This window comes from Mustela nivalis (assembly GCF_964662115.1).
Source record: "Mustela nivalis genome assembly, chromosome: 1".
NCBI lineage: Eukaryota > Metazoa > Chordata > Mammalia > Carnivora > Mustelidae > Mustela > Mustela nivalis.
Window position 1 is genome coordinate 71642881 of NC_139020.1, and position 144179 is coordinate 71787059.

The following is a 144179-nucleotide window of genomic DNA, read 5'->3' on the forward strand; positions in this document are numbered from 1 at the left end:
AGCGGCTTAACCCACTGAGCCACCCAGGTGCCCCTCTATCAATTCTTCTTAATACAACTTTGGTTTTTCAATAGTTGCTCAAGCTTATATTTAAATAAAACCCTTATTATTCTATTATGTGAAATTACAGTACAATCTCCACTTTGAATTCTCGAAGATAATTTTTACTCAAGTCTGATACATTACATGTATCTGTTCAAAATTTTCATTTATCCCACAATAAGAAAATATTTTTCAAAATTAATACATATAAGGCACAGTGTTTTTTGTGTCACTGAGGATAGATACAAAAAATGGTTCAAAGGCAGAGCTTCCCATGAAGGAACTTATAGTCTAGTAAATAATATGAATCACAAACAGAAGGCAAATAAATGTCATTCTAAAATGTACAGTACAATGTGCTAATTTGCATAATATTGTTGACATTATATATTGACAGGAATAGAATGGAGAAAGCAAATCAGACTGAACAAAAATTAGAGAGCAATTTTGAGACAGAAATGATTTTGGCATTCAAAAATGAAGAGAAATTGGACAGACAGAGAAATATGAAAATGTGCCATGGTGAGGGAAGAGTATAAGTAAATGTAGAGAAATAGAAGTACCCCAAGCATAGCTAAATCTGGATAAAAGACATCAGCCTAAGATTATGAAAAATCTAGATGTTTTCATTCTTTTTGCTTTAAAATTAAAATCGAAACACTTCATAATGGTGTTTTAACTTCTTAACAGTGACATTTCACTGTCTCTTCCCTTGTGAAGCTAACAGATGTGTAGTTTGTTTTGTTTTTGTTTTTATAATTGTCCACAATGATATAAAGTGCAAGAATCAAAGTCTGCCACCAGTGTGATGATTTTTAATGCCTTCCCTGATTTCACTACTGTCCCATTTACTCTCTGAGAGTAAATCTTTTCTGCAAAAAGATTAATATTTTGGCATCCCCTGGAAACTACAACCAGTCATAAGCCAGTGAGTGATTCATGCATGCAGATGCTTTCTGCATTCATAAATGCACATAGTAAACCTATTCTATTAGAATGAGAGGATAGAACTATAACAAATATATCAAAAATAGAAATATGTTTTATTTCCCACAATGGAGTCATAAGACTTTGTAGTATAGAATTTACTTTGGAGCCAATCACTATATCCCTATTTTAATAATTATTTAATGCACAGTTTTTATCCATTAAACCTTTTGCCTGGTATTTATTATTGTAAAAATGTATGTTAATTATAATAGAAGACAATCTAGTAATGTTTTTACACATTTGACTCATGTAATAATTACATAGTTAATTCATTCATAATGTTTATTAAAAGTAGGTAAAGAGAGAAATTATTATTTTTCTGTAGGCTACAAAATTTATAATATATTTGTTTGTTAGAATTTTTCATTTCTTCAGAAAGAGAAATATTAAAATATAAGAAAAGAACTCGTGGTTTGTTAATTATTTATATGGATAATTCATATATATTTATAATTTTTCTTCTTTTCTAATACTATGATATAATACAGAAAAAGAATTAAGCTTCTTTTTTTCTTTTGCAAAAACACAAATGTGGCTCCTAAGTCTTGTGCCAAATTACACCCTGAATGGTACATTTATGAAGCATATGGAAACCCAAAAAAATTTTTTTTAATATTTTATTTATTTATTTGACAGACAGAGATCACAAGTAGGCAGAGAGGCAGGCAGAGAGGCAGGCAGAGAGAGAGAGAGAGGAGGAAGCAGGCTCCCCGCCGATCAGAGAGCCCGATGTGGGGCTTGATCCCAGAACCCTGGGACCATGACCCGAGCCGAAGGCAGAGGCTTTAACCCACTGAGCCATCCAGGCGCCCCTGGAAACCAAAAATTTAACAAAGTATTATATAGCTTTGCTTACCCTTTCTCATTGTGGCTAATGATATATTTATTGCTGTTATTTACCTTCATATGAGAGTTGAAAGAGTTAATATTTAATATTTTCTAATTAAAACTGGCAGTAAATATTTTCTGGAAAAGGAACTACAACTCTTAGTTCAAATACAAAAATTCAGATTTTCTTTAGATTATAATACTAAACCACAGGGGTCCTAGGAATATTGTAATGTTACTTTCCAAGAATTTGAAAATTCATTTGTTTTCACAGCCTGCTATTCTTTAGTGGATGTATTAATTTTTCCAATTCCTCAATATACACTGTTGTTTTGTTTTAGAACTCTCTTTTGTGTTCTAGCATGTATTTGTTTCCTCTTTGTTCAGCAATTTTTATATATCTTTGTTTTCCATTTTGTTATGTAGCTGGTAGTCTTAAGTTTATTCATATTTAAGAAAGGAAGGTGGCTAACTGTTTTCATTTTTGTTTGCTCTTGTATGCTTGTTTCTCTGTTAGCTCTCTCTCTCACCTTTAGGACTAGGATTAGAAGCTCAGAACTGAAATAATGCCTGTCACCCATAGGGCAAGCAGATGGGGAAACTACCCTGAATGCTAAAATGAGGAAAGGTTCACTTTGTGGCACTGGAAGCCATCTGCAGTATTAGAAATCACGTGCTTATGCAGTTAATTAAAACTATTCAAGTGCTGTTTTGGATATCTGGAAATATAATACTGGGCTGAAATGCTCAATGTACATGGCGGAAAGGGATGGGTTAGAAGTGAAGTGCGTGTGGGGCACCTGACTAGGATACTACTTCAATAGATAGACTTTCAATTAACTCTGTTTTTAAAGAGCTTCTACTCCCACCTTCCATGACCTTGCTCTTTGAGCTAGGTACTTCCATGGGATATGGCCTTTTCTCCATTGTAGACTGTTCGTGTGTACTGTTCGTGGGCTGCCTTTTGCTTATTTTGTTTTTCCACCACTATCTTCATTTGCTGTAATTTTATTAGACACTTAAGAGAAAGAGGAGATAAGTTCTTATTTTTAGTTGTTTTGAACTGAAAGAGACATTTTGAGACACTTGTTTTTAAAAAACAATGAATTAATTATATGGAGAATGGATTGAAGGAAGGAAAGGCTGATGCGCCAAGGACATAAGTAAGTGGGTTTAGGAAAAAAATTAGTGATGGTAGAAATGGAGATGAAGAGAAGTTAAGAGGTAAAAAGAAGACAGAATTTGTAGCATTGTATTTCAGTTTCTCCTTTTGTAGGACCAATTAGGCATAATTTTTTATTTAATCATTTATCTGACAGAGAGACAGCAAGAGAGGGAACACAAGCAGGGGAAGTGGGAGAGGGAGAAGCAGGCTTCCCGCCAAGCTGGGAGCCCGATGTGGGGCTTGATCCCGGAACCCTGGGATCAGTACCAGACCTGAAGGCAGACGCTTAATGACTGAGCCACCCAAGCACCACTAGACATAATTTTTATATAAAAACAATATGTAGAACTCCAGGCTACATGCCTCTCCAGAATTATTTTCTAACTGTATACAAAATTAGATTCTAAGTAATTAAAATTAGATCTACTGACTTTAAATGATACATTTATATTTTCTGTAACCTAATATGGAGCCAAAATGTTTGGATTTATATGTAAAGGGTATGAAGCAATTCACTGAAAAACAGGAAGCCATTTTCTAATTTTTCCACTATTCCTCATTTCCTTTCTATAATTTCATAAAATAATATCTGGTGCTCAACATTTTAATTCATATTAATCAAACATTTATGGTTTTTATTCTGGAAGAACTACCTCACTCTTAATAGAACAAGTTTATCACCCTGTTTTTGGTGTATTATTTTTGGTGGATGATTCTGTGGGCTTTGCTTACATTGTTACTTTCCATAATGCTTCTGCAGGATAATAAGTCCTACCTAACAGACATGACATTGCCACCCTCTTCCAACCATCCTCAAGGTTGCTGATATTTGCTATTACTTCCAAGTTACTTCTGTTACATTAAAGAAAACTCTTCATTCATTTTCTCTGCTTCCTATATTTTCATCATGCCCAAATGCACTAATTTAGGACTCTTAACAGAAATCATTTAATACTACCTTCTTTAAGACCTGATAATATTTGAAAAGCTAGATCCAAAGAAAATAACTAAACATGTCTTTTTTTTTTTTCCATAACTCTGTAACATTGAGCATGATCAATTACTGCTCACCTCAGAGCAGTCATTTTTTCTCTTAATTCTTATAGAATTGGGCTCTTTTTCCTGCTGGCCTCTAGGCAGTTCCACTCTATCCATTGTGGATTCTTCTTTCTTTTTGTAGTTTTGAAGTATGGTGTCTCAAGGCTTTCTTCCACTTTTAACACTCTTCTTCTCTTTATGCAATACAATTTCCATGGGTTAAGGTCGTGCACTCATGGCTAGAATCCCCAAATTTATTTATTTACTTTTTTAAGAGTTAAACAATGGAAGTTTAATCTTAGACTGTGCATATCATATAATGTTTCTATTTTATTTTATTCTACTTTATTTTTATTTCAGTATAGTTAACATACAGTGTTATATTAGTTTCAGGTGTACAATATAGTGATTCAACACTTCCATAAATCATCCAGTGCTCATCACAAGTGCATTCCTTAATCCCCATCACCTATTTCACCCATCCTCCCTCCCACCTCCACTCTGATAACCATCAGTTTGTTCTCTTTCATTAAGAGTCGGCCTGTTGGTTTGTTGCTCTCTTTCTTTCTTTCCTCTTTGTTTGTTTCTTAAATTCCACATATGAATGAAATCATATGGTATTTGTCTTTCATTTGCTAACTGATTTCACTTAGCATTATACTCTTGCTTCATCTATATCTTTGCAAATGGCAAGATTTCATTCCTTTTTAGGGCTGAATAATATTCCATTGGATATACATGCCACAAACTTTTTATACATTCATCTATCACTGGACATGTGAACTGCTTCCATAATTTTGCTATTGCATTTTCCCCAAGTGTTTCTTTAAATTCCAGTTAGTTAACATACAATATAATGTTAGTTTCAGGTGTAGAAATTAATGATTCATCACTTACATACAATATCCAGTGCCCATTACAAGTGTCCTTAATACCCATCACCTATTTAACCCATCCCTCCACTCCCCCTCCCCTCCAACAACCATCAGTTTGTTCTCAATAATTATGACTCTGTTTCTTTGCCTCTTCCCCCTATTCATTTGTTTTGTTTATTAAATTTCATACATGAGTAAAATTGTATGGTATTTGTCTTTCTCTGACTGACTGATTTTGCTTAGTATAATACTCTTTATGTTGTTGTTGTTGCAAATGGCAATATTTCATTCTCTTTGATGCCTGAGTAATATATATATATATATATATACATATATATATATATATGCCACATCTTCTTTATCCATTCATCAGTCAGTAGATCCTTGGGCTGTTTCCATAATTTGTCTATTGTAGTTAATGCTGCCATAAACATTGGGGTGCATGTATCCCTTTGAATCAATATTTTTGTATCCTTTGGGTAAACACATAGTTGTACAATTGCTGGATTATGGGTAGTTCTATTTTTAACTGAGGAACCTCCATACTATTTTCCAGAGTGGCTGCACCAGTTTGCGATGGGCAGAAGACATGAATAGACATTTTTCTATAGACGACATATGGATGGCTATTGTAAATAATGCTGCTATAAACGCAGGTATGCTTGTATTCCTTTATTTATTTTATGTTTTTTTTTTAGTGTTACAAGATTTGTTTTTTATGCACCATACCCAGTGCTCCATGCAATACATGCTCTCCTTAATACCCACCACCAGGCTAACCCACCTCCTCACCCCGCTCCCTTCCAAAACCCCCTGTTTGTTTCTCAGAGTCCATAGTCTCTCATGCTTTGTCTCCACCTCGGATTTCCCCCAATTCACTTTTCCTTTCCTTCTTCTAATGTCCTCCATATTATTCCTTATGCTCCACAAGTAAGTGAAACCATATGATAATTGCTTGATTTATTTCACTTAGCATAATCTCTTCCAGTCCTGTCCATGTTGATTTCTGGTGGAGGCGTAATATTCCATTGTATATGTGTGCCATATCTTTTTTATCCATTCATCTGTTGAAGGGCACCTTGTCTCTTTCCACACTTTGGCAATTGTGGCCATTGCTGCTATGAACATTGGGATACATATGGCCCTTCTTTTTACTACAACTTTATCTTTGGGGTAAATACTCAGTAGTGCAATTACAGGGTCATAGGGTAGCCTTGTTTTTGCATGTATTCCTTTAAATTGATGTTTTTGTATTTTTGGGGTGGATACCCAATAGTGCAATTGCTGGATCATAGGGTAGTTCTATTTTTAAATTTTTGAGGAAAACTTTATACTGTTTTCTAGAGTAGTTGCACCAGTTTGTATTCCCACCAACTGTGCAAGAGAGTTCCTTTTTTCTTCACATCCTCACCAATACTTGTTGTTCCTGTGTTTATGATTTTAGCCATTCTGATGGGTATGAGGTAATATCTCATTGTAGTTTTCATTTGCATTTCCCTGATGGGGAGATATGTTGAACATCTTCTCATGTGTCTGTTGGTCACCTGGTTGTCTCCTCTTCCTCCTCCTCCTTCTCCTCCTTATCCTCTCTCCTCCCCCTACCCCTCCTCTTTCCTCCCTCTCCTCCTTATCTTTCTTCTTCTTCTGTTATATTAGTTATTTTAGAGCTCAACACTCCACTCTTAGCAATGGACAGATCATCGAAACAGAAGATCAACAAAGAAACAAGAGCTTTGAATGACACACTGGACCAGATGGACTTCATAAATATATACAGAACATTCCACCCTAAAACAACAGATTACTCATTGTTCTTGAATGCACATGGAACTTTCTTCAGAAAAGACCACACACTGGATCATAAATCAGGTCTCCACTGATACAAAAAAATTGAGATTATTCCTTGCATATTTTCAGAACACAATGCTTTGAAACTGGAACTCAATCACAAGAAAAAATTTGGAAGGAATCTCTGTGTCTTTGAAGAAATGTCTTTTCATTTCTTCTTCCCATTTTTTAATTGAATTATTTATTTTTTGGGGTGTTGGGTTGCATAAGTTCTTTACATATTTTGGGTATTAGCCCTTTATTAGATATGTCATTTGCAAATATCTCCTCTCATTCTGTAGGTTCTCTTTTAGTTTTGTTGATTATTTCCATCACTACACAGAAGCTTTTTGTTTTGATGTAATCCCAATAGTTTATTTTTGTTTTTATTTCCCTTGTCTCAAGAGACGTATCTAGAATGTTGCTACAGCTGATGTCAGAGAGATTACTACCTGTTCTCTCTTCTAGGAGTTTTATGGTTTCAGGTCTCACATTTAGGTCCTTAATTCATTTCGAGTTTATTTTTTTGCATGGTGTAAGAAAGTGGTCCAGTTTCATTCTTTTGCATGTAGCTGAACAGTTTTCTCATCACCCATTTGTTGAAGAGATTATATTTTTGCATTTAATATTCTCTCCTCTTTTGTCAAAAATGACCATATACTTGGGATTATTTCTGGGTTTTCTATTTTGTTCCATTGATCTGTGTGTCTATTTTTGTGCCAGTATCATACTGTCTTCATGACTACAGCTTTGTAATATAAATTGAAGTCTGGAATTGTGATACCTGAGCTTTGCTTTTCTTTTTCAGTATTGCTTGGGCAATATTGTAGTTCCATGTAAATTTTAGGATTTTTTTTATTTTAGCTCTGTGAAAAATGCCTTTGGCATTTTGATAGGGATTTCATTAAACACGTAGATTGCTTTGGTTAGTATAGACATTTTAACAATATTTGTTCTTCTAATCTGTGAGCATAGAATGTTCTTCTAATCCATTTGCATTGTCTTCAGTTTCTTTCATCAGTGTTTTATAGTTTTCAGAGTACAGTTCTTTCATTTCTTTGGTTAAGTTTATTCCTAGGTATCTTATGGTTTTTGGTACAATTGTAAATGGAATTGATTCCTTAATTTCTCTTTCTACTACTTCACTATTGGTATAGAAATGTAACAGATTTCTGTATGTTGCTTTTGTATTCTGTGACTTTATTGAATTCATTCATTAGTTCTAGCAGTTTTTTTTTTTTCATTTCAAACATTTTTTTAAAAATTTTTTATAAACATATATTTTTATCCCCAGGGGTACAGGTCTGTGAATCACCAGGTTTACACACTTCACAGCACTCACCAAAGCACATACCCTCCCCAATGTCCATAATCCCACCCCCTTCTCCCAAACCCCCTCCCCGCAGCAACCCTCAGTTTATTTTGTGAGATTAAGAGTCACTTATGGTTTGTCTCCCACCCGAATGTTTATAGCAGCAATGTCCACAATAGCCAAACTATGGAAAAAACCTAGATGTCCATCAACAGATGAATGGATCAAGAAGATGTGGTATATATACACAATGGAATACTGTCGCTCTCGCCAGCAAGAACGACACGGAGACACGCGTGGAGGCAAACTTCTTTAATGGCTTCTTTTTATCTTCTTCCCCCTCTGGCGCAGCACAGCATGCAGCTCCCGCCGCCCCGCTCGGGTGCCGCCGCCGCCTCCAGGGCCGCGCGCCGCCACCACCGCCATGGTCAGGGCTGCGGCCCCCTCCGGCCATGCCGGCACGGCCTGGCTCCCGGCGGGCCCGCCCCTCTACAAGTACATTCAAGCATATATACACCGGCAGCTTAGCCCGCCTAGCCAATCACCGCAGTGCTCATGCACTTCCTGCATGAGTGGACCTAAATGAACAGCCAATCAAATTCAGTCCCTTACAGCTCTTATAGTAGGCCTCCTGTACTGGCTCCCGACATCTCCCCCTTTTTTATTTATTTATAATGGCTGAGATCGTGCCTGTCTTAGGTTGCCAATCCTCAGCACACATGCTTACCCGTCATCAGGTACTCTCCCTGGTCGAAGAGCCCCTGTCTTAGGTTGCTATGGTGTGGGATCAGTCTTACCCGTCTTTGACTACCGATCTAGCATGCTTAGCCATATCTGGGGGGAGGTACCAGCTTCAAGAGCCATCATGGCTTGAACCATGAGGTGTTATTGTCGTTGATTGCGACGGACATGGCCACACACCCAACGTAACATTAGTATGTTAGCTGTGATTAAGAGAACAGCCATGGCACCAAGTCCGGCCCACTGTTTGAGGAACGAAACAGATTGCTGTAACATTTTTTTTCACTCACTAACAGGTGCAATAGTTACTTTGGTAGAATATATGAATATAATTTGAGCTCGTAATTGCCTAGTTAAATTTTGAAATTGATGGTTCCAGGTACCATTAAGCATTCTTCCCAATTGTCGAGACAGATTGGCCGCTACTGACAAGTTATTGTAAGCTACGGGAGTAACACAAAGTCCCGCCATATTATGTATACATCCTGTTGAGATTATAGATTCTAAGACATCTATTTGTTCCTGTACTAGATCAACTCTTTGATTTCCCAGCATGCAAATGTCCGTTAATTTGTTCTTGCGTAGCCAATGCTTCAGCGACCATTCCTGTGACGTTGTTGAGCGCAGCTGCTGTCTGTACTGACGTTGTCAACGCTACCGCGGCAGCAGTAGCAGTGGCGGCGGATGCTGCGATAGCTGCAATAATGGCTGCTGTTATTCCAAAGTCTCGTTTATGTCGAAGCAGCACCGGCAGGTTGTCGGGGTTCACCTGTACTGGCATCGGGATATACGTTGGTATCTTGGCTATTACTGCCGAGTCTCCCACCGTGGCGTTCCAACATTCTGATAGCAGACAATTCTGGGACTCACAAGAGAGACTAGATGACTTGTTAATAGTAGAAGCATTAAAAGCTATGAAGAGAAAGGGAGCTCTAACACAGACGGGCGTTGGTGAGTAACTTATGTGCTTAGCTGAGGTGCAATATCCCAAAGATGATGTTATTCAAGCCATTACCATGGAAGAACTAAAGTCAGCCCTTTGAATTTACAACTGAAGTTTGCAAAACTGATACTCTCCAAGAAAAAACAAAACAATTTTCTTGCTACTGTCTAAAGTTTCTGGCAGACTTTAGTGTTTCAACCTAATACCTACGGCATATATACTACATGCTAAATGCTGTATACTTTAAGCAAATTTTTACATGGAGTATGCAATATGTTGTTACACATGACACAACGGAGACTGAAAATGCAGGATTTAACGAGAATCATTTTCCCCTTACATACTTCCTTTTATCATTTTTTGTTTCCAACTTAGTTACAAAAAGTAAATAAATACTCCCATATTTTCATTTCAGTGACTTGATGCCATGAAGAATCAAGAATGACGGTATCAGTCATCAGTTTATAATATAATTATACTACAGAACGCAGACAGGTTAAGAAGTTCTGATGTGTATGGCTAAATGCCTCAAATAATTTACATTTACTGATAAATAACAGCATTCCAAATTATGGACATTTAATAATTATAACTTGTAAACTATATCACATATTAGAATACATTAATTAGCACAAGTTTTCATCACTTTACATTAAATTATACTTAGTAGAAGTTGAAAAAATTTGGTAAAAGAAAAACTTTTCCAGTACCTTGGAGTACACAGAATCAAAAAAGTCATCACACCATTGAAAATGTAAAAACCATGTAAACTTGAATTACCCTTGCAATAATAACAGTTGTTTTAATTCGAACTTTTATATTTACAAGGTTTTAAAAACAAATGGAATCCGTATTAAAGGTACGTTATCACTAAAGTTTAAACTAAACAAAAAGATGTGAAGTCGTAATGAAGTCTCTCGTGAACCTGAAGAAGGGCCCAGCCTTACCTAAAGTGGAATCCAATTTTTTCAAATCGAGAGCCTATGTGATAGTTGTACGTACAGTTATGCCATGTAGTCCCATTAATAAAGTGAAAGCTTTCCAAGCCTGTACATGCCTGTGCCGCGTTGCAGAGCAGCCACCTATCTAGAAGGTGAGCTGACTCGCCTTGCCCCAGGTCTTGGTAGGTATAATTATAGCCAAAAAATGTGGAGTTAGAGTAAGTGGGGATTTTAGGACTGAATGAGAATCCTGTTCCCACCCAAACTCCTGAGAGGCTACTATGGCAGCCACTCGTGCGGTGCAGCTCGCACAATAGCAGGCCTTGGTGCAGCAAGGTTTATACGGAGGAGGCCCCTCATAAGGTGGCGCTGTTGGGGCTGGCCGCGTGGGCATAAGATCTAAGTTATCTATCACTTCCGTCTCTGTTTGTAACTGCGCCATAGCTCCTTCTTTCACTTTTAATTTCAGCTGCGCCATAACTTTCCCCTGCATTTTGAGCTGCGCCATAGCCTTCTTTAGCTTTTCCTCCTTTTTTGCAAGCTCCTTTCCAAAAACCAGGGAGCCGTTTGTCCCACTTCTCTCAAAAACAAACGAGCTGTTTTATTTTTTAAAGGAGTACCAATTGCTTTAAGGATATCACAAAGCGGCCCCAGCATTTTATATGTGGCCATCTCGTTTCCCATACCGGAAAGCTTTACTCTCGTCCTTATCCTAGGAACTTTGCAGCCATCTCGTTTCCCATCCCGGAAAGCTTTCTACGCTCGTCCTCGACTTGAGGAACTTTCCCTGTCACTAGACAGAAATAGGTGCACTCTTTACCTGATCGTTGCCTAACTCCGCGCGTCTCTTCTGCACGAGCTCCCGGGTTTCGGCACCACTTGTCGCTCTCGCCAGCAAGAACGACACGGAGACACGCGTGGAGGCAAACTTCTTTAATGGCTTCTTTTTATCTTCTTCCCCCTCTGGCGCAGCACAGCACGCAGCTCCCGCCGCCCCGCTTGGGTGCCGCCGCCGCCTCCAGGGCCGCGCGCTGCCACCACCGCCATGGTCAGGGCTGCGGCCCCCTCCGGCCCAGCCGGCGCGGCCTGGCTCCCGGCGGGCCCGCCCCTCTACAAGTACATTCAAGCATATATACACCGGCAGCTTAGCCCGCCTAGCCAATCACCGCAGTGCTCATGCACTTCCCGCGTGAGTGGACCTAAATGAACAGCCAATCAAATTCAGTCCCTTACAGCTCTTATAGTAGGCCTCCTGTACTGGCTCCCGACAGAATACTATGCAGCCATCAAAAGAAATGAAATCTTGCCATTTGCGACAACATGGATGGAACTAGAGCGTATCATGCTTAGCGAAATAAGTCAAGCAGAGAAAGACAACTATCATATGATCTCCCTGATATGAGGAAGTGGTGATGCAACATGGGGGCTTAAGTGGGTAGGAGAAGAATAAGTTCTAGCAGTTTTTTTGGTGGAGTCTTTTGAGTTTTCTGTATATAGTATCATATCATTTGCAAGTAGTGTCAGTATTACTTCTTCCTTATCAATTTGGATACCTTTTATTTCTTTTTCTTTTCTGTGGCTACAACTTCCAGTATGATGTTACATAAAAGTGATGAGAGTGAATATCCTTTTCTTAGGGGGAAGGCCCTCCAGTTTTTTCCCACTGAGAATGATGTTCACTGTGGTTTTTCATATATGGCCTTTATTATGTTGAGGTACAATCCCTCTAAATCTATTTTTATGAGGGCTTTTATCATGAATGCTGTAAATGCTTTTCTACAAATGTTTTTCTACAAATATTGAAATGATTTTATATTTTTTATCCTTTCTCATATTGATGTGACATATCATGTTGATTTTGATTTGCATATAGCAAACCACTTTTGCATCCCACCCAATCATGATGAATTATTTTTTAATGTATTGTTGAGTTCTGTTTGCTAATGTTTTGTTGAAAATTTTTGCAACTCTGTTCCTCAGAGATATTGGCCTGTAGTTCTCTTTTTTTGTGGTGTCTTTATTTGGTTTGGTATCAGGGTGATATTGACCTCATAGAATTAATTTGGAAGTTTTCCTTCTTTTATTTTTGGAATAGTTTGAGAAGAATAGGTATTAACTCTTCTTTAAATGTTTGTTAGAATTTGCTTCTGAAGCCATCTGGTCCTAGACTTGTACTTGTTGGGAGTTCTTTGATTACTGATAGAATTTCTTTGCTGGTCATCAGTCTGTTCAGATTTTCATTCTTCCTTCTTCAGTTTTGGAAGGTTTCTATGTCATTTATTTCTGCTCTAATCTTGATTATGTCCTTTCTTCTGCTGGTTTGGGTTTTGTTTGTTGTTCTTTCTCTACCTCCTTTAGGTGTATGATTAGGTTGTTTATTTGAGATTTTTCTTGTTCCTTGAGGCTGGTATTGCTATTAACTTCCCTCTTTGAACAACTTTTTCTGCATCCCAAAGGTTTTAAACTGTTGTGTTTTCATTTTTGTTTGTTTCCATGTACTTTTTGATGTTTTTCTTTGATTTCTTGGTTGACCCATTCATTGTTGAGTAGCGTGTTGCTTAACTTCCATTTTTTGTGGTCTTTTCAGATTTTTTTCTTGTGGGTTATTTCTAGTTTCATAGTGTTGAGGTCAGAAAAGATACATGGCATGACTTTTTTTTTTTTTTAATTTGTTGAGGCTTGTTCAATGGCCTAATATGTGATATATTCTGGAAAATATTCTATGTGCATTTGAAATTAATGTTCTAAATATATCCGTTAAATACATCTGGCCCAGTGTGTCATTCAAAGCCACTGTTTCCTTAATGATTATCTGTTTGGATGATCTGTCTATCAATGTAAGGTCCCCCACTATTATTGTATTATGATCAATTAGTTTCTTTATGTTTGTTATTAAATGTTTTATGTATTTTGTGCTCCTATGTTGAGAGCATATATATTTACATTAGTATATCTTCTTGTTTGATTGTTCCCTTTATTATTATATGGTGTCTTCTTTGTCTCTTTTTACAGACTTTGTTTTAAAGTCTATTTTGTCCAATAAGTATTGCTACTCTGACATTTTTTGCCATTAATTTGCATGATAAATGTTTCTTCATCCATTCACTTTCATGCTGCATGTATCATTAGGTCTGAAATGAGTCTCTTATAGGTAGCACATAGATGAGTCTTCTCTTTTTTAAAAGATTTTCTTTATTTATTTGACACACACACAGAGAAAAAGAGATAGCAAGAAAGCATGAACAGGGGAAGGGGCAGAAAGAAGAGGGAGATACAGATTTCCCACTAAGAGCAGAGTCTGATGTGGGACTCAACCCCAGGACCCTGAAGTCATGTCTGAGCCAAAGTCAGACACTTAACCAACTGAGCTACCCAACTGAGGACACCCAGGTGTCCCGAGGTTTATTATTATTATTTTTTTAATCCGCTCTGTCACCCTATGACTTTTGATTGGAGCATTTAATTCATTTACTTTCAAAATAATTATTGATAGATATGTATTTATTATCATTTTTATTACTGGTTTTGTGGCTGTTTTTGAAGTTTTTCTCTGATTTTTTCTTTCTCTCTTTCATGGTTTGGTGGTTTCTTTAGTGATATGCTTGGATCTTCACTCTCTTTATTGTTCACATATTTATTACCATTTTTTGATCTGTGGTTACTATTCGGTTTATATATAACATCTTATGCACCTATCAGTCTATATTAAACTGATAGTGACTTAATTTTGAACTCATTCTTTACTCCTCTCCCCTCCATGTTCCAGATATTTGGTTATCATATTTTACATCCTTTTATTTTGTGCTTCTTTTTATCGATTTTTATAGATATATTTAATTTTATTTTGCTTTTGTGCTTCCTATTTTTCTTACTCTTACTTATGGCTTCTGTTTTCCACTCACAGAGTTCCCCTTAACATTTCCTATAGATCTGGTTTAGTGGTCATGAATTTTTTTTAACATCTGTTTGCCTGGACACTTACTCCCCTTCTATTCTGAATAATAGCCTTGCTGGATAGAGTATTCTTGGCTATAGATTTTTCCGTGTTACCACTTTGAATATATTGAGGCACTTCTTTCTGGCCTACAAAGTTTCTGCTGAAAAATTATCTGATAATATTTTGGGGTTTCCTTTTTATATCTATCTTCTTTTCTCTTGCAACCTTTAACTTTTTAAAATCACTATTTGTTGCCATCTATCTATTTATTTATTCATTTTTGCCATTTTTGGTATGTGTCTTGGTGTGGACCTACTTGGGTTGAATTTTTGGAGGGATCTCTGTGCCTCGTAAATCTGGATCTCTATTTCCCTCCCCAGACTCAAGAAGTTTTCAGCTATTATTTCCTGAAATATATTTTCTGCCCCTCTTTCTCTTTATTTTTTTTTTTCTTCTAGGATCCCTATAATGTGAATGTTATTATGCTTGATGGGAGTCACTGAGTTCTCCATGTCTGTTCTCCTTATGCAGTATTTGTTTCTCACCTGTTCATCCTGATTGCTTTCCATTACTCTATCCTTCAGGTCTCTGATAGTTTCCTCACCTTCCTGAAGCTTACTATTTATTCCATCCATTTTGTTTTTAATTTCATTTATCAAGTTCTTCATCTCTGATATGTTATTTTTTTTTTTTATCTCTTTGCCAAGGCTATCACTGATGCCCTCAGTGAAGGCAGTCTTTTCTGAAGTCTAGTGAGTATCTTTATGATCATTACTTTAAATTTCTATCAAGTATATTACTTATTTCTGTTTCATTTAGGTCTCCTGCTGTGAGTTTGTCTTGTTCTTTCATTTGGGACATATTTCTTTGTTTCATCATTTTTTTCTACCTCTCTTTGTCTATTTGTGTGTTAAGGAAGTCAGTTACATCTTCTGCTCTTGAACATAATGGCATTATGAAGAAGAGGTCTTATAGTGCCCTTAAGTGCACTGTCCCCTGTCCATCAGAAGTTGGTGCTTTAGGGGAGTCTCCTATGTGTATTGTTTTCATTTGCTATTATGTCTGAGTCACTTTTCCTTTCAGTCTAGGCACTTACATGGACTCTCTGCCTGTTGTGGGCTGTGCTTGCTCTCTGTGATGTTAGTGAGACCCAGGCCAGATGGCTCTGAGGGGACATGGCTGCAGGAGAGCTCATGAGTGGGTTGGTGGTATTAGCCAAATTTGCACTGAGCCACTAGTCCTTGGTTGGATCCCCTGAAGAATGATGGTGCAGGGTGTGTGTGCAGAGTTAACAAAATTTGCACTGAGAATAAACACAAGGCCAGTAGAAGAATTCCTCTGTGGGGTGCATGGGTAGCAGGACAGTTAACAAGTACCTTTGCAGTGATACCTCTCAGAAGGTGGCCCTGTGTTTATGCTTGGAATGGAGGGATTAAAATGGCACCTGCCAGCTCCTTTGTTCCCAGAGAATTCCCCAGTGTGCTCTGAAGTCAGACGTCCCTTCTGTTGTGCAAGCTGTTGTTTCTATGTTGTCTCACTTTGGGCAGTTGTCTCTTTAAGGGTGGGGCCCAGCTATCATTTGTCCGGGTTCACCAGGGCAGAGTCAGCTGATTTTACAACTCCAGGTTCCAAGTCCAACTGGTTATATAAACTCACAGAATTTAGCCCCTGTGGTTTTCAAGGCCAGAAGTTATGAGTATTCATTTTTACCCTGTGGGCTCCCTGATGCTTTCCTCTCTTTATGACTGCAGTTCTCACCCTCCTTTAGGTCGCTTCTTTTCTACATTTAGTTTCAGAGTTTGTTCTGCCAGTCTTCGGATCACTTTCCTATTTGTTTACTCAAATATGTGTGATACCTAGTTATAAACATGGGACAAGGTGAGCTTAGAACCCTTCTACTCTGCCATCTTCACAAATATCTTCAGGTCCCAAACTTAAACCTTTGAAATAGAGCTTTCTCCTGACAGATACCTGTCTGTATTTTTCACTACGATGTCCCATAATCACCTCAAAACTCACCTCAAATCACCTCAAAACTAAACCAGTAAGAGATGAACTTCCTTCCTTAACTTCTCTTCTGTCTGCATTCTTATATGGATGGAAAATAAACTAATAACAAAATATAATGTATACTAATAATAAATTAGATACAAAGTTATTTCAGAGTGTTAAGTTTTGTCCTATTTAGTAATTTGACCCAAGGATATTTATTTTTTTCCTATATGCAGGGCTCGCATCATCGATGTCATCTCAAATCAGACTATTATTGCATTAGGTGGAAGGGAATATTGACAGCCTAGAATTAAAATATGTTGGACAGGGTCATAGATCCCAGGAAATCTGATTTATGTTTATAGGTTAGACATTATGACAAATAAATCAATAAAAAACTGAAATAGATATGCATAAAAGATGGACTCAATTTGAACACAATTGAAAAGATTAGGAGTAAAAAAAGAAAAAAAGCGAGTTATTCTTTTTCTTAATTTTAATTCTAAAATTTTCTGTTGTATAAATTCAAAAACTGTCACTAATTTTCTTTTATGAGGCAAATCTGAATAATTTCCTTTAAAGAGAGTTGCACTTTAACTATTGTATGTGTGTGGGTAAGAGGTAATTACATGTATGTATGCATGTAATGGGTTTTGTTCAAACATTTCTGAAATATATAAGGTAATAATTAATTACCTCGTTATGCTGGTCCCAACTCTGAAATAATCACTATTAAAAATTAGTTTTCATACAGATGTAGGTCTATAAGATAGACCTCCATTCTGGCTGTCATGCTTTTTAAACATATAACTAAAAATATTTTGTATGACTTTTAATGATTGCATACCTGTGCTTCTGCTATAGCAAATAACCTTTAAACTTTTGCACTTCTCTCTCTTTTGTCTTTTCACACCGACCTACATGTAATTATTTTTGATTTTATAAAAAAGTGACCATAATTCTGCATACTTTTGCAAAGTAGCTTGCTTTTCCTTCACCTATTATAATATAGATATTTTCTATTCTATCTGTCCATATATCTATGTATTCTATCATCCAACAGACTTACAACTTAATTTTAAGATGAGAGAATTCCATTCTATGTACACATCATAACCTATTAATTCACCACTGTTGAGCATTTTACATATTTATTAATAGTCTTTAAAGGTAAAATCTAATATGATAAAAACATCTGTGGACATGAAGTAAAGAAAGTCATTTACTTTTTTTACTTCTCATTTTCTATAATTTTAATATAGGCAAGTTTTACCTGGTCATCTCCAAAGTTATTCACAGCTAAAGTCCTCTGTTTTCTTGTGAGGCCCAGCTCGGGTCATTCATATGTGTGGGATTGCTTTGAAATACTCTAAAGAATTCTACCAATATATAGCTGATATTACTACCATTATTATGATTTTGCAATCACTCAGTGAATTGGAAACTTGGGTTAAGGACAATAGGCTAGGCATCTGCTCAGGCATCCCAGAGAAACATGGCTATACTCTAAAGGACTCAGACTAGTGGTAGGTTTATATAATAAGTAAAGCACAGACAGATTACTGAAGATTTTGAATGCCACATTTGGGATTTGGACATAAAAATAAAGTATATACTATTTTGTTAGCTTTGAGAAGGAAGTTGTTTGCAACACTGGTTGTGTATTTGTACTACTGGGAAGATTTTTAATAAAGAACGCATTACCCAGAACACACGCCTAGGGATTTTGGTCTAATTAGTCTGGAATGAGGCTGGGCATTGGTACTTAAACATTTCTCCATACTGGTATTTTAAAAAATGTGATTTTTACATTCAGACTGGATTGAAAAATCACCCTTATAAGTTGGTTTCTTTATATTTTACATTGCATTTCCCCAAGTTCTGTTCCTCTCCTCGCACCACGCTGGACAAAATATTCATTATGACTTCTGTGTCCTATTGCTTTATTATCTGAAAAGTCTATTTAAAAATGGTGGAGCATCCTTGATCAGACCTAGTCACCCTTGTGTGATATGGAATCACCAAAGCTTGAAGAAATTTGGTCCGTGTATGTGCCTCAACTTTGCCCATATATTTCCTGTGAAGATGATCAAGATGCAACATGCGAGTTCTCAAAGTGAGGAGATTTCCTGCATGATTCTAAATAATTTTAGATTTTATGTAGTGATCATTTAGCTTTTATTTATTTTTTAAAAATTTTTTATTTCTTTTCAGCATAACAGTATTCATTGTTTTTGCACCACACCCAGTGCTCCATGCAATCCGTGCCCTCTCTAATACCCACCACCTGATTCCCCCAACCTCCCACCCCCCTAGACCATTTAGCTTTTATTTTTTATTTATTTTTTATTTTTGATTTTTTTAGACCATTTAGCTTTTAAATGAGGAATAGCAAATCAAACTTGAGAATCTACTTTCAATTATATGCTTAATCTTCATGGTTGCCTTTATTTAACTATTTGATAAGAGAATGTTACTCAGTTTCCTTGGAAATATAGGAATATATGCATTAACTGTATTAATTGAAAATGTATTCAGTCTGTTCATCAAAAGCAGTAACTACTAAACCTTTGTGTTGCACGTAATGCATATATAAAACTAACTAGGGTGCTAGGGTGTGCCTCAGTCAGATATGTGTCTGCCTCTCAGTGTGCTATCAGTCTGGCTCCTTGCTCAGCCGGGAGTCAGCTTCTCCCTCTGCCCCTCCCCCTACTTCTACTCTCTCTCTCACTCTTTCAAACAAATAAATAAAATCTTTAAAAATAAATACATAAGAACCTGTCTATTTCTTGTTTAATAAGAAAAATGACATCAAATTTCACCCTTCTATATAAAAAAATTAGTGCTTTTTTTTTTTTCAGATTATAGAAAGAAGAAAGTGAATACTCAATAGAAATTTGTCTTTCCATGTGTCTGCTGGTATAGCTAAGCAGAACTAATAATGTGAAGCGTTGCTGCCATCTGCAGCATGAAAGACGTATTAAAGGCATGTTCCCCAGAAGTATATAACTGGGTTTTGAACTGCTTATTTAAAAAGTAAGAACTGTTCAGTTTCTCTATTAGTCTTTCTATGTATTTTCTACTGCTAGCTTTAAACCTACTTAAAAATGTAATAATGTATTTTAAAACATTCCAAGCATGTGTGAACTTGATATAGGTACCAAAATGAATACTGACATTATATTTGATTATGCTGAAATTAATTTTGAACAAGCAGTTAAATGATAGACTAAAATAGCCTTTATCATTCATTGATACCAGGAAATATTTTCTGAATCTTTTCTGTTTCACAAAGTTTTATAGAAATTACTCCAATAAAATTTAAACTTTTTTTCAGGTAGGTTTTTGTTTTTTTTTTTTTTCCAGGTTTACCCATTTCTTTCTTAATTGTTATATAGATTAGTTAAATACAGGTATCCACAAAGAAGACGCCAGAGTTATACTGTCAGGGAATGAAAGATTTTAAGTTGTTGTGTAGATGTTGCTTTCCCAAACAGAGATAGCACATAGTGTTGAAAATATTACTGAGGCCTTAGGGTGATGACAACATTTCTCTCCTAGGTTTCTAAATTCTCTTTCTCTGTATTAAAAAAATTGTTCTTTGCCATTTTTTGTCCACTCGTATTCTCACCATAGAAGGTAGCAAAAAATTAACGGCACTGTGAAACTTGTAAGTTACTTAAAATTCCTGAGCATTGATTTCCAGACCTGTGCTTTTGTGCCTATAATAAACATTTTGTTGTGTTGTTGCACTGCAGTTAACTGAGAACTGAGTGTTAGAAGTTGAGCATATTATCTACAACATGCTCATTAATGTTAGCTTTTATGTTTTCTTTAAAAAAAAAAAAGAATTTATTTATTTATTTGACAGACAGAGATCACAAGTAGGCAGAGAGGCAGGCCGAGAGAGAGAGGGAAGCAGGCTCCCCGCTGAGCAGAGAGCCTGACATGGGGGTCAATCTCAGGACCCCAAGATCATGACCTGAACTGAAGGCAGAGGCTTAACCCACTGAGCCACCCGGGCCCCCACAGCTTTTATATTTTCATGAAACAAATCATTTAGTCATGTTTAGTTGTGTCCAAGAAAATAACAAATTTTCATATTTTAAATATCTTATATTTCTATTGTAATTGATCATTAAAAACTTGATATTTATAATTAAGTAGAAAATGCCAAGGAAATGCATTTTCAATTATTTTGATAATGGTATTTGGCAGATAGTCATAAAATACTGACTCAATCAACAAAACCTAGTATGATTATCTCCTTTTCTTTGACAAGATTTTTACTTTGTTTTTTCTCCTTAAAATAAGTCATGGGTTCCTTAAATTACATAAATTAAATTACTTGAATCTGTGATGCCTCAACTGAACCCCTGGATAGATGGATAAGCTATAATACATGTCACTAAGTACAATGATAATTTGTTTTTTGACCAAAAAAGTCATAGCATAAGAAATGAACAAAATCCATTTGTATTCAGCAAATTTTTATTAAAAAGGCCTCTTCTTTTAAGATAATACACAGATTCCAGATGTTAGAAGAAAAAATAAATAAATGTTTATAAAATAAATAAATGAAACAAAAAAGAAAAAAGAAATAAATATTTATAAAATACATAAAATAAATAAAAGAAAAAAACAGAAGAAAAAATAAAAGTTTATATAAAGAAAAATTTCTAAACTTGAGAACTCAAAATATTATAAATAGGTTCTTCCCCCCCCTCATTTTAATAACCAAACTATAGCAGAATCTTACACTAAGAGTCAATTGTGAAGTATTAGTATTTTATATCATTCACTATGCTTGATTCTCATTTTGATACCAAACAACAAATCTAAATGTATATAAATAAACCTCAATGAATGAGAATTGTAGTGAACTGCTTTGTACACTGCTGGGCTATACTCTGATGCTTCTGATCACCTATCAAAACCTCTCTTTTGTAGGGAAATGCGGGTCACTTATCTAATGAGTTTTAATTTCCTACCTCCAGGATGTATGGATAGGGAAGGATATTCAAGGTTTTTGTTTCTGTTTTGTTCTGTTTTTCTCCAGTACCTGTTGGTTCACTTGGACTCAGTTTCTGAGTTCCGTCTAGCTTGTAAATAATTTTTAATGCCACCAAAAGATTCTTTGGTCAAGTATAGACAAAACAGATGAAGGAAAAGCTATTCTTAGAATCATGATGTAGCACTATTATGGGAGGACAGTTGCAGCACAGCTGAGTGGGAAGGGGTGACCTCATTGCCCAGGGCCAGTCTCATTACATGCATCCTCAACTCATGGGGCCTCTTCATTTGTTTTTTTTTTTTTTTTAAGATTTTATTTATTTATTTTAGACCTAGAGAGAGATTGAGGTGTGGGCAGAGGGATAGGGACAAGCACACTCTCTGCTGAGAGTGGAGCCTGATGCAAGACTCAGTCCTATGACTCTGGGATCATGACCTGAGCCAAAATCAAGAGTCAGAGGCTTAACCAACTGAAACACACAGGCGTCCCAGGGTCTCTTCATTCTTGATGATAATTACCCTATTTCTAACTCCTTTGTGTTTGTGCTGTGGTCTTGGTGTAGCATTTTTTCTTTCTTTCTTAAGCAACTCTACACTGGACATGGGGCTCTAACTCACAACCCCAAGATCAAGAGTCGCATGCTCCCCTGACTGAGCCAGCCAGGCCCCCTGCTCTTGGCTTGGGATGTTCCCTTGGGTGTTCACTTCCTGACTTTGACCCCACCTGGCCAGGGGGCACACACTCATCTCATACATGGTTATCCACTCTTTAAGAGCTCTAATCTCTCACCCTAAATGCATTAAGTGCTTTCTCTTTTTGTGCCTGGATGTACATTCTTTTATCATTGCACCTGTAACACTGTATTGTACCACTTATGTGAATGGTGTGGCCATTCCTTCAGCTTCCTGCAACAGAGACGGGGGTTGGGCAGAAATGGGGACTTATCCTTGATTTGTTAATACTCCTTACATCTCATGTCCAATCAAGTGCCAGGTTTTTTTAATTCCTCTTCTACACTTTGCCTTGCAAGGCTTTGTATGATCTAGCCCCTGGCCACTCATACCTTAGTTGCACAGACTACCTGGATTTCTCAAAGTTGCTCTATAGGCTCTTTCTCTGAGCCCTTGAACTCACTTTTCCTTCTGCCTGGAACTGTTTTTCCACATATTCTAATGAATTGCTGCTCTTTATTCCCCTTTCTCTGCTCAAATGCAACAGTAGCTCCATTTTTCTCTATTTCTCTTTATTCTGAATTACTTTTCTTCATGAAAAAACTGATTGTTCATCATAGCAATGAGTAACAATCAAAACCAGTATTAAACCTGTTTAATCAGTGATTGATTACAAAAGTGCACACATGTATGAAAAAAATTCAGTAACATTCCCTGCAATCTACTTTTGAAAAATCAGGTAATCAGCCACAGCTTTAGTCCAGCGAACATTTTTGAGAGTCAGCCAGTCAGAAACAGTCTTACTCTGGGAAACACATTTCTGTAGCTAAAGGTAACACTCCAGCTTCTATATCTCACACTTTTCCAAAACCCTGTATAAGCTTTCTCCTTTGCTTTGTAAGCTATGTCTTATAAATTCAGCACTCCATGCTCAAGCAAACAATAAATTCACCTTACTGTTTTAGATATTGAGTGATGGCCTCTATCAGTATTTATGTTCACCTACAATTATGTGGTATTTTTTGCTATCTGTTGGTTTATTGTCCATTTGTATTAGTATATAGGCTCCAAGAGGGCAGGCACCTTGTTGGCTGGAACTTCATGCTGGTGTCATGCCTAGTACATAATAACAACATCATAAATATTTGTTGAATGTATTTTTAGAGTAGGAATAATTGCCACTTAGCATAGTATCTCCACTCTCTAATATAGCACCTAGTATATAGAAGGAACTCTGTAAAATATTAGTTAATAAGTGAATGAATACACACATTGACCATGCATGTTTTAAAATATTTTTTAGGGGTGTCCTTGAAATAAACCAATAATTATTCAGATCTCTGTGGGTCTCTGTATATGTCTTATATACTCAACTCTCTCTTCTGAAATACACTAGCTGAAAAAATGCCCACTGGCCTATTTGCTATATCCTTTTGGAAGACTTCAAGGAATGACCAAATCAGTATGTTTAAGTCTGCTCTTTTCCCCAAACCAGATCCTCTTCTTGTTTTCTCTCCGTCAGTAAGTGGTGTAAGGCTAGAAATCCCCTTTCTTCCTCAAATCTTCAATTTCCACCCAGTATCAAATAATGGTGATTTTGTCCCCTAAATATATCTTTTTTTTTCTTTTCAAAAATCTTTAATAAACAATACATTGCCTGCTTATATCAGAATTTTATTTAACATATATTCAATCCATGTATTTAAGGAGCCACACTTAAGAATAAGAATAAAAATATTATTACACAAATTGCCTCAGCAATAGGCCATAGAAAATATGAAACAAGAATAGGAATTGGGAGGGACACAAACCATAAGTGAGTCTTAATCTCACAAAACAAACTGAGGGTTGCTGGGGGGAGGGGGGTTGGGAGAAGGGGGTGGAATTATGGACATTGGGGAGGGTATGTGCTTTGGTGAGTGCTGTGAAGTGTGTAAACATGGTGATTCACAGACCTGTACCCCTGGGGATAAAAATATATGTTTATTAAAAAAAAAAAAAGTCTTTGAAAAAAAAAAAAAAGATAATTTGCTGCTATCTGCCATAAATTTGTTACAGAAAATAAACAAGTCTTCTTCTATACCTAAAAAAAAAAAAAAAGAACCCCTAAATATATCTTGAATCTGCTCACTTCTTTCCCTTCATGTGAGTGCCACATGTTCTGGCTACCAATAGCCATCACCTAAACTACTTCAGTAACGTACTAATTGGTTCATGAACATCCTTTCGTATACTCTCTCTAATCTAATGTTTAATCATTTAACTCTTTTCTTATGAACTTTCATCAGACACTTTGCTGATGAGACAGAGGCTAGAATCTTTCACATGGCTTCCAGGCCCTGTTCATCCTCGTCTTGTACCATATTCCACCCCATTACCTAAAGTTCAGTCACTGGCCTTCTTCAAGTCACATGAGATTGTCATGTCCTCCTCCTCCCCCATCACAGAACTTTTGCAAATGTTAGGACATAAGCCAAACACATTCTTCCTTCTACTCCACTTATTCTTTGTATATTAAATCTCCATTACTCCCTCACAACCTGACCAAATCAAATACCTCTGCCATACTTAGCACCTTGTCCATCTCCTATAAATACTTATGTTTTAAGTCTAACCTTTGTGTGTGCCATTTTTGGATTAATAATGATCTCTTTGAACTATAAACTCCACCAAAGAAGGTGGTACTATATTTTTGGCATATGGGAGAGGGCCAGTAGATATTTATTAACTTAGAAAGAAAGAAAGAAAGAAAGAAAGAAAGAAAGAAAGAAAGAAAGAAAGAAAGAAAGGCATTTGAAGCTGGCCATGTCTTTCCTAGTACATCTCAGAGTAAACAGGGTTGGAGCCTGTGTTCTGAGAGGGTAGTGGGGCCAAGGGAAGTTAGTAAACCAGAAAACTGTAATGTACAGAGGACCTTCCTCATTCTAGAACTACATTTTTTTTTTTCCTGAAAATGTTACTGAAGAGTGAAAGTCTTGCTAGTCTCTCATGGACTCATGTTTGGTGGGAAAGGAAAAAGAAAAAGCACAGAAAACATGTAGAGATCAATTTCAGTTTTAATGAGGAAAGGAGATGGGCTGGATCTTAATTTGTTGCAGTGGCCAATTCAGGAGCAAAGTACCTCAGCAGGTTTTTGTTATATAATATATAATATAGCCAACTTTGAAATAAGTGCTACATTCTAAGAAAGATTTTTATCTTTAGGGAGTCTTGTTAGAAGTAGACACTTTAAACTTTTTACTGATTTAGGATTCATTTCAATATATTTTTTTTAATCCAAATGTTTGCCATGTTAAAATGCAGTATTTATAAGTAGTGTTTTTCTCCTATTTTGCCCCCATGAGAATGTCGAATGCTGCTGTTTTGACATAAATTACAAAAACCTTTCAGTTTAGAAATAAAAAGTATAAGGGGCGCCTGGGTGTCTCAGTGGGTTAAAACCTCTGCCTTTGGCTCAGGTCATGATCCCAGAGTCCTGAGATCGAGCCCTGTATCGGGCTCTCTGCTGGGCGGGGATCCTGCTTCCTCCTCTCTCTCTCTCTCTGCCTTCCTCTCTGCCTACTTGTGATCTCTATCTGTCAAATAAATAAATAAAATCTTTAAAAAAAATAAGAAAGAAAGAAAAAGTATAAGAAGCTATGAACACAGGTTCATCTTTAAGGAGAAAACTTGGGGAGGGGGAAAGATAGAGTGCCAGGCAGGCTTCCACATACTGCCCGATTTACCATTGTTTTTACTGCATTTTGTTCCCCTACCAGGAATTCATATGAAGCGTTGTAATAAGCCTTTAGAAAATGCTGGCTATTTGTCTCCATCTTATTAATTAAGAAGCATAAGCTTTAAAAATGACACTTCCTTAGGTGGCTATGAATAAGTCACACACACATTAGTTAAGATAGATCAAGGGGAAGGAGAGGAATCACTACAGTCACTGCTGCTCTCCAAAGTAACACATGGGAAAGCTGAGAAGGTTGAGAAAGACTATAAGACCAATTTACAGATGCATGGTTAGCATAGAGAAAAGTTAGACGCAAGACAATGGCTATCATACACAGGACCGCTATTTGCTTCTGTGACTGTACTGTTCCAACACTCAGGTCCTCCCCGTGACACTGAAAGAATGGATGGAACCACCAAGAGAAAGACTAGGTTTGAAGCATAGTTATTTTTTTGGTGTCAGTGCTTATTAAACTATTTTGCTCTACTAGTGAAACTTTTACAGTTTGTTTCAGCGTGTCAATGAAGGGCACTCTCAGAAAAGGTGATTGTTTTCCTTTCCATCTTCTACAACCTAGACCCCTGATCCCAGGACTAAATTGCTATTTGTTGGCAGTCTTGGAACTTAACTGACACATCCAGTGTTTTTTCTAGATGAGAGATTTCTAATTCCAAACAATTAATTTAGTAACAGATACTTGGAACACATTTCTGTAACCAAGCGGGGGATTGTGTGGAGTTTCTTTAAACATCTTTCTAAGTGGATAGAAATTTGGGTAGTATTTATATGACTCTAAATTGGAGTCCAAATGGCTACATGTTGCTTTGCTTAAAAAAGTCTGTTTTCTCATTTTGGAAAGGGAAAAACTATAATAATTCTTAAAAAGAAATTCTAAAAATTTCTTCTTGTGTGGGCTTTGGAATGAATAGATAACTAGATGTAGTTCTCTAGAGGACTCCAAAAACGTTAAAGCAGAAGGCCTTAATTAATTGAGTTGACTATATGCCCTGACTTCTGCATTTGCCTCATGTGTTAAGGTTTTATTTCTTTGTTTTTGTTTGCTTGTTTTTAAGTCACAGAATTGTGCATTTTTCAGAGCCTTACATCCCTTTCTTGACTGAACTCACTGTAAACAGATAAAGTTCCTGCCCTGTATCACTGCTTTTGCTAACTGAGAAGTCTCTTTATATGCTTATTTAAATCTCCGGTGTGCATATGTGTTTACAGCACACTTTGGTTTATAAATATTGACTTCCTTTTGGAAATATTAGTTCCTTACCACTAGAACAAATTGATTTCATCTATCTCCCTCCTCATCTTTAAGCATATTACTTATCCAACTTTCAGCTTTTCTGATATAAAGTAAAAATGTCTCACTACAATAAGATTAATAAACAAAGTCAAAATTCTGCTTATGAAAAAATATTTTAGAAATCCAGTCTCTTTGATTAGTAACCAGCCTTCGTACCAGAAAACTTCAAAGTGTTCTCTAAACATTGAATTTTCATCAGTGATGCTGCAAGCCTTAGTTCTCATCTTTCATGTTTACCCATGCAATAAAAAGAAGAATGACAACCTCTCAAAGCAACACTGTGCTTGGCCCAGTAATCTTGTCATTAGCTATCATGCATATACAACGAGATAATTGCTTCATTACATTATACTTTAATAAATACAATAATTAACATTTGTTACCAAAAAAAAGCAAATATGCAAACCATTTAGAAATGAAATCCAGAGCCCAAGGGATTTCTAGAAGAAAATGAAAAAGAGTTAGACAGCGTCAAATATAGAAATCTTCAAAGGGAAAGAGATCATTTAAAGTTTACCTACTGAAATAGGTTCTTGCATATTTTATTGTTTTTGTCATCTTGCTTGTTATAATCCAGCCAGTGAATGTTCAAAGAACATAAAATCCTACAAATAAATAAAGTGTATATGAGTACATTTACAGAAAGGCAACAATTAAGACCTGGAGTCTCACATGTAAGCTTTGATTATATAATGCAATTATGTTTCCCAGAGGTGTTGCAGCAACATGCGATTTAGCAGTAGGAGGAAAATAAAAGAGTTTTAAGCTCAATGATACTTTCTAGTTTTCAGAATACAAGCTACTTGGAAGTCTTATCTGAATCAGCAGGGTATTATCAGCCAAAATCTTGGGGGATCAAGACAGTGCAGGCTTTGCAGGGCATTGTGTCAGTGCAGGACGTTGCAACAGACACTGACTCTTGAGCAAGTATTACATACATCATCAAGGACTATGTGGTTAGTAACTAGGTAGTCATCTCAGAAGTACTGAAAACTGTAACAAGAGGATTTTGAGAAGGGGTAGTTAGAGCTATGGGTTGTGGAATGGTAGCATCAAATGAGAGGAGACCAAACATTAGGTTAGTACTTGTGAATCTTGCTGTTTGGATCAGTGAATATTCTCCCATCAGCACTTTTCCAAAGGTCTCTCTGTCAGCACAAGGTAGCAAAATGGGGACAGCATTTAAAAATTAAAAATATAATTCTTCCTATCAAATTATATGTAGAAGTAAGTAATTTATCTTGGAAATACATGAAAGAAATTGTTTTAAAAGCTATATTGCACCCCACCTTGCAAAAAAAAAAAGAGGAAAAAAGAAATGTCTGGGAACATTCAGTATTCTCAATAAGTCTACTTCTCTCTGAGACAATGGAGTTAAAAATTTATTTTTTTGATGACTGGGCTGTTATCTGAATAAGAGCTTCTCCAATTTATAGTGCATAGCAAATTGTTAATAATACATTTTTACTGTCAGCCTGTTAGATAATATAAGTGGGTAGGGCAGATTAAAGATGATCTGTTTTTTAAATATAAACATTAAGTGCATAGCTTAATCAGAAAGGCCAAATTAAGGTGTTGGAAAAAGAGCTATGTGTGTGTGTGTTGTGTCTGTGTGTGTGTCTGTGTTTGTCGGTGTGCATGCATGTTTGGAGGGATTGGTGTTGCAGTGCTGAATGATCAAAAATGGGAAAGGTGAGCAGGAAATGGAAAATTAAAAGCCCTGTCACCCAGATATAGAGGAGAATAGGAAAGGAAGAAATATTAGGTCACAGGCAAGACTGACTGGAACTGGTTAGATTTATAGATGCAAATGGGAATTGAGGGTAAGTGACTACTTAGTAAGTATAAAAACCTAGCACTACACATATATGAATTCTACCTTCTACCAATGATAGGGAACCAATAAGTTTAATTCCTGGAAAAATATATATTCTGTATTAAACTCTAAGTATCTATCAGCAATGTCACTAGGGAATTACTTTTAGTTAATCTATTTCCCAAGTGTCTTTAGAAAAAGCTGAGTAGATAGAGCCATTTTTTCCTCCACATTAACAGCACACATTAACATAACCTTAAGATTTAGGATCCTAAAATGCTGAAGAACAACAAAATATGAGAGAAAGAATATAGGTTTATTTTAAAATTCTATGACATTTTGCAGAGCATTGACAATGATATACAATGAGGGAGATATTAGAGGAATAATGATGAACAGGAGATGGCCAAGCATTTGGCACAGATATCACTTGAATTCTGTTCTCCTGTCACTAATCTCCACACCAAGAAGAAAATATTTTTAATGGAGTTTTAAGTTAGAAAAAAAGGGACAAAGACATGATATCTTTGTAATAATGGAAGCTGATACATATTAACTCACCCCACTGAATCCATGTGTCCATGTTTATATTGGAAGGGCAAGACAGCTGTTCTTTTCACATTCTGAATGTCACTTAATTCATTGTTAAACAATGAAATGGTCCTGAACTTTACCCAGGATAAATAATGTGCTATTTACATATTTTTCAGTGAAAGTGAAAAATATCAATTGGAATTGAAAGAGAAGGGTAACTAAGGTTTTGAAGAAACGGTGAATAGGATGTAGCAGGGCACTAGTTCTTGAGGGAGAGGGTGTATGAGGGCCAGTGGAGAAGGGCTGCCTATTAGAAATGCCTGAATTCTGACTTCTGAAGACTTGGTCCCAAATTAGCCTTCTATGCATAATCCTCCTTGGGGGTAAAAGTAAAATGAGATTGGCTCCATACTGATTAACAAGAAAAGGGAAATAAATCACTCATACTCTTTAAGACCATACTTACAAAGAGAAAACAAGCACCTATCATTGCTGCTTTGACTGTTACATCTAGATCTGCAGGAACATGAATTCCGAAGTTGTCAGCATTGGTGAAGACATCATTTACAAAACCTGACCAGTATTTCGAAATCTTCCCAATTGTAAGCTTTTCATTAATGGTCTTCACCTTTGAAAAGAAAATAAGAGATGTTAAATCTAAGAGTGAAACAAATGGTTTTAAGTATGTTTGTTTCAAGAGAGAGATGAATTATTTTATTTATCATCAGTGACAACTCCATGTCATTCATTCCTTTATAGAAGCTTAAGTTTGTAGACTTAACTTTATAGTTCACTCTTCAGGAATATTGCTTTTCTGACAGTTGACTAATTCATCCTAATTCCTTTTTTTTTCTTTTTGTATGCAGATTGAGAATATAATAGCTATAAATAATCAAGGCCAGGCTACCACAAGATGGCAGCAGGTACATAGACTCAATTACATGGTCTAACCTTGAAGGTAATTCTATTACCCGAGGTCCAGATTTCAAACCTGAATTTTTCAATTATAAAAAAAAAAGAAAATATTTTTGATAAAGATTTTAGATAAGATTTTTAGAAGAAACTTCTAGGTATAATTTGTAAACTTTTTAAAAAAAATATTTTGTTTATTTAGTTGACAGAGAGAGAGAGATCACAAGTAGGCAGCGAGGCAGGGAGGAAGCAGGCTCCCTGCTGAGCAGAGAGCCAGACACGGAGCTCCATTCCAGGACCCTGAGATCATGACCTGAGCTGAAGGCAGAGGCCTTAACCCACTGAGCCACCCAGGCACCCCTAATTTGTAAACTTTTAAATTTTTCTTGCTAAGATCTTATAACTATTAACATACTTAAATATTATCAGCCATTGCTTAATCTCATTTTTATATTATACTAAATATTTACCAGGTCATTTCTTTATTACTAACTCCAAGTCCTATTTTTCACTAAAAAAGAAAAATCCTCTGGGCAAATATATCACACAGGAAATGCAGTTTGATATAAAAAATCTATAGTCCTTCTCAGCTAGAAGGCATCTACAATTAAACTTTATCAACTATTTTGCTTGCTCTGATTCTCGTGCAAAGGCTGAAAGTGATTCAGTATAAACTTTCACTTTCAGTATGGTGAGAGAAGATAGAAAATAGAGAAAGTTACTTAGGACATTCATTACTACATTTACTAAAACTTTTTAAAAATTTTTAAAAAACATTTTATTTATTTATGAGCGAGAGAGGATGAGAGTGAGGGATAACACAAGCATTGGGAGGGGCAGAGGGAGAAAGAGAAGCAGATTCTCCACTGAGCAGGCAGCCTGACCTGGGCTCAGGCTCAATGTGGGGCTTGATCCCAGGACACTGGGATCAGGACCTGAGCAGAAAGCAGATGCTTAACTGACTGAGCCACCCATGCGTCCCAATACTAAAATTTTCAAGTCATAATCATAGGGCATATTTTTACCCTTTAGTTTTTTGTTTTTTGTTTTTTGTTTTTTTTTGTTTGTTTTTTAATTTGAGAGAGAGAGAGAGAGCACGGGGAGGGAAAGAGAAAGGGAGAAGGAGACTGCCCACTGAATGAGGAGGTTATCCTTAGTCTTAGGAAAGTCATGCTAAGTCCTTTTAGAGTGGAGTGGAGTTAGAACAGCTCACTTTGCAGAATTTACATCATATTCTGGGTGAGCAGTGTTCCCTGAAGTCCCTCAAACTGAACGAACATCCTAGGTGGGATAAACATGAATATGTAAAGAGAGAAGGAATGAATAGCAAATATACCCTTTAAATTCAATCTGTTTTGCCTAAAATGTATTTCTAGGAAAAGCAGTTAAGATAGCTCATATTCTTACAACCAAATTTGAAACTTCCTATTTTTTTTTAACATTGCGTTTACACAAATACGTTTATGTAAGTGTAGATTATTTTACAAAATGAAGCTAGCAGGTCTTCTGGCCATAGCTTCTAAATTAGTGATATTTTAATGGAATGTGATTTTTAGATGAGATCTGAACTGGGATATGTAACTACCAGAGCTACAGGAAAGAAGATATAATTTACGGTGATTCTAAACTATATGTATTTGCTTTGTACCATGGGTGCTGTAATACCACACATATCAAAAAGTTTTAGCATGTTTTTTTAAAAAAAATTCTTAATATCTCTCAAATTATGAGTTATTATTGGCATGTAGAATATGGACTTATTACATTATTTCACAAGTATATTGTCTTCTAAATTTATTTCAGAGATATTTCAGGATTTGAATATCTTAAAATTGAATTATGTGGCAAAAAATCAGGACCTAATTGAAAACATCCTTCATTCTGTCATCCATACCTCAAAATCCACATCGCCAAAACAGCCACATGGTGCACAAGGACCAACAATCTTCAAAATATCTTCTTTGTTTGCATTTTGGATTGTGAATTTAGGCAGAAAGGGGTCCCACTTCTGTGCAACATAACCAACTATAGTACCAGGAGGAGCTTGGATTTCTAACTGTAAGAAGAGATAATAATAAAATAAGATTTTTCTAGGGTTATTGTATTTTAATTTTAAAATGTCAATTTACTTCTAAAACAGTAACTTTTATACAATTATTTTTGTATTCTACAAACTATTCTGAATATCTGCTATAAGGAAACCACAGCAGTGGATTTTTTTTCCATTATTTTATAGAAACAAAGAAATTCACTCTCTAGATATGCTTGGCATTATTCACTGAAGGTCCATGTCTTTAATCTTTCTTCCTTGAAGAGAACCTATCCCAGAATTGTCTTCTGACCCTGGACACTGGCTTCTTTGCCATTTTTGTTCTGAGTGTGGCAGTTGGTCAGGCACTGAAGCTGTTTCCCATGAGGTATTTCCAATCTACTCCCTCTCCTGTGTTGCCACAACACACATCTATTTTTATCCCTCACTTACCAATTATTAGCTATTCATGATTGTTTTCCCTTCAGGCTGTCAACTTCAAGCTTCTCTGTGTTCAATTAAAAACAAATGCTTCTTGTGAAGGTACCGTTTTACATACCAGTTTGATTTCTGTTTCACTTCTTCCAAAGCGTTACAGACTAACAATTGCATTTTCAGGCTTTACTTTAGTATTTTACCCCATTACCTTCATTTCCTTAATTTCTTTATTTTTCATCATATTGTACTTCAACATATTTATGTAGTCAAATCAAATCCATTGTGAAATAAACTAGAGGTAGGTAAAAATAATGAAAATTGTTTGCTTTTAAATCAAACCAACTCTTATAATCTGTTTACCTTTTGTCTTTTTTTAATTTATTAAGTTCATAGTCTTATGTGTATGCATTTGGTGTTCTTGGATCACCAGAGGTGGTTTCAATGAGCGTGCTTAGAATTATGTAGATCTGACTGGTTAAATCACTAAGTTGTACAGCTGATGGTAATGTAACATTGTGTGTCAATTATACTTAAATTAAAAAAAAAAACATTGAAAAGAAAGAATTATATAGATTTGTTCTGGGGTCATTTTTAAAACAACTGGTTTCATTTTGACCACATTTTTAAAAATTATTAATGGGTATCAAGGTACACCTTTTCATTTATGTGACATTGGACTACTATAAAATAAAACATCAATTATCAGAAACTTTCAAACAGATATATTATACTGACCATACCATCTTAGAGCATATTAAATCTTAAATATCCTCAGTAGGAGGATGAAGATTTGGACTCCATGTATGACTACCTTCTCCATTTTATCACTTAACCAGGCAACTGCCTATAAATAGTTGGAGAATTAGTTTCAATATGTATTGCAAGAAACTTCCTCAGTTCACCCCCATTCATATTAATATTTATTTCTCATCATGCCAAGTAGAGTACTTAAACATAGGTCTTCAATAGAAAAACTGTTTTTTTTCCTTTTTTTTTTTTTTTTTTTTTTTTTAGAAACTGGGCTTTGAATAAGGACAGTAGATCAAGCCCCATTCATAATATTTCATGGATGTATAAGTTACTTCCAATGTCTAAGCCCCAGTTTTCTCAGTTGCTAAATGTGGAGAGTAAAACGTATTCTTTCTAGCTGATACAGATGTTATGGTATCAAAGAGAATAAGGTAAGTGAATGTTCCATATTGACTTAACTGCATTATGTCAATGAAAGTTATTATTGTAGATCTATTAGATAATGATGAAAATCTATTATATATTAAAATAATTAAATGATTCCCTTCAGAACAATAACATAGTCTTTGTTCCCGTTCGAAGTTTGTCATAAATGGCTGAATGGGATAGGAGATTCTGTATGAAAAGTAATACCTAACCAAGAGAACACCTTGGAAGGGTTTGGTATTACTCAGCCCTTTCTGAACTTTGCTACAGTCAGAGAATGCAAAGGGTAGATTTGCTTAATGGTGGATCTCATAGATGTTAATATTATGTGCCTAATAGACAGATTCAAGAGGATGTGTTCTATTTATGTGACACATTAGCTGTCTTTTCCCATTCACCAGAAGCCACTAGAGTTTTTGGTTGGAAACAAAACAAAACAAAACAAGACAAAAACAAGCTAGTGAATCACCAAATCCTTCGGCTATTCTGCTCTTAAAGGAGCAACCTACTAAATCAAACAGTCCCAAGGTGAATTGCCTCATGGCCCCAGATGGATGTCATTTATTAAGTATTTGTTAATCTTTTCAAACGTAGAAAAATAAAAGTACACGTCCAGCCCATGACTAACCTCTTGCAGGTAGCAAGGGCACCAGCAGCTGTTACACCTCAGAGGCCTGTGTACTGTAATCACCTCCCGACCTGAGTTATCCGTGATCTTTAGACTGCAAGATCGCAGCGTGGAACAGAAGGTACGATTAAAGCAGATGCTTTCCTCCACTGCAAAGTAAATTCTTTGTCCCAGGCTGTTTTTAATCTCATATTTGTTGGAAGTCTCAGTGCCAAGTATCACTAAGGGAGGAAAAAATAATTCATCAAAACAATGCTATTGCCTAGTATCATATCTTTAAATAAGTAAAGAAAAGAAAACGGAGTCACTGACTAATTATTAACTGTATTGTATCTTCTCCACGCAAATCTATTTCCATGCTCTAAAATTTGAGGGCTTAGCTATGGAAATCAAAGTACTGAGAACAAAGCTTTGCAATGATTAAATTTTGATTCCAGATATATGACCTACTTGGAACACATAGTGCCGCTTTTCAACTGAAGAAGCAAGTCTGAAAAGAATTGAATCCTAAAATGATCCTTCTATCATTGCTGTGGAATTTACTGGGACAACTCACAGCATAGTAATGGTTTTGTTTTAGGATCTATTTGGCTGTATATCTACAGCTGTGTGCCATCCTGCCATCTGCTTATTACAATTTTGACATATTTTAGATATGTATAGAATATTAAGAATAAAAAATACTCAAGCAATCTGTATTCAGTTAGTCATCATTGTAAATCTGTGTATTGTTAAATAACAAGCCATTTGATGAATCACTGATTCAGTGATAAAACATTGGATTTTGTTCGATGGGTTTCTGTTATTTATTTTTGGTTTTGTTTCAAGTTTTTATTTAAATTCTAGTTAGTTAACAAGCAGTGTAATATTAGTTCCAGGAGTAGAATGGGTTTTTGTTATTTAGTTTCAAGCTTGATTTCCATTTCTGAAATTACTAAAAAAATAAATTATTAACAAGCATGGAAATGACCAAACATCTTTTATTATTTTAAAATAAAAATAATGTTAGATCCCTGATAACAATATTACTAAAGACTTGGAGAGTTTTATGCTTTTATGTTTATCTGTATCGGACTAACAATTTGCTTTCCAGTATTTATTTTAAAAAGTAGACCTACTGATCTTTTAAATTTAATTTTATCAACATTTAACTTAATTGTTTATGGTGTATTTAAATGTAACAAAATTTCTGAAGCCTAAAATATTTTTAACAGTTTTAACAAGTATAGAATATAACATACTTACTTCCAAGAAGCTCCACCTGCTGGTGTATAATTATCAGGTCTAACTGTAAAGAATGACATAAAGGAAATAAAAAGCATTACATCACACTTTGAAAACCTTTGGAGATATTACTATCAACCTATTTACCACATGAAATTCTGTAATTTTCATATTCTCTACTAGGAAGTGGTTGAAAACAGCTCACATTTTATAATGAAAATGGTATCTTTTGTATTCAAGTAAAAATTAAAAAATCACAAGAGTTTTGAAAATTCCAAGGCAGAATTGCCCAGAATAAGAATAAGAACTGTGGTTAACTCTGTGTTCTTTCTGTGATAAAGGGATAAAAGAGTAACTGTTAGAAATAATACTTGAAGATTTTTAAGCAGTCTCTAAATAATTATGCCTAAAAGTTTTTTAAACTCATTTTTTTAAACTCATTTTTTAAAGGAATGGTCTGAATGTCTGTCTCCCCTCTCCATCCTGCCTAAATCCTCTTTCACTCTCAACTCATTCCTCACAGAAATAAAATGTCTTTGTTAAAGCTGCGAGAGATCCTTCTACAAATTGTTCTCACTCATACCTTCCTCTGGATGAGAAAAAAAACAACCACAAGAAATCCTATTGATGCCTACAAAATATCCATTTAAGCAGAATAAGTTTTGCCACTAACAGCTGACATAATAAAATCTGCTTTATGTAATTAAAAATGAAGTTAGCTTACAGAGATAAAGTAACCATAGATAGTTAAGAAATAACTATATTTAAAAGTATACAATGCAAATGTTTAAAGGAAATACTAAAATATGTTCTTGGAATGAATTTTATTTTTCGCTAAGGTAAATTCATGAACCATGAAGACCATTGTCTTCTCCAACACTTCATGTTCTATTTTGCCTCTGAATTTTACTTTATTCTCCCTTAACATTAATAAATTCCCTGGTAACCATTTAACTGAAATGTCATTAGTAATATTTGGTATTGATTGGGCATCATAAACCCAGAAAATCTGAAGTTACATTACTTCCTATATTCTCCTTGAATATCCTGAGGTGTAGGTAATACTAATGCCTCATCCTCTATTTAAATCTTATTATTCCTAAGTGAGCTCATGTAGCCTTTTTTTTTTAAGGTTCACAAAAAATATTTTCCATAAATAATTTATGATTTAAGAGGTTCTAAAACCTATTTTAACAATAATGACAATTTTTGAATATTAGAATCAATATTTTGTAGTGTATTATTATTAGTTCTGTTCTCTTTTGAGGCAAATGGAGAGTTGAGAGAAGAGAAAAGTTCAAAAAGGATATCCACGATTATTTAGCAGTGGGTCCGTTAGAGGTAACTTAGGTATGGAGAAGAACTATGGGGGCAAGACTGAAGTTTGAATCCAAGAACTTTAATGTTAGTGGCATCGATCAAGTTTTAGTCTTGAAATTTAGAGACTATCAATTGAGATCCACTGCACATTGGGAAGGAAAGTCGTACCCCTCTGCTTTTTAATAATAGTAGCTGTTTATTTAGTGGCTACCAGGAGGTAGTCACTGTGGTAGATATTTTGACATAGTGTTTGATTTAATCCTCATAAAAACTCAGAGAGGTAGACATCATTACATTTTATCCATGAAGAAACAATCCCAGAGGGAGTAAGGAGTTGGCCCAGGATCGTAGAGCTTGTAAAATTGTTGGGCAGGGATTTAGTCACAGATATTACTACCTGCCACCCATTTTGATGTGCTTTCTACTCTGTTGTTGTATTGGCATCACTAAACTCATCTTAGGAACTGGGATAAGCAATTCTTAAGTGATACTGTGGAACTTCTGAGTACCTTTTCTTCCTAGTTTGTCTACCCTTATACATGCCGCAATCTCTGTGATAATATTTGGTTTGATCTATCTCTGTGAGCAAAGCCCCTGGATTTGAGGGTCTTGTTTTGTTCTTGTAGTTTCCTTCAAGTAGTCCTGGGCTCTTCTAAACTATGGTCCAAATGAGTCCTTTCCCTCCTTGGCTATTAAATAATGGGCTAGGAATTGTTGGCAACTTTAGACAGATTGGATCATATATTCAAGTATCAGGGCAAGTAAAGCACTGAAGTATGAAAACCATAGAGTGAAAATCTAATGAAAGCTTTGGATATATAGCTTAAGAATAAATTCTCATATATGATTTATCAGGTTTACAGTTAGCAGTGATTCCATTAAATATATGTACTTCAAAATAAATTGGATCTACACATGTGTCTTTGTAGAATTTAACTCACTACTTCTACCTCCAGGTAGGTGACTAAATTCTAATAATTATCATTTGACACTAATAGGATAAAATGATATTGACTTATGAATATGTTAATCCAGAGAGAAATCTCTAGTTTATTCTTAAGTTTAGCTCTATATGAATGGTGTAAATATACACACACATACATAGATATACATTCATATATATACATGTACATATATCATGTGTATATATGTATTTATGTTTATATACATACCTGAAGTTTTATTGTCAAATTGTTAATGGAAACAAGATTTTCATTAGTCATAGGATGGACTTGATTAAAGGAAAATAAATGAGTTTTTACATTTTAACTTTGATTTTTTTAATTTAGAAGGATTTTTTCATATATTTTGTATATTTTCCTGTATAGTGAAGGATGTACTATTTTCAAATATTCATTATCTATATATATATGTCTTACAGACTTGTGGTATAAAACATTTAAAATGCTCATTTATCCTGTTATAAGTACACTGCTTTAAAGTAAGCAAGTGTTCTTTTAGGATAAGGTGAATAAATTACCCTTCCCTTTGAAATAAACTATTCACCAATTTGTGGCCTATTTTTATTTCCTGAAAAAGATTACCAAAGGTATATGTCTGGAAAATTGACTTCATTTTAGAACTGAAGCCAGTGGGTTCATATCTCTATTTATGGAACGTAAAAAAAGAAATGTATTCATGTCAAGCATCTGGCTCCGGGTGTGTCATCATTCATGGATGGAAGAAGAATATGTGATGACCATATGTGATCATCAAACCTCAGCCCTCTGGCACTGGTATATCACTTTTATACTTGGCAAAACCTTGTCTGACAACATTCCCAAACAGCTTGCAGCAGTTAATCAACTCTAGTCAGCTATTACAGCTGATCCTTTCTGCAGATGGAAGATGGTAGGTTAGCTTTTCCAGCTCTTTTACATATCTCCCTGAGCTCTCCAGTCTCTGAAGTACATTTGTCTGCCAGTGGGTTTCTGGAGAAGGCATCTGCAATTATAAACATTTTCCCAGGAACATATGCTGCTTGCAGCTTAAACCCTATCAGGCATAACAGAAATCTCTTGTACCTTAAGGGAATTAACACAGAGATTTGATTTTGATAAAGGAGATAGACTTTATAGTTTGAAAGAATGCCAAAGAAACTGAAAATAGCAGCAGATGTGCTGACATCTCAATATTAGCGTATTTCTAATCTTTTGCAGGATAAAATACAAAAGCAACATATATATATACATATATATATGTATATATATATGGCTCTTTATGTGCCACATAATTCAGATGATGGTATTTCTTGATTGATTTATTATAAGGATTGAATCATTGCTCACCCTCCAATGACTATATATAATACTAATACAATCTTTTAAGCAAATCAGCCTGGAGATGAAACAGTATCAAAGACAACGATGTTAACTTGGTAATTTGCTTTCCCTTGCCTTTATAGCTACCTTTTGAGATTCAGTTGAAGACGCTGAGTTCTCAGATCATTACTGATGTCTCGCCTGTGTACTTAGATCCTTAACAACCTTTCTCTCCTCTACGCACCTGCACACATTATGGTGGTGTGTTTATCTGGCTTTAGTACATAGCCTTGCCCTTTTTGTCAACATTTTTTGCAAGCCGATTAGGTTGCAGAATGTTTAGGTGAGAGAGCCTAGGTTTTATGCTTTTTATATGTCTTGATGATAGCAAGTACTCAATAAATATTCTTTAATTAAATAGCTGTAGGTGACTAGATGTGTCAGACAATTCCTTGAGGATACATTTGCTTATACCTTGAGCAATGAGCAAAAGGAGGATAAATGTGCTAAACAGCTCCATCAAAAATGTTTAGTGTCATCACTCTGCCAAATAAATAAGGATAATAGAAGTAGGAATAAAAAAGAATACATTTGTTTCTAAATAATAGAGATAATTTTTTTCATAATTTCATAATGTATATACTGCTTTTCTCATTTTGGTGATTTGTTGAAGTTCTTCAACTGTGGTTGAAAAGCAAGAAACCAAGTCTGTATTCATTTTAAGGGGTAAACGTGTGTAGAAATAAAGAGATAAAAACACCTGGCTTAAATATTCTAGACCAGGAGGGAGACTGCCTGGTGGAGGGAGAGCTGGCTGCCACACTTGGTTCCCTGGGTTGGGAAGTGAGACCTGAAAATTGTGGTCAGGGTCTGGAGCTCCAGGAAGAAAGCCAGGCAAACCTCTACTTCTTTGGTTCTGCGCATCTGCAAAAGAATGAAAATCTCAGCCCATATTTAAATTTAGGCCATTTCATTGAGGTTTTTCTCATAGTATTTGTTACTTCTGAATTCAGAGGGTCAATAATCTCCTGAGTTTTCCCTACTCACGGTTGCCTTCACTTAACCCCTAAGCCAGAGAAAAAAGGAATGCGGAAGACAGCTGATAGAAGTTGTATGAAAATATTGGATAATTCAGGCAAAATAAATGATTCCACAAAAATATATTTTTAAAAGCAAGTTAAACTGTTCAAAGAGCTGAAAAATTATAAACTTCAAAAGGAAAATAAATGGTAAAAAGAACTAGATATTCTCTACTCATAAAAAGATAAACATAGATAACAGTTTTGAACCATAATGACCAGTTTCAAGGCATATTCTCCCTTCTTCAGATATTATGAGGGTACCTTGTAATTGCTGAGAATATTTTGTCTCTTTTTATCAATCCTACTGTTGTGTCTAGGTTTAATTCAGTGGTCCTTACTCTTTAGGCTCTACCACAACCACCTGGAAGGCTTGTTAAAAGACAGATTCCTGGGCCCCACTCCAGAGTTTCTGATTCAGGAGTTGGCAGGAGTGAGGCTTCAGAATTTGCATGTCTCTTAAGTTCCTAGATGAGCTAATGCTGCTTCTCTGACCGTATTCTTTGAGAACTAATGGGTTAATTCTACATACTAGGAGAACATTCAAACTAATTTATGAGCTTAAGGACAGTATAATATCTAAGGAAACTTTGATTTCCCAGTATTTTGTATAAAAACATCCAAACACTTTTGACAGTGTGAATCCCTTTGTAGCTTACTTAATATTACAAACAAGAAAATATTTACAGAATTCTAAAATGTTTGGTTTTGATTTTTAAATCACCTGTTTTCTATATTATTGCCAGGTAAAAATGTTCTAATTCCACTTATCTGCTAGATTAAAATATAGATATTTGCTATTTATCCTGCATTAGTCCAGAAACTGTAGAATTATGCATAAGATGTAATAATGTGTAGAAAAATCTTCTTTTTTTAAAAAAATCATAAATTACTGCCTTTCTACTATCACTTTTCTTTTTTCTTTTTGCATGATTGCCTTTTAGATTTCTCCCTCATTAGATACTATTTTTTTCAAAGACTATCAGAGTTTTTATTCCTCATCTTTATTAATCCATAAATTATTGGAGCTCTCACAGTTGCATTCATTTAGTTTGATAATACTATGCTGTCTTAGATTGAGTGTAGGTATGGGTCAAGATCTGTGATAGGTATTTTCAAATATTAGAGGGACCATTATGAAAACAATTCACACTATTCAGACATATGAATGGGAAGGACAAGAAAAAGGGTCTGCTATAAGGAGAAGTTTATAACAGCTGCACAGAGATTTGAGTAAGTACTCTCATTGTACTTATATTAAAGATGGAGTGACATCTATATAATTCACAGTAGATTAGAATGGTTTATCTCTCCCGAATTCATGTTAGTTGTGTGTCTGTGGGGGTGTATTTTCCAGAATTTTTAAATCTGTAAAAAATAAATTTGAAGAAAGGACTGAGTTTCCTTTGGTGATAGTAAATTCCCCACTATTAAGAGAATTCAAGCATGGCTTCAATGAGTTCTTGGAGAGGAATAAAATAACAAAAAAGCCAGAACAAACTGGTGGAAGGAACATGGGCATCCAAGTAATGGTCCTTTGGACATTGACATAAAACATTTGCAGTAATAATCAACTCATTAAGTTTGTGTATACATGTAGTGTTAATGAGAAACAATTGCCAGATGATTCATTTATTTATTTAACCTTCAGGTTGTAGGAGTGGATGAAGACAGGTGTTTAAGTTTTTATTGATCTGTGACATTTAGAATTTGGACACGCTTTAGTGTTAGGACCCTAGGGAAAAAAACTTATCATTTGGCCTCATTAAAATAGAGCTCCATATAGGGGCGCTTGGGTGGCTCAGTTGGTTAAGCTGCTGTCTCTTTACTTCTGTATGTGCTATGATCTCAGGGTTTGGGATCAAACCCCACGTTGGGGCTCTGTGCTCAGGAGGGAGTTTGCTTCAGAACTCTCCCTCCCTCTGCCTCCCCACCCTTGTTCTCTCTCTCTAAAATAAATAAGTAAATCTGTAGCTAGATAACTAGTTATAAATAACTAGATAAATAAAATAGAGTTCCACACCAATATTAGCAGTTTGCTTCTCCACAGGACCCATCCTGAACTTCTCAGATCTGGGCAAAAAGCATAGGGGCTCAAGTACTCCTCCTCTTGGAGAAGTGGAGAAGTGCCCTGAACGGAACCTCCATCAACAAACTGGGGAGGAAGACTGTGCAACACCATGTCTAATTTGGGAGAGGACCCAAACGGCAAGGTTAACTGGAAATAGTAACATGGAACAAACAATTCTTTCTTTAGCTTAGTGCCAAAAGCACTATGACTTTCATAGAAAAATAGAGGTCAATTTATGATCTAGAGAGAACCAGTTCATAATGATAAAATTTAAGATAGAAGTTCATCCTGGCTGTGAAGGTGTATGACTGTTGACCAAAAAGGGGACTTTATGGGATGCCAGAAATGTTCTATATTGTAATTTTATTGGTGGTTACACAAGCGCATCCTTGTTTTAAAAAATCATGAACTTAAGTTTGATGCTCTTTATGCAGTGGACTGTATGCATGTTATCCTTCAAATAAAAAAAGCACATATAGGGATTGATGTCGAATAATAGCTGGCAGAAGATCATTAGATTCTCTCTCATCAATTGTGTTGTTAGAAAGATTAGCAAATTACTTCCGTTCTATCTTGTAAGCTATATCTGCTGTGACAAAATGCAGATTATTGAGTGTCTTGCAAGTGACTCTACATTCTGAATGCAGGTCTTTGGGTCCTTAGACCTCAAAGCAGGTCAAGAAGCAATGATGCCCTGGGTGCCCAGGGCAGATCATGTCAAAAGTCTGACTGGAGTCTCGGCCGGAAACTCTTGTCACCATGGTGACATCACTTGCTTCCTTTTCTGAGATTTCAGCTCATATTGGAACAGCTTTTAAAGATGGCTTCTGTTCAGTTTAGATCATCCTGGAAACTCCTGTCTCTCTCAAACTTAAAATTTGGGACCAACGTGTTCTTCAATTGTGTTTATTTATACTAAAGCAAGGGACTTCAGACCACACAAGTGTTTCTTCACTTCTAATGGCCTCCAGTATTCAGACTGCTCTGGTTTAGTGGTGCTGATTCAACTGCCCACAAAATGTGTGAAATATCCAATGACTCTGAATTCTCTGGGAAATAATAATTGCCACTATCATTCATGAGCCAGAAGACTTTCATGATGTTATGAATAAGGTCCTGCAACATATTTGAAGAAAACTGTCTACCAAAATGTTTTAGGTAAATAATTGATGATAGTCTGATTAGCCCTCTCAAACCAGATTTCTGATTCAAAAGGGAGCTTTGTTTTCATTTCCTTTAAATAGAATAGAGTCTCTAACAGATGTTTTGCCCACTTCATGTGTTAAATAATTTGAGTATGTTGCAGGAGTATTAGTTTTCCACCTGAAGTTTTGCCTCTAAGTTTAGTGGTGAGTTTTTATCATTACTGAACATCACTGTTTTTTTTTTTGGTAGATTAATCATATTTTGATCTTACTATGCTTTCCAGTCACAAGTTTCTTCAAAGACTCAGACCACCAGTTAAAGAAGGAACGCCTTTGAATTTCTATCTGGCTTTGAATTTCTATCTACTCTTTTAAAAATGTATAACTAGCTTATAAATATTTCACATACTCTGCAACTCTTTACCTTACAGGCTACGGTTGTTGCTATAACTCTTATAAAGTGAAGAAGTGTTTTGGATTAAGTGTTGGTGTCAGTCTTAAATGAAAGAATAAGGCTTGTCAAGATTTTTGTTGTTGTTCACTTTCAAATATAAAAACGAGGCACGTGTATTAAAATTCATGATTTTTTTGTTTCATGTCTATAGTTTACAATTTGTTTCAGCTTTCTCCGTGATACTCAGGGACTGGTGTACATTAAATGTTGAAGGAAAATGAAAAGATTACCTCCTTTGTTCCATATTAAATAGCATCCCAAAGTGTGTTTTGATAAAGGAAACAAATAAGCATATGTACTTCTTTGAAAGCTTCATTAATTTAGTGGTGGATTTTTTTTTGGTGGACTCTATTATCCTATTTGCAATTAGGTTAAAAGGTTTCTGCCAATTATACTAATCATAATTCCTCATGCTAAAACTTTTTATTACAGGCTAGAGTTTAATGGTTTGTTTTGATAATGGAGTGAAACACATTATAATCTCATTTTTATAAATTTCACAAGTGTTTTTAGTGAGATTGAAACTTATTGCCATCAAAAACAACCCTATCTCTTGTCTTTTGAGAAGTTATTTAAAGTAAGACAGAACTAATGATATTTATGCAGTTTTAGAAATTTGAGGCAAAAATTCCCAGCTTCCTGTCCAACAAAGTCCCCAATTAATCTACTTACTTAGATTAGTTATTTTCTGTTTGCTTTTTTATATATTATTTACTGTCAAAGAATTTTGGGAGATTTTTTTCATAATTCAGTAATATTTACTTCTAGTCCATTAAATTATTAGAATTTACCAACAACACATATTGAATTCTTTGTAAGTGGCTATATCACAACAAGTGGTGAATTTAAAAATACCGAACTGTACTTTAACACTTTTTAACTTATGTGTGAAAAGTTTTCTTCAAATCCTTTTAAACTTGGAATACCAACCTGTCTTTGTGTTTGGTATTAAATACTGCCCTTCTAAATTCTGCTATGCAGCTTTTCTTATTAATTCACTAGATTTATATTCATGATAACTAAAACATTGTTTTTATCTTAACTTTTACCTTCAATCAGATAGTGTTTCTTTTTTAATTTAATGGAACATTTTCCTTGAAGTTAAAAATTCCAGTCTTCAAAATTGATAAATGACAGATTTCAAAGTGTCGACCTCACTGATTGTAAAATCCCTACAACTGAGTACTTTCAGTCATAAATAAGGAAAAATTTATTAGCTAACTATATTTACTCTTACCTTTAGAGGCCATGAAGATGTTTGAGTCACTTCTTCAAAGGCAGCTGGGTTAAAAGAAAAGGCTTTTCTTGTTGCAGCAAGGAGAAAAAACACAGCATGCATAAAAACTTCAGAAGGTGTCTGTCTACTTCATGTCAGCTTACAAATAACAGAGGAAGTGAGTGCCTTACTGTATCCAGAGTGATGTATTTTACCACTTCGGACAACAGAGGGAGACCAAGCGATCAGCAAAGGTAAACGCTACTCAATCATCATACTCTCAGGGTCTGAAGGAACAATATGAATATAATAAAAAGAGGAAAGGAAAATATGCAAAACTCATTTTAAGAGTCTTGTATTCATGTAGATATTGTTTTTTTAATATTTCTTTGAATGAATATATATATGCCTTTGCTTTCACTATTATATAAAAAATACTCTATTTTTCTAGTTTCTAGAAATCTCCTGGGCTAGAGTCTATGATACATTATTCCATCCTCTGTAAGTTTCTGACAGTTATAAACACAATATTTTATATTTTGAAAATTAACTTTAATATTATTTCTCTCTCAGGATTTCTTCATGTTCCCTCCCCCAAAAGCAAAGAAGCAAGAAGAGAATTATTCCTTATGATTTGTATAATAAGTAAATCTATGATTTCATTTCTAATTGAATTTGTTAAGTCAGAGGAATCTGAAAATACAAACCTTGAATAACCTCACAAAGTTAATGGAAACATACAGGTGATATTTAACTACATTGTATACTGGGGGAGAAAAGAAAGCATTATCACCTTGACTCGACAGCTCATCTTCCTCAATGCAGGTGACCAGGTAGCCATGGAGATTTTGCTTCCAAGACAATTGCCCTGGATGGCATGATTTGCAAAGGTTGAACTTTCAAGATATGCTACATTATAAGTAACACTGTCTACTTCTAAAAATAGCTAAGTGACCTGATAAGCCATGGAGCATGATGAAAAATTGTAGTCACCCTCACAGCTTGTTGATAGCCAAAAGTTTATGTTCTTATTGGCAAAGAGATATTTCTTTTTATTGTTGTGACTGTTTTGAAGTATTTGGGGTTGAAGAATTGCCATTACCTGACTTGTCATTTTGCAGAAAAGGTGAATAAATATAATTATTTGTTAAAGATTTATTTATTTATTTGAGAGAGAGAGAGAGAGTGCACACTGTCAAGCAGACTTACCTTGAAGAAAAGGTGAATAAATATAATTATTTGTTAAAGATTTATTTATTTATTTGAGAGAGAGAGAGAAAGAGAGAGAGAAAGAGAGAGTGCACACTGTCAAGCAGACTCCCAGCTGAGAGGGGCTAGGTCTCAAGACCCAGGGATCATGACCTGAGACAAAATCAAGAGTTGGAGGCTTAATTAACTGAGCCACCCAAGTGCCCCAATATGATTAGTATTTTCATTAAATTATATGTTTCCTAGATTTCTTACTATTTTTTATGGGCATTTGAAGAAATATTATTCCAAAGAAACTAAGTTGTTTTAACACTATCAAACTTGATGTTTTAATTTATGGCCATAATGGACAAATTAAATTTGATTTTCCACAGAGCACCAATTTTGGAATGAGAATCTGAGTGAATTAAATATGTATTTTGGCCTGTACAGTCCAACCATCCATGTACGTGGATATGGCCATATGACTGACTCCTGGAATCTTTCAGTATTTAACCTGCAAGGGAGAACATCCAGGTCACTTAACCTGGTGTAGTGTAGGGACTGCCCATTTCTTTCTTCACTCGTTCTCTCTCTGTCCTCCCCAAAACAGCACAGACACTGTTTTTTCTTTCCAAAGACCCAGCAGATACCAACCTGAGGTTTCCCCCACCTTCCATTCCTTTATGTTTCCCAGCCTTTCTCAAATAGAGGCTCACAAATCGTCCTGATGGACCTCTGGAACATTCGAGTGTCCTACTGTCCAGTGCTTCTGTAGCCAGGTGGTGTTGCTCCAACTGGCTTCGGCTGGCTTCGGCTTCTCTCCTGCAGTCTTTGCTGCTGTCATTTCAATTCCAGCTGCATGGCGCCCTCAATCCTCCTCCCCATCTCCTGGCACCTGTTGCCTCCGCAGAAGCACGCAGAACCCTCACATCCACCTCTCTGCTCTGTGTGCTCTGAAGCCCTGGACTGTTTCAAGCAGCATTAAAACCAGTTTCCCTTTGCTATCAGGCTGCAGCTTTCTGGTTTGCTGGTTTGATGCCACGAAATACAGCCAATACAAGGTGGGCGTGTCCAAAAGACATAACCCGGGGCTTGAAGACCACACAGTGGGATTCATACAAAAAAGGAGACTTAAAAATGAGTATCAGAAAACGTAAGTCAATGGGCCTGCCCCTTCTTAGGACACAATCCTCTCCTGAGCCTTTGTTCTGCAGCTCTGCTGCTTGAACATTCTCCTTTTCTCAGGATGTTCTGCCCCACCTGTCCTTGTCCCTTCTAAAAGAAGGGCCTCTATACCCACCCCCAACTTCAGCTCCAGCCAAAAGGAAATGGAAAAATATACAATTATCCCCTACCCATGGCCTTTCTGCAGGACATATCAGAGATCTTCCCAAAGATCTGTTTATTCAATATTACATCCTTTTAAGTTTCCCCATTATTTATTTAATAGTTAGATACTTGACTCAAATTCTCATGTCTGAAGAGACTCACCAAAATACTGTCTCAGTAGAAAGGGAGAGACTACACATTATTTAAATCTATCTAGTGGAAGTAAGCTCCCCGTTATGACAAAAACAGGATTATGCTTCAGACAGCATCTCCTGGGGAAAGGATGAGGAATGGAGTAGCATATAAGCCTATAGGTCTGGGGCAGGACCAAGGACCAAGTACTGAGAATAATTAGCTTTAGGAATATTTCATGGTTATTTTTGTTTTACTATGAAATTATGTATTCCTAAAAATTAAATACATACACATATAAACATATATATGTATGTACCTACATAATCAAATATATATATATACATACATATGGAATGAGAGGGAATCATTTTTTTATTAATTTATATAAATATTACTGAAATTAATTCCAAAACATATTTTATTCATTTGAAATTATGTTTTCTAAAATTCATTATAATACATGAAGTTACATTTTCTTTTAACCACTCCCTTTTAACATTTGGTTAAAAGCAATTAATTCCAAAACGTATTTTATTCATTTGAAATTATGTTTTCTAAAATTCATTATAATACATGAAGTTACATTTGCTTTTAACCACTCCCTTTTAGCATTTGGTTAAAAGCAAATGTAACTTCATTATTATAATGAATTTTAGAAAACATAATTTCAAGTGAATAAAATATGTTTTGGAATTAATTTCAGTAATATTTATATAAATTCATGTATTATATCATATATCATGTATTATAATTAATGTTATTTCTTTTTATGGATACTATGGATATACATTTTATTACATTTTATATTATTACATTTTTGGCCACTGTCCTTTTAATGGAAATTTTGATTATTTCCATGATATAAGACAATGGTTTTTATGCACATGTATGGCAGTCTTTTTTTAAATTTTTTAAATTTTTTAATTTTTTTATTTTTTTATTTATTTTTTATTTATTTATTTTTTTTAAAGATTTTATTTATTTTATTTGACAGAGAGAGAGATCACAAGTAGGCAGAGAGGCAGGCAGAGAGAGAGAGGAGGAAGCAGGCTCCCTGCTGAGCAGAGAGCCCGATGCGGGGCTCGATCCCAGGACACTGGGATCGTGACCTGAGCCGAAGGCAGCGGCTTAATCCACTGAGCCACCCAGGCGCCCCAAATTTTTTATTTTTTATAAACATACATTTTTATCCCCAGGGGTACAGGTCTGTGAATCACCAGGTTTACACACTTCACAGCACTCACCAAAGCACATACCCTCCCCAATGTCCATAATCCCACCTCCTTCTCCCAACCCCCCTTCCCCCAGCAACCCTCAGTTTGTTTTGTGAGATTAAGAGTCACTTATGGTTTGTCTCCCTCCCAATTCCATCTTGTTTCATTGATTCTTCTTCTACCCACTTAAGCATGGGGGCTTATATGGCAGTCTTTTGAAGGTATATATCAAGAAATGAAAATGCTGGCTTATGGAGTATGAAGATTCTAATTTTTACTAAGAATCATTACAGAATTTACCAAGTACTAAGCAAATACTAAGAAATTACTAAGTATCACTAAAGATCATTGGAGAATTGACCTCCAGTGAGCTTGTACCAATTTACATTCCCAACAGTAATTGGTAAGTGCTCCCATTTCCACATAGTCCTTCTAACACTGGTGTGGGTAGTAGAGGGGGGAATTAACTAGGGACTCGAAAATACTGATATATAAGAAGTCAACATCTAGAAGTCTGAACTACATTTTAACTAAGTAATGTGAACACTTTTGTTGCATGTATTTGTATTTTCAGCTATTCCCATCATACCATACCATGTAAGAATAATTAATAACAAATGTTATGAATAACTGGCTAGAACAATAACATTATTAATGTAAACTTGGGGAATGTTCTTTTCTAGGTATGTGTACCTCCTACTTCTGTAGCCATTTATCCCTACTTTGTGAATTTTCTATCAAAGTGCATTTCTTTACAAACTTATTCAAATCTGTCCTTTTGAGGCAATGCTTTATTCATTCATCCAATAAACATGTATTAACTTCTTACTATGTGCATAGCATTATAGAGTATACTCAGCTGTAATGATATGGCCTCCACTGGGGGATTGTGTATGCCAGTGGAGTATCACAATATAGGATTGCAATATTCTTTTTATTTTTTAAAACAAAGAGTAAGTTACAACCTCTTGAAAATAAAATGGTGTAACTTATCCTCTCTGAAAAGTGAAACTAACTGGAATCAATAATGCATCATTCAAAAGAGCAATTCCTTGTTTCATACACATCTAAGTTTCCTTTCCTCTGTTCCTTTAAAAAGGGAAAATAATACCAGTAAGATATTTTTTCTTAAATAATGAAAGGATAGTAAACTGGATCATGCCTCTTAGCTGTTAATAAAAGGTGGATTTCTGGGTGCCTGAGTGGCTCAGTGGGTTAAGCTGCTGCCTTCGGCTCAGGTCATGATCTCGGGGTCCTTGGATCGAGCCCCGCATCGGGCTCTCAGCTCAGCAGGGAGCCTGCTTCCCTCTCTCTCTCTCTCCCTCTGCCTGCCTCTCTGCCTACTTGTGATCTATCTCTGTCAAATAAACAAATAAATCTTTAAAAATAAATAAATAAAAGGTGCATTTCTTACCCCTGCTCATTCTGCATATTTAAAAAGATATTGATCCAGAGGATTAGAAGAAAAGGAAAAGGATCCTGGATACAGAGAAGAATCTGTGAAACTAAGATAAAGCTGGTTCTGGAGCAGATCTAGAGGGGTCCGCGTTCACCAAGATGACATGGAAAAGACTCCTCATTTAGAGTCCTGTGCACAGACTCCATGGGACAGATGGCCCCCTATAATCAGTAGATGGTAAAGCCCAAGGCAGAAGCAAAAGTTTAATTTGTGTATAAAAGTTCTTCCTAAATTTTCAGCCTTATTTATTTTCTTCAGTTGGAACTAAGTTAAGCGGAATGGAGTTCTGTGAAGTATCCTGCGTATTTTGTGCTTTGTCTTCAGGCATTTGCCTGATCTCTTATACATAATGCAAACTTTTAATAGTCCATAATGGTTTTTTCCTTTAAAGAGTCTTAAAGTAGGGGGAATTCTGACAGCTTCTTTCATTCCAGGGTATATTACTAGGAAAAGAGATTGAAATTACAAGCAGAAAACTTGTACAAATATATGGCATATCAACAACTACTTATTTAGATGTCCTTCAAGAGGTATGTTTATGCGTGTATCTGAGAGAGAGAGAGGAACTTGAAGAGACAGAGCCAGAGAGAGACAGAAAGAGGGAGAGAGGGAGAGAGAGCGAGGGAAATTGAAGCTACAAAGTAGATGGAGGAGAATTAAAATGTTAAAAATCTTCAGAGACCTCAGTGTTCCCCACCAACAGCTACTTCGTCGTTTTGAAAATCTCTTGACTTCTACCATTATTTTACATATACTTACCTTGTACCTTGCTCCTTGTGGTCACTTTGTCCTCCCAACATCTGCCTGCATGTCAGCCATCACCAAAATCCTGCACCAAAGCCTTCGGTCGCTGCAGCTGACAGCCCAGCAGTGCTCTGCATACAGCTGCCTCCCCTGACAGCAGCCATAACATGCACCGCAAGTGCGGCTGCAGTTCAGCGTCAGCTAGAGCACAGACGCTGGGTTCTGCAGCACATCTTCTCCTTCACATTCCCAGCTGTGAAAATAAGCTCCAGCAAGCCTGGATCCCCCCCCCCCCCCAAGAGCACTGTTCCCAAGAAACTGTGATAATGATTACAACAAATATCCATGAACCATATAGGCAAAGTCCATTAATTTATGCTCCATAGTGCGTGCTTAGTGTTTCCTCTGCTGCTCTGCATAGACTAAATCATCCAGAGAATGTTCCTGCATTTAAATGCATGCTTTGCGAAGTGGTGGCTCAAAGTGGGGTGCGTTCCATTGGACATGGAGAATTTTGCTTGGCTGAATGGGGGTGGAGAAGGAAGGCCTGTTTTTGTTAACTCGCATCCTTTCTTTTTGTTGGTGGTGCCTCATGCAGGGCCTGACCTGTTGTGGGCATTCGTGGAATGTTAACTGCAGGAATGATGGAATCCAAGTCACCAAGAGCCTTGTCTCTTGTTTGGACCATCTTCTTTCCGTTATTTTGCCTACAGGCAAATGTAGGAACTGTGAAGAGTGGATGAGAATTATGACCATGCTCCTGACTTCAAGTTGTGATTTGAATAAGATTTATACAAGTAAGCTATGGTGTTTGGGGCATGTCTAGAAATAACTCTGTGATGCCTAAGTGAAGTATATTTATGCTTTGTGTGATTTTGTTTTTTTCTTTTGAACTCTCCTTAGTCATGTTTTTCTCAGGTCACTAAGTAGATTCTACTGCAACAGAAATATATTTTGTCAATAGAAATGTATTTTGAGCCACATATGTAATTTAAACTTTTCTAGAAGCTACATCAAAATTCACAAGCAGGGGAAGTTAATTTAAATAATATATTTTATTTAACCAGCTATTTCAAACATAAAATTTCAACATGTGGCATTCTCCAATTTCCAAGGGCTCAGTATCCACATGTGGCTAGTAATTACTGTATTGGACATGAGACTCCTAGTGTATTTTTCCAGCAAAAGATTTGGCTGGTGGCAGCTGAAAGGTGGTTTATCAATCTTATTTGTTTATTTAAATACATATAAGCTTTAAGATAATTTTGAACTTCAGTTTTTTAATTTATATATTTTAAAATAAAAGTAGCACATTGATATGGAAAACAAATTCAGGTTACACTGGAAATTATAAAGTAAAGGTTATCTTCTTTCCCACACCAGTTTGTTCCCCCCAGATAATTAGTGTGAACTCTTGTGTGCGTATTTTCAGGTCAAAAAAATATGCTTATAATATGAGAATACCTTTATCTATCCCTATGAAATCTTATACAAACAGACCTGTACTGTGCTCAGCTTCAATAGTAAACAGAGAAAAATAGAATGTGATATCATTATATACTGCTTAGAATGGCAAAAATTAGAAGAACTGACACTACCAAGTGATGCCAGACACGGAGCAATGTTAACTCTTTTATGAGTATGTGTTTTGCTACCATACGTTGGAAACAGTTTGACATTATTTAATATGTTTGAAGAGACACATATTCAATGCCCTAGCGATTCCATTTCTAGGTATATAGGTATATAGGGGTATATAACCCCGAAGAAACGCTTGCTCATCTACAGCATGAGATATATGTAAGAATGCTCATAGAAGCATCCATCATTATAACCCCAAATTGGAAAAAAACGTTGGTTGGTAAACTGGTGTCCTACCACAGAGAGCAAGGAGAGACCAAAGAAAGAGGCAGACCACTCCTGATTGGTAGGTGGTAGTTTGAATAAGCAATGGAATTTACTTGCAAGGCTTGTCTTGGGCTACTGCAGGACAAGTAGATCCCTGCACCTTCCTGCCAGATTCTTAGGTGTATATAGAGGTCTTAACTGGGTCTAGTCACCTATACCATCCAGATGGTCTCAATACCTTCCTCTCTCAAGACTGTGTTGCTGGGGCAGGGTCTTGTGGGGAGGGTAAGCAGGAGGCACATTCCAAGGACTGGGGAGGGAACTTCTGTCAGGGACTAGCTTGAGGGTCACCCAGAGATTATAGCCTGTTGGTGACCCCCTTTAACACAATGGCAATGTTCACTCAAAAAAATTGATAAATAATTGCACACTTATATAATGAAATATTACACATAAAGTGAATAAAGTGCAGCTATTTGGATGTAATATGTGTATTTCTTTCGATCATGACATTGAATGCAAGAAGAAAGTCACACACACAAAAAAACTTATGTAGGGTGATTCCATTTCTATAAAATTTGAAAGAGGTTAAACCAAAGGCACACAGAGGTACTAAAACTTTACTTTAAAAAAAATACAGCAAATATCAGATTTGTAGTTACCTTTAGGGAGGAAAGAAAAATATGTCAATAGGCAGAGACCTACAAGAGGATCTTTAGGTCCTGGAAACATGCTAATTTTTAACTGGTGTGGTGTTTAAACTGGTGCTGGCACTCTAGAGAGGAAGCTGGTAGTATTTGATTATATACTAAAGTACATACTTCAGTGAAATTCTTCCACAGGTCCATAAAGGGACACTCATGACAGTGAACAGTTGAAGGCAACTCAGGTGTCCATAACTGGGACAATGTATAAGCAAAACATGATAGATACCTGCTGTGGAATAGCATATAGCTGTTAGAAGTAATTTTTTAGGTATACACACATTAACTGGCATAAGTAGTGGCAAAGTGTTTAATTAAAAAAAAAGAAAAGAAAGAAAGAACAGAACAAAGTTTATTCAGTTGTTGGGGATTTACTGATACTGCTTTTCTTTTCTCAATGATTTTGGACCTTGGCTCTCTGTCACATTTTCCAACGCTATTTCTATCTTATATCTTGAAAAATAGAATACACACATAAATGATCCCCCAAATTTAATGCCTTTTTACCTTCCTCCAGTGATCTTGTTTCCTATTCTACCTCAGTCTACCTTAAAAGAAGATGTATCTTTTACAGGTATATCTTAGCTATTTTTTTTTAAAGATTTTATTTATTTATTCATTTGAGAGAGAATGAGTGAGAGAGAGCTTGAGAAAGGAGGAGGTCAGAGGGAGAAGCCGACTCCCCAAGGAGCAGGGAGCCGGATGTGGGACTCGATCCTGGAAGTCCGGGATCATGACCTGAGCCGAAGGCAGCCGCTCAACCAACTGAGCCACCCAGGTGCCCTATCTTAGTTATTTTTATAACTAGTAAGTGCAGTCCTTCCATAATGTCAAATTCATGTATCCTGTCCTCTATTTCTGGCTCATTCTCTCCGGTACTTTCACGGAAACAAACTTTTGATACACCAGCGCCTTCAATCCTACCCATCATTGCTTCCCTTTGATGTCTTCATTCTCTTGTTCATCCAGCCTGAATTCCATGGAGAACTGTTATAATTACATCCCTGAATATACACATTTCTTATTTCATAATACCCACTTGGCCAAAAAAAAAAAAAAAAAAAATCCTGGCTCAGTCCAACTCTTCTACTCTAGGCCTGAACCTAAACACATACAAAGGACACCAAAAAATGATTCTTAGTTTCACTTTTTTTTATATTTATGATCTCAAAATCAAGTGGCTCTCAATGTTGCCAGATTGTTATTTCCTTGACCCTCTTGGATGACTATTTCATACCTTCTCTCAAAGAAGCATCAGTGCCTTTTTTCCTATCTTGTTCTCAGCTTCTAATTGTGCAGCCAAGTTAACTGAGAAAATGGGAGCAATCAGAAGATGACTTCACGGGCACGTTGTTGGCTCAGTGGGTTAAGACTCTGCCTTCAGCTCAGGTCATGATCTTAGGGCTCTGGGATTGAGCTCCACATCGGGCTCTCTGCTCTGCGAGGAACTTTCTTCCCCTTCTCACTCTGCCTGCCTCTCTGTGATCTACTTCCTGATCTACTGCCTGCCTCTACTTGTGATTTCTCTGTGTGTGTCAAATAAATAAATAAATTTTTTAAAAAGATAATTAAAAGAAATTCCCACTACCATAGGTAGTCACCTGCCAACAACACCTGTGCACAGAGTCTGTCTTCCTCCATGTGGCCATACATAATTTATCCACGTTGCTCCCTGCAAGTGTGTACTGCATCTCAGCCTCTCTTGCAAACTCAAGGACCCTTAACTAGTATTTTCCTCCTTTCTCTCTCATATCAAGTTTTTGTTCTTCACATTACTGTACAAACTGCCATAATGACTTCCATATTAAATTTTTCTTTACTTGACCCACTCCTCTACCAGCCATAGCTCATTTCTCTGCTTCTTTTCATAGCAAAACTCCTCAAAAAGAATTTCTGTATTTGCAGCCTGTGATGTCTGACCTTCTGTGTCCTCCCAAACCACTCCACTCAGGCTTTGGCTTTAACCATTCCACAATTAACTACTTTTGTTAAGGTTGAAGGTAATTCCTATATTCTTAAACCCAGTCATTAATTTCTGGTTTTCCTTTTCTCCTTTTGCTTGACCTACTGGCAGTGCTTGACAGAGTTGATCATACCCTCCTCCTTTATACACTTTCCTTAAGAGGTTTTTTAGCCTTTTTTTTTTTTTTTTTTTTTTTTTTTTTAGTGATCACTACTCAGGTCTGTTTTGCTGGTGATACCTCCTGTTTCAAATGTCTTTTTTGGAGTACTCCAAACCTAAATCCTTAATCATTTTCCCCCATATCTTTTATACATGTGATTACTCCAAAATATATTTCTAGCTCAGGCTATGCTTCTGAACTGCGTACTTGTAAAACAACATCTCAGACTCAGATTCAAACTGAACTCCTGATCTGCTTTACCCATCTAGTCTATGATAATCTTTACCTCTCTAGTTAGGCCAAATCTTGTGGGTCATTCTTGATTCCTCTCTTTACTTATACATTCTGTTTCATACAGGGAGTTCTTTGACCCTTTCTTCAAAATCTATCAAGAATCCAACCAGTTCTTACCAACATACTTCCGTCTTAGTCCAGCCATGATAATCATAGGACTGGATTATTATGGTAGTCTCATAAATGGACCCTGTTTCTACCCTGGTCCCCAGTAGTTAATTCTCAATGCAACAGCAAGAATGACCCTTTGAAAACATAGGATCAGATCACTCCTTTCCTCAAACCTTGGAATGGTCTAGAAAGACCCTGTACCATCTGTCATATCTGATCCTCTTCCCTTTATTCACTCTAGTTTAGTCTATTTTAATCTATTCATTTTAATCTATTTAGTCTATTCACTCTATTTATTTTGTTATTTCTAGACCATATCTGGGATTCTTTTCCTTTAATTTTGCTCAAAACATTCCTTCTAATTGGGATATTCTTTTGCAAGATATTTGCAGGTTAACGCCCTCTTCTCATTTACGTTTTTGCCTAAATATCACTTTTAGACAAAGTCTTTACTAATCACCATATATAATATTCTTACACAACCGCCATCCCCCAGAAGTCCAGCAGTTTCTTTTCCTTTCTTGGCTTGAAAATTATAGACTCTATTTCTATTCTTTAAAGCCTAACTTTACATATTGGTCATGTGTATATAATAAAGTATAAAGTTATTTTTCATAACTATGTAGCTTAATAACATTTGGTCTTAGTTCTATATATAAAACGTTCAGTGCTTAGCCCTTTACTATAGCTTCACTGTATCATGATTGGTGGCTATATGTGTCTTCATGTTGTGTTTTTATAAAGGGCTCCTGGGATTGTGTTTTATGAATTCATGCATATTTGAAAATTTCTTTCTGTTGTCTTTACACTTGCTTGACAGATTGGCTGGGTATAACACTCATGAGTTATGTTTCATCTCCCCTTAGAACTTTGTAGATTCTGCTTCTATTTTTTTTTTTTTAATATTTATGTGGTTGTCCTAAGACAATAGGCATTTCCTGCTTTGTAAATCCCTTGCTTTCCTTGCCTACATGACTGAAGAATTCTTTCTTTAGCCTCACACTTCACAAAGTTGACTATTACGTGTTAGATGGCTGTTTGTTTTGTCGCAGTGCTGTAGGAAAGCATGTAATCCTTTGATCCTTGCATTCCTATACTCTTTTATGTAAGGAAAATTTCTTTTAAGAACATTTTTTTCTGTTCCATTAGTTGTTGGTCTCCACTTCAGACACAAGTATTCTCCTAGGTTTCTTCATTATCACTTGCTCTGTTTTATTACCTCCTTTTAATTGTTTTAAGCACTTTGTTTTCTCTGTGTTCACATTATTGTCTCAAGAATCTATTATCATTCCTATTATTAATTTTTCTATATAACTTCTTTTAATCTAGTTACCTGAGTTACCTGTTAGTTTCAGATGATTTCTGTGTTCTGTAATGCTGTTTCTGCTCCCTCAATTTGGTCTTTTAGCTCTCCATTTTCCTATTATTAAGCTGTTTTACCACGGTAAACTTAGTATATTGATATCTTGGATCTGTGTTTTCTTTAAATTCTTCTTTGGCAAAAGCAGTTAGATATTTTTCTTTCTTAGGTGACTTTTTCTTTAAAAGTTGTTTTTTTAAAAATTTCATTTTACTTACACAACTGTTTCTTCCTCTCTCTGCTTCCACCAGTGTCTTTCCTTTCTCCCTTTCTTTCATCTCTCTCTCTCTTCCCCACTTTATTCCTTTTTTTTTTTTCCACCCTTTCAATAGCCTTTTGCAGTGCTAACATGCTTCTTTCTTTCATCCATCTCTGTCATGACCTTCTGATTCCTTTGATGCAGTGTGGATAAATCCTCGATGATTTTCCTTTCCAACCTGATATGGAATTCACAGAGCTTCAGTTCAACTCTCACTATTTTGCAATCTGTTACTTTTATGTAGCATCTGATCATGAAAGTCAAGAGGAGAATTCAGCCTGGACTCTGTGATATCTTATTCAGAGGCTTTGGTCTCTGGGCCCCTTTTTCCATTTTTGTGAAATATTTTGTATCAAGTTTCAGTGTTCTAAGTTGCTATGTATCCCGTTTCTGTTCTGTGGTGGAAAACCTTCCATACCAAGTAAAGTGGGATCCTACAGCCCTCCTTTGCTTCTGAGATGATTAGGCAGGTTAGTTCTCTTGTCACTTCCTCCAGCAGCCATTGCCATATACTTCCCAACCACTGAGACAGAAATACAGCTGGAAACTTGCTTTTGCCCACACAATTTCCAGAATGATTAGTGTACTGCCTGTGGCCATTAGAGTTTAAGGGATTGGGACACTGCATGGTAAAGGTGAACAAGAGACTGCAGTTAAGGTGTGTAGACCCATGGCCTTTGGTGTAGCCATTTCACTAAGCTTCATTCCCTTTTCCCAGACAATCTGCCTTGCTTTTTAATTCCTTGTCTTTGACTGCTTTGCCTCCTGGCTGGACACAATTCTGGGAAATAGAATTCATTTTATTTTTCTTACAAACATCCTTCTCGCTGGGGAAATCTAAATGAATAGTCTTAGATATTTTTCTTATTTCTTATGAGACTCTGATGTGGTAGGGAGGGGCTATATAAACCTTTTGTTTACATTTTTTCTAACCCTGCCTAAGCAACACTTCAATATGCCCTTCAAATTGGAAGAAAATATTTTAAAATCATGGGATTCAAGGCACAGAAAGAGATCTTAAAACCATAGTTTCCTAACCAGTAACCTTGGTAGCTTTCAATTTCTGTGTAATTTTTGATAGTAAGTACTAATATTTACTTGTCAAGAAGAAAAGCAAGTTGAAAAAAAATGTTATGACTGAGTTACAACTAGTTACAGAGATATTCTCTGACTCTGAAATTCTTACTGCCCTTATAACTATATTTCTATTATACTTTTTTTTCCTGCTAAATCCCACAACATAATGCAGAGGTGTCAAAAATACTTATTTCAGTCTTTTGGGTCATTTATGATTTAAGTCAACTAGTATTTTTTAATGCTATTTTTTTAAAGTTCTTTATAAACAATTTAACATATTTTGGCCAGTTAATTAGGAGCAGTGATTTTGATTCACAGTTTAGTGCTGTTATAAATTGAGAGATTCTGTCCAGGTTTTTTTTATGAAGGAGCAAAGGGATGTTTCATTAAATTTCAAAGGCCTGTCTTGTGTCTGACCATCAATGTGCTATTATTACACTTAATGTCTTGTTCTTCATGAGGGAAATCTTTTTCTTTTTTAATCCCCTGTCACTTTCCAAATCATCATTTTTGAGAATCTACCAATCAAAGGAAATTGTGATTCTTTGAGCCTCTCAGCTGTACTCTTTGTTACCATGGAAACCAAGCCAAACTGTTACCATGGTAACCTTCCTGAAACCATGATTTCTCTCATTATCAGTTTTTCCTAAGATTAATAAATTCATTGGAAGTTTAACATAAATAATGCTGTATTTGTGTATCATTTAGGGTTCATTTTTAACTCTCACTTATTTTAAATTATATATAGCTGAATGTATGGTTCATGATGGAGGAACAAGCACGGTCAGGTGGCAATATTTTAAGCAATTGATTGAATGTCTGAGGAGAATTAATTTGACCTTGCTGCTGAGAATATTTTCTCTTTAGTGGCATGTATTTAGTAGCTTAAGGTACTTTTTCCCCACATACAGCTTGGCTCTGCAGTATTATAAGCCTTGTTATTATAAACAGTATTTTTGGTCTTCAGTTTGTATAATCCTACAGATAAAACACAGAGGACATGGTTATGGATAAATAACAAAAGGTAAATTATAGATATCTTGGGAACATAAAAGCAATTGTATCTTTATGTATTTAATGTGTGGTGAAAGAAAGTGTGATTTGATTAATATAATCTTTTTTTTTTTAATTTGGCAGAGATCACAAGTAGGCAGAGAGGCAGGTGGGGTGGGGTGGGGTGGGGCGTTGGGGGGGGGGAAGCAGGCTCCCTGCTGAGCAGAGAGCCTGATGCAGGCCTCGGATCTCAGGACCCTGAGATCATGACCTTGAGCTGAAGGCAGAGGCTTTAACCCACTGAGCCACCCAGGCGCCTAGAAAGTGTGATTTGATTAAAGAGCTAATTTGATATTGTTAGGAGTCAATTGCTACTGTTTAAATGGGTAATTCAGGAAACTGAATAAACATACTTCAGAATAATTTTATAAATATTTTCAGATATTTATAATATTTAAATATTTGAATATTTTAAATAGTTTAAAAATATCTTCTGATATGCATCCAAAGGGAGAAAAATTAAATAGTTAAAAAGAAAAGGGGACCAGGATTGGAGGTTAGATTATAAAATCCATTATTTTAAATGTTTTTATGGTTTGATGTTTATGTTTTATATGCTAACCATTATAAATAAGGATCAAATCAAGATTTTTGTTCTGTAGTTTTGAGTGGTATTTTTCACATAAAAAGGAATGTCTAAGAATTTTTATTTCTTTCTAAATTGAATACAAACATAAGCATGTGTGCTAGGTTTTCTAGGAGAGTCCTATTCCTCATAAAACTTCATCCCAGATTGTCCCTTTGTTTCCATTTCTTCTATGAGGGAGAAAGTATGGACTCATGTAATCAGTGGAACTAAGGCCCTGGATTTGGAGCATGAACACGTGGAAGGGCTAGCACGTGCACTGCCTCTATGTGATTGAAGGTGGGACCCCTGGGAGTCTGAGTACCAATAACAAACAGATGCCACCTTCAAAATAGAATCAGATCAGGAATTTTATTTACAAAAACATTATTTTTAAATTTGTGGCTTCAGGGACCCAAGATGACCACACTTCAGTTTACCAGTCGGCCCCCAAGGACCAGTGTGTGTCATATAGTAGGGATAGAAGGAGACAGTCCCTTGGGTTGGTTGCGGGGAGAGGGATGAGATAAGCAGATAGCTGTTCTGACCGTACCTTCCCTGGACCTTCTCATCTCCCGCCTCTTCACTGGCCAGTGACAAGAAGCCAGAAGACATGAAAGCTCTGTTTTGTAGAATAAGTAAATTCTTTTCTCTGGGCAGAAAACAGAATACGTATAAGTGGAGATGGTCAGAGAATGGATTTTTAGGGGAAAAAGGAAGATATCTGTCATGTAACTCCCATCTTTAGAGATTTTGTGATTTTGTTAGAATTGGGATTTTAGGGGCACCTGGGTGGCTCAGTGGGTTAAAGCCTCTGCCTTCGGCTCAGGTCATGATCCCAGGATCCTGGGATCGAGCCCCACATCGGGTTCTCTGCTCAGCAGGGAGCCTGCTTCCTCCTCTCTCTGACTGTCTCTCTGCTTACCTGTGATCTCTGTCTGTCAAATAAATAAATAAAATCTTAAAAAAAAAAAAAACTGGGATTTTATTCTCATCTGCCACACAAATTGTTATAATGAATATACAAATCTGCCATGTCTACAATGTGAGTAGTCTTTTCTTACTCATGGCAACATTGTGTACTGAGCCACCAGCAAGGTGATGGGTTCCTGCCTTATGTTTGAGTAAAAATTCAGAATGAGGAACCTGACTAGACTCCATGCATGGTGTCTTTCATTTACAGTGTCACAATGATCAAGAAAAAGGAGCTACTCTGAATTCACATTTCATGGCATCACGAGGGTCACAGATGGAATCCAGAAAGTGGAGCTGTCTCATCAATATGCTGTAGGTCCCCAACCCCACCATCTGAAAATTCTTTCAAAGACCATTTCCTTCCTTCCTTCCTTCCTTCCTTCCTTCCTTCCTTCCTTCCTTCCTTCCTTCCTTCCTTCCTTCCTCTTTCTTTCTTTCTTTCTTTCTTTCTTTCTTTCTTTCTTTCTTTCTTTCTTTTTCTTCTTCTTCTTCTTCTTCTTCTTCTTCTTCTTTTTTTTTTTTTAAAGATTTAAAGATTTTATTTATTTATATGGCAGAGAGATAGAGAGCACAAGTAGGCAGAGTGGCAGGCAGTAGGAGAGGGAGAGGCAGACTCCCCAGTGAACAGGGAGCCACCCAGGGTGTCCTGCCCCCAGTTCTGTTTTTTTAAAGAAGAAATCTTTATGGTATTGTTTCTACAGTAAGAATCATTTTGTTGCATTTCCTCAACCAGGGGTATAAATTTTCTGTAGAAAATGGTCTTTGAGGGGTGCCTGAGTGGCTCAGTTGGTTAGGTGTCTGCCTTCAGTTCAGGTCATGACCCCAGGGTCCTGGGATCGAGCCCCACATGGGCTGGCTTCCATTCAGCAGGGACTTGGCTTCTCTCTCTCCCTCTGCAGCTCCTTCTGCTATTCCCCTGCTTTCTCTCTGTCAAATAAATAAATAAAATCTTAAAAAAAATTGGGGGCATCGCTTGATGAAAGAGGGAATACTTGAGGGAAGAAAAAGGGAAGGAAGGAAATTCATATGCTTTTAACATCTTTTGCATTAGATGCTGTGGGACAGAATTAAATATATAATTTAATTTAATTTAGTTAATCACAACAAACTGATTTTTCAGTTTGTAATTTTTCCTTTATTTTAAAACTGCTGTGTGTGTTTTGTATAGAATTTGGTTCCAGTCTTCTATGATTGCTGTTCAGCTGCAGGCAATTTCGAGGCATAACATACTGGAATCTAGGAGAAGAGAGGAATGTGAGAAGGTAATGGACTACCTAGATCAGTGTATTTCAATATGGGAAATCCTCATGTCCCAAGAACAGGCCTCTGGGATTTCTGAGGTGTGAAGGGCAGGGTAGGATTTGGGGGCTCGAGTGAGGCCCGGTGGGGAGACTTCAGATGCCTTCTTTTCTTTCAAACAGAAAAATTTGATGTGATCTGCTTTCAAAAATTTTCTTTAAAAAAAAAAAAAACAACTGGCCTAAAAATTCTGAAAAAATGTATGATAAGCATTTTAATATTCAGTCAAAATCACCTCTAAGGGGCGCCTGGGTGGCTCAGGGGGTTAAAGCCTCTGCCTTCGGCTCAGGTCATGATCCCAGAGTCCTGGGATCGAGCCCACATCGGGCTCTCTGCTCAATGGGGAGCCTGCTTCCCTTCCTTTCTCTGCCTGCCTCTCTGCCTACCTGTGATCTCTGTTTGTCAAATAAATAAATAAAATCTTTAAAAAAAATCACCTCTAATATGTTAGTGACATAAACCTTTCAGACTATATTACAGTTAAGTAGAGATGAAGGAATAATCAGCTTGCTATTCACATAAAAAGCAGTATTGCTTATTTTGCTCCACAAAAGTTCATTAACTCATTTTAAGCCAGACACTTCATTAAACAAACATGTGACTAGACACAAGCAGTTCTTTCAGTAAGTGAAAGTGAGACACCACGGAGTAGAATGTGAGCTCCCAGGGTAAAGATTCTTTTCACATTCTTTCTTAAGAATTTGTCTATTCTTTTGGGGCTTTCTCTTTGATTGCTGTCAAATATTTATCAAGAGAACAGCTTTGAGGAATTTGTGGAATTAGTAAGCAACAATATTCTGTCCATTTGCTGTATGAGTTCTTCATTTCGATGACAAGGCTGAATCTAGAAGGGATCTGAAATTTTGCCCAGGCACGTGGAGATGTGCATTCTACCTACTCGGTTACACGGACAGCCTTAAGTGACCCTGCCACCAAGACATCTCGAAAGAATGAGGGAAAAAGAATTGAAATAGATTTTTTCTCATATGATCATCTTTATTCCATGCATTTCTTAATGGAAATGTCATTAACGTATAACACTGTATAAGCTTGAAATGTACAAAGTGTTGATCTAGTACATTTATGGATTGCATATAATTACTACCAAAGCTTTAAGGTAACATTCCCCATTACATCCCATAATTATTTCTCCTTTGTGATGGGGACCATTAAGATCTAATCTCTCAGTAACTTTGAAGATGATGCTACAGTATTGTTGACTCTAATGCACCACTGTGCATGAGCTCTCCAGGCTTACTTAACTACCAGTTCCATGTTTGTACCTTTAAACAGCATCTGCTCAATTCTCTCACCCCCTAGACTTTGCTAACCACCATTCTACTTTGTTTTTTGAGTTCATCTTTTTTAGATTCCGCCTCTAAGTGAAATCATACAATATTCGCCCTCCTCTGACTTATTTCAGTTAGCATAATGGCCTCAAGGTCCACCCAGTTTGTCCCAAATGGCAGGATTTTCACTTTTTATTTTTGTTTATAAGTAAAATGGGTTTACCAAAGTAGGAGACCCTAGGAGCTCTCTTAGAAGGAGCATTCCCTTTTGTTAGGGTGTCAGGAAAGGAGAGTAGATAATCTACTAGTTTAAACAAAGAAAAAAAGCTACATTTGAGAGTTTCCAGTTTTAAAAATTGTTATGTTTAGTTAAAAAAAGGGGGGCCGGATAACAAAAGTTTTCACCTAATTTATTCTCTGGCTGATTTAATCCATTTATATTTGCATACATTAGCATACAAGAGAACTCACTCAATGAAACCAATTATTTAAGTTGAGCCAAACAATAATGGCAAAGAAAGAATGGGGAAAATTATAGTAGATTTTAACTGTTTAAGTATTTATAGGTAAGGAAATTAAAGTGAGGGCTTGTATGTTCTCTCTGTTTAATATTTCCCCTCATATTTTCTATTCTTTATAACTAGGAAGAATCTGAGAACTGTTACATTGGCCTTTCTAAGTTGCTTTTCAGAAGGCTAATTAAAGTAAAAAAAAAAAAAAAAAAAAAAAAAAGCTGAAGGCTCAGCGTTGTAAGGGGTCTCCAGGGTTTAGGTGCTTCATCTCCTTACCCTCAGGCACATTTCACAAGTAATTTGGGCAGATAAACCTAGAGAAAAGGTGATTCCACAACCCATTTCTAGTAATTCATTGTAATGTTTAATTGACCTGCCCTTACTGGCAGGAATTTCTTACATCTGTGTGAAATGCTTTGTGCAGTCCCTTAAATATCACATGAAAGAAAATCTGAAGCAGTATTTGTTCCATTTATGGCGGGGTCAGTTACAACCAGAGCCTTTGTCGCCTTCATTGGAATAGAAGCTTCCTGAAATATGTCAGTATTTGCCTTCTCCACTTCCTCCCCTACCTACTATCACCATTCTTTACTTACACAAGCCCAATCTGACTTCTGTTTCCTAATTCAAAGACCTATCACTTCTCTGAAGTAACTGTTTCCAAGGTAACACATGACCCTCTGGTTTCCAAACCTAAAAATGCTTTGAAATTTACTCGTTTGACCTCTCTTGGCATTTGACTGGGTCGACAACTCCTTTATTTCAAAACACTTTCCTTCTTTGACTGGTTTTGCTTTTACATTTCTGGGGATTTTCTGTATTTATCTATCTTTTAATTTTAGTGTTACCTATGCTCCAGCCCATCCTTGATCTTTCTCTCTCTCTCTCTCTCTCACTCGCTCTTTTTCCCTCACTCTATACTCTCTCCCTGAACAATTTTATCCACATGCTGGTTTTAGTCTCGATCAACTCCAAATCCATATTAGTTCATACCTCTCTTCTGGTCTTTAGATTTATATAACAAATTTTATAAAAGTATTGATGAGTCAAAAAGCTCTGATGTTCCATAAATTATACATATACACTATCACCACCTCCTCAATGAAAAAAATCAGTTTTCAACACAAAATCTCCATTATGTGCCATTCTGTTGGCCAGTCTTCATGCTGCACATAAGACTTAGAATCAAGTCAAATACACACATGGTCTCCAGAAGCCTAGGTCCAGAGACCCTGAGCTTTCTCTTGGGTTTTCCTGCTATCGTGTCCTTCCCCATCATGGTTCATACCACATTGTGCCATATCTGTCGTTTCCTCATGTATACCTCTCACTTACAGTGGCAAAAGGACAGGAACTCCTTCTGTCCTGTTATGTCTCTTTCTAACTTAATATTGACTTAAATGAATGGATTTTCCCAAATGCCATTTATCCACCAAAGTATATAAATTTGATGTAAAAAGAAAATTCTTATTTGCCTTCCAGAGTTTCATTTTCGTACTTCTGTAATTATTTTTCCAGCAGGTCAAGAACATTCTATTTATTTATTTATTTTTTATCAACCTTAAAAATATAACAGTCAGTTATTTTACTAGCAAAAGGAGTTTACTTAGGAACAGCAGAAGAATTGCAATTGGGAACAAGCAAGCTATGACAAACCATAGTCAAGTCTGAAGAAACAAAGGGAAGGACCGGTTTTATTATATTTTAGGAGGAAATGGGGAGGGTTATTTTGAACAAAAATTCACTGGAGAAGAACAAGGGTTTGAGGTTGTGGAGTTTTCTTGTTCACTGTAAATGGTGGTTAATGTATTGTTGCCAGGGCTGGGAGAGATCTTTCTTTTTCTTAAAAGCAGGAGATAAAATTACTGTGTGGAAATCATGCTTCCTTGTCAAGATAAGGATTATCTTCCCTCTTGGTTGTTATGCAGGCTGCAACTAACGGTCTGTGTGTGAGAACGCCCCCTTCAGGGCTTCTCCGCTCAATTTTAAATGAGGTTTCCTTTACTCATTTTCCCATTTTCAAAGTATGCACTGACATCTATGAACATAATAGACTCATGTAAAATACAGATGACTTCTAGTGAATGTATGGCCTCTGAGACCAAAGAAATATATTTATAGAAATATAACCTCAGATGTTAAAGGACTACCAACTTAAGAAAGCATCTAGAATTCATTTTTTGGTACCATTCCAGCTAGGTTATGAAAGAAACCACAATTTAATTGAATCTGCAAAAAATTCTTACCATGTGTTTTTATCGAGCTTATTTTTGTAATAAAAAAAAAACTTCTCTACTGATATTAGCCTATACATTACTGTGAAAAATCTTGATCATAATTTCTAAGATTTTTTACTTCTATTGAGGCAACTGTATTCCATAAAGTCTTTGACATTGTGTACAAATGTTGGTATATATACCTAACTAATTATATAGAGTAGGCTCTGTAGCTTTTGTCAGAATCTCAGAGAGGTCTGTTTTCCCCCAAATGTTAAGGACCGCAATGACGTACTCTTTGTTCTACATTATATCTGGAAATTATCAGTTAAGAAAGAAGAATTTTTTAGGGAAGATACCAAATGAATACCTTAGGCCAAAAAACCCCATCTTTTTGTTTTTGAAATTTACACTACACAGAAACACAAGCTCTCTTGATGCTGACCCTACAAGGGCATTTCTATTTGTATCTGAATAGATTCATTCCCAAAATTGGAGAGTAGCCCATGTTCCATTACCATGTAGCCCACAACATGCTTGAGATTGCTAATTAGGGTGCAAATTGTGGTAGTATTTCTGGTGACCTGGACATGTGTTCAATAGAAACAGAAATGAGCCCCTCAACTCTTTTCACATAGGCCAGAAAACATCTGCCAGATGGTTATAGCTTTCAGTAACTATTAAACTGGATCACATTTGAACAAATTACTTAGATATATAATGTTGGAAAGCTTATTCTGAATTTCCTAACATATCCATGGAGATTAGTCTTAATGAAAAACTACATTAATCTACCTCATGTATTCGATTAGCCTAAAATGGATAATTCCCTCTCACTTTTGCCAAAGTCAGCCCAAAAATGCCTTTATCCACTTTCATATAATGTTAACAAAACATCTGGGAGATTTATTGAGATAAGGATATCTATTAGGACATCAAAATTAATTTCAATTCCCGGAGGTATCTTATTTTAATTAACAAAACCATGATCCTGTTCTATTAATTAGCATGAAGGAATAAGTTTGAGATGAATTTAATTCTAGCAAAGCATTTATCTTCTAAAATAATAAAAAGAGCATTAACCATCTCAATCCAATTTGTTTTATACTTTTAATAACAGTATTGAAATTCCATCTAGAAGAGTAATATAACTAATATTCATTATTTTTAATTTAAATCTTCATTTTGGGTGTGTGTATTTCTTATAAGCCTCATTATTAGTGGTACCGTAGTTCTAACATTGTATCATTTAAAGATTATTAATGTGAGCACAAGTTCATTTAATATGTTATATTATTAAACTTTCTGTTGGGTGTAAAGCTCACATTTATTTCACTCCTAGTGTTTTTTCCTCACTAACTTATGAAAGTATCTAAGGATGCCAGAGTACAACTAAGAACAAGGCACATAGAATTTGTAAATAACTCCTGTTCTGCCCATACATATAATTTCTGTGTAATCATATATTTTACTCTAGATTCCCATTATTGACACATTCTTGTATTTTAAATACAGCTAAAACATTTTAGATAAAATTAAATTAACAGATTAGATTAATAGTGCATCTGGTACCATATTAAGATTACTACTATAATGGAGCATGCTGAACAATTTCACACTTTGTCTCATGTCAAGTCACAAATGATAGCTTCAGGTTATATAAGATTAGGGGAACTGGATTGTAAAACCCTAAATGGCCTCTTTTTGAAACTCCTCATAGAACTTTTTCACTTACATATCCATTTTGTTGCAAACGGGCTTGTATTTGAAGGCATCATAAAATGGTTTTCAAATAGAACATTGGAAAACAGAGTGTGTGTATTAATATCAGAATACAAGAAAAAAGACCCAATATTTTACATTTGATTGCTGTTTTTCAATCTTTCGTACTTCTAGCCTGAACCATAAAGAATCAGATAATAAATATTTTAGCCTTTATGGGCCAAGAGGCAAAATTGAGAATATTATGGAAGCCAGTATAAAGCAAGTGAGAAAACAGAATTACACAAAGCTTACTGATGACATTCAAAACATAATAATTAAGATAATTTTTGACAATACAAGTCTACTAATGAGAAGAATGGAATTGTTTTTTAGAAATAATACTTCACTTAATTGGGATTCAAATTAGTGTTTCCTGTTATCAAAGTTAATTGCAAGTGTTTATCTGTCAATGCTGATCTATAATGAGATTTTATGTATTTCAACTTTGGAAAATGGTTTTTCACAGTGATAGGTCTGGCAAATATTGATATTAACCCATGAACATATGGAAGACACATACAGAATCTTCTTAGATTCTTCTCTAGATATTGGCCTCTTAGCATGACATTGCATTTGATTATTCATGTCCAGTTGAAGTTTGAGGGGAAGCGTCTCGCTTACAGAGGTAAGTCAACTTTGAGATATAGAAATTTCCTTTGAACTTGGACTATTAGAACTTTGTTTGAACTTGCAATGTGTCTCTCCTGCAAAACTATGGTAATAAAGGTATTTCTTTTCATTTTACCTTCTGGCAATGAAGTATATAAAAGAGCTTGACATTACTTGTGATTCAAACAATATTGCCATCAGAATGACTTCATGCAGTATAAGTTCTGTATGTAAGTACTATTATTAGTACTTATAATTTTGCCTTGTAATTTTAGGTCACATTAGTGAAATATTATTAAGCCTATAGCAAAGAGTTGTTTCCAGTTCTGTTCAGCATTCAAAAGTAGTGGCGCTTTTCTTTTTTAGAGATATTTTAAAGATTTTATTTTTTTAAAAGATTTTATTGTTTTAAAGATTTTTTAAAAAGATTTATTTTTTAAAAGATTTTTTTAAAGACATTATTTACTTTTTTATTTGAGAGAGAGCATGTAAGCTCACACGAGCAGAGAGGAGGGCAGAGAGGGAGGGAGAGAGACAAGCCAACTCCACATTGAGTGTAAATTGGTCACAGGGTTTGGTCTCTGGACCCTGAGATCATGACCTGAGCCATATCAAGAGTCGGATGCTGAACCGACTGAGCCATCCAGGCCCCCTGAGGGTGGTTCTTCTTGATAATAAAAGTTTTAAACTTGACTCTAAGCTCAAGAAAATCACAAGGAAATGTCACTTTTAAGCTATATAATTGCCCTGTGGTAGAGCAAGTCAGTGTAGTCAGTTTCTATTTCTGGCACACATTCATAGAATTGATGATAATCACATCCATGAAAGCCAATGAAGATCAGTGTTGACACGACTCTTAGTGGCTTACCTAATATAAAGTCATTTATTCTTTATGTACTTATTCACAGTGTTATTGTGCTAGTTTGGGTGTACACCAGTGTGGGATTAGATGTGCAAGAAATGTACTGGAGAAAACCTGAGAGGCACAAACAAGAAGGGGCTGGATTAGGTAGGGAGAGACTTCAGACTTTCATGCAGTTTTCACTCCTGTCAGGGAGGAATGGAATGAAGGGAAGGTTTACACTGCAGTTTGAAGAAAGTTTCAACTACCCAGTCAGGAGTACTTGAGCCAAACTCACCCATCAGAGGAGACTCTTCTGTGTTCCGTCTTTGACTGGAATCATCCTGCCACAGTCCACCACTGGTTCCACGCAGATTTACTTCTTCATACTTATTTGGGGAGACTCTCCTCCATGGTTCTTCTGAATCTGTCTTCCTGAGGGGAAACTTGATGAACTACAGATGAACTACCCAGACACTGCAGTTGATCTTGGGCTACAACTGGAACTCACTCACCCCTTTCCTCCTACACAATTCATTCTAAATCTCCCTGCCCTCCCCTATCACCTTAGCATATTTTGATTATTTATGTAGTGGTGTGATCCAAACTTCATTTCTGAGAGTCTGAATGCTCAATGATCATACCTTCCGCAGGCCTGCATATATCTGTTCAATGGGGCAAGGGAGTACCAGGAATTGCTCAACTGGAAAACTTGAGTTTTACATGTGTTACTCTCTTCCCCATTGTGTAAAAGCAACCCTACCTTCTCCTGCCATTCAGAGTCACTTACCCTGTTAGTATGGTAGCTTCCATTCTTGTCTGCTAGTCCCCAGACATAACGGGTTCTGGTGGACAAGGTGCCTTGCTAACACCTGTAGCTTATGATATAATGGTATTCTTGCCAAGTCCGATAGTAAGAGCATATTAGTTTTTGGGTTTCAGGACCTCTACTCCTGCACAGGCTAGTTGTAGGGATGGAAAGCACAAAATTCCCAATGGATCACTGGAAGTAAGATTACATAGGATGACTCTTGCTTTTGCGTTTTGGTTCTTAAGTCTATTTTTATCATTGGAAACACATGCCGTGTTAAGAGCTCTGATTTAATGCATATGATACACACAAAGGATGGCATTCTGTTCTTTCAGAGAATTGCTCCTGAACTAGTACTGAAGTTAAACTTTTAAAACTGTTCCAGCATTCTGTGAGGTTGGCTGCTTCTAGATGGTTTGGTATGTGATATGATTATTGGATTCCATGGTACAGTGCTCATCCCATATCTCTTTCACTGCAAAGTAGGTCCTCTGGTCTGATGTCATCCATATGAAATCTATAAATCCTAAGATATTGGTGCTTACAGAAACCATGCAGGTAAGAATACCTAAACCATATCCAGAAGAGGCATCTGTCTCTCTAAGAGGAATTGGACTGCTGGCCTTTCCAGTACTCCATATTGAGTACATTGGAAATGTACCTGCAAGTGGTCTATTGGTCTCCTCACCTGCAAGTGGGCTATTGGTCTCTTCACGTAGGAGAGTTGTCTTGTTGTTAAGAACCTTGAAGAATCTTTTTGAAGGCTGAACTAGCCTCCCATAATTTCACAGATTTTTAAAAAGACTTTTTAAAAGATTTTATTTATTTGGCAGAGAGAGAGAGAGAGCACAAGCAGGGGGAGCAGTAGGGAGAAGGAGATAGAGAAGCATGCTCCCCACTGAGCAAAGACCCCCAACATGGGGCTGCATCCCAGGAGCCTGGGATCATGATCTGAGCTGAAGGCAGACTGAGCTACCAGGCACCCCATAGTTTCATAGATTTTGGCTTAATCAACTGAGCCACCCAGGCCCCCATAGTTTCATAGATTTGGGCAGAAGACATGAGACTCTTGGATCAGGGACAATAGACAGTTTAATATGTACAGCTCTAATGATATTCAGAGTATCATCATTTTTGTGTTGGCTTCCCTAGTCCTAATTCTAGAACAGGTTTGAAAGAAGAAGAAAGCAGAGGCAGTGAGTTGAACTATAGGACAAAACCCCCAAACTTAGGGAACTAGGTTTTAGAAGATAGGATTTAGAGTGATTTAATGGCACCTAGCATATGGTCAGAACTCAAAATAGACCAGTAGTAGTAGTTGTAGTAGTTGTATAAGGGTTTACTTCATATACCAGGGATCCCAGTAAGATTTACTATTTGTTGCTAGAATATAAAAATGTCACTTAAATTTTTTTGTAGAAAGTAGATTTACACATTTTCACAAGACAAAAGAAGGCAAACACAAAACAAACCAGAAAGGAAACAAAACATCCTCTGCAGATTATTCCTTATTATTCTAGATTATTCAAGATTAAGCCACTTGGATTAAAAAAAAAAAAGCAAGAAAGAAAATACGTACTGTTTCCAGTACGTATTTTCTTTAAAATGTGTTAGAGCTTTTATTAAGTTCAGTATTTGGTAACTGGTGGTAAATCTGGCATTTACCATGACAGAGAACTTATATTTATTGATAATTTTACTTTGGAGGCTAAATGTAAATCCATAAACTGCACAATGAAGATGACTATGTAAGTCAAAAAGAAGAAATTATGAGGAAAAAAGCAGTATCACTGTTCAATTTTGTAAGTTATAATTGTATTATTAGTTCTAATATGTGGTATATAGAAGAGCAAATGATATGGTTTCCAAAATCTTTATAGATTCTGAAAAAGTTAAATGACCTTCAGGATTCTCATTGACCATTAAACTGTTTCAGATTTCAGCCCTTGTTTACATATAAAATTTACTTTGCATTTTTCTTAAATAATTTATAATCTATATGATTTTTTAAACATACTGTAAATATGATAAGTAAATAAAAAAGCACCGGGACCAGGCAATATAATATCAAATTTTTTTTTCTTGGAAATCTATTTTTTTTCTTGGAAATCTTGCAAGATTTAGTTGGCTATATCAATCTGATCTCCTAGGAAATTATCTCAAATTATAGGTTCCAAGGTAAGCAAAGGCCATACTTCATAAATAGAAATGATTTCCTAACAGAGCCCTGCTTTTGCAATTCATGCAATAGTCATCTTCCTGGGCCCCTCTTCTTTAATTCATGTAGTCCTGGGTAAAACAAAACCCATTTCATGCCAGTCCTCGGCCTGAAACTTTCCTTTGGCTTATGGACACCCTTAAAAAACAAGAAACAAAAAACAAAATTCTAAAATTCTTACGAAGGCCTTTCAAGCCTTATGAGTTCTATTTCTTGCTAGAGTATCCTCTAAAATCCAGCTACTATTTGTGGTAGAAAAAATAATGGCAGGAAATAACCAAATACTTACCAATCAGAAACTGGTGTATTCACATAATGGAATACTATGGAGCTGTAGAATCTCTGTCTTTCTCTCTCTCTCTCTGCATGGTATGTGTATGTATTATCTATGTATATATCATGTATATCACATAAATGTATGTGTATATCTATAGATGTATTCATCTGCCCATCTAATCAGGATGGAACAAGGGGTAGGAGGTAGGATGACCTCTAGACTTCACTCAATATACTTTGTTCTGTATCTCTGACTTTTCTACTATTTACTATTTCAGTAACTCTAAAGCTAATTTAAATTGAAAAATTCAATCCCTAAAAAGTCAAATTCAAAATGCAATAAATGAATCTGTGTTATTTTTTGGTAGCACGATCACAGAGTAGAAATGTCATTCTTTCCTGAGGATTTAGACTCTCCTTTAGCTTCTATATCCCAGAATAGTTCAAAGTTTTCTACTGGATCCTTTAGAAATCAATTCATGTCCCATCACCTGGGGATCTCCCTGGGTCAGTGTGGCATAGAGGAACACATGCATGTGCTTGCTCACAATCAAAATTCATATGCTCAGATGACCCCTGCTTGATTTCTTACGTTCACTGATCTCCAGTCGAGAGCTAGGCACAGGCTTCAGTACTGGTGAACTCCAGATCGTGTTCTCCAGGTAGTTGGGGTGAATTCCTCTTGCTTGTTTTGTGGGTAAGAAACATATTTTCCCCCTCCTCAAAGGACTGGGAGATTGCATGGCCCTCTGGCTATTTTATCCAAAAATCTAATCTCTCCCAGTCACTCCTGAATGTTCTCATCACATTTACATATATTTGTATGGGTGGACTGAGGTGTCCCCCTATTTGGGGGATGTCACTTAGCAAGCTCAGCATAACTTCTCTGACCCCCGTTTTAAACACAAGCAGAATTATCCTTTTTTGTTGACAGCTTTGGAACTTCAACTGAAAGTAAAAGTTTAGGTGATATAGGCATAATGCTTGAATGGCTCTGGACACATTTCTGTAACAGTCACTGAGACTAGACCACAGAACTTTGACAAACCACCAGACTGCCAGCTTTGGGCTACTCAGCTACCTTTAAGAATAAATACCTAATAGAGTACTTAAAGCTGTTTGGTGATAAAGACATGTTCTTTTTGCAAAATATCAGTGAAAGATAAATATAAGTTTTATCAGAATGGTATGAAGAATTTACTTCTTGCTTGTGACGTTCCCACACACCCTAGAGTCAAGAAAATAGAAAAAGAGAGAAAATGCTTGATTTTGAATTAAACCGTCATGGGAAATAGATAGATAACGTCTATAATGTTAACAAAAAGTCAAGAAATAGATGTGAAAGCCTGCAAATTAAAGATACAAGTAAACCACCAATAAAGAAAGTAAAAAATTGGAATTGATTCTCATGAGGGATTAAGAAATGGTAATAGGAGAGTCCTCTGATAATACAGAGAAGAAAGTAATTTAGCTGGTAGGATAGGCTTCCTCCTCTCTTTCTAATAATCTGTATAGTTTTCTATTGTGAAATGCTAAATGTTAGCATCATATTATTCTTAAATTTACATAATGAAATAAACTTAAAACTATTGGGCAAAATAAATTAACCTATGCATCTGCTCTAAGTATAATCATGGTTGTGTAATAGGTAATATTTGGATTAGAAATTCTAGTTAACTATGAGCAAATATATGAAGAAATAGTAGATGCAATGGAGTTATAAAAAGGAGCTAAAAAAACTATGACCAGTGCTCACTACATGCAAATGCCAGAACTAGCTGGACCTCAAACACTTTATGGTGCCCTGCAAAACTCCTTTTTACCACAAGTAGACTTTTTTTTTCCCTTTGAGACAGTGAGTGAGCGAGTGCAAGCAGGGGGTAGGAATAGGGAGGGACAGAAGAAGAAGGAGAGAGAGAATAATAAGCAGGCTCCACACCCAGGGCAGAGCCCAACACAGGGTTTGATCTCAAATCTTGAGATCATAACCTAAGCCCAAATCAAGAATTTGATGCTTAATCAACTGAGCCACCCAGGCAACCACTGAGAAGACTCTATGATCTTCATATATCCTCTTAATGACTCACCTTGCTTGATACAATTTAGAGTGATGCACAATTAAGTTTAACTAGAAAGAATAATTGACATCGAAATTACTGGAAAAACAGTTGTCTACCGATATATACATACATACACTTGTGTATGTAGGATAGAAATAAATATATTTGCTACTTTGAAAGTTGAATTATTTCCTTCATGTCTACTCATCAAGTCGGGTGCATGTTTTTCTCTTTCTACACTGTAAAAGCATATGCTCAGGAGTTGAATGCTACTTTTTATTGAGAAGCAAATCCTTTAAAGAGGAATCCTTTTCTAAACAAAAACATGTTAAAAGGTATTGACTCAGGACTGATCAGATGGTAGATATCAGGTAATTTCGCTAGATGGCCTTTCTATTTAATAGGTGAGTTGAAATTGCAGTCAGCCTCCCAACGTCTGTGCATTCTTCATACTCAGTGCAGCTGCTATGCAGTTTGTCCAATTGTTTAAATTTAAGACGTCCAAGGCAATTATGAAAATACAGCTTCTCTTGTCAGTGTTCAGGAGCTCAGGCATAAGCCACCCAGTGCATTGCATTTCCTTGGTGACAGTGACTGGTTTAGGAACAGAGGTGTAACCTAAGTGGCCCAGTGAATCCAATACAATGGGATTTTGTTGTGTTCTTAGGGCAGAGGTGTTTTTCTTCCTCTTCAGCTCGTCACGGACAAGGAAATACTTGATTTTGACAGGTAGTGGTAACTCTCTTAAAACCACAAGGTTAGAAGCTGCTTTAGGTTGCATCTGTTGGTGGCAGAATGTAGAGACCAAAGGAGTTTGTTCTTAATGACATAATAGAACGGACAGATTATTCAACCCTGGGTTGCTCGCCATGTAGGCCGATATACATCCTTTTTGTTTGGGCCATTATAAATTGGCTTTTGGGATCTCTAATTAGGGTCAAAGTTTGGTTCTCTAATATGAAATAGCTAACATAGAACACTTAGCTAATATTGCTTTCTTGCTTCTTCTTTTCTGCTTTTCATCACTTTCATATAATACATTGAAAAGAACTATAAATATTCATAATTTAAAAATTAAAGGAGAACTTTCATAATTGAGCCACCTAGTGGTTTAGATGCATGTGTTACAAAGACAAAAATTACAGATTTTGAGATTTCACAGCAATTTTATGAAATAACATTTAGGAGAAAATTTTATTTTTAGAATATATAATATAAAATATAAATTATAATTTGTATAATTAAAATTATTTCAAAGTACATATGTAATACTAGTAAATAATGACCAATAAGTACCAATGTTTATATGTGTGAGCTTCTCACTCTCAAATGAACAAAATTCCCTGTAAAAATTTTTAATGATCCTTTTCCCACCTTTTTCCTACAACAGACCATCATACAAAACTTAACCTTAGTTTCTTTACAGCTTATTTATCTTGCGAGATTAGGGTTATTGATATTTCCACAGATCACTGATGTATGGAACAATGCTACCCAGGCATCCTAAAATTCTTGGTTTGCCTATGAATTAAAAGAAAATTACTAATAATGCAAATTTTCTTCATGAAATAAGTTTCTTTTTAGGAATAGTTTGCAACATCAGTGGTAACTAGAAAATATAGTATTATTTCACAAATATATAATTGGTCCTCTATTATAATGTTTGAATCACAGTACCATATTTGTTCCATCAGTTTTTCCGGGATTACAGATTTTGGCATCATGAGCATAAATAGGCTCAGAGCACAAGAATCTTCATAAATAATTCAGCATGTCTTCTTTTATCTTTGCTTTATAATTTTAACTATATTTGTATGTATATATTACAAATATATATTTATATATGTATATTTCACTGTGATGTTCACGGTAGCCTAAATTACTTTATATGTGGTAAATCATAACTATTTAATATCTAATGATTTCCTTAAAATGCAATACTACCGTCTTTAACCATTATTAACTTGTTATACAAATTGTCATTTAGTCTTAATTATACTTATTTTTTACATTCATTGTTTCCTTCATGTTTAATTGATAAAACATATATGTTTTTAAGGTCCAAAATGCTGCTATTGGTCAGTTTTGGGAATGTGGTGGTTGGTTTGCTCTTCTAAGAGAAATGTTAATTTTGTAAAAAAAAAAAAATGCTCTTTTTTTTTTTTGCCTCTTTCTAATGATTCAGGTACCCATCTGTGGAAGGATTGTGTTTCTACTCTCTGAGCACAGAATACAAGAATGTTAATAAATTTCCAAGAGTATTGTATCTTTGATTTGGTTTATATGTTAATGAACAGGAAAGTTATCACCCATTATAATCTCACAGATCAATGCATGAACAACTAGTACATATGTTAGGGCACGTCGGAATATCGTTTAACTTCCTTTGCTTATAAAAGTTAAGTATGGAACTTGAGGGTACCTCCTTAGGAGAAAAGTATATCACTTGCTTTTATCTTTATCACAGTATTTAATCAAATATTAGCTCTTGGTTCTTTTTAAGTGTTGTGGAACTAATTATTTAATTATCAATAATCTAGACAATTGAAGATTCTCTTAAAAACCACTCTGGGCCCAGCTGTCAGGAGAGCTGGAATGTCTTATTTCCCCACTATAGGTGTTTCCACTAAAGCATAATCAGATTCCCTCCAACCCTAGGGCTATTTGCAGTTTGGATGCCAGGAACAGCTGTGGAGTCCAGAAGGCTTTTCTAGGATTCTCCCACCAGGGAGGGGTTTCAGGGAATAGTTGGGCCCAGTTATAGATTTGGAATAGATTAGGTAGCTAGGGCTGCTCTAAAATAATCTTCTATAATATGTAACTGTTTCAAGAAGGAGAAAATTAACAAATCCTTCACACGCTGAAATTTAAATTTAATAGAACATTGTAAAAGTGGAAAAAAGTATGCGTTGCATGTAAACCGGATTACATGTGGGAATTGACACGCTCAGCCACAAAATTAAATTAATATCTCCATACTTAAATAGAGACAGTAGGTAGGATTTTAGATGATATTTCCTTTACTACAGAGACAGTAAAGCAGTACTATAAAAGTAATAAAGTGCTATAGAGGAAGTGGGCCTTTATTTACTCCCTATTTTATGCACTTTCTTTAAATCAAGGGGATTTCCACTGTCAAATGCTTGCTTATTTGCATTTATATGGTGAAATGTTGCCATCATGTGGCCACTCCATCTATCACATCTTTCTCTTTCCTCTGAGTTAGCCTGAGTTTTGGGCTATTTTTATATGATGCATGAGTATTTGGAGGTAAGTATGGTGTCTGTTAGGGTCATTATTACAATGAAATGACAAATATTTAAGCTTATTAATTTAAAATAGACTTAAAATAAGTTTACTGTTATTCTCACACAATGGGATTTTAATATGTATCTTCTGAAGCTCTTAGAAGTCCCCTTTCTGTGGGCAGATTATTCAAGTTATGAATCTTAAATAGCTATTTGCAACTGTTCTTTAAAGAGTCCAGATGACTTTCCCCACCCCGTGTTTGTAGTTGTTTTGAATGTCATCACAAGTTACCAAAATGTCCATTTATTTGTATATAATTTGGGAACTATTTCTAATGCATATCACATTTTAAACAATAGGGGGCATTATGATGTCATGTTTTTGGTTTGCTCTCTCATGGCAAGTATTTTATTTCATAGTAAAATCCTGGATTTTCCTTTTGATAAGAATACTTCTCTAAATCCAAAAACATATTTGTTTTATTTTGACAGTATTGGCAATGAATATGAGCCTCATTATATATCCTTGGGAGACCTAATTTCCTAAAAGAAAATACTATACCAGTTTATCACTATTTCAGTAAATGCATACATTTCTAAATTGCTATAAAAATCCAAACCAACTTATTCTTAATCCAGATAAAATAGTTTTAAAACAAACTGCTTGCTTCCTTATTAAATTGAGAAATGTTGGCATTTTAAAGGGCTCCTAAATCAATCTGTTTCATTATATATTATCATAAATAAAAACTTTTCTTTAGTTAAGGTTTAAGTTTAAAAATTGTGGAACTAGGTGGGCTTGGGTAGTCCAGTCCATTAAACATCTGCCTTTGGCTCAGGTCATGATCTCAGGGTCTTGGGATCAAGCTCCGCATCAGGTTCCCTGCTCGGAAGGTAACTTTCTTCCCCTTCTCTCTCTGCCTACTTGTGATCTCTCTCTGTCAAATAAATAAATAAAATCTTAAAAAAAAAAATTGTGGAACTATGGGGACGCCTGGGTGATTCAGTCAGTGAAGTGTCACTCAGGTCATGATTCCAGGACTCTGGGACTGATCTCTGAGTCTGCTCCTTGCTCAGCAAGGATTCTGCTTCTCCTTCTCCCTCTGCCCTTCATTTCTGCTCGTGTTCTCTCTCTCTCTCTCTCAAATAAATAAATAAAATCCTTTAAAAAATTCATGAAACTAGGTTCTTAGTATTGCAGAAGTTTGAAATCTATAGACAACTAGGGTGAAAATTGTTAAAACACAAATATTTAAAATTATTATTATTATTTTAAAGATTTTATTTATTTATTTGACTGACAGAGATCACAAGTAGGCAGAGAGGCAGGCAGAGAGAGAGAGGGGGAAGCAGGCTCCCCGATTTGGGGCTCGATCCCAGGACCCTGGGATCATGACCTGAGCTGAAGGCAGGGGCTTAACCCACTGAGCCACCCAGGTGCCCAGTATTTAAAATTATTAATTTTATGAAGTTAATTAAGGAGTTCTTTAAATGTATAGCATTTGGGCATTTTATCTTTTCAAGCTTTACATGGATTTAAGTTTCAATAGGATATAGAATAAATCAGGATTTAGTAGGTTAAATATTTAAGCTTAAAACTGAAAGTTTTAGATGGAAGAAATATATTTCTCAATAGGAAGCATCTCTTTCATGTTTCATGAAGCAGAGAGAAGGAAACTGAAGATAAGACAACTTCAAAGATCATTTCTGTCTCCATCCAAAACTGTGTAACAGTTGTCAGTGTTTTTTTAAGTTTTATTGAAATTATATATATGCATATATATGTGTGTGTATATATATATATCTACACACAGAAGTATTGCATTACTATATTATCTTTATCTCTTTATAAAAACTTAAAACATTAAATAATAGTCTAATGTTAACTTTTAATTTGCTTTCCCAGTCTCAGTTGGCCATATCAGGTAAGTGTAACCATCATTATGAATATGTTGTATATACTGAATTTTTAGTTATTCTGGTAAAGGTCACTGTGATAACGTTTATTTTTGCGTATTTCTGGGCATTAGAACCCATATTCAATGAAATCTTTATGACTTTTTTAAAAATCACGTGCTCATATCTTGAATATAGCCATTGTGGGAGTATTTCAGCAAATTCAACACATGCCTGCCCCCCCAAAAGCCTGTCACCAGTACACCAATGAGTATTTCTTACCTGAGACCACTATCCATAACTATTGATTAGAAGAGTATTCTTCTGCAGGATTTTTCAACCCACTGCAGAACATTTAGCATCTTCCTCCCTGGGCCATAAACACCATGATAGAAAATCCTAGTCACAGAAACCACTAAAAATGCCCCCATATGTTTCCAAATGTTCTCTAGAACATTTAACCCCTTGCAGAGGACACCCAATGCTGCAGGGATGACTAAGCAATATGTGGCAGTAGGTAATGAAAACTCTCAGCTGGGAAACTTAGACATAGAAACAGTGTAGCAGGTTAGGTTTAGAAAAAAATAAGTTGGGACTGACTATAAACAGATTTCAATTATAGTCTACATTGTTTCAATTTTATATCGTCTTGTTAGTCTGCTTACTGATAATACCAGAATATGGATGGACCAAAAACCAGAAAGCCAATTAAGGAAGCTATAGTATATATATGTTGTTTTGCCAACCAATAGCATTCATTTTTCTTTTGATAACAGGACTTCAAGTGCCCTCCAGACTTCAGAGATGTGGTGCCCAATATGGTGGTCACTAGCTGCATAGGTCATTAAATACTCAAACTGAGGTTAGTGAGAGGGAGGAAATGAATTCATAATTGAATTATGTTGGAAATGTAAAATATGCACTGAATTTTGAAAATGTACTCTAAATTAAAAAAAGAATGGAAAATATTTTAATAATTTTTAAATTTTGATGAGATGGTGGACTAATGTTTTGGATATATTGGATTACAGTATTTTGTATCTTATAATTAATATACTGACTTCATCTATTTCTTTTTATTTTTTTAATGTGGCTACTAGAATATTTACAATTATATATGTAGTTTACATTTTATTCCTATCAGACAGTGCTGCTCCAGAAAGAATCATCTACTTTTCATTGTGGGTCCATGCATTGAACACATGTTTTTCAGTTTAGTTATTTTTCACTAATCTCTACACCCAAGTAGGGCTCATACTCACCATCCCAGAGACCAAGATTTACACGCTCTTCTAGCTGAGCCGTACAAGTACCATAGTTCTGACATTTTTGATTCTTTCACAGCTGTGGAGCTAGGCAAATGATTTAGTCCTGGCCAATGAGAAGACACTGTGTCCTATATCTTTGGGGATGGTTACATGGCCTAATTTCAACCAAAGAAAGTGATTTTACAGAATTTTAGCTCGAACTTCTGGGAAATACTAGTTTTTTTTGTTTGTTTGTTTGTTTGTTTGTTTTTGCTTTTTTATGAACTTGGAACTGTTGCTTCAAAGTCTAGAACCCATTGAAGCCATATTATCACCTTGAAAAAACTGTCGTGCTCGACAGAAGCCAACACTGGAGTGTAGAACCAAGAATTAGAGAGAGAGATGGACTCTGGGCAGTAGAGTACTTTGGGCTCAAGCCTGTTTGGATTTTCTGCTACTTAAAAAAAAAAAATATATTTGAGGGAGCGATTGGGAATGTGGGAGTGGGGTTGGAGGCAGAAAGAGAGGGAGAGAGAGAATCTCAAGCAGATTCTACTCTGAGCGTGAGCCCAACACAGGCTTAATCTCATGATCCTGAGATCATGACCTGAGCTGAAACCAAAAGTCAGGAGCTTAACTGACTGAAACACCCATGTGCTCCAGGTTTTCTGCTACTTTAAAAACAAAAATTCCTTATGGGTAAGAGGCAGAAGATATTTAAAAGTTAGCGCTTAGGCAGTGGCTGCAGGAATGGAGAATGTCATTCTATGACACATTGCAGTGAATGTAACCCTCATTGACTTAAGAATTCAAGGAGTAGAGTTAGGGAGAAGTTAAGAACATCAGCCTTGTCAACTGATTCTATCAAGTGGTAAATGTAAATTTTATTAGCATGTGAGATTGAACTTACTTTGAAATTTAGTCTTTTCTAATGATATACTAAATTCAAATCCTCAGTAACCTGGTTGGCAGCATTTAGAAGTAACTCTTAGTTTACTATGTGACCTTCTATTTGGTCTTTATTTAAAATGCTAGTGTATAATTAGTGAGATTAGGAATTCTGAAATATATATTTTTCAGCTCCAAACTAGTGATACATAGATAAAAATCAATATACATGCAAGTGTTACAGCATTATTTCATCAACCAACCACCTAATTCTGCTTCTCTTGTAAGAGAGACTCACACATTCATGGTTCAGTCACTGTGTGCGACTGTTACTGATGAGCTCAGAGTCAAGTGAGACATTTTTCTTTTTAGTCAAGTGCTTCTGATAGTCATAAACTTTTAGAAGGTGTTGCACTTTTATTTATGGTAAATCATAGTTTTTTTAATATTCTAAGTTTCAGTTAAATTTCTATTACTCAGTAATCTTGAAATATTTCAGATTTTAATGGTTTATTAAACTCTAGATTTTTAAAATCTAATTTTTTAGATCATAAAGGTAACATGAAAAAATATTGAATAGCTGTGCTTTAGTTTTTATGTCTGCCCTCTGATTTATTATGATATTGAAAGACTTGGCCAAAGGGTTTTTCTTCCCTACCTGCCACCTTGATAGGCTATGACAGAGCTGATCACTGGAAAAAAAGGTAGAAAAAGTTGATGAGTTTTTTATTTAATGAAAGTTAACTACAATAAAATAAGCTTTCTTATTATGATAGAAATTTCTCAAAGGGCCCCAAAATAATGATAATAAAAAAATAAGTTCCCAGGGATTTATTGGTTATATTCAATTCAGATATAAGTAATTGAACAAGTACAGAGAGTTCAGTGCTCTTGACACCAACAAAAACATTACCTTGTGGAAGAAAGATAGGTCTTTCTAATTGTATAATAGTGGAAAGATACTTGCATAATTACAGGGCTCCACTGACAGCTGCTTACCATGTCCGCTAGCATACACTGCAGGTGGTAATTTACCCATGTGCTTTCCCTTCATTTGAATGGAAAACAGTAGGGGGTGGACTTATGAATCCCATATAATTGTAGACATTTTAAGCAACTATCATTGAAGTTTTCTTCATTTTAATATTGTGTAAAAATATGACTTATTATTTTTAACTAGACTTCCCTATCTGACAGAATCTTTTAAATACTATGCCTTCAATTTTTGTTTCCTTATTTTTTCTCAGAAATTATTACTTTTTGTTTTCATATTCCAAGGCATAAGTGAAAGGTAACAATGGGAACAAAATCTGGGTTAAGATATAGGTCTAATGAAAATGTTGGGTAAAAACTTGTCTTTTTTATTAACATTCCTAAAGGTAGTAAGTACAGTAGCATAAATATATCAAATATACAGTAATAATACAGTAGCATAAACTTATCAAATATACTCTGAGTTCAGAGGGCTTGAGTTTATAAAACTGCCTTTAATAATCATTTTATTTGCAATTTTTTTCAAAAGTGATTTAATAATATCCATGTACATGGAAGTTCCTGGCTCTAATCTCAACTAGCTAGAAGAGACCAAGACCAGGAAATAAACAAAATGGCTCCTGTACAACTATAATTGCTGGCTTAAGACTTCAAAGTCAAATCTGCACATGGTCTTAGAAGAGGTCTTTCATTTTACTTTCTTCTTTCTTTTTTTTTTTTTTTAAGATTTTATTTATTTATTTATTTCAAAGAGCGAGAGAGGCATGCTTGCACATACATGTGAGGTGGGAGGGTGGGATGTAGAGCAGAGTGGGAGGGAAAAGGACAAGCCGAATCCCCACTGAGCCCTGAGCCTGACTGGAGCTCCATCCCAAGACCCCAAGACTATGACCTGAGCTGAAACCCAGAGGCCGCTGCTCAACTTTCTTACAAACAAACAAACATAAGCAAATAAATGAACATCTTTATTGCCTAATACAGGGACAATTAAAAACATCAGAGAAGAAACTAAATAGAAGAAAGGTTTATTTTGGTCACTTACAGACTCAAATCACATTTCAACTGCTTTCTTTTTTTCTTTTTAATTTATTTTTTATTTATTTGCAGCATAACAGTATTCATTATTTTTGCACCATACCCAGTGCTCCATGCAATCCGTGCCCTCTCTAATACCCACCACGTGGTAACCCAACCTCCCACCCCCTCGCCACTTCAAACCCCTCAGATTGTTTTTCAGAGTCCATAATCTCTCATGGTTCACCTCCCTTTCCAATTTCCCCCAACTCCCTTTTCTCTAACTCCCCATGTCCTCCATGCTATTTGTTATGCTCCACAAATAAGTGAAACCATATGATAATTGTCTCTCTCTGCTTGACTTATTTCACTCAGCATAATCTCTTCCAGTCCCGTCCATGTTGCTACAAAAGTTGGGTATTTGTCCTTTCTGATGGAGGCATAATACTCCATAATGTATATGGACCACATCTTCCTTATCCATTCGTCTGTTGAAGGGCATCTTGGTTCTTTCCACAGTTTGGCGACTGTGGCCATTGCTGCTATAAACATTGGGGTACAGATGGCCCTTCTTTTCACAACATCTGTATCTTTGGCATAAATACCCAGAAGTGCAATTGCAGGGTCATAGGGAAGTTCTATTTTTAATTTCTTGGGGAATCTCCACACTGTTCTCCAAAGAGGCTGCACCAACTTGCATTCCCACCAACAGTGGAAGAGGGTTCCCCTTTCTCCACATCCCCTCTAACACATGTTGTTTCCTGTCTTGCTAATTTTGGCCATTCTAACTGGTGTAAGATGATATCTCAATGTGGTTTTAATTTGAATCTCCCTGAGGGCTAGTGATGATGAACATTTTTTCATGTGTCTGATAGTCATTTGTATGTCTTTGTTGGAGAAGTGTCTGTTCATATCTTCTGCCCATTTTTTGATATGATTGTCTGTTTTGTGTGTGTTGAGTTTGAAGAGTTCTTTATAGATCCTGGATATCAACCTTTTGTCTGTATTTGCAATAAATTGCAAATATCTTCTCCCATTCTGTGGGGTTTCTCTTTGTTTTCTTGACTGTTTCCTTTGTTGTGCAGAAGCTTTTGATTTTGATGAAGTCCCAAAAGTTTATTTTTGCTTTTGTTTCCTTTGCCTTTGGAGACATATCTTGAAAGAAGTTGCTGTGGCTGATATCGAAGAGATTACTGCCTATGTTCTCCTCTAGGATTCTGATGGATTCCTGTCTCACGTTGAGGTCTTTTATCCATTTTGAGTTTATCTTTTGTGTACAGTGTAAGAGAATGGTCGAGTTTCATTGTTCTACATATAGCTGTCCAGTTTTCCCAGCACCATTTATTGAAGAGACTGTCTTTTTTTCCACTGTATATTTTTTCCTGTTTTGTTGAAGATTATTTGCCCATAAAGTTGAGGGTCCATATCTGGCCTCTCTACTCTGTTCCACTGGTCTATGTGTCTGTTTTTATGCCAGTACCATGCTCTTGGTGATCACAGCTTTGTAGTAAAGCTTGAAATCAGGTAACGTGATGCCCCCAGTTTTATTTTTGTTTTACAACATTTCCTTAGCGATTCAGGGTCTCTTCTGATTCCATACAAATTTTTGGATTATTTGCTCCAGTTCCTTGAAGAATACGGGTGGAATTTTGATCGGAATGGCATTAAAAGTATAGATTGCTCTAGGCAGTATAGACATTTTAACAATGTTTATTCTTCCGATTCAAGAGCATGGAATGGTCTTCCATCTTTTTGTGTCTTCTTCAATTTCTTTCATGAGTGTTCTGTAGTTCCTTGAATACAGATTCTTTACCTTTTTGATTAGGTTTATTCCCAGGTGTCTTATGGTTCTTGGTGCTATCATAAATGGAATCGATTCTCTAATTTCCCTTTCTGTATTTTCATTGTTAGTGTATAAGAAAGCCACTGATTTCTGTACATTGACTTTGTATCCTGCCACGTTGCTGAATTGCTGTATGAGTTCTAGTAGTTTGGGTGTGGAGTCTTTTGGGTTTTCCATATAAAGAATCATGTCATCTGCAAAGAGAGAGAGTTTGACTTCTTCATTATCTCAGCTCCCAGAACACATTTTTTTTTTTTTTAATAGAGAGAGCACTTCTATGCATATGTGTGGGTTGGAGAGGGGCAGAGGAAGAGGGGGAGAGAGAATCTCAAGCATGGGGTCTCTATCCCAGGACCTGAGATCATGACCTGATCAGAAATCAAGAGTCAGTAACTTAACCGACTGAACCACCTAGGCAGCCTGCTCCCAGTTTTAAAAATAAATTGACATCACGATGAGGGTTGATAGTAAACATATTTAATGACTAGTACGGATGTGGGGTGCCTTTCCCTTTGCCCCACCCCTGCTCATGCTCTCTAAAATAAATAAATCTTTAAAATCAAACAAACATGCTGGTCAAGTGCTGAAGTCTGGAGCTTATCTATGCTGACCGTTAATATCTTAGCTATTGAATCCTGTAGAATTCCAAGGTGTCCCAGAGCTGTGGCTGCTGAGTTTACTGGGAAGCCCTCAGCAACAAATGGCAGTGTTATTTGGCGATATGGAAGTATATATATCTTCAAAAACTAAAGGATGAATGGGTGTAGAACCTATTTATAATTCACTTTAACAACCCCAGCTGGCAGAGAAGAGCACAAGTTGTTAGTAACCCAAATAAGTAGGCTTTGGATTTAATGTGTTTTAAAACATTTTATCAGAAAATTTAACAATTTGGAGTCATATCAGTATATATTTTACTAAAGTTCTGCTTCTGTAATTCTCCTAAAGTAGGAGCAATGTATGTCACCAATATCCACAGAGTGGAGAGAAGAGAACATGCTAGTCCAAGGACTTGGACTTGGCGTGGCCAAACAAACTTTGGACTACCAGTTCCATTTACTTGTTCTTGCAGATAAACAAAGATGCTGAAGAGATGGAAATGTGTTGATGAAAGTAAAAAAAAAAAAAAACAACAACAATAGTATTTTAACAGATGTGGTGTCCAGTTATGAATTAATAAAGACATTTTGAAATTTGGGGGGTTTTGTTCTTTGCTTTTTGGATAATGCTTGCATTTTTGTCAAAATTCAGTTTTCTTTTCATTTACTTCTTGTCTTCCTGCCTATTGGTGTCCTATTTAGCAGAAGAGATGGATGAAAGTATTTGGAAGAAAACAAGATGTGAGTGTGGCAAAAAACCTAGTTACATCAAAGCCTACAGAATACCAAATTATGGGTTTATTTTTACCTACTTTTTATGATCAGTACAGATAGAAGCCTCCAAATGGTAACAAGACACAAGTAATATCATGAAACGAGTGAGAATTATTTTGCCTAACTTTTCAAGATACTGCATTGTACCATGAGACATGTTTTTAGATACTTAGAACTGAGTGTGAAATGAATATCCTGAACATTTACATTTTAATTATAATCATGGTAGGTAAAGTCCTTTTCATCGTGTATTAAATTAAGTTAATGAACTTGGTGAGCAGAACTTGAACGAATCATCAGTTTCACTCCAATTCATTATAAAAGCTAGGGCTCGTTAATTCAGATTTCTATTTTACTTTATTTAAAGGAAAAGCAAAAAGTTTACTTCCACTAACCGCTCAGCTTGTTTCTTTACCACATAAGTGGTCATCTCTACGTTACAAATCACAGTCAGCGTGCAGTTTGGCATCTTACTATTTGTGTTTCTAATCTAATTCAGACCTGACTGCACTTTACAAAATGGTGAAAAGTTTCTCTTTCCCTCTGTTTCTTTTTCTTTGCTTCTTTCCTTCTATAGTCTCATTGAGGCATAATTAATATGTAATAAATCACACATATTTTTTTAAAATATTTATTTATTTATTTATTTATTTATTTATTTATTTGATAGACAGAGAGAGATCACAAGTAGGCAGAGAGGCAGGCAGAGAGAGAGAGGGGGAAGCAGGCTCCCTGCTGAGCAGAGAGCCCGATGTGGGGCTCGATCCCAGGACCCTGAGATCATGACCTGAGCTGAAGGCAGAGGCTTAAACCACTGAGCCACCCAGGCACCCCATGAATCACACATATTTAACGTGCATGATTTGATGTTTTGACATACACAGGTATACAGACACACACACACTGAAGAAACTATCGGCAAAAGCAAGACAGTGAACATACCCATCACCTGATAAAGTTTTCTTGTATCCCTTTGTCACCCTTCCCTCACCACCCCCCACTCCCATCCCCAAGCAACCGCTGATCTACTATGAAAGTATTCTTTATTCTGATAGTTTAGTATCGTGGATTCTGATTTTTATAAGGATATAGGAATGTCCAGTTTAAGGTGTTGAGTGTACAGGTGGATCAGCTTTATACAGTAAGCAGAACAGCATGAATACACTTCAACCAAGTAGATATAAGCTAAACAAATCCAAAATAGAATAAATATACTCTTTAATACTGATAGGAGCCATTTGATAACTATGGTAAACTAATGTTTGTTTTGACTGTTTTATTGACTGTTTTCAAGTAACTACTCGGAAACAGATCCTGGCACCTTGTATTTTCCCAGGGTAAAAAGACCATTGAGTAAAATCAAAATTCCCACCCTTACATGAAGACGTCTATTTGTGGATCAGTGCATAATGGATAGAAAAACTAAAGTAAATATTTACCCTCTGAAATCTGGGTCTGGTTGTTATTAAATGTTAAGGAATTCCCATTAGGTGGTATGAATTAGTCTTCATTTCTTAACCTTTTTTTTTTCTTCTCTTCTTCTCCTTACTCTCATTTTGGCCAGAGGCTGGAAAACAAGTACTTCATGGTGTTATTATAGTCACTGCACGCTTTCTAGTGAAGAGACAAAGGGCTGAGCAGCCTATTTCTGTCCTAGGCATGGGAGTGAGGAATAAAGTTATGTCGGTCTCTGTGTGTGTGTTTCTGAAGAAATATAATGAGAATAGAAATAGAATTCCATTGCTGGTGGTCTTATGTTTCTCAGTAAAGTAACAATAACACTTACAAAGTTGTGTTAAGGTGGAGAGGACATGCATAGAAGAATCCTGGTACATAATATGTAGTACTCAAATATGTTAGTTCTTGTTATTACATAAAAACCTTTATATTTTAAGGCTATTTGAATCAAAATGTATAAATACCTCCCAACCCCAACCTACTTGCCCTTTAGAAAATGGTTATTGATTTTTGAACTCTGGAAGCTACAGCCGTATCTGTTCAAGAAAATCTCCCGGATTGGCAGGCTATTGAGTTAGCTGCCTGGAAACAGCCATGAGTGGGGTCACTTCTGATTAGAAGTGACATCTAAGACTTTTTAAAAATGAGTTTCTTCCCAGCCTGCTCATGTACTCCACTTTATTGTTTATAGAATTGCAAGCCCTTTTACTTAAAATAGCACAGACACTGCATTTACTTTCTGGTGACAATTAATACAATTAAGAATAATTAAAAGTTCAGGCACTACTAATTCCCTCATAAAGTGTCCTTGAAGCGGATACATCTATGAGGGTTTAAAATGACACTAATTTCACACGGTATGCTGGCAGTTCCTCATCCTTGAATTATTTATCTTTTGTGAGGCGGTAAGGACAGAAATTGAGAGTTCCAGGACAGGCAAGTACATGATTTAGGATCTGACAAAAGTATTGTTCTGGTGGGGATGGGGAGGGGGGATTCCCCTGGTCCTTCCCTATAGTAATTCATAAAGCACAGATTTAAGATAAAATCTTTGTACATAACCACGTAACAAGTTATGTGGTCTGACTTGTGGAGATGGAGGCTGCCCCCAAATCTGTCTCCAACCACCTGTCATGAAATCTGACTTTTGGAATGAGTATTTTATTTCTTAGAATTGTCAGATTTAAAGATCAGATTTTAAGATTCTTCTTAATAGTACAGATATTTCTGAGAAGAGATAGGAACTCACATTTATTAGACAACTACTATCTGAGTTATGTTTATATTCATTATTATGATTCTGCAAAATGCTGGCCCAGTGCCCTAAAAGAGTTCAGTTACCAGGAAGCCTGACTTAGTGTCAGGTTGAGGAAATGTCAGCAGAGGATAGTAATGTCATGTGTGTGGGGCGGGGTGGGGCAGGGGGTCCTTAGAGAATTCAAAAGCAAACTTAGAGAGGCTTCCTCATTTTGCCCTGCATGTAACTGCTCAGAGGTTCTGTTTATTTGACCACTTTGAGGTCACATGGGGTAGCATAACTTTGGACATAATCATGTTGATACGGACATGTCTGTGAACCCAACGGAGAAGGTGAGAATTGAGGGGAGGCTGTGTATTTAGTCTAATGCTTGTGCAGAATTTGCCTTCCCTTCCACTGACCTTCACCGGTCTTCATTCAGTAAAGCTTCCCATCATGGCTTACTCTGTGATCTTCTCATTTCCTGCATGCTTTAGGGAGGGAGGTCTGGGTGGAAATGTCCTGTGTTATCAGACTAAAAGGAAGTCATGGATTCTGAACTAGCTATTTTAGTTCAAATATTACATATTTCTTGTTTTTCTCTTGAGAATGTTTTCTTGATTTTCTGGCAGAATTCAAGATGAATAGAGAAAACAAACAAACCCTCAAGATTCTCTAAACAAGGGTTTCTCCTACTAAGATTTTAAAATATTTTCAAGTTTCTTCTCATCTGTTTTATGAATTTAGACATTCTAGCCAGGTCAGAACATTCTTTTTAAATGTCTTTTTTTTTTCTATTAACTTTTGATTATGGTAGTCCCTATTAAGTTAGCTTGGTGGGAATATTTTAATAATTTAATACTGACTCTTAATAGGATTTCTGGTACAAAAGTCAAGGCATCTGACCCTGAATCAGAATGAAGGTACCTGGTCAAAACTGTTAACATTGACCATAAGCGGGGGTTTTATGTATTTTCTGTTACTGAGATGTTCGGTGACTGGAACAGGCTGAGTGGCATATTCTTAGTATGATGACTGAATATCCCATTTATTCTCTTTTAATCCAAAAAAAGTTAAAATTCAACTCCAAAGTCTATTCAGAAAAGTCCTTTAATGGAAGATTCTGCTTTTTCATAAAAATATTTATGAAGGAGAGTAAGTCACTGGATTATATAAAGCACAACAGGTTTTTAAGAAAGCTTTCTTATGAAAGTAAGTTGGACCAGTACTGATATTTGGGACAATGCATCCTGAGTTCATTCCCATTTGGAAATAAAAAAACAACTACCCTTTGAGATACAGGTCTTTTGGTCATGAACTCATGGGATCTAAAACCATAAATCACTTATAGACTAGAGAAATTAAAACTGCACTAAGTTGAAATGGAATTTTCTCTAATAAGAGAAATTATGAGCTAATTATGAGCTAATAAGCTCAGTGCTATAGAGTAACTTAAGAAAGAAAAGCTTAAGAGAGCTCATAATTAAAATGGTGATCTAAAAATTCTGATAAATAAGAAAATCTCCAACCTTGTTTTTTGCTTTCAGTTCTTGAACTCAGACACTATTTGCTTTCTTTCCATTTCCTTACCCGACCTCCAGGCCTGTTTTTCCAGTCATGTTCACGTATGAAGTGTGTTGACCTCTTATTATGTAGAGAGTAGGCTAAAATAAAGTAACGTGCATTCTCATTTAATCCTTACCGTCATCCTGTAATGCACGAAAGGGTGAGCTCTGCTGGAGGAAGTCTGAGAGGATGGATGGTGTGCCATTTTTAGGCCAAAGCTTTTAGGAAGTGGGTAATCTACACTCCATGTTCTTTTCCACTTTTTCCAACAGGGTAAAGATTACAAAAATGCCTTTCAAGATACTGGAGCCACAAGGCAGAAGAAGACTTTGTTGCCAAGGAGAAAATCTGTCCCCAGACCAAGGAGCTCCTGAAACACTTCCTCTTGTGTGTGACTCTGGTACTGTTTGAACTTACTTGTTAAGGCAGTAGTATTATAGTAATGTATGCTTATTTTCATTGTTTCCTTGCTTCCTTTCCCCAGACTTTATAACATATTCTGTTAGGACCTCTTAACTCTCTTCCTGTTGATGTAACATAGAAGATACAAGTTTCTATTTGTTATTAGAGTAGTTGTTCTTATTATCTTTCTTCCACAAACCTTTCCATAAGTTTTGACACATGCTATTTATACTGATTATGAAATAATGCTAATTTATGGTTATCCCTACCTTGAGAAAAGAGGTGAAAAGTTTACTATGTCTTAATCATTTTGTTAAAAAGTTGCTGATAGCCTTTTCAGTACATATAATTAAGAATGCAAAATGAAGATTCAGACTTAGACACATATTTTGTAAAGACACTGTATGTGTAAATGATTAGTTTACTACTTGGTCATTTAAAGAAAATGTGGTGCTTTTCACCAGTTCCAAGCTATGAAATAAACACTATGTATGAGTAAATTGGGATTTTATTCCTTAAGTGACACTAGCTGGATGACATTGACCAAGTCCCTTACTTTCAGTCAAACTTAGCTTCAAAAATATGGAAACATTTGATAACACTTACTCAGTGTTATCTCTCTATCCAAAGATGGCCTTGGTGCTCTCCATGTATTAATTCATTTAATCTTTAGTAAAACACTATGAGATAATACTACTTTGGCCCCATTTTACAAGAGGGAAACAGAAGAACATATATTAGAATTATGTGACAATAATCACTGAGCTCACTGGTAGCAAATTGGAACTTTGAACTGTCAGTCTATCTCCTGAGTAAATATTATTAATCAGTTTATTAGTGCTTTTCAAGCAGGAGTTCATCAGAATCATCTGGAAAGCTGTTATAAAACACAGATTTCTGGGTCTCACCCTCAGATTTTCCGATGTGGTAGGTCTAGGGTAGTACCTGCGAATTTGCACTTCTGATCAGTTCCCAAGTGACGCTGCAGCTACGGACCCAGGTGCCACAGGGTGAGAAGCATTCTCAGAATTTTGTATTTAAAAACATAATCGAAGGTTGAGGTTCCTGGGTGACTCCGTTAAGTGTCCCACTCTTGATTTCGGCTCAAGTCACGATCTCAGGGTCATGGGATTGAGCTCTGCATCAGGCTCTGCACTGAGTATGGAACCTGCTCACGATTATCTCTCTCCCTCTCCCTATGAGGCTTCCCCTTCTCTTAAAAAAAGACAACACATGGTTGAAGGTCTATCAAAATGGTTTTTTGTCTTTTTTTTTAGAGTCATGAAATACTTTAAATTAATTAAAGTATTGAAATGAAAGAATTGTCTTATTTGAGCTAGAAAGTATAGTAATTATGTGATAATTCATTTTCTTAGCTGATTACCATTTGAATCACACTCGTACTTTAACATTTTATGTTCATCTTTGGAAACACTTTAATTCTGGTTTACATGCAAATTTATGTGGTCAGGTTTTAGTACTTGCCACCTTGTTCATTCAAAAATATGGAAACATTTGATAACACTTACTCAGTTACTTGTTCTATTTTTTAAAGTTTTCTTGGGAAAACAAAACAAAACAAAACCAAAAACCACTTCTTCCCCCCAACAGCTTATACTGTGTGGCTATCTGACAAATTCTGTTTATAATCTTTGATTAAATTTTGGATATCATGTTTCATTTTCCTTGGATGTTCATTATAAAATCAAAGATGAATTTTTGAAGAGTTTAAAAGGAGATATAGAAAGTAGAAATAGAAAGCAATACCAAAAACATGTGAGAAAAAAACATGAAAAATAAATTAAGAGAATCTATAGACTATAGAGGAACATATTTTAAAAATGCAAATATAAATAAATTTAAAAATTGGTCACATATGCATGTATACATATATATAGGTGTATATACACACATATATAGTGATTTAGTACACAACATGCTTTCATGTATTGAAGCTGCCATGTAAATTGTAGAACATTTTATGTTGGGTCTTTTTCATCAGTTCTATTATAAGTTTTAGTTTATTTTCCACTGAGAAACTTTGATCCCTATTGCCTTAGGTTACAAGTGAGTAACTCTGAATAGAAACTGATGAAATAGAGACATTAAAGCTTGTTGATTTTTCTAATGTCAAGAGTTTCTGTTTTAAGGATCCAAGAAGAACGTTCCTTAGGATCGTTTGTCTTCCAAATCATCTGTGGCTTTGGAATCATGCACAGGGAGAGAAATTCTCAAATAGGAGAAGGATGTGGGTTAGAATGGCCAAGAAAAAAAAAAAAAAAGAATTAAAAAGTAAAGTAAGTGAAAGGACCATGTCCTAATTAAAACCACTTTTCTATCTTTCAAAATCCCCCAAATGCACACAGATGAAAGCAGGACTGCTTGTTTTATTAGTTGCCTAGCCAATCAATACCATCCTGGAAGCAACAACTGTATAAACACAAAGCCTCCAGCAAAGGCTTTGTAGAGCCACCTGCACTCTGATCTAAACTGAACCCGAGTGACATTTCAAACATTCTCATGAGAAGTTTTCTGCTTTCTCAGGATACGACATTCCACATTGCCCATAAGTTTATTGAAGTATGTTCAGCAGCATTTTCTTATTCTGGTATGTCTAGTGCAGTGTTTTCTAATCATAGCTGGAAAAATATTTCAGCCTTGATACTGAACATACAAAGTTCAGCTGAAAGGCTGTACTCTTTTCAAAGGACATGTAAGGAATTGCATCTGCCCTGATGATTACTATTGCATGTGTTCCTAATCAGTATCATTATATCTTTCATTTTTTTCCACATTAAGATAGCGACTAACAAAGTTGTATTTTGTTATGACATTTATCTTCTTGTGTACTACTAGAGTCAGGCAAAATAGGTACTATAGCAACTCAAACCAAAATGTGCTTAAAATAATTAGTACAAACTTTCAGAACATGTTCTTTGAACAAATCTAAAGCATTATCTGCTTGTTATTGCCCAATAGCTTAGTGTGATTGGAACTTTTAGTTAAAAATTGTTTATAGTTTAAAAAAAGTATTTAACACTCAATAACACTTTCTCTTTGCCAAATATTGTGGCAAGATTTTACTCATTGACTTATTTGTTTTATTATTTTATTATTACTTGTTTTATTATTTTATTATTACTTAAGTTTTATTCATTGACTTACTTTGCTAACAGAGTAAAGTAAGTATTGTTATGATTTTATGAGGAAAGTTAGAAAAGTTAAGCAACCTTCCTCAAATCCTACCATCAGTAGGTGTCTGAGCTAGAACTTGAATAGGATTTTTTTTACACTCACTGCTAATTTCAGTAGCTACACATTAACAGCTGAGTTGATGGTCTATTTATTGAATTTTGGCCTTTTTTTACTTAAGATAAATTGTGTGGTAATTATCCATTTGTAGTACCTAAAAAAAATCCATAACTGCTAATTAAAATAAAATCAACTAAAAAGAAAACTTAAAGGACATCCAGCCACCAATTAAAATGAAGTACAGCATTAATTGCATACATTTAAGCATTTTTGCATCATAACTACCCTTATATATGAGGCCACTAAGATTTTGTTATATATTAAATAAAATATCTCAATTAAAATACATTTTAGCTATTATCTTCATAAAACTTATAGTTTTACTTGTATATTAGTGAAGTGGGTATTCATTAAAGAAAATATTGGTAAATTGAATTTACTGGGTATCAGATTAATTCATTGATTATTATTCCATTAATGATGAATGGATTAACTGATTTATTAATTCACTTATAAGCATAGGAAACATGGCAATAAACATGATAGGTTCAAACCTCTCTTCCATAGAGTTTATATCCTAGCAGAGGACATATATGTGACAGCAACCAACTAGAGAAATAATTATTTAATTAAATTTGATGTTAACAGGTTGAAGTGCAGAAAGCTTAGAAAGCATTGACCCCAATACTTGACCTGGGGTGGAGAAGGGGTCTGGTAAACTTTTGAGGGAATGATAGTAAACTAAAATATGGATGATAAAGAGGATTTAGTTGGTAAAGGGAGAAAAATAAAGAATAGCAGAAGTGTTATCCTACTTAATTCTCTTCATAAATATGTACCTGTATTATTAACATCATGAAAGGCCCAAGTTTTGTGGGAGAGACAGGAAGCTCCTAAAATTTGGGGAAAGAAGCTTCTTAAGAAAAAGACAAGAAGATCTTCCTTTTATAAAATTTTACAGAAATAAAAGACTTTATGATCACATTGTAAAGGCCCTCCCCAGGGCCTCAAAAGGAGTCCATTGGTCCTTCTGAGGGGTGCTGAGGCTTAACCTTCATTTTCTTATGGTAATTTTACCTTAGGTGACTTCCCCATTTTACAGATGACGAAACATAAGGCAGTAAGTGACTACATCTGTATTCCTGTATAGGTCTTTCTGATTCCTGAAGAATTGTTTCTAACAGCTCTATCATACTTTGTCAGATACTTCATTAGCAAAACCAGAAATTATATGAGAAGCTTAGGCATGGCAGTGGATATGTTTTATACATTTCTTTGTTCACCTCAGCATAGCTCCAACAAATGGAGTAAAATATGTATGTCAAACTCAGTCAATTTTAAAAAGTTCGTGTCCTTGAATATAATAAATTTTATATAAGAGTGAGCAGTGGTACAAAGGGCTCAGGGTGAGGGATGCACTAGGGAAGGGTGGGTGTTGGAGGAGGCTTTGAGAGAGGAATCTTGCCAGATGAACACGAACAGTCTCCTTGAATTCACAGAAACAAACACCATCTCTCATCCTGAACAATTCTTTGGTAATGTGGATCCAGGAAGAATAGCTAGAAAATTATCCTGCCCTTTCTTAAACTGGTGATGACCTGAAATAAGACAGATCATGAACCATGTGTAAGTGAACTTCCTCACCTTCAGTCTACTGTAAAAACACGGTGTGTGGTTAATGATATACCTGATTTATACATGAATATTCCAAGAAACTCTTTCAAACAGTACAGCATACTTTCTACCTATTTGCTGGTGACTGAACTTCTTTCAACTAGGGGCAAAGGTTTCCATTTCACTAATTGAAAGAGAGGCTCAGGAAGTCAATGCTAGAATGCTAATTAATAAGGTATTTTAGCTCAAGCTCATTTACCTTAATCAGAGATAGTAGATTCTGTCTGGATGGAATCCATCCAGAAGAATGTTTCAAGGGAAAGGACCAAAGTTGGCTGACCCCGAAGCTTGAAGCAGGACAGGGACTCAGAAAGATGACTGTGATACAATGAAATCTCACATTCCATGATTCACAATCATACCAGGATTTTTTCATGATAGTTTACATACTGTGTACACAAACATACTATGTGTAGATATTTTTGTCAAGCATGAAAATAGATGTGAGTTGTTAGGTTGAAAATCTTTTGAGTCTCACAAATATAGGTAGGCTGCTACAGGTTCTTTATGGAATCTTCCCTCTCCCCCCCCCTTTTTAAAATTTTTATTTGTTTTAAAGATTTCATTTATTTATTTGACACAGAGAGAGAGAGAGAGAGAGAGAGAGAGAGAGAGAATGGGAGAGAGAGGGAGAGAGAATCTGAAGCAGACTCCGTGCTGAGCAGAGTCTGATGTAGGGCTCAATCCCACAACCATGAGAGCATGATCTGAGCAGAAACCAAGAATTGTGCACTTAATCAACTGAGCTACCCAGGTGCTCCCCTCTTCCCCCCTTTTACAGTCCATCATACTTAGACAAAAATTATCCCCAGATGATATATATGAAGAACAATCACCTTCAGATTCAGTATGACCAGAAAATCTAATCCAAAATAAATAAAGATGAATCCACACTTACACAAGTGCTAGTAAATTTAAAGAACACCAAAGAAAGTGGGAAGATTATAAAAAAAAAATCCCAGAGTGAAAAGAGAACTCACCTACAGAAGAATAGCAATTAGAATGAAGGATGATCTATCAGCAGCAACTCTGGAATCTAGAACACAGAAAAATATACCTTCAAAGAGCTGAGAGAAAATAACCATCAGCCTCGATTTCCAGCAAAAACACCTTTGAAGATATTTTTCAGAAAAATCAAAGATATTTTCAGAAAACCAGGATTTAAAAAAAAATAAAAAAATTTCCAGAAAACCAAGATTTTTTTTAAAAAATTGATATTTTCAGAAAAAAAAACATTCACTACTAAAATACTCTCATTTTAAAAAAATTTCTAAGAGATATTTTTAGGAAGAAGAGATTGAGTTTACATGCAAAAAGAAATACTGAATGAAGATAACTAAGACTAGCTGACAAAACAATAATGATTTCCATACATAATATATAATTATAACATAAATTAATGCCCTGTTTCCAAAAAGTTTTTCAGTTTATTAGACCTCCAATATATTGATGCTGATACTTTTTCACTGCCCTCTTCTTACTTCCACAGCTTAATCATTACAAATACTACTATGCAAATACTGCTATGCACATACCCTTGTCTTTTGACTTCACTTATTTCTTTGCACCGTAGTAGCAAAGCCAGCATGTAATTTGTTTGACTCATCACCAACTCAATACCTGGATCTCTGCAGCTGAATTGTAGTAGAAAGACAAGCTACTATGCTGATTAAATTTGCTTTAAATTAATGACAAAAAACTTAAGTGAGACTTAAATATTGCCTGGCAATCATAGTTTATTTCTATTTTCTATTCCTATGCCTCTATTTTCTATTCCTCTAACACTGTTTTTGCTATTACTTATTTTTCCTCTAGCTGTTCACATCTTTATCATCACCTATCTAGTCTCATTCCCTATTGTTGACATTGCTTCCGACTTCACTGGGAAAATAAAAGTATTTTATTTTTTAAAATTAATTAATTATTTTAAAGTTATATTTATGAGAGAGAGGGAAGAGTGGAGGGGGAGGGTCAGAGGGAGAGAAACTTAAGCAGACTCTGCACTGAGTACAGAGCCTGATATGGGGCTCAGTCTCACAACCCTGAGATCATGACCCGAGCCGGAAACAAGTCGAGTGCTTAACCAACTGTGCCACACAGGAACCACGCAAATCAAAGTATTTTAAAGAAAAATCTGTACACATATGTTTCATCCACAAACTGTCTTCTCATTTAGTCCTATCAGTGGACTCTCTATACTCCTATCTGAAACCTCCTCTCCTCTTGTGTGTTAGGTCCCATCCGCTCAAGCTACACAGGGACATCTTTCCAACCAAATTCTCTTTTCTGTTTCCTACATGATCAGTTTTTCTCTTAACTGTGTTGTCCGATTGCATAGAAACATTCTCTCTCTCACACAAACAGAAAGGAAAGGAAAGAAAACAACAAAAAATCTGGACTTTGTTTCCTCTACCAAGAACCACCTCATTTCTTTGCTTCTGTTCACAGCCAGTTTTTCTAAAGAACTTTCTGTATTTCATTCTCCAGTTCTTATGCACACACCCCCCTTTGTTTGCTCTTAAAACAGAAAAATGCTCTTATTATATGTGTATAGCTTGATTATTTTTCACAAATTGAATACACTTATGAAAATAGCACCCCGGACATAATAATACCTGCACCCCAGAGGCTTTCTTTATGTTCTCTTTGAGAAACAATTGCCTTAAATTGTCAGTTATCCTGACTTTTAACACCATAGAGTTACTGCATTTACTTTCATTTTTATTTAAAAAAATTTTTTAAAGCCGAACTCGTTCAGCTTTATTTGAAGATATTTTTCATAAACAATTGTGGTATTTCAGGCAGGGCATATGCAGACAGTCATTGACAGTATACAACAACTTTCAAACTCCCTTCTTCAATGGGCTATCAAAATCAGAAAGCTACTGTAAAACCCAATGAAGTCTTCAGGTGATGCTCTGAACAGGGAAAGTTTAGCGTGAGGTTTGACAGTTAATGTTTGGCATATTGCTCAACAACTTTTCACAAGCTGACCCTGACTTTCAGGAAAAGAAATGAAAATGTCAGAACTATCAATCTGAAAATCCCATAAGCTACAAAAGAAGCTCTTTTGAGGGATGTCATCTCCATGGTGACACTGCAAAGTCCAGATTGCCTGACACACTGGGAACCATTTTGGGGGGGTCAAGTTCCAACAGGTCTCTGAGCTTTAGGGAGTCAAGTCTATGTTGAAGACAGAGGGAGAAGAGGATATAAAAAATGAATTTTAGTTTATCTACACCCTAAGGCAACTGTGCCAAAGTGGCTGACGTATGTAAAAATCAAGGAATCCCTCCTCCTGGGTACCAAGAGGAAGTTTCTCAAAACTAGAAGAGAAAGGTGCTTTTCCCCACTGTATCAGTCTAGCTTCCGAGATACTGTTAGTGACCTCTGCTCTTCCCCACAAACAACAATGAAGTGTCCTGTCTGCTAATGTCATAGCTTAAAAAAAAAAAAAAGGAAAACAAAATTCTGCATTTAAAAAATATTTTATTTATTTATGAGAGAGCAATGGGGAGGAGCAGAGGGAGTGGGACAAGGAGACTCCACACTGAACACAGAACCCAAGGCGAGGCTCATCTCAAGACCCGAGATCACGATGTGAGACAAAACCAAGAGTCTAACATTTACCTGACTGAGCCATGCAGGCACCCCCAAATTCTGCAATTTTATTAGATTGATTAAAAATAGAATTTCCACCTACACAGTCACCAGAAGTACAGTTAACAAACATGCACACACTTCATTTGGTATCTCCTACTTTTCTTTCTATAAGTAGAGTTACTCTTCTGTATCTGCCTTTTCATGCTTAAATTATGATATATACATTTTAAAATCCACAAAGTGTCATTTAAATAAGATGCAATGCCACCCTTGTTGTTAGTCTTCCACCAAAAGTGTTCTCGTCAAGTCATACATAATCCCACATTGCTCAATTCATTAGTCAAATATCACCCTATCTGATCTTTCTTTTATTTTGCATGTGTTCTTCTTTGTTTTCCTGACAGAATACTTCTGTCTTGCAGTTTTCCTCCTTCCTTCTGCCTCATTTTTGCTGGTTCCTTCTTTTCTCAATTTTCCCTCATTGTTCATGTGTCCCAGGGTTCATTTCTCGGTGGGTTAAAGCCTCTGCCTTTGGCTCAGGTCATGATTCCAGGGTTCTGGGATTGAGCCCCGCATCGGGCTCTCTGCTCAGTAGGGAGCCTGCTCCCCCCTCTCTCTGCCTGCCTCCTCTGCCTACTTGTGATCTCTGTCTGTCGAATAAATAAATAAAATTAAAAAAAAATAAAAAATAAAAAGTAAATTAAAAACATCAGAGTGATATTGACTCCCAGATTTATATCTCAGGCCCAGGAGTTTTCCCCTGAAATCCAGATTTGTATATGCAATGATATACCCAACAGCTCCACTTGGATGCCCAATAGGTATACTAAATCCAATAGGTACAAAATTGAGTTCGATTTTTATTCTCCACAACCTGATCCACCTAGAATGTTTTCCATCTCATTATTAGCAGCTTCATTCTTCCAGGTGCTTGAAGTCAAATACTTGGAATGATCCTTGACTCTTTGTCTCACAACATATCTAATTTGTCAGCAAATTTGTTCACCTTATAAAAAACATGTGGAGGAACACAGACTATTTCTTTTATTATTATTTTCTAATTAACATCCAGTGTTATATTAGTTTCAGGTGTACAATATAGCGATTCAACAACTCTATACATTACCCAGTGCTCATCACAATATTAAATCTCTTTCACCAATTTCACTCATTCCCCACCAACCACCCCTCTGGTAACCATCAGTTTGTTTTCAATCGTAAAGGGTCTGTTTTTTGATTTTTTTATTTTTTCCTTTTATTCTTTGCTTTGTTTCTTAAATTCCACATGTGAGTGAAATCATATAGTATTTATCTTTTTCTGATTTATTTTATTTAGTGTTACACCTTCTAGGTTCATCTGTGTTGTCACAAACAGCTTGATTTCATTTTTTATGGCTGAGTAATATTCTACTGTGTGTATAGATAGATAGATATAGAAGTAGATATATAGATATGACTCATTTTCTTTATCCATTCATCTTCCCATGGATACTTAGGTTACTTCCATAATTTGGTTATTGTAAATAATGCTGCAATAAATATAGAGGGGCATTTGTTCTTTCAAATTAGTGCTTTTTGTATTCTTTGGGTAAATACTCAGTAGCAGAACTACTGAATCATAGGTAATTCTGTTTTTAATTTTTTGAGGAACCTCCACTTGTTCTCCACAGTGGCTGCATCAGTTTGCATTCCCATCAATAGAGAACAAGGGTTCCTCTTTCTCCACATCTTCCCCAACACTTGTTGCTTCTTATATTTTAGACTTTAGTCTGACTGACAAGTGAGGTGACATTTCATTGTAGTTTTGATTTGTATTTCCCTGATGAACAGTGATGTTGAACATTGTTTCATGTGTCTGTGGGCTATCTGTGTGTCTTCTTTGGAGAAATATCTGTTCAGGTCTTCTGTCCATTTTTTAAACTCGGTTATTTGTTTATTTGGTATTGAGTTGTAGAAGTTCTTTACATATTTTGTATATTAACCCTTCATCAGATGTCATTTGCCAATATCTTCTCCTAAGAGAAGACAACTGAAAGGTTGTCTTTCAGTTTTATTGATTGTTTCCTTTGTTGTGCAGAAGTTTTTTTATTTTTATGTAGTCCCAATATTTTTTTTTAATTTTTAATTTTTTATAAACATATAATATATTTTTATCCCCAGGGGTACAGGTCTGTGAATCGCCAGGTTTACGCACTTCACAGCACTCACCAAAACACATACCCTCCCCAATGTCCATAACCTCACCCCCCTTCTCCCAAGCACCCTCCCCCCAGCAACCCTCAGTTTGTTTTGTGAGATTAAGAGTCACTTATGGTTTGTCTCCCTCCAAATCCCTGATATGAGGAAGTGGTGATGCAACATGGGGGCTTAAGTGGATAGGAGAAGAATAAATGAAACAAGATAGTCCCAATATTTTTGCTTTTGTTTTCCTTACTTCAGAAGCATATTTAGAAAATCACGGCTATCGCTGATGTCAGAAAAATTATTGCCTGTTCTTTCTTCTAGAATTTTCATGAATTCAGGTCTCATTTTTAGGTCTTTAGACAATTTAGGGTTTATTTTTGTGTGTGGTGTGAGAAACTCGTCCATTAAGATTTTTGCATGTTGCTGTCCAGTTTTCCCAACACCATTTGTTGGAGAGACTATCTTTTCCCCACTACATATTCTTCCTCCTTTGTTAAAATATTAATTGACCATACAAGCTTTGGTTTATTTCTAAGTTCTCTATTCTGTTCATTGATCTAGGTGTCTACTTTTGTGCTAGTACCATACTATTTTGATTTCTACAGCTTTGTAGTAGATCTTGAAATCTGGGATTGTGATGCCTCCAGTTTTGTTCTTCTTTTTAAAGATTGCTCTGCTATTTTGGGTATTTTGTGATTTCATATAATTTTAGGGTTATTTGTTCTAGTTCTGTGAAAAGTGCTATTCAGTTTTTTTGATAGATATTGCATTAAATCTGTGGAATGCTTTGGGTAGTATGGTCTTTTTAACAATATTTGTTCTCCCAATCCATGAGCGTGGAATATCTTTCCATTTGTTTGTGTTGTCTTCAGTTTCCTTAATCAGTGTTTTATATATTTCAGAGTACAGGTCTTTCACATCTTTGGTTAAGTTTATTCTTAGATATTTTATTATTATTATTTTGGTGCAAATGTTAATGGGATTGTTTTCAAATTTCTCTTTCTGCTGGCTGCTTCAGAAATGCAAAGGGTTTCTGTATATTGACTTTGTATCCCTGCAACCTTTTTAAACTACTGATTCAATTTTGTTGCTGGTAATTAGTGTGCTCAGATTTTTTATGTCTTCTTAATTCAATTTTAGGAGATTATATGTTTTTAGGAATTTATCCATTTCTTTTGGGTTGTCCAATTTGTTGACATATAATTTTCATAATTTTCTCTTATAATTTTTATTTCTGTAGTGTTGGGTTCTCCTCCTTGATTTCTGGTTTTGTTTGAGTCCTCTATTTTTATCAGTCTGGCCAAAGGCTTATCAATTTTGTTAATCTTTTTAAAGAACTAGTTGCTTGTTTCATTAATTTGTTCTATTGATTTTTAAAAAATTTTTAGTTTGTTATTTTAGCTCTAATCTTTATTATTTCCTTTGTTTTACTGGTTTTGAGTTTTTAGTCTGCTGTCCTTTTTCTAGCTCCATCATGTTGTTTATATGAGATTTTTCTTGCTTCTTAAAGTAGGCTTATTTTGCTATAAACTTTCCTCTTTGAGCTACTTTTGCTACATCCCAAGGATTTTGAACCATTGTGTTTTCATTTCCATTTGTCTCCAGGCATTTTTTAAAATTTCCTCTTTGATTTCATGGTTGACCCTTTCATTGTTCAGTAGCATGTTATTAGGTGTTTACAAACTTGGGATTTTCTACCTTTCTATTGAATCCACTCTTAAAATTTTAAAATGTCCCTTCTAATCTTCAATAATACTTTTGCCTTAAAGTATTTTTCTGATATCTTATAGGTTTTTTGGGGATGGAGGGGTCAGCATACACATGGTATATATTTTCAAAACTTTACACTTATAATTTCTGTGATTTTATTTTTAAAGTGTTTCTCTTATAAGAAAAATAGGTATTTTTTATAGACTTTTCTTGTGAGTAGCTCCTCCATTCACATTTTATGCAATTTCTTTTCTAATTGGGTTTAAATCTACTACTTATTATTTGTTTTTCTTGTTTCCCTTCCTTCCTGTCTCATTTTAAATAAAGCTTGTTTTTTAAAAATTATGTCATTTCCCCTTCCATGAACTTGTTAATCATATGATCTTTTATTCTTTCCTGTGATTTTTCTAGACCTACACTGTTCAATACAGTAAATGCTAGACACATGCAGCAATTTAAATTAAATAATGTTAAAATTTCAGTTCCTCCATCACACTTGCCACAATTCATGTGCTCAATAAGTCACATGTGGCTAATGACTGTAAAATAGGACAGCACAGATTATGAAACACATCTATTATTGCAGAAGTTCTATTCAGTAGTGCTGCACTAGGGATTTCAGCATGCATTCTAGACTCATTACAGTTTACCTTAAATTAGTACTATTTCCATTTCCTGGATAATGCAAGAACACTATGAAACTTTAACTCTATTTAACCCTTTTCTGCTTTTGAGATGTTATTCCATAAAGTTAAATTATTTCGATATTTTATCCCCACATGGCTTTGAATATTAAAGTCAATGTTTATTTAGAGTTTCTCAAATATCTTTCCTGTTGTTTTATTATTTCTTTCTATATGATTGTGCCTTTTTTCTGGGATAATATCTTTTCCACTTAAAGAACTCTCACTAGTATTCCCTTATAGCACCTAGAAATATTGCTCTATTGTCTTCTGGTTTCCATTTTATCTATTGAAAAATTGGTTGTCACTATTTTATTTTTAAAAATCTGTTTTTATAGATTTTTCCCCTCTCTTCTCTTTAATTTTCAGAACTTTTACTATAATATAGTAATTACTATAATGCCACCCTTTGGTGGCATTTTTTGTAGATATTTTCCTGATGTTTGCAGATATCTTTTTTTTTTAAAGATTTTATTTATTTATTTGACAGAGAGAAATCACAAGTAGATGGAGAGGCAGGCAGAGAGAGAGAAAGAGGGAAACAGGCTCCCTGTCGAGCAGAGAGCCCGATGCGGGACTCGATCCCAGGATCCTGAGATCATGACCTGAGCCAAAGGCAGCGGCTTAACCCACTGAGCCACCCAGGCGCCCTGTTTGCAGATATCTTGAAGCTCAGGTGTAATGTCTATTTTCCTAATTGGGAAATTCTCAGCCATATTTTTTTTCAAATATATCTTTAGTCCATTCTCTCTTTCGTCTTCTTTTGCGACTTCAATTAAATGTAATTCTATTTCTCATTTCCCATATATGCTTTCTTCTCTTTCTATTTCTAAATTTCTGTCCTCTTTTCTTTCCATGCTTCATTCTACATGTCTTTCCACTGATATATCTCTAACATGACTAATCTGTTACTAAGTCCATTCATGGAAATTTTACTATTGATCTTTTTCTTTCAATTCTATAGTTTCAATTTAATATATTTTTTAAAAGATTTTATTTATTTATTTGACAGACAGAGATCACAAGTAGGCAGAGAGGCAGGCAGAGAGAGAGGAGGAAGCAGGCTCCCCGCTGAGCAGAGAGCCTGATGCGGGGCTCGATCCCTGGACCCTGGGATCATGACATGAGCTGAAGGCAGAGGCTTTAACCCACTGAGCCACCTAGGCGCCCCTCAATTTAATATTTTTAATAGTAGTCTGTGTTGTGATAAAATTGGTCCTAAGGCCTAAATGTGTTCCCACCTTGCTTCTGCAAGTCAAGGAAAGGGGAAGGAGTTAGTGTGCCTAACAGAACTGCATTCTCTGACACTTTTTCTTTTCTCATTGACGATGATAATCTCTATATCTGGTAAAATGTGTTAACTAATATATTGAAATGTTGCTTGATGCTACTGGAGGGAGACATTAAAATAGCAATGAGTATTTTTTAATCTACTCTCGGTCTTCTAACATTCAACATTGGGAGCTGTATCACTACCGGCAATTACAAAAACTGCTTCTAACAGCCCAATTCTAGAGATACAACTGTCATTTTTGCTACTTTGCCCAGACTAAATGACCTCAATTCAGAATATTCTGATGTTTCCCTGATGCTCCTAAGACTAGAGTTGTTCTTTTTTTAGAGTAAGATTTATTGAGGTATAATTTACATACAGTATAATTCACTCATTTTAGTATACAATTCTATGAATTTTGACAAATGCACATCACTGTGTGACTGTCACTAAAATCACAATATAGAGTAGCTCCACCACATACAAAAATTTCTTATGCTTATTTGTAGTCAACTTTTTCTCTCAGCTCCAGCTCCTGGAAAACATTGACCTATTTTTTTGTCCTTATAGTTTTACCTTTTAGATAATGTCATAAAAATGGAATCATACATTATATAGACTTTTGAATCTGCTTCTTTTATTTAGCATAATGCACTTGATATTCATCTATGTTGCTGGGGTATTAGTAGTTTGTTCCTTTTAGCCAAGAGTTTAAATGATATAATCAGCAACTGTCTCTTACTTGAACTCTTTTAAAGCTGATTTATAAGTTGGAAGTATATAAATACCTACTTTCAAATCCCTGAGCATAACATCTGTCTGTTTCATTGGAAATTCACAAGGAGAATAAAAATTTAGGAAAAGCAATAAATTAAACTAATTAAGCAATCCAAATTTGAAGAATCTAAAATATGTTCATTCTATACCTTTTAAAGTTAAAAATAATGCCTTTATAAGTTTAGACTGTGAGTATATAATCTACAACAAGCATCTGGATCTGCCAAGAATGTTTGTATTCTCTCCATGCTTTCAGGAAAAGTTTAGGTTAGATGATTGAAAATTAAACATTTATCTGATTAATTGTTGGTTGAATAAATATCGAAGGACTTAAGCATTCACTATTCTTTATAAAGTATTGCTGTTATTTTATCCCTCAATCTCATATTGTCTGGTGATAAGAATATACAATCTCAGTCATATGACAATATTTTATTAAATTTTAATTTGATCTTACCTTTTAGTGTAACAAATAGACAGTAGAGTTTCAACTGTAATGCCATGCACGTATCTTTTTTCCAATTGTGTTTTATTTTCATTGATCCCATCACATCAAGTATATGATATTGAGCAGTATGTTTCATCCCTACTAATTGTAACAGGGTTATTCAAATGCATTAACCAGACAGTGCCTGCACATTATATTTGAAGTGAAAAAAAAATGCAGTCTTATGTTTTAATGGAATTTCAGAATTTTTTAATGCTTTCTGTGTTGTGGAATTAATTATACGATCATAAAATTTTTTCTCCTCAGAAGGAAGATTTTATAATTTGAGTGAAGAACTCAAAGAGCTCAAGTAGAGAATGATAGGATATTTTAAAAGGAAATCTATATATAAGAATTTTCCTACCACGATGAGATATACTAAAAAACAAAACCCTTTGAGTGGTCCCATCACACAGTTGTTATCACACCATTTTGCAAAAGCATCTTTCCCTTTTTGTCCCCTTGCTGACAAGCCTTGTATATTTTATTTGTATGCAAGTGAATGGCAGTTTATTGTGTCCCAGAGGACAGGGTATTAATGATCATTTGCTTCCTGCTGTGGGGCCTGTCATAATTTTGTAGGCAGAAGAGTGACAGAAGTAACGGCCAATCAGTATGCTAATACTGCCCGAGAATGGGTAGTTAGTCTATTTTAACCAACGTTTTTTTTGCCAAATCCTTAGGTAATTTTCATTAAAAAAATGCAATTTTTGATAGCATTGCAAATTGCTACATGGAGCCAGTTGAAGAAACCATATATTTCTTTTGTGTGGCAGTCAGACTTCTGTCTCAGCAGGTGCCTTCTAGGGAAAAAAAGAAAGACTTCTAATGTGAAAGCCCATTTTGGTCAGCAAGAATCAATCACTAAAACATTCAGCAATTTGTTATATCAATATCTTATCATGGAGAATTCTTTGCAGCATACGGAAATTAAATCTAGTCTCTGACAAGTAAATAGAAGGCAGAATCTTTAAAAATATTAGTTGAAAGCCAAATGTAAAAAATCCTGCAGATTTATACAGTGTGATGCCATTCATTTTTCTCTTTATTGTTCTGTTTCTTCAATTTTAGTGACATTTGTTTTTTTAAAGGAAAAGATATGCCTAAAGATGTTTGCTTTCAATGATAGCATGTAAATATTCAAATATTTTAGTAGCCATTCTATAGCGTACAACCTATAGTAAATGTACTGTTGACTAGGAAAAAAAGAGTTTCTTAGAATGATTTCTGAGTGTTGGCACAGCACGTGAACACATGATTACAGAGGGGATTAGTGGATTAAGGTATAGACAGTTGGTGGCCTTAAGGCAACAGATAAAAGAGCTCCACTTTCTCTCCATGAAATCACATTTTATTTTTACCCACATACAAACAATGCCAGATATGTAAACTAATAAAACAGAATTATTTTGAGACCACTATTTTCACTTAAATATGTTCATCATAGAAAACAAAACAATAATAAAAAAACAATAACAATTTCACAGATGCATATATCTGCATGAAATACAAGGTAATATAATTTAACATCACAAATACGTTTGAGACACTCTGATTTACCCCTGGGGCTGGAGAAAGAATTTTTTTCTGTATGTTAAAGTTTGAGCTTAGTTATTTCAAAATACAGACTTATTAGACTATGGTGATGATCAATGCTATCACCAGAAAAATGTGTTTATTATTTTTTAATAAAAATTAAGTAGATATCATATCAAATGCAATTTTACTTTTTGGAAAACAGAGAAACCTTGTTTGCTGCCTGCTGTTTTTTTATATATGCAAATCTTTATACATTACAGAAAAACCTAGCTGCCTTCTACAATCCCATAAACATTTTGCTGTTTTATGAGATGTTTGTAATAAATGTGATTGATGATTTTTTTTTCACAATTGCCTATTAGAAATACACTATTTTGTGATTAAATACTTAGAGATAACTCAATTCCAAGTCATGAGAATACAGGCTATGAAGTGACATGGATACCAAAATACTTGTTTAATCTAGTATTTAAATTTAGTTGTATATTTATTTTAGATAGTATTTTTCCTAGTTCACAGAGATTTTGCATTTCAATCAATTACAAACCTATCTAAAAAAAAATAGTGTGGCTTGGGGCAGGGAAATAGCTTTAAGCTGCGCACACATATAGTCACAAGGGTGAATAGCTATAATTATATTGGAGTGCATCCAAGAAATCAGCTATTCTGTTTACACTTATTGCCTCTTCAAATTTATGTGCACCTCAAGCAAACATACTGTAAATTGATTTTAATACTAAAAATTGTTGACCTTAGTATCATAGTTTATTGACTATTTTTCATGTTGTTGTTATCTTCCCAAAATTTAAAATTTAAATAAACATTGATAATAATTTATTATAATTTCAAACTATAGCTTTCCTCTTTAAGAGTCAAAAAGCCCATTGACTTACTGTGGTAAAAGTCAACTCATGAAAACATAAAAATGAAGTCTTGTTCTAAAATCCTTTAAAATTAGAATGCTCTCCTGCAGGCTACATTCAGAATGGACTGCTGTGGAGGTCTGTGGAGTTAGCCTGGAAGCAGCGTTGAGCCCCTGCCTAAACATCCACTGTAGGTTGGACTTATAAGAGAATGGATAAAGACAAAATTTGAACTATTCTTGTTTTAGGTGATGGAAGAAGAAATGTCATATTTATCCAGGTATTTGCCAAAGTCCAATTTTACCATTTAGGCCTATGAAGTATTTCAAAGATTCTTTTTTCTCCCTTTAATTTACCTTGAAAGAGAGACATTATTGTCTCTTTCCATGTTTAAGCCCAACAATAACTTCTGAATTTTCCTTTGGGTTATACTCTTTTGAATTTCATACATTTAGCATAACAAGGCAGGCCTAAAAATGTCTTCTATCATAGGTTTGTGATCTGACCCAGAAACCAAACTGGAAGCCTAAGGAAAGGAACCATGGGGTAAGAAACAAGCCCGATGATGGTTTGGGCAGAAAGACTTCCGTGGCTCATCAAGATTCATCTTTCAACAGGTGTGGACACTGGGTTTAGATACCATAGCCATAATTAGTAATAATTTTTTTCCAGTTTAAAAGGATATAATTGATGTATGACATAGTATATGTTTAAGGTATATGATGGGATGACTTGATATTCATATATAGGAATGTTTACCACTATAAGGTTAGTTAACATCTCCTCTACCTCACATAATTACCATTTTGTTATTGTCATTGTTATGGTGAGAACACAAAATCTTTATCCTCATAGCAACTTTCACACATACAGTTCAGTATGGCAGTAATAAATTTTACTTCCCCATGGATTCAGCTGTTTTGCATATATCTTTTTTTTTTTTTTTTTTTTTTTTTTAGTTACTGAGCAGCAGCAGCAGTAGATATTTGCAAAAGATTTTATGTTAAATATCTCTCCATTTCTCTTTAAGTAACAGAAGGTCATGCCCTTTGTTTCCATATTTACTAAGAGGATGTCCTTATACACTATCCTGGAAGAAGAGCTACAAGTCAGTTAATACGTCCTTCCCTTACCATAATCATTTATTCAAGATAATGTAATATTAGGGGTATCTTCTTGGCTTGGATTTGAAGACTGTTTAGCCATTAATGAACTGAGTAACTGGGGCAAGTTACTTAACCTCTTTTGGCACCGGTATCTTAATTTGTGATTCAGTAAAATAGTAGAATCTACATTACAGGATTATTTTAAAGATTAAAGAAGCAAAAATGCATAGCTAGAATTTTAAATAATATCTTTTACATATTATGTGCTATATAAGCATTTGCTTTTAATAGTACTAAAATCCATTTATTCAGTCACTCATTTAGTCACTGAATCTATCCACCTTTCTACTGTATTATTAATTCATTCTGGCACAAAGCTAAGCACGGCAGAGGATTCTGTAATGCATATACAGGGTGGCTTATGTCACTGAAGAGTCAGTTGTCTGATAGGAGAGTTAATACAAATGCCAATCTGTAACACATGATTAAAAATGGTAGGTACTTAGACAATATTGTGAGCGTTTAGAGGAAGAAAAATAAACTACAATTTATTATGTCATAATGTCAGGCTCTGTGCTAGGCACTTACATACACTACCTCATTAATCCAGATCCTAGATGGGATGAAAAGATTTTATCCTGCAAATGATGATTAATGAGTCAAAAAGAACTGGTTGGTTTGGAATTTAAAGACAAAGGAGAAAATCATTCCATTTTGAGAAGTGTGCATACACTGTAACACATAGGCCAGGACAGGGAAAAGACAAAACAGCTCTGTTTGGTGAGAACAGAATTTGCAAGGAAATAAATAGTTGCTGTGCCATCACCCAGGGGTTCTAGAATAATGTAAGGGAGACATTCCAATGTACCATATATATATATATATATATATATATATATATATATATATGAAAGCAGTGTATATTAGATTAGTATAATAGAAAATGTGTAAATAGATTAGTATATTAGATTAGTATAAATAGAAAATGTGACAGCAAATATGCAAAATAAAATAATACAGATATTTTTATACAATGTGTTTGATTATAAATATTTTCTGCCAAACTAAGTGTTGGGAAGGCAGTTAATAAATTTATCATTTTATAAAAGTCTGATTTTTAAAAAAGTTTTTGTTTGGTTCTTGTAGGAAGACAATTATCTATGAATATTTCACATTTCTAATTTGAGAATAGTTGAACAAGGAGATATTCCAGATAGTAAAGTTTATAGACATCTGTCCTCCAGACATGGTTCAGGGTAGTAAAGATAGAAACATCTCTTCCACATCTCCAGAAAATATTTGCCAATATTACAGAGTGAAGATAACATTCCTCTTTCCCTGGGGGAGAGAGAGTTGAGAAAATCATTAGCAGCCCTATATATGATCAATTTCTTAATTTTTTAGTTTCCTCTTCTATAATGCTCCCCATTGTATGTGCAAGTACACTCTGGCCCCTAATACATTGTCCTTCAGGGATTGCAGCTTGGGAAACAAACACAAAATGTTGCTATGGCTGCTGCTTTTGCTTTCAGTAATAAGTGTTTGTTTCTGACCCATAGGTTTTATGTTTTCTGTAGATAAAATATGTTATCGTGCCATACATTTATATATATATGTATATATATATACATATATATATAAAACTATATATAACACATATATAGTATTTGTGTTATGTGTGTATGTATATTTTATATATATATGAAAGTGACCTATTAGCTTATAAATAGGGTACATTTTAAGACTCTTTACAGTTTCTGACCCTAACAGTTCTTGTCACAGAGGCTGTGTCACATATTATCTCAATCCATCCTTCCCTCCCCAGCACTCAGCTAATCTGTTTTTCTATCCTTTTCCATGGAGATGTGGCCTTGTAATGAAGTATTACCAGTGGAAGATACAGAAGAAATGGTATACCATTTCTAGGTTAAGAAAGTTAAGAACAGACAAGTCTTATCTATGCACTTTCTCTTTTCCTTCCTGCGGACTCTGGAAACTTTGTTGAAGATGGAAGCATCTCAAGATGAAAGGGATCTGTGTCCTGACAGACCCTGTGGTCCAACTATATTGGACTGTGGTATGATCAAACATTAAGTGTCAAGCTGCTAAAATCTTCCAATTGTTCGTTATAGAAGTTAATCACCTTTGACTTTGAAGATTTGATTTTAAAAAATCTCATTGGTCTCCTTTGCAGAATTCTAGAGAAAAATTCATTATTCTGTCACCTGGTAAGTAAAGAGAAAGGGCACACATATACTTTACTTTATTGTACCTGTAGGGGTTTGGTTAGCCAGAGGGAGCCGTTTGGTTGTAAATTTAAGATTGACCCCGCCACTCCCAGAGGAACTTGCTTACAAACCCCGGATATAGGAGCAGGCCAAGCTGGATGGAGACATCCAATCAGTGGGGCGCACACATATTTGCTATGGTGAATTAGAATTCAATTGGCCACCATATTGCTGACCGAGGGTGACTGGGCAGTTTTCCCTGTGTGTTGCAATCTCATTGGCCACCTGTGTGTGGGCTGGGATCAACCACCTCTATAAAGGTTAGTCTGTGAGGCAGGGGAGGAATAGTAATAGCCTGGGGTCGTTGGGAGCAGCATTGTCGGAGAGTGTCATGGGGAGCCTGGGGATCTTGGAAGCGGCCTCGCCGGGGAGCATTGCAGCCAGGAGCATCGTGGTTGGGTAGGGGAATCGTTGTCGGGTAAGGGAATCGTTGTTGTCGGGTAAGGGAAGTTGTCAGGGTCAGTGTCCTGGTCGTTGTCCCCTCTTTGTAAGAGACAGCCCCTACTGGTTGGTTTGATTTTTGATGTGATGCTTGGTGCGAAATAAAGCTTTGCTTGACTTTCGCTTTGTGTCAGTCTCATTCCTTTGATCACAGACCCTAACAGATCCTAACAGTACCAAGTGTACTTTAGGGTAACTGAATAGTTAATGAAGAAAAATTCCTCCTTTTAGATGTAATTTACTAATGCTAGATTTAGAATATTAAGTGATATTAATGAGTTATGGTTAATTTTTTAGAGATATTATAATTAAAAATAGTCCTAATGCAGGCTGTCTGTGTGACTCAGTAGGTTAACTGTCTGCCTTTGGCTCAGGTCATGATCTCAGGGTCCTGGGAGTGAGCCCCACATTGGGAAGCAGGGAGTCTGCTTCTCCCTCTCCCTCTGCTTCTCACCCCTGCTCATGCTCTCTATCTTTCTATCAAATCTTTAAAAAAAAATAGTCTTTATGCTTAGCAATTAATATTGAAATATTTATGGATGGAAAAAAACAGCTTCTTTTAGTGAGCTAATTTTTCTATAAACTATAAATAAATACAGAACAAGAGTTCTCCAATAGGATAATAAAGGGTTATAGTAAAGGTATATAAAAGCATAACTGAAGAATTTCTTAAAATGAAATTTAGGAAACCATAACAAATAAGAACTTGAGTTTTAAAAATTAGAGTAAATGCATTGAACATGCAAATGAAAAATGTAGAGAAAGAAGAACAAATACAAAATGAAGCAGAAGACAGGGATTAATAGAGGTAAAAGGAAAAGTTTTAAAATTAGGAGACAGGTAAAATGTAGAACAAATAAATTCAAACTAGCTAGCTGAAGTAACTGAAAAGACAAACTGCTTGTTAACCCAAATAAAGATTTAAACAGTGAAAAAGAACAATTAAATAAAATTAGAAGAGAAGGCTACTAGCCATGAACATAAGAAGCTAAAAGAGCAAAAAACCCCCCTCAAAACCCATAAGACCCTTGCGAACAAATACATCTAAAAAAAGTTACACATACATACTGTATATGTTATAAACATATAAATATTGAAATGCAAGGAATTTCAATATTTAGAAATATGTTGTTAAAAAAGAAAATTGTAAATTATCAAAACTTATTAGGGAGAAGAAATTACCTATGAAAAGTTTAGAAAAGCAGTTAAAGAGTCTCAGCTTAAAAAAAAAAAATTAAAGTTACCAGGGCCGTATGGTATCAGATATGATGGAAATCTCCCCAACTCATTGGATGAAGCCATTATTACCTTTATACTGATGCTTGAGTAACTAGTAAAAATAAAACAGAACGAAACAGACTCACACCAAAACTATAGACCAGTCTCATTAATGTAGGCACAAAAATTAAATAAATTTCTGGGAAATCAAGACTAAGTATGATAAAAAAAAGTATACATTGCACACGTTAGTATTTATATCAGGAAATGCAAAAATCTTTAAATATTACTCAGCCATAAAAAAGAATGAAATCTTGCCATTTACAACATTGTGGATAGAGCTAGAAAGTTTTATAATCAATGAATAAGTCAGTCAGAGAAAGACAAATACTATATGATTTCACAGACATATGGAATTTAAGAAACAAAACAGCTGAATAAGGAGGGGGGAAAGAGAGGCAAACCAAGAAACAGACTTTTAACTACAGAGAACAAACTGATGGTTACTGTAGGGAGGTTGGCAGGGTTGGGGGATTGGTTAGATAGGTGATGGGTATTGTAGTGATGAGCAGTGGGTGTTATATGGAGGTGATGAATCACTGAATTCTACACCTGAAACAAATATTACACTGTATGCTAACTAACTGAAATTTAAATAAAAACTTAAAAAAAAATAAATATATGTGTGGAAGTATAAAAAAAATCTTTATATATCAAGAAACCTTTCAACCTAATCTGTAATATCATTCAATCAATGAAGAAAAACCATATGATCATTATTTATATGTGCTAAAAATTATTTGATAAGCTCAGAGGCTATTCCAAATTAAAATTGCTCATGAAATGGGCAAAAGAGGCTTATACCAAAATATCATAGAGACCCCTAAAGTCATCAACAGACATCATTGTAAATAATAGAATATTAAACCTATTTCTACTAAAACCAGGAACAACACACAAATGATTGCTTTCTCCCTTAATATTCCATATTGTTTATGGATTTAGTAAATACAATAAAATATGCAATTAAAATTGTAAATATTTGGATCTAGAAATAAATACCAATGTACATGGATCCTTTATATGTGATAAAGCAGATATTTCAGTTTGGTGTGATACAGATGGTTTATGCTCAAAATTGCAATCATACAACTTACTATTCATCTGGGATGAGAAACAAATCTAGACAGACTCAAATGTAAATATATAAATAAAATCAGAATTTTAGAAAAAATTTAGAAGACATCAAACAGGAACATGAAATGATTCTCTACCTCTCTGGGTAGCAAAAAAAATTCTAAATTATAGTAATAAAGTCGTATCACTTAATGCACTTCATATTGGGAAAATTAAATCAAGATAACACCTGCTGCTCATAGAGATGTAGTATTCTCACACCTTGCTGATAGAAATATGAATTGTTGCAGCCCTCTTGAAAAATAAACAGATCTTTGTATTAAGCAATATGACCCTGGAGACTGCATACCAAACAAATTAAAATACACCATAAAAGTATTTTCTTACAAGCATGTCTCTTATAACATTTTTCTGGTGGAAAGTAAAAAACAAGTGGCTGTGCATGAAGGTAGTGGAGAAAGATTGAATAAAAGTTACTATAATAATGGCATGATATTCATACCATGGTGTATCTACCATCTGTGTTAAAGAGCATTTAAAAGAAGGCAGTAATTTCCATATTAAATGACAAAAATATGAAATTGAGCAGTGGAAAAATGTGATCCTATTATTAGAAATAAATTATATATATATATATATATATATTTATATAAAATTTGCCTACCTATAGCCTGTGTATCATCTATATATCTCTATTATGTACCTATGTAACTTTATTTCAATGAAATATGAACACCACATAAAGTATGAAAATGTACACAGTCGGTTTTTAAAACTGGTTACCTAGACTTTAATTATCTTGGAAAATGAAGGGTAGAAGAGAGGTTAAAGGACCAGAATAAGAATCAGAGTAAGAATGAGGGGGAGAGGGAAGAGGAGATCTGATGTATATGGTGCTTACAAAGATCATGAATCAGTCATTACAATGTTAATAATGATTATCTTGAAGTTATGGGTATTCAAATGATTTTTACTCCTTTAAATCTGTAGCTTCAGATTTTTTGTAACATGGATGTGTTCTTTTCATAATGGGGAATTCAGTGATTTTTATTCGTGGGGAAAGGGAAACACAACAATACTTAGCAAAAAATCCTGTTTGAGAAATGTTTATGAACAAAAACTTTATTATAAGATTGAGAACTGAAACTGAAAACCCAAAGAACCAGGGTTGGGTAACCCTCTCTAAACAACGACTGGAAGAAAAGTGCCAAGGTCCAGACTCATGGGACAGGTAGCTAGATATTTCCAGGAGAAAGGCACAAGATTATCAGATCTTAATGCCATTATTCTTTACATAACTAAGATCTTATTATCATTAAGCATGCTAAACTTCCCATGTACATCATTCTGCAGTAAAAAAATACACTGCAGGGCACCTGGGTGGCTCAGTGAGTTAAACCTCCAACTCTTGGTTTCAGCTCAGGTCCAGTATCTCAGGGTTATGAGATGGAGTTCTGACTCAGGCTCAGTAGGGTGTCTGCTTGAAGATTCTCTCTATGCCCCTCCCCCCACTGGCTTGTGTACACACTCTTTCTCAAATAAATATATCTTTAAAAAAATATCTTGCTTTTGTTCACATATACCTGCCTTAATGAGAGTTGTCTTTCATCTTGTATTTCTTTTTTTTTTTTTTTTTAACTTTTTATTTTTTATAAACATATATTTTTATCCCCAGGGGTACAGGTCTGTGAATCACCAGGTTTACACACTTCACAGCACTCACCAAAGCACATACCCTCCCCAATGTCCATAATCCCACCCCCTTCTCCCAAACCCCCTCCCCCCAGCAACCCTCAGTTTGTTTTGTGAGATTAAGAGTCACTTATGGTTTGTCTCCCTCCCAATCCCATCTTGTTTCATTTATTCTTCTCCTACCCACTTAAGCCTCCAGCGATTTTGGATCTCTTCTAATTTAGTTAAAGCATATTTTTCTGGGGTTGTTGCCACCCTTTTAGTATTTTACTTGCCCCTTCATTTACTCTTATCTGGCCAAAATGACAAGATGTAAAAATTCAACGCAAAAAAAAGAACAAGAGGCAGTACCGAAGGCTAGGGACCTAATCAATACAGACATCGGTAATATGTCAGATCTAGAGTTCAGAATGACAATTCTCAAGGTTCTAGCCGGGCTCGAAAAAGGCATGGAAGATATTAGAGAAACCCTCTCGAGAGATATAAAAGCCCTTTCTGGAGAAATAAAAGAACTAAAATCTAACCAAGTTGAAATCAAAAAAGCTATTAATGAGGTGCAATCAAAAATGGAGGCTCTAACTGCTAGGATAAATGAGGCAGAAGAAAGAATTAGTGATATAGAAGACCAAATGACAGAGAATAAAGAAGCTGAGCAAAAGAGGGACAAACAGCTACTGGACCACGAGGGGAGAATTCGAGAATTAAGTGACACCATAAGACAAAACAACATTAGAATAATTGGGATTCCAGAAGAAGAAGAAAGAGAGAGGGGAGCAGAAGGTATACTGGAGAGAATTATTGGGGAGAATTTCCCCAATATGGCAAAGGGAACGAGCATCAAAATTCAGGAGGTTCAGAGAACGCCCCTCAAAATCAATAAGAATAGGCCCACACCCCGTCACCTAATAGTAAAATTTACAAGTCTCAGTGACAAAGAGAAAATCCTGAAAGCAGCCCGGGAAAAGAAGTCTGTAACATACAATGGTAAAAATATTAGATTGGCAGCTGACTTATCCACAGAGACCTGGCAGGCCAGAAAGAGCTGGCATGATATTTTTAGAGCACTAAACGAGAAAAACATGCAGCCCAGAATACTATATCCAGCTAGGCTATCATTGAAAATAGAAGGAGAGATTAAAAGCTTCCAGGACAAACAACAACTGAAAGAATTTGCAAATACCAAACCAGCTCTACAGGAAATATTGAAAGGGGTCCTCTAAGCAAAGAGAGAGCCTACAAGTGGTAGATCAGAAAGGAACAGAGACCATATACAATAACAGTCACCTTACAGGCAATACAATGGCACTAAATTCATATCTCTCAATAGTTACCCTGAATGTGAATGGGCTAAATGCCCCTGTCAAAAGACACAGGGTATCAGAATGGATAAAAAAACAAAACCCATCTATATGTTGCCTCCAAGAAACTCATTTTAAGCCCGAAGACACCTCCAGATTTAAAGTGAGGGGGTGGAAAAGAATTTACCATGCTAATGGACATCAGAAGAAAGCAGGAGTGGCAATCCTTATATCAGATCAATTAGATTTTAAGCCAAAGACTATAATAAGAGATGAGGAAGGACACTATATCATACTCAAAGGGTCTGTCCAACAAGAAGATTTAACAATTTTAAATATCTATGCCCCCAACGTGGGAGCAGCCAACTATATAAACCAATTAATAACAAAATCAAAGAAACACATCAACAACAATACAATAATAGTAGGGGACTTTAACACTCCCCTCACTGAAATGGACAGGTCATCCAAGCAAAAGATCAGCAAGGAAATAAAGGCCTTAAATGACACACTGGACCAGATGGACATCACAGATATATTCAGAATATTTCATCCCAAAGCAACAGAATACACATTCTTCTCTAGTGCACATGGAACATTCTCCAGAATAGATCACATCCTTGGTCCTAAATCAGGACTCAACCGGTATCAAAAGATTGGGATCATTCCCTGCATATTTTCAGACCACAATGCTCTAAAGCTAGAACTCAACCACAAAAGGAAGTTTGGAAAGAACCCAAATACATGGAGACTAAACAGTATCCTTCTAAAGAATGAATGGGTCAACCGGGAAATTAAAGAAGAATTGAAAAAAATCATGGAAACAAATGATAATGAAAATACAACAGTTCAAAATCTGTGGGACACAATAAAGGCAGTCCTGAGAGGAAAATATATAGCGGTACAAGCCTTTCTCAAGAAACAAGAAAGGTCTCAGGTACACAACCTAACCCTACACCTAAAGGAGCTGGAGAAAGAACAAGAAAGAAACCCTAAGCCCAGCAGGAGAAGAGAAATCATAAAGATCAGAGCAGAAATCAATGAAATAGAAACCAAAAAAACAATAGAACAAATCAACGAAAGTAGGAGCTGGTTCTTTGAAAGAATTAATAAAATTGATAAACCCCTGGCCCGACTTATCAAAAAGAAAAGAGAAAGGACCCAAATAAATAAAATCATGAATGAAAGAGGAGAGATCACAACTAACACCAAAGAAATACAAACTATTATAAGAACATACTATGAGCAACTCATCTTGTATTTCTTTCTGGCATTTTAGTAGTAGTTAACTGTCTTGTGGTCTAGACCAAAGTGAAATTGAAAAAAATCTGTTTCTTAGACTATTATAGAAAGGAAATTTAAATCCTGATGGGATGTTGAAATCATGAAGATAAATAATGTACTTGAGGGTTCTAGCTGTGCTGTCTCCAGTAATATTTTTACCTCTGAATTTACCTTCCACACTACAACATAACACTGAACTTTGGAGAGGGCTAATTAATGTCTTTAATTACATCTCTACTCCAGATTTCTCCTTTGAGCTCCATAAGTCTTTATCCAAAACTTTACACGGAATGTATTCTTGAATACTTCAAACTCCAGTGCACCAAAAACTCAAACAATGACTTCCCAGCTGGTGATCGTCTCCCAGCCTTGGCTTTTTTCTAGGATTCCCACTTTCAGTAAGTAGTATTACCAGTTGAACAAGCTGGGAACCTAGGAATTATCCTAGACACAATTTTTGTCACCCTCCCACACATTCAATTCATTAACAGTTCTTTTGATTTCTTCACTTAAACGTCTCTCTAATTAATCTATTTCTACTCTATCAACTCTTCCAACACAGCATATTCACCATCTTGGATACTTAATCCTAGTCCCATTCATTCTGATAAATTTTTTTGTTTTCCTATTCCCCACCGCCAAGATTTATACTATGATCTTTGATTATACAGTCTCTGTTTGTGGTTTCATGATTTTGAGCTACTACATTTTAAGATTCTATATATAAGGCTCTTTCTTTTAAATAAACATGGGTTATATTTAAGTTTTCTATAAATGTGGTTTGTATAGAGTCTCTATCCTGAAATAGATGGACAGTTGAGCAAATGTGATATCATATATAGGAACTATGAAATAATAGGAAATGATATTGAAGAAATATGTGCAAATGAATAGAAGCCATTTTCATTGGCTTGAAGGTTCCAGGGGAAGTTTTAGATATTAAATATGGCTGCATATTTTGCAAAACCTAGTATGGGGGCTTGCACTTAGTGGGTGCATCATACATAATGAATTGAATGTGTGATTTCAGGAAACCTTTGCAAAAAATTAACATTTACTATACAAGCATTACATGTTGAGCTAACTACTCTTGTCCCTTTTTATATCAGCAAAGGAATGAAATCAAATAAGGGCCCTCATATATGAGGACTATATATAACACATTACTATAGCAATATATATTTTCTTTGAGATTAAATGTGAAAAAATTTGTGCCTACAAAAAATAAGTCAATTTAGACTTAACATATTAACTTGGGAAGACATCGGATCAAATTTACTAGGTTCATTAAGCTTAGGGAATTAAATTTCAGAAATCTGTATTTCTTCCTAATAGATTCCAAGGGTAATATTTAGCAGCCTGTCAAATATGTGCTTATTTATTATGTAAATTGACGTTACAGATTATAACAAGCAACTAGTTTTAAGTAGTTTTTTTCAGACTCACCAAGTGTTTATAATCTAAAATTTTAATAAAGTTGTGCAATACCAAGCATGAGTCCTCCTTAGCTTCAATTATACAAAATCTCAGACTATCATGGAGTTACTCTAGTACCATTCCTGATTCACCAGCTGTGTCTTGATCGGGTGGATTGCTACTGAATGGTATTACTTACAGTGAAGCTACAAATATTTATATAATATTGTTTCTTACATAAGAACACACAGTCAGTTTTTCTTTAGTAGTCTGGATTTTGTGACAGATGTAATGAATGCAGAGGAAATTACACTTATTGGTATATTTCCAAGAAATATCTCAATACATATTAAAGCAACTCTGAGATTGCAAGTAATTAAAATAGCATGCAGATGGAAATTTTATTTATGTTTTAAAAATAACAAGACACAGGTAATAAAGTTACAAAAGCTCTCGTGCATGTCATAATAACTAGAGACAACAGTTAGATAATAGGATCCAATCACAACACTCAGATTGTTAGCCCTAGCTCTTTCAGTTCTCATTTCCCTTATAGATAGCGATGGTCTATACTGTGAAATGCTGAGTATGAAATGACTTTCCTACCTTCAAAAGAAGCAGTTTGACATTAACTGAAGTTGTCTCCTTTTCACTCACTTTCTCTTTCTGTCTCTTGATTAGGCATTGCCTCTATCTAAAGTAATTAGATTTACTACCTATTAAATATAGACATATTGTCATTTACAACACCTGAATCAATGCATTTCCAACAACAATCAATCTGAAGACAACACAATTTAAAAAAAAAAAACAAAAAACAAAAAAAAAACACTAACAGATTTCATAAAAATCTGGCCAATCAGGCTATGTCATTTGGGACTGTTAAATGCAACTGTAGTTCAAAATAATAAACAAAACTTTTAGTCATTAGTGTTTTTAAGCGTAACTATCCTCATCCAAGATTTTGTGGTTCCAGAGAGAATCTAATTATTATTTTCTATTATTTACTATTTAGGTGAAATCATCAACACAATGAAGTAAATTGGTATACAAATTTTAGAAATGAAATGCATGTGGAATGAAATATAATGACAAATTCTCTCAGTGTTTAAAACATTCAGCCTGGTAAGACTTTATCTTTTCTTGAAATTATTGTTTAGAAATGACTTCCCTTTAGCGTGCAATTTAGCATGCAATTAAACATTGTCAGATTAAAGACAAAGAATGAGACTCAGTGGAAAATGTTCAAATCAGTGGATGTGTGGGTTGTCAATAGTCAACCATGCCTTTTCTTGTGGCTTTGATAGATGCCCTAGATTACCACAAGATTGGCTATTCCCAACCCTTGATAGGTACCAAGGAGTGCATGTATCTCTGTGTTTGTGTCTCTCTCTATGTGTGTGTGTGTAGGGAATAGTTTTAAAAATTTGGGATTTCTATGTAATAAGTCATATTATCTTGGTCAGTGGAAATTTACACAGTAGGAAAAAAATCAGAATTTAGATATTACCTAAATTTTTATTCATTTTGGCTTGTTTCTGGCAGTTATCAGAATATTCTAGGACATGCTTTATCTCTGATCTTGGTCAGAAACAGGCATAGGTGCCCTCTTGTGAAACACAGAGCCGACACTGGAATACTCACATTACTTCATATATTTTTTTGGAGATAATGTGGCATAGTGGAAAAAGCACAATGCTGTACTAATACTGAATTTGGATCCAAGCTCTATCTTTAGTACTGGTGTGGATTTAGATTGCTATTTATCTCCTTGAATCAAAATTGCCTCCTCTATGACATGGAGATTGATGATTGTTTTCTCCAGTCTTATAATAAGATTTAGTAATAATAAGCATATAGTGAAGAATCAATTATTTCCCTGTTATATTTATTACTTAGAAGCGGATCTTGAAATGGTAGTCACACTGGTTACAGGAATATTCCTACATATAACCTCCTTCTCCTAGGATATTAAGAATCTTTTCTGACTTGAGCCCAACTGCCACTTTGGATTTCATTTATTATCTCTATCTATATGGGTATGAGTATGTATTTGTGTTTAACAACCATCAATCTTTTACTTTTTACTTAACTAGAGAAAAAAAGATACTGCTTCTTTAAATAGTATAAGACACCTGATCATATATTGATATAACAGTTGAACCTATCATAGATCTTAATATTTAAACTTTGAGAATATTTGCAAATTCAAATATATTTTATATCACTTCAAATACATCTATTAAACCAATTATTCTTAAATATTTCTTGTTTGGATAAAACATACTATTCTTCCTCCCCTAAAATCACCTCAAAATACTATTTTTGAGGGAAAAATGAGTGACAAAAGCCAGCCAATTCTAGTCCCAGGCATGTGACTTACTCCCAGGAAAGATTAATTTTTTTGATTTTATTAGAGTTTCATGGACTTATAGCCCAGTCTTGGAATATGTGAACTTTGATAGCCAAGTAAACTTTTCCTCTCTTTTCCTTAGTACAGAACATGCATCCTCTACTTCTCTCCAGTGTTTTATGCCACATTTCCTTTAGAAAACCTCATAGGATTTAGGCAGTCTTATAGGGACAACTTGATGAAACCACTTCCATCAAAATATTCTTCCAACAACCTGCATGTAACCAACATTTTCAGTGTTCTCTCATATTGTAATGGAATATATGTGCTTCCATCCCTACCTCTTCATTGAACCTGCTTTTCTTAAGGCAACCAATAGCTACCATATTGCTAAACCCAACGGTTATTTCCTTCTATCCTCACGTTTTCTGAACTTTCATAATCTTTGACATATTTTCTTCCTTCGATGTCTTTTTTTTTTTTTTTAAGCTGTCCTCCTTTATTTAGTCCCTAAATAAATACTGAAGTATCCTAATGTTCCATCCTGGGAAGTCCTCTTTTTAAATTCATTTTCTTAAGGAAATCTCATGTAGTTCTGGGACTTTGAAGTATTATCCATACTCTGATCACTCCAAATATGTAACCCCAACATCGATATAACTCTTGATTTCCAGACTTATATATACAACAGTCCATCTGATGTCTTCACTGCAATGTCAGGTGGGCAGCCTAAACCCAGCAAGTCTACAGAAGAACTTTGGATTCAGATTTCTCACCTAATATTCCTCCTGATAGCTGTTGATGGAACCACATCCACCAATAGTTCATGCAAAATTCCAAGTCAGTGTTCACCTCCCTCTTCCCCTGTGTACACAACAGTCTAGCAGGACACCAGGTAATGCTGTCTCTAAATATTTCATGATCTTCACCTCTACTTTATATTTCCAGTGATATAATCAATTACCCTGTCCTGTGTTTCTGGTTTCCACTCTTTTCCGCCCCCAATTAATTATTTACAGAGCAGTCAGAGTAACCATTTTAAAACATGAAGCAAATCATAACTCTACTACGTAACACCTTCCAAGCGGTTTCCATTTGCACTTAAAAAATGAAAACCTTTTACTGTGTCTTGCTTTTCTAAGCTCAATTATCCTTTCCTGTCTTATCGATAGGCCAGGCATCTTTTTTGTTGTTACTATTGTTGTTTCTAGAAAAAGACAAATGAATTCTAATATCAGATCACTTGGCCTGGTGAGTCTCTTTCTAATATTTGCATGACTGATTCATCTCATCACTGAAGATTCAACTCAAAGATCACCTCCTTTCCATAGTGAGGATTTCTATGAATATTTACTTAAAATACATTCACCCTACATATAAACATCACTATCACATAGCCTTTGTTTATTTTTTGAGTGGAAGGTAGTAACAGCTGAAGTTAATTTTTTAATTTATTTGCGAGAAATACACTGAAGGATATGGTGGAAGACATGGTCTAAGGAAGGTGTAGGTCTCAACAGAAGGCACCAGTAGCTATTTCATTAATAAGAATTTCTCAAGTAGTCCATAAAGCCCATGAAGAATCAAAATGGCCTTCCCTGACAATTCTTTTAACACATTTAAGGACACACAGACATCCCGACATTTCTGTCAATCAGCTTGTGCATGGGGGTGAAAAGCAAACAAAGCTAAATAAGGCTATTCTATTCTCTGTGGTTTTTATTTTGTAAATACTGTCTTTTCATCTTTTAAAAGATTTTATTTATTTATTTGACAGACAAAGATCACAAGCAGGCAGAGAAGCAAGCAGAGAGAGGGGGGGTGGGGGAAGCAGACTCCCTGCTGAGCATAAGGCCTGATGTGGGGATCGATCCCAGGATGCTGGGATCATGACCTGAGCTGAAGGCAAAGGCTTTAACCCACTGAGCCACCCAGGTACCATGAGTCTTTTCATTTATTAAGAGAGAAGATCTATAACAAGATTGATCTCCCTCACATACAAGTATCAACTCTAACTAAATGTTTCTGAGTATTCTTTGGCACATTTTTGGAGATGTCCTACCAAAATTTGCATCCCTTAGTCTGTTCTTTAGGGCTGACCAAACTACATAGTTTCCAGTCTTCTGATGAGTCTCATGTATAGTGATCAAACTCTTTGGATCATATTTATATAATATGGGTCTTGAGCAAGTCTGATTAATTTTTTTTGACCCAACCATTTAATACTTTTTTGTTAGAAGCAGTAACCTTGGGAAACTTAATATTGTCCTCTGACCATTAGGTTACTGACATTAAGGGAATCTGGTCTTGTTTGAGACAACTTTCTGTTGCTGAATTTGCTGACACCTATGAAGACAGAAGGAAAGAAAGGAGGTTTGGTGGGAATATTCTCAGACAGCAGTGCAATTCCAGGAAAGCTTTATCATGCTGGAAGCCAGAGTCATCAATTAGAAGAGTCATGCATCCAGTTGTAATGGACCAGCACCAATAGCCCTGCTGTGCTCAGACAAGCTGGAAGCAGCCTGTGGGAAGTGTGACCTCTGTAATTGCTGCAGTAGATCCAAAGGAGTCTTCTGGGTTTCTACCTATAGAATTTCTCTTATTGTCTGCTTCTTATATGAGTAATAAAAATTAAGAGCTACTTACTTACTTTTCCTAACGAAACTTAATTTTTTGACCACTTAACAGCTGTTCAGAATTCAAGTATTTCCCATCCTGACCTGGCTAATATCTCCCTGGGCACCCCTGATATGGTATTATTTGTTAATATATCTAGGAATAGACTTGATATAGACTGGGTCAAAAAATGTATATGTTTAGCTCTCACAGATAATGTTAAATAGTTTTCTTAAGTAGTTTAACCAATTTGCACTCTCATCAGCAATGTATGAAATTTCCATTTTAACCCACATCTTTTTTTTAAAAAGATTTTATTTATTCATTTATTTATTTGACAGAGAGATCACAAGTAGGCAGAGAGAAAGAAAGGAGGAAACAGGCTCCCTGCTGAGCAGAGAGCCCAATGCAGGGCTCAATCCCAGGACCCTGGGATCATGACCTGGGCTGAAGGCAAATGTTCTAACCCACTGAGCCACTCAGGTGCCTCTTATCCCACATCTTTAACAACACTTGGTGCATTCTGTCTTTGAAACACAAGGTATTCTAGAAGATAAGCAAAGATATTTCATTGGCCTTTTAATAATTGTCCATTTCCCTACTATTTTGAGAATCTTTAGTTCAGTTGTCTTTATTGATTTGTGTGAGTTCTCTCTATATATTCCAGATATGACTTCTTTGTTAAATATACGTATTGAGAATATCCTTCATTCTTTTTTTTAAATAAAAACTTTTTTTAAGAGAAGTTTTAGATTCACGTAAAATTGAGGGGAAGGTACAAAGATCTCCTATATACTCCCTATTCCCACATATGTACAGCCTCTGCCATTATCAATATTCCCCCCAGAGCAGAATATTTGTTACAACTGATATACCTACATTGACACATCATAATTACCCAAAGTCCATAGTTTACATCATTGTTCAGTCTTGTTGCTATAAATTCTGTGGGTCTGAACAAAAGTATAATGACATGTTTCCATCACTAAAGTATCATAGTGACTTATTTTCACTGCCCTAAAAAAATTCTGCATATCACCTATTTATTTCTTCCTCCCCCCAATTCTAGGAAACCACTGATTTTTAAAAAGTTTTCATGGCTTTGCCTTTTCAAGAATATCGTATAGTTGAAATCATATAGTAAGGAAACTTTTCAGTTTGTTTCTTTTCATTTAGTGATATGCATTTCAGTTTCTTCCATGTCTTATCATGAATTGATTGCTAATTTCTTTTTAACCCTTAATAATATTCCATAGTCTGAATGTATCACACTTTATCCATCGCCTACTGAAACATCTCTGTTGCTTCCAAGTTTTGGCAATTATGAATAAAGCTGCTATAAACTTCCACATACAGACTTTAGTAAGTTTTCAACTCCTTTGGGTAAATATCAAGAAGTATGATTGCTGGATTGTGCGCTAAGTGTATATTTAGTTTTAGAAGAAAACTGCCAAACCATCTTCCAAAGTGGCTGTGCTATTTTGCATTTCCACCAACAATGAATAAGAGCTCTCATTGCCCCCTAACCTCACAGGCTTTTGATGCTGTCAGTGTTGGGATTTTGGCCATTCTAATGGCTATACAGTGATATCTCATTGTTTTAATTTGCATTTCACTAGTGACGTGTGATATAGAGTATCTTTTCATATACTTATTTACTATTTGTATATCTTCTGTGGTGAGATTTTAAAAATGAGATTGTTTTCTTATTGTTGAGTTTTAAGAGTTCATTATATATTTTGGATAACAGTGCTTTATCAGATGTGTTTTTGGCAAATATTTTCTCCCAGTCTGTGGTTTGTCTTGTTCTGTTCACATTGTCTTTCACAGAGTAGAAGTTTTTCACTTTTTTTTCTTTTTAAATATTTATTGATATTAAATACTTATTGATACATTGAGAGAGAGAGAGCATGAGTGGGAGAGAGAATCTGAAGTAGACACCATGCTGAGCATGGAGCCTGATGCAGGGCTCAGTCTCATGACCCTTAGATCAAGACTTGAGCCAAGACCAACAGCTGGACCCTTAACCAACTGCCCCACTCAGACGCTCCCAGAAGTTTTAGATTTTAAGGAAGTCCAATTTATCAAGTATTTCTTTCATGGATTTTGTTTTTAGTGTTATATATGCAAAGCCATCACCATCCCCAGGGTCATCTAGTTTTTCTCCTGTGCTGTTTTCTAGGAGTTTTACAGTTTTGTGTTTTAAATTAGGTCTATGATCCATTTTGAGTTAATTTTTTGAAGGGTGTAAGGTCTTTGTCTAGATTCATTTTTTTCCTTGTGTCTATTTGTTGCCATTTGTCGAAAAGAATATTCTCACTTAATTGTAATGTTTTTTTTTTCCTTTGTCAAAGAACAGTTGACTATTAACGTGGGTCAATTTCTGGGCCTTGATTCTGATTAATTCATCTATTGTGTATTTTTTGCCGGTACCACATTATCTTGATTACTATAGGTTATTTTAAGTCTTGAAGTCGAGTAGTATAAGTCCTCCAACTTTGTTTTCTCCTTTAATATTGTTTTAGCTATTCCAGGTTTTTGCTTTTACATAAAAACTTTTTGTCTCTATCCACAAAGTAATGTGCTGGATTTTAATTGGGATTGCACTGAATATACAGATAAGTTAGGAAGAACTGACATCTTGACAACATCAAATCTTCCTATCCATAAAAGATGGAGAAAATCACCATTTATTTAGATCTTCTTGGATTTTGGTCATCAGGTTTTTGTAGTTTTCCTCATATAGATTTTGTACCTATTTTTAAGGTTTATGTCTATTTCATTTCTGGGGGTGCTAATGTAAATGGTATTATTTCAAATTTCAAATTCTACTTATTCATTGCCAGTATGCAGGAAAGTGATTTGTATGTTAACCTTATATTCTGAAACCCTGGTATAATAACTGATTAGTTTCAAGAGATTTTTTGGTCAGTTTTTTCAGATTTTCTACTTAGATAATGATGTCACCTATAAACAAAAGCAGTTTTATTTCTTGTTTCTCAATCTGTACACCTTTTATTTGCTTTTGTTGCCATATTGCATTAGCTAGAACATCCAGTATGTTGGAAAGAAGTGGTAAAAGGGGACAGCCTTACCTTGTTCCTCATCTTGTAGAAAAGGCTTGAGTTTCTCATCATTAAGAATGTTTGAATGAAAGAAACAGAATGTTTGGATGTTAGCTATAGGATTTTGTAGATATTCTTTATCAAATTGGGGAAATTCCCCTCCATTCCTAGTATACTGATAATTTTTATTATTAATGGGTATTAGAATTTTGTCAAATGCTCTTCCTGCATTTACTGATATGATCATGTAATTTTTCGTTTTTAGCTTGTTGATGTAATGGATTATAATGATTGATTTTTAAATGTTGGAATGTCTTTGAATACTTAGGATAATTCCACTTAGTGATGGTGTATAATTCTTTTATACATTGTTGGGCTCAATTTGCTAACATTTTGTTGAGGATTTTAGCGTCTGTGTTCACAAGAAATTGGTCTATAGTTTTCTTTTCTTGTAATGTCTTTGTCTGGTTTTGTTATTGCAGTAATAATGATGGCCTCATCAATGAGTTAGGAATATTACCTTTACTTTTACTTTCATTATTGCTTCCTAACATTAAACAAGGTCAATATCTGACTTTAAAGTTTACTTTGATATCATAGTAACTACATTTGTAGGTATGTGTGTGTTAAAATAGGTACATCTTTGGATCTGTTGTGTTTGGTGGGGCACCCCTTTAATTTTAAACTTTTTGTTTCATTATATTTAGTGTGTCTCTTGTAATAGCATATAGTTTTTTTTAAAGCTCAATCTGACAATCTTAGGCTTTTACTTGGAGAGTTTACATTTGATGTATTAGTTACATAGTTGAGCTTAATTATATTTATTGTATGATGATTTTTTTGTTTGACTTATATGTTCAATTTCTTTTTTTGCTTACCTTCTTCAGAATTAATGAAATATACATATATTATAATTTCATTTTTATCTATTAAATTATCAGTTACATATCATCTTTCTCCTCTTTTTGTAGTTATCTGTCCTAAGTAACAGAACATGTCCTTGTCTCATGAGCATATAAAACAAATTAGTATTTTTACTATTTCCTGATAGTGCTAGAGTTTAACAATCTTTTACCACATTTTCTTCTCTTCCTATATTTTGTGTTAGTGTGTCATATATGTTTATTATATAGTTTTGCACACCAGATCTTTATCTTTTAGTGCTTTGTAGTGTCAGAATTTGGGAAATACATTTAAATGGAGACTGATCCCTACTCTTCCTTCCAGGAAATGACTTTATTTTCTTTATTTTTTTAAAGACTTATTTATTTATTTGAGAGAGAGAGGGAGAGTGAGTGATGGAAGGGCAGAGGGAAAGAATCCCAAGCAGACTCCCTCTGAGCATGGAGCTGGCTGTGGGGCTCAGTGTGGGGCTTTATCTCACAACCCAGAGATCATGACCAGAGCCGAAATCAGAAGTCAACCACCCAACTGACTGAACCACTCAGGTACTCTGAAATGTTTTTATTCTTTCGTAAAGGTTGTAGGCTTTTGTTGTGACTTTGCCCATGATAAAGTCATTAAATGACTCATGAAGAACATCTGTCTTGTGCCAAGTTTCCAATTTATCACACCAGGGCTTTGAAATTATAAGTGCTTTGTTGTTTTTTTATTCCCCTTTAGATTATTTTGCTATATCACAAAACATTCCCTCTTGTTGGGGTTCCCTCGGAGGGGTGGAGGCGACTGGACCAGCCGGAGGCCCCTTCCCGGGGCTGAGCGGGATGGCGAGTGTCGCGAACCCAGACGCACCAACGGACGACACCAGGCTCGAGGGATCTGTCGAAGCAGGATCTCACTTTATTGTGCGGAGGCACACCTTATATAGAGCAGCAGAAGGGAAGTGAGGACAGAGGGGGAAAAGCCAATAAGATCGGGCGAGAGGAGGAAGTGCCATAGGTTTCAGGAACCAAAACTGTGAAATTGGCGCCTTGTTGGCCGGAAGAGACGGCAAGCCGGCACCATCTTTATTCTGGGCTGCACCCTGTGGAGGCACCTCTAGTTATGTGCCTTATATTTCCCCCTTTTGTTTTTGTAGGCATGACTTCTGTCTTAGGTTGCCAGTGACAAGACAACAGGCTTACCCGTCATTGAGGGTCATACAGCATAGGTATGTCCTCTGTCTTAGGTTGCTCTGTGTCTCTCATTGGTCTTACCCATCACTGAATATCATACTGCTACAGGGGGGCATCTCCTTTAAGGCCTGTCTTAGGTTGCCCCAACCGATATGGTGTCTTACCCGTCATTGGCCAATAAAGATTAATGATAGATTTATTTATCATGGGTGGCCAGTCTCTGGTAATGTACTTGAACATTCATTAACTGAATGGCTTCCATCCTTTTTTGTATAAATTGAGTTAGCTTATTGATAAGGCAGGGGCCAAAGGAAACGACAAGGAGCAGAATAAAGGGGGAGCCCAGAAGAGGGAGGAAGTATGGGAGAAGGCCACCGAAGCCGGTCCCGAACGTACTGTTCCACATCTCGCGACGCCTCTTTTCCAGGTCTTCTTGTAGTTTTCTAATTTTATCTTGAACTATGCCCGATTTGTTGGCATAGAAGCAGCATTCCTCCTGGGTCGCCGAGTCCCGCAATAGTGACTTGTGCATGAGCCAGTAGGGTCAGGAAGGGTCAGTCGAATGATGATATTATCATCTTTCGACTGTAGATCTGTGGGTCAGATAGGGAGAAAAGGTTCCTCAGAGAGTTGTGGGCTCTCTGGGTCTGGGTTATTGTTGTTTTCTGGGGCTGGGAGGTATTTGATGTCTCGTGCGGGCACCCAAATAGGCTTCTTTTCTTCCGGGGGGAATATGCATCCAAACCCTCTACCTGTAGTGAGGAGGGGGTCAGGTCCCCTCCAATACCCAGTCAGGGGGTCTTTCCATCTGACCGATATTGAGGTATAAGGGGTTATGGCGGACCAGTGTCTTTGGAACGCTGTCAAATTATCGTATTTTGAAAAATTTAAAATATTAAGGGTGAACAGTGCCCTTTTGAGTTGATCATGTGGGGGAAGGGATTCCCCCTTTTGTTTTTGTAATTGGTCTTTGAGGGTACGGTTTTGTCTTTCCACAATGGCTTGTCCTCGAGGGTTATAAGGAATGCCGGTGGAGTGGGAGATGTTCCATTCTGAGAGGAAGGTTTTAAAGGTTGTGCTAGTAAAGCAAGGACCATTATCAGTTTTAATTTGTTTGGGGAGTCCTAGAGTGGCAAAACATTGTAAGAAATGGCTGACAGCATGTTTAGTCTTTTCGCCGGCATGGGCAGTTGCCCAGAAAGCATGTGAACATGTGTCAATGGACACGAAAACAAATTTAAGTTTACCAAAGGAGGGGTAATGGGTTACATCTGTTTGCCAGAGGTGATTGGGGAGTAGCCCCCTAGGGTTGCACCCCGGCCCCTGGAGTGGGGGAACTTGTAGGAAAGGTTGATTTGCAGGTTCGAATGATTTTTTTGAGATTTTTAATGGGTACCTGGGGGAAGCGTTGATGGAGTCCCCTCCAATTGGTGTGTGTAAGTTTATGGAAGTGAGCAGCCTCTTCTACAGAGTAACATTGGGGAGTAGATGCAAGTTGGTCGGCCAAGGAGTTACCTTGGGATAGGAAACCCGGAAGTCCTTGGTGTCCCCTGAGATGTTGAACGTATATTTGGCTGGTTCTTTGTTTTAGGAGGGTTCGGGTTTGGATCATAAGTGGGGTGATGGGGTTAGAATCTAGTTTGATGTGAGCGTCGATTAGGTTGGGTAGGAGGTTTACCACATAGAGGCTGTCAGAAAATAAATTGAGGGGACCCTTAATGGTGGAAAGGGCTAGGACCACAGCATAAAGCTCTTTAAATTGTGCGGACCCCTGGACCAGGTGGATGAGAGATTTCTGAGGGGTAGGGGTTCTATCAGTATCAGAGTGAGGGGGGAAGATCACTACTGAAGCTCCTACTTTTCCTCCATCTGTAAAGGCTGTATGAAAGGATGGATCTGCTTGGGTGATGAATAGCATGGGGATCTTCCACTGCAGCTTACCGAAGGAATTCATCTATTTATAAGGCCCATAATGGCAATCTATATTTCCGGAGAATCCTTCTAAGGCTATGGCCACCCTAGCATTATTGCGTTGGAGCCATGTGAAGTCCTGAGTTCGGTAGGGAATAACAATGCTACTTGGATCCTGTCCAAATAAATGGAGCGAATTGTTTCTCCCTTTCGTGATGCAGTCAGCGAGTTGGTCAGTCGCCGCGTATACTCGTGGGGTGCCCCCCACTGAAAGGTGGATCCATTGAATGGGTTCTCCTTGTTGGGCTAATAGTGCTGTCATTAGGGATTCCCCAGGGAAAACATATAGAATTAAGGGCACGGAGGGAGTGAATCGCTTTAAGGTAGATTTATCAATGGCCCGTTGGACCTCATTGAGTGTTTGGATATGTTCTGTATTTAGAATGATATCAGACGAAAGATTTGAGCCCTTGAGTAGGTCAAATAGAGCGGTGAGTTTCTCAGTAGAAATAGAGATCCATGGCCTCATCCAATTTATTTCACCAAGTAGTTTTTGTAACTGAGGTAGGGTGTACGAGGGTTGAATCTTTAATTGGGGTCTGATCGGGGACACTGTATCCAAGGAGAGTAAGGATCCAAGGATTTTAAAAGGGGGGATCCTTTGGATCTTTTCAGGGGCCACCTTGAAATTATGGTGGGCCAAAATAGAGAGGCACTCGGTAGTGAGGAGGTCAAGCTGAGAGCGGTCAGGCGCTCCTAGGATAATATCATCCATATAGATGTAAAATAGAATGTCTGGGTTTCTGAAAAATGATGTAAAAATCTGGGCTAATATGTTCTGGCAGATTGATGGGCTATTAGCCATCCCCTGGGGGAGGACCGTCCATTCAAACCTCTGATCGGGCCCGGAGAAATTAAGAGCGGGCAGGGAAAAGGCGAACTTTTCCATATCATCAGGGTGGAGGGGAATGGAGAAGAAACAATCCTTTATATCAATGGTGGTAATAAAATGGTTGGATGGAATGGCTGGAATCCATGGAAGTCCCCTTTGGGGGGTTCCAAAGGGGACCATTTTATTGTTGACCTGTCACAGGTCCTGTAGTAATCTCCATGTACCATTGGGTTTTTTGATAATGAAAATGGGTGAGTTCCAAGGGCTAAGGGCCTGGCGTATATGTCCTAGGTCGAGCTGTTGCTGCACTAAGATATGGAGTTGTTGTAGTTTGTGGGAAGGGAGAGGCCACTGCTCCACCCAAATGGGAGGTCCCTCTTTCCAGGTAATCTTAGGGACCTGGGGCAGGGCAGTGGCCTTTAGGATTGGGGGGACTGATACCTTTGCCTAATGCTCTCAAGATAGGGGTCCTCTCGGTAATTAGGATGGGAGTCCCTTCCTTCCTGGAACTGCTGTTGGTATTCTTCCTCATCTAGTACATCATCAAAGAAGGCCTTATGGTCAGTAGTAATGAAGGCCTCCGTTGCCCCTAGAATATCTTGACCCAGTAGGTTAGCGGTGAGGCCAGGGGCCACTAGGGGGCGAATCTGTCCTCTGTTGCCATCTGGATCTACCCAACATAACCGGTTAGCATCTCATAAGAGCTGGACTGGCCTCCTACCCCCAGTAGGGGAGGGCCGGGGACAAGTTTCCAAGAAGGGGGGACTTCCTCTTGCCTGAGGACAGTGCGTTCAGCACCTGTATCAATGAGGCATTTAAAGGACTTGTCTCCGATGGTAAGACGCATTTTGGGGCGGAGGCCTGGGACCAAAGGAACTGTCCAATGAGCCTTGACAGGTGTTTTCCCCTTGTTTAACGGGGCTGGGGATTGCCCCGATTGGAGTTTAAAGGTTTGCCTTGGATATCAAACTTAGATCTACAATCCTTGGCCCAATGGAACCCTTTCCTACATTTAGGACATGTTGTTCGGGGTGTATCAACAGGTTGTGGGGAGCTTGGTTTGCGCCCTAGGGGGCAGTTTCTCTTAAAATGCCCCTCTTGCCCACAGCCAAAGCACAGGCGGGGAAGGTTGGCCTGGTGGGGCTGCAATGATCAGTGCCCACTCCTCCGCCTCCTTATATTCCCCCCCCTCCAGAGCATACCTCCCCTGAGCCCTCCAGTTGTTCTCTCTTCCCTACTGACTATTGTAGTTCCTGACAATGGGAGATGCTAATGTGAATGTTATATTTTTATTGGTAAAAACTAACCACCACTTCCCCACTCCACCATGAGTCCTCAGTTACTCCAGGGCCCAAACTTGCCCTTTTCCCCCAAAAAGAATAATTCATGAAATCAAGTGCCCCAAATTTGAATATAACAAATATTTAATAGAAGTTTGCTTTTATAATTATTATGATATCTATTTTAATAAGGAAATATGTAGACCCAGAATATATTGGATATTCTAACACAAAATTAGTAAAAGCCATATTTATGCATCTGTATAATAGAGTTGATTGATAGAATTGCTTGAATGTAACTAGTTCAGGAAAGAAAATCTGTTAGTTGGTAACTTTATAAATGCTTACAGTTAAAGAATTGAAACCACTGTGTACTAGGGTAAAGCCCAAATGTCAGACCTGAAAGTGTTCTAGTATTCTGCAGTGGAAATATACAACAATCAATATATAAACACAGCATCAGGAAGAGAACAAAAGAAACCCAAACCTTCTAGGTTGGGCTGAGTAGATTATACTCATACTTCTAATTTAATGCTGATGAGATTTAGAATACAAAGTCATTGAAATAGGCTGGCATGTCGTCTGGGCTTTTTTTTTTTTTTTTTTTTTTTAATGTGTTGTGGAAAAAATAGTTCTGAAACAATATAAATTCTATTAACAATTTAATTAAACTCTGCAATGCATTCCCCAATCTTATGCAGCTAAGAGATTTAGACTTCATGCAGAGGATGATCTATTAGTGTAAGTCTAGGTTTATAGACCTATGTGAAAAATATTAATAGCCAACTCATTTGTTCCTAGGTATTTGTAGCTGTTAACTAGAAAAATATACATATGAAGCCAGAATCAAATATATCTCACATTTCTTGTTTTGTATAATTTTTCTTTAATTAAGAAAATTCTAGTGGATATATTCATGATAACATTCTCAGGTTTTAAATTAATGTTCTCACAGTCAACATTTATCATAACAGTTTCCATATGAATGATAGTCTAACCCTTATGCAACCTTCATACTTTTTTTTTTTTATTATAAGAGACCAGAATATCTTTCTCCTTATAAAAATCTTTATCTGGCCTATGTTGGTCACAAAATATCTCTTCCTTTTTCTCTTTAGTTCATGTTTCATTAAAAAATTTTGAATTTATAGAATGAAAATAATTAAATGTGTAGGGATGAAATTTTGGGGTAGACTGGCTCTATGAAAGAGCTATTCAGGAAATAGTAAGTGATACAGTTTGGCATATGAAAAGTGTCCACTCATTTTCATTCCTGTGGAATCACTAAATACCTGTGATAACAGACCAACTAACAGAATCCTACTTCTTTGTGCAAAGCCAGGAGTTTAGGTGCAGTTGATGCCACTGGGGTACTGCATGGACCATTCTGACCACTCTCAGGGATTTCTACACTAATATTACATTAAATAGCCACTTGATAATTTTTATTGACTATGAATCTGATGTCTTTTTTTAGGCAATGTACTTTTGGGGCATACAGTGTAGTAATGTGCCGCCAATGCATGAGGATACAATATGCACGAGCAAACACTTACTTTACCAGATATATTGTGAGCAGAATCTCTGCAGAGTTCAGGCAGTGTTCAGAATTCTCTAAAAGTGGTTTGCACGTAAGAAACTGACCCACAAATGAATCCCTTGCTTGGAATTAGGTTGATGGCTTAAATAACTAGATGAATGATGGTGCTGGTTACTGAAGTAAGAAAATAAGATGACAAGATTTGAAGAATAATATCGTGAGTAAATTCTTGGACTTGTAATATGTGTAGTGCATTTGAGACTTTCCTGAGATGTAAAGGAGGGAAGTGAATACATGTGTCTGAAACCCAGGGGTGAGGTGTATATTGAAGACAACACTTTGGCTGCAGTATAGAACATATTTGAAGTCATGGACACTGTTAAAATGTTAAAGAGAAAGAGCAAAGGGAGAACTGAGGAATTCTATCATTTAAAGAATCACTAAAGACATGGTAGACCAAGAACATGTAAGGAGACAGAAAAAGCCACCATAGAGGTATAGAGAAAACAAGGAATATATAGAGCCACAAAAAATAAGAACAGAGAGTGTTTCAAGCAGAAAAGAGGAATTAATTGTGTATAATGATGCTGAGAGTTCAAACAAGGAAAATAATGAACTGTGTCCATTGGATATAAAACAACAGTCTTAGCTGAGATTATTTCAATAGATTGTAGAAGTAGAAGCAGAACCTAAGGGCATTGAGCAGTCAAAGCTGAGGACACTGAGGCAATAAATATAAGGAAAATCTAAAGGGTTTTTGCTAGAGAGGGCCTGGAATAGTACGAGGATTTAATGCGTAATTTTAAACCTGGGATCTTAAGCAGTAAATGCAGACAAGTAGTGTCCATATGAGAGGAAGGATTTTTAGGACACTCAAGAGACAGGTTGTTATAAGTGTATGTTTCCTTTAAAAAGCAAAAGAGATTGGAATAAAGAAGAAATAGAGGAATTGGTTTTTAGACAATAAATCTTTGTACATTACTAGTGAGAGAAGAAAATTCAGATGCATACAGAGCAGTAGTTCTCAAGTTTTCCTGCAATATTTTCCCTCCTAAATAATTATAAAATCCAGGTAAAAATGAACAAGACCTAAACTAAAAAAAGTAATCTGGGGGTATAGGAGAGGGAATAGACTACTGAGATAGTAATAGAACTTGATGATCAAGTAAATGAGAGTTGGAAATATTAAATAAACAGGAAGAGTTTATTTTGGCAAACACTGTACTCTGGCCTGGATGACCCAAAGTCTTCATATAGGCACTGATGTTTAAACTCAGTGGTAGGCAATGCAAGGTCATTTGTAAAATGCTCCCTCTTCACTTGCCCCCTTATCCTCCTTTATGCCTAGATTCTATGCTTCAGTTAGTTATACAGATGCTTTTGTTATCCCTTGGATATACCATGCTTTGTCATGATTTATTGTCTTTTAAATTACCTATGATTCCTCACCCTTATTCAATAAGAGTTTGCTCACATTCTAGTAGCCAATTACCTCTAGTACTTTATTTTTCTTATAATTTCTTATAAGATGCATTAATAATTTCTTTTTTTCTTCCATTCCTGCTTGTAGATATGCTCTCCTAATTTATTTACTTTGGGCATCTATCTCCAGCACTTAACAGAAAATAGCCACTCAGTAAAATTGTTTCTTAAACAAGTGAATAAATAGATGAAGTCTGGATCCACAGATACTGTAAAAAGCACAGTTTCATACCATTTAAGGAAGGGCAAAGTCCTTCCTCTTGTTTAAGTCAAAATCCTCAACAGACAAGTGAAAAATGGAAGCTAAAGTAGATGAAATACATTCATTAAGTCATATAGTAAATTTGTGATAAAGCAAGAAAACAAACTCTGTTCTCTTGCTTTCTAGGTTGATTCTTAAACTGGGATATCATACTACACTTTATGTACCTTCCTTCACTGCAGTTAACAATCGATTGAAATATCTTTTCTTATACTATCAGGTTCTTGGATATTCCTAGAAGAATAGTATATCTCTTGAGGATGCTTTCGATCTCCGAGCCCAGTCCAAGTTTAGCAAGAAACTTGCCTTATTGACAGAAAGAAAACAATTTTCTTGGATGTAGTTGTGTTTATACTTATATTCCAAGTGCCTAGAAAACACAATCCTATTCATAATATTACTACTCTTTATTGAGCTTTTGCGACATGCTAAGCATTAGAATTACCCCTTCAAAAAGATCTCATTCATGTACTCTGCAATAGGCTGCCCATGAAAATCAGATAGAAATTTATTTTGTTGCAGCTATTTGATTTTTGTAATAGAACAAACTTCATGTTAGAATCATTCCCACTATTTTGGAGATACTAATTTTACCTATTTCATTTTGGTCCACAATGAAGTTAATCTGGACATAGGCAAACAAAGGACTGGCTATTGATACAGGCCAAATGAGTTCTAGCATCCATCAACATAGACTTTAAAAGAAAATTTATTGATTATTGAATCAGTCAGCGTTCTTTAGTTTAAATCAACAGAATCTAACTCTAGTCATTTAAGAAAAAAAACAATGTCATTGTAGGGTTTGTTGTTTTTCATAGAAGAAAAGAAGTCAAAGAAGAATGTCTCTAAAAGGTTAGCAACCATGGTGACTCCAGGTATGGGAAGGTGGAGTGATGGGGTGGTAATAATTGGCTCCTGAGCCAATTGTCACTGGAATAAATCATGTCCAGCCATTCTCTATTCTAGAATCACTTTGCTCATTATTCTTATTCCTAGGAGAAACGATCGTTTTGGCATAGTTTGAGATACATGCTCCAAAGGAGGACAAGGCTCTTCAATTGATAGTCTCAACAGCCCTCCTTGAAATAAGATACCAATAATTCCTCAGGGTAAATATTGAGCAGCTGTTATCACACCAAGGGATATGGATGTTGGCTAGGCACAAACAACTGTGGTGATAATGATACTGATAATGACATTTCTTGTGAAACTTTCACAGTAACAGGTAACCATTCCTCCTGATAATGGAACCCCATTTATTTGGTTTATTAAGGAAAACAAAGTCTTTATTATAGAGTTCACTCATTTTATCCAAACACCTTGGGCAGTCAACCAGTATCTTCTAATAATTACTTAACCTCTTATTACAGATATGTTAAACCTTGGGTTCATAAGCAATTCATACATTGTATGTGTTAGGAGGAACAAATGTTCAACAAAGTGAGGAAATTTCAAATTCCCCAAATATAATGTTATTACATTATCTAAAATCTGTAATTATAGACAAATGGAAAGTATTCTGTAAAGTAACATCATAGGCAAGTGGTAGAAAATATTCATTGATGTGGACAAAAAAAATTTTCAGAAAATAAGTAGCTAAAGTTTTCAAGAGAAGAAAAATCAAATAGTTATGATTTAGAAACAAATAGGTTAGGTTTAATTGTAGGAGCTGTAGAGTTAGACCACCTGGGCCTGAAACCCACATCTACCCAGTTCCATCATTTTGCCTTCTGGCAGGTTACTGAGTTTCTCCATGTCTTTATTTATAAAACAAAACAACTTCCTTTACACAGATTTTTGAGAATTAAAAGATATTATATGTAGAACATTTTTTAGAAGAGAACTTATCACAGAAGTGCTCAATAAATGAGAATTTTTATCTGTATTTTAAACATCTGACATAAGTTTACCAAAGTCACTACTGCTTCTGATCTGACAGCATGGTTAGCAACATATTCTACTACAGAAAATGATCGCTGACTGAAGAGGACACATTTTCAACTCTCACACCCCAGTGTCCCATAGGTTTTCATGAATCTTAATCTCTTTCTCTCTCTCTCATCTCTCTATTTCTGTCTCCATCTCTCTTTATAAAGCTGACATATAATGACTACATATCTAAAACTTTATCATTAGAAGTCTAATATTCATGTTGCTTTGATGTTCCTGTAGGCATTTCTCTTTCATTTTCAAGGAAATAAGTAGGAAATTAGAACGACTGTAACATTAAACTTCACTTAGAAAGTCATGTTTACTGCACTCATTAAGTCAATATTCTGAAACTTTAAAAGGCATTTTCCAAAAAAGCTCTTCTTACTTTATACCTGGCAATTCTCACTTCTTTTTTTCCAGTTCTCAGTTCTGAACATATATGTTCATATATCTATAAGGTTTTCTTCCTATGGTTCAGCCTTTCCCATTCATCCCAGCCCCAATACTCTCTGAATAGCCCCTTTCTACCTTGTCCCACAATATTAGGCACTTTTTACTTATCTTTTAATAGGCCCTATTACATTGTTTTGTAACAAGTTTTACAGACCTTTCTTCTCTGCTGGACTAAGCTTGGAGATTGGTATCATGACATATTCCCTTTCTTATATCAGGTCTTCGCATTAAGCCTGGCACATGGTAGAAACTCAGCCAAGGTTTGTTACATTAACACATAAATGAAAACTTTGGCAAAATAAGCAGCATTTTGTGACCAAGTCCCTACTTTGTTTTCAACCAGGAACTGTGGAGGCAGTGTTTATTCTTCATTCTTCCAGTCTTTCTTTGCTCCTTGAATTCCATTCCTACTTTTGGAATAGCACTGTACCTTTCAAAGCAATGTATCTCATTCTTCGTTAAAGGAATTGGCTCAGGTTCTGTGAAAATTTCATTGCCCTATATAAATGTTTTAGGGACTTAGAAACAAAAAGATCCAGGCCTATGAAAAGTGTAATGAGTCCCAGTATAGTCATTTGTGATGGGGATTTAACTGCTTTGTTTGTGAGCTTCAGCTAAAGAAACAGATTACCTTCATCATGTGTTAATACCCCAGAGTCGATCTAAACTCTGCTCCACTATGGAAAGGCATCCTGGGGATGCTAGCAAACACTTTAAAGCTTAATCCTGTAAACCTGTCAACTGGGGAAAAAAAAAAATTATTGCTGGTGCCAAACTTCCACTCAACAATCTCTTTCCTTATACAGGACTTAAAACTAGTCAATAAATCATCATGGATGCATTTCAAAATGAAATCCCATTTCCATAATAAACAAAATACTTGCATAGAAAATATTGCCTACCAAATGTCTGAGAATCTAGGGAATAGCTGAGATATAATTAAAGAAAATATTTTTAAAAGCTGCAACTCCTTAGATTAAATTGTTCTAAATTTAATTGTTCTAAATTGTTACCAATGTCAGAACATTATTTAATTGATTTTACTTTATCACCAAAACTTTCAGCGTATTTTTGTTTCCCATAAATTTTCACTTTGCTTTTTTTGAAATCTGTCACTGTTAACTGGTGTTATTCCTCTATAATCTTCAAAAAATGTGAGAGCTTTATTTAAATATTTTATAAATATCTTTCTCCTCCTCTCTTCTACCACCAACACACAATACTAATATATTATAAAGACAGT

The 144179-nt window shown here is 35.7% G+C and overlaps 1 protein-coding gene and 1 long non-coding RNA gene across 3 annotated transcripts; one reads left to right on the forward strand and one right to left on the reverse strand.

The window, feature by feature from the left end:
- Positions 1 to 27101: 27101 nt before the first annotated feature.
- PLSCR5 (phospholipid scramblase family member 5) lies at positions 27102 to 42945 on the reverse strand (the record flags this gene model as incomplete). The annotated part of the gene is made up of 7 exons (XM_082719455.1): positions 27102 to 27951; positions 30163 to 30324; positions 32503 to 32664; positions 34880 to 35100; positions 36125 to 36167; positions 40445 to 40626; positions 42828 to 42945. 7 exons carry the CDS (start codon positions 42943 to 42945, stop codon positions 27913 to 27915), a joined length of 927 nt encoding a protein of 308 aa, XP_082575581.1. The 3' UTR covers positions 27102 to 27912.
- A 9489-nt stretch (positions 42946 to 52434) lies between these two features.
- On the forward strand, positions 52435 to 114574 carry LOC309854382. 2 transcript variants are annotated; one of them, XR_014306192.1, is made up of 7 exons: positions 52435 to 52518; positions 62299 to 62402; positions 63259 to 63352; positions 93021 to 93148; positions 97902 to 98028; positions 111688 to 111814; positions 114165 to 114574. It is a non-coding gene; the product is annotated as an uncharacterized lncRNA (long non-coding RNA). The 2 variants fall into 2 exon arrangements; XR_014306193.1 differs by lacking the exon at positions 97902 to 98028.
- The last annotated feature ends 29605 nt before the right edge of the window (positions 114575 to 144179 follow it).